Below are 122,562 nucleotides of genomic sequence, written 5' to 3'. Positions count from 1 at the left end.
GTCAATTGACCTCGAGAGTCGACTCTGACCTAATCACAAATAAAATCGGAGAAAAGAAAATTTCGGAATCGAGAATTAAATTAAAGAACTAATAGAAAAAATAAATAGAAAAAAAAAAAAAAAGAAGTTAGAAAAGTCAAAGTTGATGACATCATGAATGATGTCATAAAAGAATTAATTAAATATTTATTAAATTTGATTTTATAGTCTTCCAAAGCAAAATAAATAAAAGGAAACAAAAGAAAAAAAAAAATAGAAAAGTCTCATTTTCTTCTTCCTTGTGCCGCCCTATCCTCTCTCATTTTCCTCCATGAAAAGCCACCATTAAATCTTGCATACAAGCTTTAAATTTTCCACTCAATTCTCATAACTCCCCTAAATATTCCACTAAAGCTTGTTATTACTACTTAAGAAGGAGATTACAAGAAGAAAGAATAGCAAAAGTTAGGGTTTTGAAGATTTAAGAAAGGTTAGTGTGTTAACTTGTTATTTTACTTCTTTAAATGCATATGCAAATGTTGACATGAGCTTAGAATTTATGAAATGAAATAAAAATATGGGGAAGAACAAACTGAATTTTTGGGCAGCTTGAGAGGAGTATGGTTTGCATGAATATGATGCAATTGAATGAGTTTAGAAACCTTACTTAGTTAAATGACTAACATTAAAATCATTAGAAGTAGTTAAATGCATGAAAGTGATGAGTTAGGGTTTGAATGCTAGGGTTTGTGAACCAAATTTTGGAAAAATGTTTAAATGATGATTTTGGTCTATTGTGAGATGAAAAATGGTCATTAATGACCAAAAGAGATGTGTGGAAATTGTGAAAATGAAAACCAAATTTGTAGGTCCAATGGTCATGCTGCTGGCAGCATGACCAAACCCACTTTGAAGGACCAAAACTCAAATTTTACAAGCCCAATTGATATCCCACCAATTGGAGATAAAAATAGACATAAAATAGCACAATTTTCATTAAGGAACCATGGCCAAAAAATGACCAAAACTTGGTGAAACAATTGACCAAAGTGAAATGAGAGCAGGCTGCCACTGCACCAAACTGACCAAATGAATAGTAACTGTTCATTTGGTCATAACTCGAGTTAGACAGGTCAAATTGACCTGAAATTTGGCCAGGGGTTAGAGGAGATATAGATCTAAAACTTTCATGAAGAACATCACCCCAAATTATGCCATTAACCCATTCAAATTATTGAGCAAAGTTGAGTTATCAAACCTGCAACTCTGCAGATTTTCATTTGAGCAGTAATATTTGGATGGCTATAACTCTCTCTAGAAAACTCGGATTTAGGTGATTCTTGAATCGATGGAAACCTAAGGCATAGTAGAACATTTCATATGAAGAAAGTTAGACCAAATTATGAACTTAACTTGATCAAATTACTGACCAAAGTTGGATCAAAATCGCGTAACCCAAGATACCAAGTATGAGCGATTGCGTGAGCGAAGAAACTTATTTTGGCCATAATTTGAGCTACAAAACTCCGATTGAGGTAATCCAAAAATGAGAATATACTTAAGACAATAAGGAACATTTTCTATGAAGGAAGTTTTGTCAAATTCCAACAGTAGATCCACCAATGGAACAGTGCAACTTCGGAGCACCAAAACCGAAAATTGGCAATTTTGCCAAATTGACCTAAGCTTTGAGAAAATGACCAAAACCAACAAGTTTAATGACCAAAATGTGGTATGTGGGTGAAGTTGGAGTTCCCATACCTATTAATCCTTAAAAAGTCAACAATTTGACTTGAATAGTGTAGTGAATAGTAACCTGAAACACAAAAACTTCGAGAACGTCGAATTTAACGCAATAGAGCTAGTTAAAGTGAAGTTAAATTTATTTTTGGACTTATGTTAAGTTATGCTACTGAAACACTATGAAATTGTGTGTTTCAGCTGAAAAAGACTTAGAAACTCGGAGAGACTGAGTCAAGGCCTAGAGGCGACTCCAGTCAGGTTTGTGCACAATAAATTTATATAATTGTTTTCCAATTAAAAATTTGAATTGCTATACTTTATGAAGTCGCTGTGTTATTTATGAATTGTGTTGCCACTTTGTGACTACAAAAATGACTTTGAAAATTGTTTGGGATCTCTCATAAATTATTGAAAATAATTGTTTTAAATTGATTTTGGATTCACACTTAGCATGACAGTATCACATTTCCTCCTCCATTTATGGGGTTGAGATCGTTTATTTTCCTCCCTCTCTGGCTTGCCAGTTGAGGTTGTAGATCGGATGAGTACTCATTAGCTAGCTAGCCACCTCCCTCATTGATTTCGATTAATGGGGTTGTAGATTGCTTTGTCGTGGTGTACAACGCGGCATTGATCGGAAATTTTGTATCATGACTTAAGTTGTGTATGATTTTGGCAACACTGTGTTTATGAAATTGTTTGACTAAACTGTGTTTAATATATTATTTGACAAAATGAATTGTTATGAGCTTTGATATTTGTGAAATGTGATTGTGAAGTATTCAAATTATGTTTCATCAATAAATGATTGATGTATCGCAATTTAAATTTTTATTGTGCACCACTGAGTATGTTTATACTCAGCGATAGTTTAATTTACTGTCGCAGATAAGAGCAAGGAGAAAGCAGCAGAGTGAGCTGCGGGATTGACAATAACTTCTTGATCCCTTTTGTACGGGTATTGTTTTATACCCTTGTGGTCATTTTGATGTAAATACTGTAATGTCATAAGTATCAATGTAGATTGAGCAGTTGTAAATAAATTGTAATAATATTATTTTGGGTTTGTTTCTGTAAATTTAATATTTGTAAATATGAATTTTCTGCTTTATGCCTTGTTAATGAAGTATTAAAAATTTTGTGATGACCAAATTTGATTAAATTGTGGAAGTTGCTTTGAAGTGATTTGAATTGGGTTGATTTGAGTTTTATTGGAGATTGGGAGTTGTGGAAAATTTTTGGAAGTGCTTTTTACAGGTATTTGAAGAACTAGTTTCTCAAAATACATAGGGAACTCTGTCAAAATTTTTATAAAATTTGCGGCAAATTTTAAATGGACAAAAATTTTTACTAGTCCTTAAGCTTTGAATACATGGTTTTTAATTCACTAAAATGCTCACCACTTCCAAAATGTAAGAAAATTGTTTTAAAATCCCTTGTAGGGTACTTAATGAGTTATCGGTAGGTGAAGTTCGGTAGTTCATTAAGTATTTTACGGGATCATGTTATGCCTTACGGAGGGGTAAGGTGTGACATGTTTTAGTGGTATCAGAGCATGGTTTTGCAATAAATTTTGACTATGTATGTGAATATTTCTTTGATAAGTACAACTGCTCAAGTGTCTTTAATTGATACATATGACATATTTACATCATGAATATGCACTAATGGAGGTCAACCTCCTTGTGTTTGGTCTCAGGAAGTAGAAAATTGTGAAAAACGGAATGGAAGGAGGAGATCATTCCGAAGAACAATCTGTTGAGGCTGAGGTTCAAGGGGAAGCCCCAAAGACTCCATGTGAGTGGGTCACCACTCCAGCTCTGCCCAAAGACCGCAGTTTCCTGCTCAATTTATGCAGCAGATGGCTGCCTTCTTTCAGTAAATGGCAGTTAATGTGCCACCCCAAGCTCAGATGCCAATACCTGTAGCCCAACCACAGCCCTCAGCTAGGCAGTATGAAAAATTGATGAAATTTGGGGCCACTGAGTTTAAAGGCACTGTGGATCCACTGGAGGCAGAATAGTGGTTGGAAAGAATGGAACGAGTTTTCAGGAAGCTACAGTGTACAGAAGAATTGAAGTTTGAGTATTCTGTTTCATTGTTGCAAGGGGATGCGTTTGAATGGTGGAAGACCATCCCCCACAGCCTGGTTGAGCCACCTGTGCTGACATGGATAGACTTTTTGAGGGAGTTCCGACAGAAATGGGTTCCCGATGCATATGTGGATATGAAGTTGCAAGAATTTTTGAGTTTGAAACAAGGGAACCGAACCATAGCAGAGTATGAGAGAGACTTCTCAAGGCTAAACCACTATGCTGGAAGCTTAGTCTCCACCCCCAGAGACAGATGCAAGAGGTTTGAGTCCGGGCTAAGGCAGAGTCTGAGAATGCAAGTTGTGGGTTTCAGACATCAGAATTTTGCTAAATTGATCTCACAAGCCTTGGAATTAGAAAGGATAGAATCCGAAGGGGCAGTGAAGAAGGGTTTACAAGAGAAAGAGAAAACTCAAAAGACTACTGAACAAGCATCTGGAAGTGGTTCTGGGAAGAGGAAACAGTTTGGGGGATCTAGCTCCCGTAGAGGCAGAGGCAGATTTTCTGGCCAAAGACCACCCCGGTCTGGTAAGCAGACCCAGCAGGCACCCTGAGGAGCTCTATCGATCCGACAGTGTGAAACGTTTGGTAGAACTCATGGTGGGGTTTGTTTCAAGGCTACTGGTGCATGCTTTAATTGTGGAGGAAGCGAACATTTCGCTAAGGATTGCACTAGTCCGCGCCGGTCTGGATCTTTTGCCACATCTGAAGGATCAACCCAAGTCTCTGCACCCAGACGGTCACACACCGCTAGAGGCGCAGGCAGGTAGGGGTCCCGTAACACCTCGAAGTCGAGCATCATTAACCAGCCCATTACCTAGTGGCGCACTGTCGAGTGTATACCATGCGTCAGAGGGAAGAGGCTGAAACATCAGATGTTGTAGCTGGTATTTTCTCCATCCTTGACCAAGATGTGTATGTGTTATTTGATCCTGGCTCCACACATTCGTATGTTAGTGCTAGTGTGATGTGTTCTACTGCTATTCAGTGTGTACCAATGGACTATGATGTGTTAGTAACTAGTCCATTAGGCCAGGAAGTCAGGGTAAATAGGCTATATAGAGATTGTCCTTTGGTGATCCAAGGACACACTTTTCTGTCTGATTTAATTGAAATGCCCTTCAGAGATTATGACATTATCTTGGGCATGGATTGGTTAGCCAGGCATCACGCCATGATTGACTGTAGACTGAAGACAGTCACTTTTGGTCTCCCTCAGTATGGTGATGTAGTAATACATGGGGAGAGACAGTTATTGCCTTCAAACATCATTTCAGCTGCATTGGCCAGGAAAATGATTAGAAAAGGGTGCGAGGCGTACTTGGCACATGTGATAGACACCCAAGTGGGGAGTCCAACATTGGAGGACATTCCTACTGTATGTGACTTTCCGGATGTATTTCCTGAAGAATTGCCAGGATTACCTCCAGAAAGAGAAGTGCAGTTTGAAATTGATGTTATGCCTGGTGTGGACCCAATCTCCATAACACCATACAGAATGGCACCTGCAGAATTGAAAGAGTTGAAAGTGCAGTTGCAAGAACTGCTTGACAAGGGCTTTATCCTCCCTAGTGTGTCACCTTGGGGAGCGCCAGTGTTGTTTGTAAAGAAGAAAGATGGCACTCTCCGTTTGTGTATTGATTATCGGCAGTTGAATAAGGTGACAATAAAGAATAGATATCCATTGCCCCACATTGATGACTTATTTGATCAGTTGAGGGGTGCAGCTGTGTTCTCCAAAATTAACCTGAGATTAGGTTATTATCAGCTGAAAGTACAAGAGCAGAGTATTTCTAAAACTGCCTTCAGAACCCGCTATGGCCATTATGAGTTTTTGGTTATGCCATTCGGGTTAACTATGAGTTTATGGATCTGATGAACACTATCTTCAGACCATACCTCGACCAGTTTGTTGTGGTATTCATAGATGATATATTGGTCTATTCGAGGAATGCAGAAGATCATGATAGACATCTGCGGATTGTACTGCAGACTTTGAGGGAGAAACAGTTATATGCCAAATTGTCGAAGTGTGAATTTTGGCTGAAGGAAATATCTTTCTTGGGGCATGTAGTATCAGAAGAGGGCATCAAGGTAGATCCAAGTAAGATTGAAGCTGTCCTTAATTAGAGGCCACCCAGAAATGTCACAGAGATTCGTAGTTTTCTGGGTTTAGCTGGATACTACCGTAGATTTGTGAAGGGATTCTCCATTTTGGCATCTCCATTGACCAAGCTGCTTAGAAAAGATGTAAAATTTCAGTGGACGGATAAATGCCAGCAGAGTTTTGATGAATTGAAGAGATGTTTGACTGAGGCTCCAGTCCTGACTTTACCTACACCGGGTAAAGAATATACAGTTTACAGTGATGCTTCTCACAATGGGTTAGGTTGTGTGTTGATGCAAGATCGAAATGTCATTGCCTATGCATCACGCCAACTAAAACCGCATGAGAGGAACTATCCAACACATGATTTGGAGCTTGCAGCTATTGTGTTCGCTCTTAAGATCTGGAGGCATTATTTGTATGGGGAGAAGTGCTACATCTATACAGATCATAAGAGTTTGAAGTATTTGGGCATCCAGAAAGAGCTGAATTTGAGACAGAGAAGATGGTTAGAGTTGATAAAAGACTATGATTGTCTGATAGACTATCAGCCAGGGAAAGCTAATGTTGTGGCTGACGCCCTAAGTCGCAAGACTATGGCAAGTCTACGGGTTACTCCTTTGTCTTTGGTACATGAGTTGAGGTTATTACATGCCAGTTTAGAGATTAATGATGATGGGCAGGCAGCAGTTGCATGGCATGTACAATGTTGATTGATCGATCGATCGAATGGTCGCCGTAATGATGAAAGCTATCGGTCGTTGGAAGCAATCGGCAGGCAAGAAACCGAGTTCTCAATCGAGATGATGGTTTCTTTGCTACACCAGGCGTAATGTGTGTTCCTAATGATGTTGATTTGAGGCAGATCATTTTGAAGGAAGCACATGAGTCTCCTTTTGCCATGCACCCTGGTGGTACAAAAATGTATAGAGGGCTAGAGGAGCATTACTGATGGATGGGTATGAAGAGAGATGTGGCAGAGTTTGTGTCCAAATGCCTAACTTGTCAGCAAGTAAAGGCAGAGCATCAAGTACCCACTGGGTTGTTACATCCACTACCAAAGGTCTTAGGAATGGAAATGGGAAAGAATAACAATGGATTTTGTAATAGGACTTCCGCGGACACGTAAGAGTCATGATGCAAGATGGGTCATTGTCGACAGCCGACTAAATCGCTCATTTTCTCGCCGATCCGGATGGACTACGATTTGGACAGATTGGCGGGTTGTACATTGATGAAATTGTGAGACCGCATGGAGTGCCGATCCATTGTGTCGACAGAGATCCTAGGTTCACTTTTAGATTCTGGGTAGTCTTGAGAGAGCCCTAGGAACTAGATTGAACTTCGATCGCATTCCACCCACGCACGGATGGCGATCGAAAGGGTAATTCGGATCTTGGAGGACATGCTACGGGCTTGTGTGATTGAGTTTGAGGGTAGTTGGGATACACACTTGCCTTTGATTGAGTTTGCTTACAACAACTACCAATCAAGCATTGGGATGCCTCCATATGAAGCTTTGTATGGCAGAAATGTAGAACCCGTTGTGTTGGGATGACGTGGGTGAAAGAAAAATGATTGGACCCAAATTGTTCAACAGATCAAGAGAAAATCAAGGTGATCGAGTCGACCTAAAGCGCATCGCACCGTCAAAAAGTCCTATGTTGATTTGAAAAGAAGAGATATTGAGTATGCAATGGGTGAGAAAGTTTTCCTCAAGGTTTCTCCTTGGAAGAGGATTATGAGATTCTACAGAAGGGGAAACTAAGTCCTCGTTTTATCGGGCCATATGAGGTTCTGGAAAGAGTGGGTCCTTTGGCATATCGGTTGGCACTACCTCTAGAGTTGGAGAAGATACATAATGTCTTCCATGTGTCTATGTTGAGGAGGTACCGATCAGACCCATCTCATGTACTACCGAGAAGAAATAGAAGTGAATCCAGACCTCACATATGAAGAAGAACCCATAAAGATTCCGCTTATGAGGTGAAGCGACTACGGAATAAGCAGATACCGTTGGTAAAAGTCTTTGTGGAACCATCATTCGCCAAGAAGCTACTTGGGAAGCAGAGGAGGACATGAGGAGACAACACCCACAATGCTCGTAGATTGATACTGTAAAAATTTCGAGACGAAATTTATTTAAGGGGGGGAGAATTGTAACACCCCCGTTGCATAGCCTGGTATATTTCACTGTTCCGGTGACCGGTGTCGGTACGGACAATTATTGGGATTAGGGCCACACTTAAGACAACTTGAGAAGCCATAAACACAAATAATTAGTAATGTTTAATTAGTTAACTATAAATAAGAAAAACAGAACATAAGAGGTTAAACGAGCCGAGAGTCACAGCGATGAGTGACCTCCTCGGGAACGACTGCGAAGTCGTTTTAAACTCAAATTTCGAACCGTAAAAAGTGACGCTGCGGTCCTTAGGACCTTTATGAACACAGTGGAAAAGAGAAAATCACGAAAAAGAATCATAACTCAAATAATTAGGTCGTGGAGCCTAAGAAATATTGGATTATTTGCAAACCGGGATGAACCGGCGAGGGGCGATTTGGTCAATTGACCCCGAGAGCTGACTCCTGACCTAACTGTCAAATAAAATCGGAGAAAAGAAAATTTCGGAATCGAGAATTAAATTAAAGAACTAATAGAAAAAAATAAATAGAAAAAAAAAAGAAAGAAGTTAGAAAAGTCAAAGTTGATGACATCATGAATGATGTCATAAAAGAATTAATTAAATATTTATTAAATTTGATTTTATGGTCTTCCAAAGCAAAATAAATAAAAGGAAACAAAAGAAAAAAAAAATTAGAAAAGTCTCATTTTCTTCTTCCTTGTGCCGCCCCATCCTCTCTCATTTTCCTCCATGAAAAGCCACCATTAAATCTTGCATACAAGCTTTAAATTTTCCACTCAATTCTCATAACTCCCCTAAATATTCCACTAAAGCTTGTTATTACTACTTAAGAAGGAGATTACAAGAAGAAAGAAGAGCAAAAGTTAGGGTTTTGAAGATTTAAGAAAGGTTAGTGTGTTAACTTGTTATTTTACTTCTTTAAATGCATATGCAAATGTTGACATGAGCTTAGAATTTATGAAATGAAATAAAAATATGGGGAAGAACAAACTGAATTTTTGGGCAGCTTGAGAGGAGTATAGTTTGCATGAATATGATGCAATTGAATGAGTTTAGAAACCTTACTTAGTTAAATGACTAACATTAAAATCATTAGAAGTAGTTAAATGCATGAAAGTGATGAGTTAGGGTTTGAATGCTAGGGTTTGTGAACCAAATTTTGGAAAAATGTTTAAATGATGATTTTGGTCTATTGTGAGATGAAAAATGGTCATTAATGACCAAAAGAGATGTGTGGAAATTGTGAAAATGAAAACCAAATTCGTAGGTCCAATGGTCATGCTGCTGGCAGCATGACCAAACCCACTTTGAAGGACCAAAACTCAAATTTTACAAGCCCAATTGATATGCCACCAATTGGAGATGAAAATAGACATAAAATAGCACAATTTTCATTAAGGAACCATGGCCAAAAACTGACCAAAACTTGGTGAAACAATTGACCAAAGTGAAATGAGAGCAGTCGCCATCAAGCAGACCAAATGAACAGTAACTGTTCATTTGGTCATAACTCGAGTTAGACAGGTCAAATTGACCTGAAATTTGGCCAGGGGTTAGAGGAGATATAGATCTAAAACTTTCATGAAGAACATCACCCCAAATTATGCCATTAACCCATTCAAATTATTGAGCAAAGTTGAGTTATCAAACCTGTAACTCTACAGATTTTCATTTGAGCAGTAATATTTGGATGGCTATAACTCTCTCTAGAAAACTCGGATTTAGGTGATTCTTGAACCGATGGAAACCTAAGGCATAGTAGAACATTTCATATGAACAAAGTTAGACCAAATTATGAACTTAACTTGATCAAATTACTGACCAAAGTTGGATCAAAATCTGCCAGAACCCAAGATACCAAGATGAGCGATTGCACGTGAACAAGAAACTTATTTTGGCCATAACTTGAGCTACAAAACTCCGATTGAGGTGATCCAAAAATGAGAATACACTTAAGACAATAAGGAACATTTTCTATGAAGGAAGTTTTGTCAAATTCCAACAGTAGATCGACCAATGGAACAGTGCAACTTCGGAGCACCAAAACCGAAAATTGGCAATTTTGCCAAATTGACCTAAGCTTTGAGAAAATGACCAAAACCAACAAGTTTAATGACCAAAATGTGGTATGTGGGTGAAGTTGGAGTTCCCATACCTATTAATCCTTAAAAAGTCAACAATTTGACTTGAATAGTGTAGTGAATAGTAACCCGAAACACAAAAACTTCGAGAACGTCGAATTTAACGCAATAGAGCTAGTTAAAGTGAAGTTAAATTTATTTTTGGACTTATGTTAAGTTATGCTACTGAAACACTATGAAATTGTGTGTTTCAGCTGAAAAAGACTTGGAAACTCGGAGAGACTGAGTCAAGGCCTAGAGGCGACTCCAGTCAGGTTTGTGCACAATAAATTTATATAATTGTTTTCCAATTGAAAATTTGAATTGCTATACTTTATGAAGTCGCTGTGTTATTTATGAATTGTGTTGCCACTTTGTGACTACAAAAATGACTTTGAAAATTGTTTGGGATCTCTCATAAATTATTGAAAATAATTGTTTTAAATTGATTTTGGATTCACACTTAGCATGACAGTATCACATTTCCTCCTCAATTTATGGGGTTGAGATCATTTATTTTCCTCCCTCTCTGGCTTGCCAGTTGAGGTTGTAGATCGGATGAGTACTCATTAGCTAGCTAGCCGCCTCCCTCATTGATTTCGATTAATGGGGTTGTAGATTGCTTTGTCGTGGTGTACAACGCAGCATTGATCGGAAATTTTGTGTCATAGCTTAAGTTGTGTATGATTTTGGCAATACTGTGTTTATGAAATTGTTTGACTAAACTGTGTTTAATATATTATTTGACAAAATGAGTTGTTATGAGCTTTGATATTTGTGAAATGTAATTGTGAAGTATTCAAATTATGTTTCATCAATAAATGATTGATGTATCGCAATTTAAATTTTTATTGTGCACCACTGAGTATGTTTATACTCAGCGATAGTTTAATTTACTGTCGCAGATAAGAGCAAGGAGAAAGCAGCAGAGTGAGCTGCGGGATTGACAATAACTTCTTGATCCCTTTTGTACGGGTATTGTTTTATACCCTTGTGGTCATTTTGATGTAAATACTGTAATGTCATAAATATCAATGTAAATTGAGCAGTTGTAAATAAATTGTAATAATATTATTTTGGGTTTGTTTCTGTAAATTTAATATTTGTAAATATGAATTTCTGCTTTATGCCTTGTTAATAAAGTATTAAAAATTTTGTGATGACCAAATTTGATTAAATTGTGGAAATTGCTTTGAAGTGATTTGAATTGGGTTGATTTGAGTTTTATTGGAGATTGGGAGTTGTGGAAAATTTTTGGAAGTGCTTTTTACAGTTATTTGAAGAACTGGTTTCTCAAAATACAGAGGGAACTCTGTCAAAATTTTTATAAAATTTGCGGCAAATTTTAAATGGACAAAAATTTTTACTAGTCCTTAAGCTTTGAATACATGGTTTTTAATTCACTAAAATGCTCACCACTTCCAAAATGTAAGAAAATTGTTTTAAAATCCCTTGTAGGGTACTTAATGAGTTATCGGTAGGTGAAGTTCGGTAGTTCATTAAGTATTCTACGGGATCATGTTATGCCTTACGGAGGGGTAAGGTGTGACATACAGGATCATATATTGTAATTAAACACAAAGTTTCTAATTAATTTTTGAGATGTATGATAAATATACACATTTTGTAAATGAACGTAAAGAAGGAAATTTATGGATAGAAATGGATGTGAATAGATCAGGAATTATGAGTTGTGATTTTGAAATTCTTATAGATTTGAATATTTCTAATGTGGATAATTTTAACAGGTCAATTTTCTAACAGGCAAAATGTTAACAATACGAGGAAACTCTTACATTTTTCATTTAAAATTTCCTTAATTTAAATTATGATGAAATTAAATTGATATTCAATTGAATAAGACAAGATTTGGTGCTTTGGCACGGGATGTGGCATTTCTTTGCTCGGCTACACTATAGATTGGGTAAGGGGGCGTTACAATTTGCGTGCTTGTTTGACCATATTATTGGGGAAAAATTAACATGTGACTATTTTGGAGTGAAAGAATTACTTATACGCTTTCAATTGGTGAATGTTTCCAGAGGCCCCATAGTCACCTTTTAAAAGTGATATCTATTTGTCGAATTTTTGACTATTTCGACCATTGTGTGCCTGTTTAATCATATTATTGATGAAAAATTAGCGAGTAACTATTCGAAGGTGCAAGATTTACTTCTACGCTTTCAATTGGTGAACGTTTCCCGAGGCTCTGGAGTTGCCTTTTAGAAGTGGTGCCCCAGCAGCAGTGAACATGGCCAATGGTAAAAGCCAAAATAAATAGAAAGAAAGGAGAGAGAACCAAAGTTTCAAAGCTATTTTTTGGTCATTCCAGCCATCCTTCGATCAATGCCCCTTGGCCCAAGGAAGTGTTTCTGACTAGTCACAGCTACTATGGTCACTGAATCCATGCAAAATGAGGAAGAGAAGAAAATGGGTATTTTTGTACCTTTCAGGTGAGATTCAGGATGATCTGACTATCAGATTAGAGATCTAAGACCACCGTTGATCTCAAAGTGATGAAACCTTCGAGATGAGATCCCCCACTCCTATTAGACACCATTTAAAAAAAAAACGATCATCGAATAGTCCAGATAGCCTGGTGAGATTTTTGAATTTTTTCAATGCATATAAATTAAATATAATCATATGATAATTATTAACAATTTATGGGCTTCTTTTAGGTACGATCAGATTGGCAATAACTCACCGACACTTGAGACTGAGTTTTTGGCATGGTTTGAATACTCGGCAGACTATCCCAAAAGGTGGTCATGTTTACAGTCATTTTTCAATATTTTCAGACGTTCTGAATGCATTTCAAGAAGTAGAGTTTACAAATGTAGTTTCAAACTCAAGTTGTGTAGTTTTTGCTTAGCTTAAGTGTGATTGATTAATTCATAAAATATTCTTGACCTAGTAAGATTAAGTAAAATGAGTTTAATTAATATAAGGATGATGAAAAGGATCTCTAAGAATATTTTCATAATTTTTAAAGTGTTAAAAATAATTATTTCGGACTGTAGAGGAGTTAGGGACTTAAGTTGGAGTTTGAATAATTGGACTTAGATTAGGTTTCTTATGGGCCTCAGATGGGTATTATAATTGTTTTTGTAGGCCTGAGGCCCTGTGTATTGCTGTTATTGTATTTTTTCACAGGGGGTTAGGTCTAGATACAAATAAGACTCTACCAAAATTTCAATAAGACCTTAGAAGTTATTCTTACTTCTAAGTTTAAATTAATTAGTTAATTTTGTCAGTTAATTGATAGAGGTGATTATTCTTGTAATTTTAATATTATTTATATTTTTTACATGCTCATGCATTTTATAAATATAGTTATATATTTAGTTAAACAAATTAGGAGCATTCTTATTATGCATATTTATTTGTTGATAATTACTTATGCTTATTGCTGTGACGATAATTTAGAGCTGTGTGTATTATATATGGCATATGATGGATATAGATTAGACAGATAGTTACGAATTAAAATAATCTCGTTGGAATCCGGTCCTTACGGATATGGAAAGTCAGGGTGAGGCACGACTTTGAGTTAATCTTGCTGGCCTCTGCACTTAGATTTAAGCAAAAGTCGGCTTGAGTTGAGCTCACTGGTGGGATTTGGATTAAGAGTGTAACACCCTCACTGTAGCCATTTCGTACATTCTACTGTTTTGGTGACCGGTGTCAGTCTGGACAGTTAGAACGTCTGGAAAAATATTTAGACTTGAGTGAGGAGTTATAAATAACTCAAATAATAGTAAGAAAATTTAGGAAAAATTTTACAAATAAAATACAACCAAGTTAAATGAGTCGGTGCCCTAGCGATGAGTGACCCAGTGGGAAGTTGCTGTTTTCATAGCTAGGAGCCCTAAACTCAAGAGAAAATTCATGAAATAATTTTTGAGACTCCAAAGAAGAGTCATTGAGGTTTCAATGGCATTAGAATGCCAAGAAAATGTTTAGAAAAATTTTTAGATCGGTACAGACGATTTTGGCTTAATAAGCAAAACGGATGGCATTTTGGTTATTTCGTCTTCATAGATAATTTTTGGCCAACTTGTCCAGTTAAATAAATAATTTATATGACATAAAATGTGAATAAATATTGCTAAAAATTGAATTGAAATTAAGTAGAAAAGAAAAGAAAGGAAAAATGAAGAAAAATGGGACTTTTGACATCATATGATGTCAATTAAAATCCCTCCACCAATCACACTTCAACAAACATACTTGAACCTAATTAAAAGAGAGGAAAATGAGGAAAAAAATAAAAGAACCATCTGCTCACCTTCTTCCTCATTCCAGCCGCACCACTCTCTCTCCCTTTCTTCCACCATTAAAGCTTCACCAAGCTTTCAAACCTCTACCAAACCACCTCAAAACCCTAATTTCCCTTCATGAAAATTTGTCCTCACCACTAAAGCAAGACTTGGGCAGCAATTGGAAGAGGAAAAAGTGAAGTTTTGAAGTCCTGGAAAGTGACTAAGTCAAGGTTAGTGCCATCTCTCTCTCTCTCTCTTCTTGTTTTCATGTTAGGATACAAAAATCAACTAGAAATTGTGGAAAAAGAAGAAAAATATGCATGATAGGACCACTTCAAATTTCGACAGCCAAGAGAGGGTGAGGGTTTTGATGATTTACTTACAATTGAACTTGTGTATTGATATCAATTGATGTGTATATATGGATTGGAGTTGGAGATTTTAGGAGTTACATGAGATTGAGACTTTGATTAATTAGGGTTTGTGATGAATTGAGGGTTATTGTATTGTAATGTTAAGTGGAGTTCTAATGGTCAATTAGTGACCATTTGACTGAGTATAATGAGGAATTGAAGTGAATTGTAGCTTTGGATTTGAGGTTGGGTGTGCTGCCTTGAGTGCCTTGCAGGTCTGGATGTGAGTCCAGCATGTTTGGGCAGCTATAACTTGAGTTGTGCAGGTTCAATTGGTGCAAGACCAATTGGACATGAAATTAGACACATAATGACAGAACTTTGATGAAGGAAACCTGTTCAGAAAACAAATTTAGGATGTCCTAAAAATTGACTAAATCCAGATAGCACCAATTCTGTCTGTGCAAAATGACCAAATGAACAGTGTTCATTCATTTGGTCATAACTCAGTGTAGAAAGGTCCAATTGATCTGAAATTTATATCAATGAAAAGTTTAGACAATTTAGAATAACTTTTATGTAGAACACAAACTCCAATTATGGACTTAACTAAATGAAATTGCTAGCCAACATTGAACTATCAAATCTAGCAGAATCAAAATTGCCCAGAAATTCTGGGTAAAGGCAATACTACCAGTTATGGTGAAATAGCCATAACTTGAACTAAAAATCTCCAAATGGGGTGATTCAAAAAGTGAAATGTAACTAGACACAATAAGGAACAACTTTGATTAAGAACATTTGGCCAAATTCTCACTGTAGAATGGCCTAATGGAACAGTGAACTCTAGCACTCAAAACTGAAATTTTTGATTTATTCTCCATTGGTTAGAAGCAATGATTGGCAACTAATACCAGCACTTTTGTGAACCAAAATGTGGTAAATCTATGTCATTAAAACTCATGTAACTATTATATATGAGAAAGTCAATATTTTGACTTAAATGGCCAAATGAATAGTACCTCGACTCGTCACACTATCGGTCACATATGTATCTCCCGATGTGCAACAGAACAGCTAATAAGCTGTAATAACATTAGGCACAAGGCCAAGTATCAACACAATGTCAAAATGGCTAAAAGCCATAAAATCATAGAATAACATAATGCCATATGCAGTACTGCTAACTGAACCCTATTAGCATGCCAACCTATCCAAACCAATCTTACTAGGTGTACTAGGGCATGTTACACTTTTAAATTGTACAATTCTTGAAATTTAAGTTTAGGTGTTACTATTCATTTCATTAGTCAACTAAAATGTTGACTTTTGCATAGACAATAGGTACATTGGTTCTAATACTCCCAACATACCACATTTTACATTCTAAAATTGTTGGTATTGGTTGCCAATACCATTTCTAAGCTTAGTGTTAGTTATTAAAAATTTTCAGATTTCAAGCCTCATATTTACTATTCCATTGGTCATTTGTACAGTAGGGATTTGGCAAAATTGTCTTCATGAAAGTTGTTCCTTATTTTGTTTAGTTACATTTCCTTTTTTGAATCACTCTATTTGGAGTTTTGTAGCTCAAGTTATGGCCTAAACACCATAACTGGCCGGATTGGACAGAATCCAAAATTCTGGGCAAAACTGGTTCTACTAGATTTGGTAACCTAAGTTTGGTTAGCAATTTGACTAGGATATGATCAAAATTTGGATTTATGTTCTTCATGAAAGTTGTAGGTCTATGTCTCAGCTTTCTGCTGGTAAAATTTGAGGTCAATTGGACCTTTCTACACTGAGTTATGACCAAATGAATAGATACTGTTCATTTGGTCATTTTGCCCAGGTAGAATGCAAGTCATCCTGATTAGGGCAATTTTTAGGTCAACTTGGTTTGGTTTTCTGGGCAGGGTTTCTATACAAAAGTTGTGCCATTATGTGTCTAGTTTCATGTCCAATTAGCCTTGCACTAATTAAACCTCTACAACTCCATTTATAACTGCCCAAACCTGCTGGACTCATGCTTAGTCCTGCAGGTCAGCCAAGGCAGCTCACCCATACACAAATGCCAAGCCTCAACTCACTTCATTTCCTCATCATACACATTCAAATGGTCACTAATTGACCATTATAAGGTTAATGAACCATCACATGAGCAAACCCTAATGTTGTTAAGTGTCCATATTTTTTCATATTCATACATGCCTAATCTTTGCATTTCACCCACACAACTAAGTTCAATCATTCATTTATCACTAAGGGCTGCTCATCAACACTTTACTATCAAGCAAAATCATCAACCCTAACTAACCCTAGCTGCCTAAACTTGTAGGGTGCATACACACACTTGTTTGTTTCATTTTCTTACATTTTCTACACATATCATGCCATTAAACATGAATTAAACTAAAAATAGCAAGAGTATGGTCACTTACAACTTGGAGCAGAATTTTCTCCCTTCACAAACTTCAGTTTCTTGGCTTTTCTTGGCAGCCAATCACCTTGCCAAGTTGTATAGACAAATTTTGTTGAAGTGGACTTAGGGTTTCAAGTGAGATTTGGTGAGTTAGAAAGCTTATATAAGCTTTAATGGTGGTTTTGGGCTAGGAGAGGAAACGGCTGGAAATGGGGAAGGAGAAGAACTGATTTTTTTTCTTTCTTTTTTTCTGCCCATTTAGTCATTTTAAATAAGTTAATGCTATGTGTCAAAGTTTGATTGGGCAGGAGGATGTTTAATGACATCATAATGATGTCATAATTTCAATTTCTTTCATTTTCTTGTCTACTTAATTTAAATTTAATTTTTAGTAATATTTATTCATATTTTGTGTCATGATAATTATTTACTTAACTGGACAAGTAAGCCAAAAATCACCTCTGAAGGCGAAATGACCAAAATGCCCTCTGTTTGGCTTAACAAACTAAAATAGTCTATACCGATTGAAAATTTTTTTTAAGCATTTTCTTAGCATTCTAATGCCATAAAAACCTCAATGACCCTTCTCTGCAGTCCCAAAAATTATTTTATGAATTTTCCCTCGGGTCTAGGGCTCCTAGTTACGAGGACCGCAACTTCCCACTGAGTTACTCATTGCTAGGGCACCGGTTCATTTAACTTGGTTGTATTTAATTTCTAAAATTTTTCCTAAATTTTTTTTGTTAATATTTGAGTTAATTATAGTTCCTCACTTTAGTTTAAATATTTTTTCCGGACGTTCTAGCTGTCCAGACCGACACTGGTCACCGAAACAGTAGAATGTACGGAGTTGCTACAGGGAGGGTGTTACAAATAGGGTTCAGTTAGCAATACTGCACATGGCATCATGCCATTCTGTGATTTTATGGCTTTTAGCCATTCTGATATTATAATGATACTTGGCCTTGTGCCTAATGTTTATTACAGCTTATCAGCTATTCTGTTGCACACCGGGAGACACATTGTGACCAATGGTGTGACGGTCTGAGATACTTGATACCCAGTGCTAGTTCACTCGTTTATCCAGTCCAGTCATCCAGTATAGGTTACTTAGGCAACCAAAAATACAAGTTAATAAATTTAATGAAATAATGGATATAACAAGTACCAAATAAATAATACTACGAATAATTACCAATAATTTGTCTGTATGAGAAATCAACATATACACTGCATAATTATTTCTTTTTATTTTATTATTAGCACCACTAAGCATTATTGCTTAGTGCGTTACTTTTTGTCACGCGTAGGTTCTGGAAAGACTGACAGAGAGCCCAGTAGACCGCAGACTGGGTGAGGCCGTTCACAGTTCTGCATAGTGTCTGTGTCACCTCACAGACTTCAGTACATTGGTAGGACACTAGGTCCTATTTTGGCATTTTGTACTGTTTGTATTTTATAATTAAACTTTTATTTTCTCATGTATAGTTGAAACTCATGTAAGATATTTTGGTATTAAGTCAGGTAAATTTCGAGGATGAAATTTAAATTAGAGGGGAAGAGTTGTATACCCTCACTGTAGCCATTCCATACATTCTACTGTTCTGGTGACCGGTGTAAGTCCGGACAGTTAAAACGTCTGAAAAAATATTTAGACTAGAGTAAGGAGTCATAAATAGCTCAAATAATGGTAAGAAAAATTTAAGAAAAATTTTAGAAATAAAATACAATCAAGTTAAATGAGCCGGTGCCCTAGCAATGGGTGACCCAGTGGAAAGTTGCTATTTTCACAGCTAGGAGCCCTAAACCTGGGAGAAAATTCATGAAATAATTTTTGGGACTCCAGAGAAGAGTCATTGAGGTTTCAATGACATTAAAATGCCAAGAAAATATTTAGGAAAATTTTTAGATCGGTACAGACGATTTTAGCTTAATAAGCAAAACGGAGGGCATTTTGGTCATTTTGTCTTCAGAGATAATTTTTGGCCAACTTGTCCAGTTAAATAAATAATTTATATGACATAAAATATGAATAAATATTGCTAAAAATTGAATTGAAATTAAGTAGAAAAGAAAAGAAAGGAAAAATGAAGAAAAATGGGACTTTTGACATCATATGATGTCAATTAAAATCCCTCCACCAATCACACTTCAACAAACATACTTGAACCTAATTAAAAGAGAGGAAAATGAGGAAAAAAAATTAAAAGAACCATCTACTCACCTTCTTCCTCATGACAGCCGCACCACTCTCTTTCCCTTTCTTCCACCATTAAAGCTTCACCAAGCTTCCAAACCTCTACCAAACCACCTCAAAACCCTAACTTCCCTTCATGAAAATTTGTCCCTACCACTAAAGCAAGACTTGGGCAGCAATTTGAAGAGGAAAAAGTGAAGTTTTGAAGTCCTGGAAAGTGACTAAGTCAAGGTAGGGGAGAGCAGTTTTCGGTTTAAACCGAAAAACCGAACCGAATCGATTAATTCGGTTCAATCGGTTCGGTTTTAAAATTTAAACGGTTCGGTTCGGTTTATAATTTTGATAATTTCGGTTAATCGGTTCGGTTCGGTTATTTTCATAAAAAATCAAAAAAATTGAACCGAACCAAACCTCTAGATTTTTGAGTGTTGATTTCTAATTTTTTTTTGTTTTTATGTTTTTATTATTTAGATTTAATGTTAAAAATACGAAATTTTATAAATTTCGGTTTGATCGGTTTAAAATCGAACCGAACCGAACCGAAATTCATCGATTCGATTCGGTTCGGTTTTCTCTTCTCAATCGGTTCGGTTTTTAAAATTTTTGATTTTCGATTTTCGGTTTTGTAGGTTCGGTTCGGTTCGGAACCGAACCGACCGTTTGCACACCCCTAAGTCAAGGTTAGTGCCATCTCTCTCTCTCTCTCTCTCTTCTTGTTTTCATGTTAGGATACAAAATTCAACTAGAAATTGTGGAAAAAGAAGAAAAATATGCATGATAGGACCACTTCAAATTTCGACAGCTAAGAGAGGGTAAGGGTTTTGATGATTTACTTACAATTGAACTTGTGTATTGATATCAATTGATGTGTATATATGGATTGGAGTTGGGGATTTTAGGAGTTACATGAGATTGAGACTTTGATTAATTAGGGTTTGTGATGAATTGAGGGTTATTGTATTGTAATGTTAAGTGGAGTTCTAATGGTCAATTAGTGACCATTTGACTGAGTATAATGAGGAATTGAAGTGAATTGTAGCTTTGGATTTGAGGTTGGGTGTGCTGCCTTGAGTGCATTGCAGGTCTGGATGTGAGTCCAGCATGTTTGGGCAGCTATAACTTGAGTTGTGTAAGTTCAATTGGTGCAAGACCAATTGGACATGAAATTAGACACATAATGACATAACTTTGATGAAGGAAACCTGTTCAGAAAACAAACTTAGGATGCCCTAAAAATTGACCAAATCCGGATAGCACCAATTCTGCCTATGCAAAATGACCAAATGAACAGTGTTCATTCATTTGATCATAACTCAGTATAGAAAGGTCCAATTAACCTGAAATTTATATCAATGAAAAGCTTAGACAATTTAGAACAACTTTTATGTAGAACACAAACTCCAATTCTGGACTTAACTAAATGAAATTGCTAGCTAAAGTTGAACTACCAAATCTTTCAGAATCAAAATTGCTCAGAAATTCTAGGTATAGGCAATCCGACCAGTTATGGTGAAATACCCATAACTAAAATTAGAAAACTCCAAATGGGGTGATTCAAAAAGGGAAATGTAACTAAACACAATAAGGAACAACTTTGATTGAGAACATTTGGCCAAATTCTCACTGTAGAATGGCCTAATAGAACAGTGAACTCTAGCACTCAAAACTGAAATTTCTGATTTATTCTCCATTGGTTAGAAGCAATGATTGGCAACTAATGCCAACACTTTTGGGAACTAAAATGTGGTAAATCTATGTCATTAAAACTCATATAACTATTATATATGAGAAAAGTCAATATTTTGACTTAAATGGCCAAATGAATAGTAACCTTATATGTTAAGTACAAATATTCAAGAAATAACTTTGTAATGTGCCCTAGTACACCTAGTAAGATTGGTTTGGATAGATTGGCATGTCAATAGAGTTCAGTTAGCAGTACTGCACATAGCATCATGCCATTCTGTGATTTTATGGCTTTTAGCCATTCTGATATTATGATGATACTTGGCCTTGTGCCTAATGTTTATTACAGCTTATCAGCTGTTCTGTTGCACACCGGGAGATACATTGTGACCGATGGTGTGACGACTTGAGGTACTTGATACCTAGTGTCAGTTCACCTGTTTATCCAGTCCAGTCATCCAGTATAAGTTACTTGGGCAACCAAAAATGCAAGTTGATAAATTTAATGAAATAATGGATTTAACAAGTACCAAATAAATAATACTATGAATAATTACCAATAATTTGTCTGTATGAGAAATCAACATATACACTGCATAATTATTTCTTTTTAGTTCTTTTTATTTTATTATTGGCACCACTAAGCATTATTGCTTAGCGCGTTGCTTTTTGCCACGCGTAGGTTCTGGAGAGACTGACAGAGAGCCCAGTAGACCACAGACTGGGTGAGGCCGTTCACAGTTCTGCATAATATCCGTGTCACCTCACAGACTTCAGTGCATTGGTAGGACACTAGGTCCCATTTTGGGATTTTGTACTGTTTGTATTTTGTAATTAAACTTTTATTTTCTCATGTATAGTTGAAACTCATGTAAGATATTTTAGTATTAATGCAAAAATTTGTAATGTGTGTTTATAAATGAAAATTGAGTATTTATTTATGATTTGTACATGATTATCATGTGAAATGAATGAATGATAAATAGAAGAATTTTTGAGAAATGGTTGAGGAATATTGAGATTATGTTGATATAATGGAGTTTGAGAATGATTGAAAATGTATTAGAAGTGTTTTTCACAAGTTCCGAAGAACTGTTTTATCCATTTTTAGCCGGTACTCTATCGGATTTTCTATAAAATTTTCGGAACCTCAAATGAATTTATAATTTCAATAAATAACTTAAATGAGTTAAATTTCACAAATTACACTTCATAACCATGAAGAAATAAATTAAGGAAGGATAAAAATAATTAAGATAAAATATGATATTCTGATACACTGTTTGGCATATCTTGCTAGACTACACTGTTGACGGGTAAGGGGTGTCACAAAGAGAGTTGTATATGACATCAACTTTCATATTTATGCTTTAATGTGACACACCGGGCGCATGAGTAGCTCCAAATTATTTTCTCAGATGAATATTGGGTGAATTATTTATTATATGTGTTGGATGTATATTTCATGGTAGAATTGCATTGATTTTAGGTAGTTATAGAAATTGTATTTGTATTCAACATCAAAACCCTCTGAGTCGAACACTCATTCCTATTCAAATATTTTTCTATGTTGCCAGAGGAGCAAATTTATTTGGAGTCTGGTCTACATTTTTCTCTGTAGGTTATGGTACTTCTTAGTTAGTAGTTTTTATTGTATTTTTTTTAAATCTATTTGTTTAATTTTTAGAATTCCACTATGACACCAGTGTATATGTATCATATCAATTAAATAAAATTGAATGGTTTATGCATGCTGAGTATCAAGGTTGAGCTGGACTCTCCTAATTTTGGATTTCTAATAGTTATCGAGTTAAGCAGGCCCAAATAAATTTATAATATTTTATTTTATTTTGCATGTTGGGCCTTGATTTTTGTGTCATCATGGGTTTGGGAGCAATAAGGGTTACTATGGGTTTCGAGGGCTTTATGCTGACTTAAGTTCTAACATTGGTCTAGCCTATAGAGTTGGGTCATGATAAAATTGGTATTAAAATTTAGGCTCTAGATTCATAAGAAAGTATGCACCTAAAGTCGTCGCATACAGAGTATAAGATCCTGTTTCATTTTATTATGTAATTCCTTTTATAAATTATGCGTTATTCCTTAAGTAGTGTAAGAGTACTTTAGTTTAGTGTCTCAGTTTATTAGATTACATGGTGATGTGAATTTGAGTTAGCAAATGCTTTGAGGTTTACCTCGGTAATATGTGCTCTAAGGAATTGATGTGATTAGTCAAAATGGAGTAATATGTACTGTTTCATCTTATAATTATTTTGATTATAAAATATCTTGTATAATGCATTCTTTTTGAGAAATTTAACACATTCATGGTTTCTTTTTTACCAAGACTTGTTTGATTTATATAGAAAATTGACAAAGAAAAAATGTAATTTATATTTTAATTTTTGTAATATAATAAAATATACTATAATTTTTAATGAAAATATTTTTTGGTAAATACAAATATATTTTAAGAATTAAGTTATTTTTATTTATGTCAATTATTAATTTTAACAATTTTTTTTTAATTTTCTCAATTTAGTCCCAAATCTTTACATTAATTTTAATTTTAGCAAATAGGTTAATAAGACAATCAATATTAGTCCACCATTTTAATTTTTTATCATTTTATCAACTATTTTCAAATAAATCAAATAAAAATATTATTTTATTTAGAAGTTATAATTAAATTTTATTTTGGTTATATCATTTATTAATATTTTATGCTTAAACATTGGTTTTAAATTTGAGATAAAATAATAGAAAAATATGAATTAAAAACATAATAGAGAAAAAAATATAAAAGTTTGGATTTTTTTTAATTATTTGGAAAAAGATGTATTAAAATGCCACTTGGAAAAATGGGAAAAATGAGAAACAAAATCAAAATTAGGAGGCCGCGTAGCCTACTTTCCCATGTGAAAGCTTTGCTCTTCCCCATCGCATCCCACAGTCTCTCGCGGACAGCACGCACTATAGACCATCTATTTCTACATTATAAGGTGAAGTTTTCTGAGTCTTAAATCGATCGAATTGGATTTTATTATCATCGATTATTGTTTCTTGGTTTGTTTTATTTTTTTCTTGGTTATCTTTTTGGTTTGGCTGTATTTCCTCGCTCACTAGTCCACCACGCCGCTGCTTTTCTCCTCTTAGTTCTCCACTTCTCTTTCTTCTTTTATCTTCTCCTTCTCTCCTTCTCTTTAATACTCTTTAATCATTTGTTCGCCCCTGCTTCTATTGGTGTGAAAAATTGAAAGTAATCAGTATAACCTTTATTGATTTTTCATTTCTTTTTCATCTTTCTTTCTGAGGTAACCTGTTTTGATTATTTGTTGCTTTACTGAGTTTAAGCACCTAGTGTTTTGTCTTTGCTGCAGTGATTGAATGTTATAATTAATGCTCCATAAAAAGGCGGTGAAAAAGATAAAAAGGAGAAGGAGAATAAAATGTTTGAAGGACTCGTTCATCGGGTGCTGGTGGGTTATCTCGGTAGTTATGTGAAAAATATACAAAAGGACCACCTCAAGCTCAGTCTTTGGAATGGTAATGTGTTTTTCTTCCTCCCCTCTATTGTAAAGATAGTACAAACTGACATCCTTGCTTGGTAATCTACCTGTGGTTATATGTTATGTGTAAATTTAGGTGTTTTTATCTTTTAGATTGTTTCTGTTGTTGATAACTAATGCTCACTTGAACCTGTTGTTGATTTCAAAATTTTGGTTTTTGTAGAAGAAGTATTTTTGGAGAATGTAGAACTAATTCCTGAAGCCTTTGATTATCTTCAATTGCCATTTGCTTTAAAGCAAGGTACATATATACACATGCATATGAGTTTGATTTATTCAATCTCATGGAAATCCTTATTTCCCCTACTTCCTAGAAACCCCTGAATTTGTTTTTCTTTTAATAGGTAGGATTGGGAAGCTAAGCATCAAAATTTCATGGAAAAAGCTCGGTTGGGATCAGCCCATTATTATTGCTTTAGAAGACGTGTTCATTTGTGCTTCCCAGCGGGATGACCATGAGGTACATACAAAATTCAGATAAATTTTTGATGTGAATTACAGAAAAAAAAAACTCTATTTTATATTAGAAGCCTCATTTCTGAAGGAAGAGTAAAAAGAAGAAAAATTACAATGGTCTCTTTTGTAACTATGTGCATTTTCACATTAATTGCTTCATGTGTCTTATGTGGTAGTGGAGTGTGGAGGCAGCTGAAAGAAGAGAATTTGCTGGCAAAAAGGCTAAGCTTGCTGCAGCAGAGCTTGCAAAACTGTCAAGACGAGTTTGCGGTATGCTGGTTGATTTCCACTTTCAAGTGCCAGTAATCTTAATCTGTCAAGTTTTATCAAATTCAGTGATAGTAATGATCTCTAGTTTTGAAATATAGATGCTTTTGATTTCAATAAATCATGTAGTTGTCACTCGTGTGAACGGAAAATGTCACCATTGTACATATTTTCCTGTGACCGGTGAATGATCTAAACCATTTGAAAGCTGAGAGAAAGAGGTGAAATGTCATTGATCTAGCTCCATAACATCTCATTCTCTTTGCAATTTTTACCAACTCTTTTTCGAATTCATTAAATATTAGATTGTTATATATTTTTCTGGAGTTTTATACTTAATGGTATAATTAATTTGGTTGAGGTGGTCTTTTATTTTTGATTTGAGAAGCAGTTGCCCATGCCAATACTTTTTATGTTTTCTATACCTTGCAGATAATCAAGCTGGGAAGTCATTTATTTCATATATTACTGCAAAGGTGATATTGCATTGTTGTTGTCACTTTATGATTTTTTTCTTATGTTACTTTTTATGTTTCCAGAAATAGTAATGGATTTGTTTGAAATATTTCTCCAAAATTTATATCCATTTCTTTCAAGATGCACTTGTAATTATATTTGTTCTTATTGTCAACAAGCTCCGTGTTTTACTTCCAGGTTCTTGACAGTATACAACTGTCAATTAGAAATTTCCACATCCAATACAATGAAATTCAGCTGGACTCGGTATGCTTACCGCCATACTACAAATATTGTTTCTCCCCTGCAGCTTGTGGTGATGTGAATTTGTAGCCATTTTGTACATTGTTTATATCTTAAATTTGCTACTTTTGCAACCATGGTTAACGGCCGTAATGTAACGGCAACGGCCTATTGCTATGCAAATTTTTTTGAAAAATGTGCAAAGTTTATAAAATGACTAGATATTGGTAAATACAAGTAAAACTAAGATACTTAATTATATAATAAGTACAAATACATCAAATAAAGACATTAAATCTATCATTTTTAGATATCAACGAAAATAAAAGTAAAAAAAATGCTGTTTGCATGTGATTTGTGGTGGATGCATAATTGAAGTAATGGGCATTATCGTTACTTAACGATAATGGCCGTTATCGCTATGTAATGGTGGTAACGGCCATTACACATACAACTCAGTACCCGCGTATAAATAACGGGGTAATGCATAGCAGAGCCTTCAAAAACCTGTAAATAACGGCCGTGACATTAATGGCCATTATTTGAAACCATGTCTCTAACAGTCCAACTGCTTCTATATGCTTTGTAAACAGTTATTTATAATGTATTTGTTCTATTCATTTGCTATTTTAATTAATTTGTATTCATGGTTTAAACATGAGGTAATCATATCTTCTCATAAGCGTTAAGCAAAGCCAGATTGGATGCTGTAATGCTACCTAGCATTTCTCACTTTATTATCTTTTTTTTCATCACTTTATAGTCTTTTCCAAATTTTTTGTTACAGATACTGACAAGGACTTTCAAAAGACTAGGGGCTTTTTATTGCAAATCCTTTAACATTCCCCAACACCATCCCATGCCTCCTAGAAAAAGGGGTGAAAGGAGTAATTAGAAAAATATTTTAGCTTCATCCTATAATTCCTTGGCATTAGACCCTATGAAACTAGTGCGTGTAGATGCAACAGATGTCTTGAAATTGGGAACTTGGTACTTAAATTTTCAAAATAAGCAGAATTGTGGAACAAATGGTTATAGAAAGAGCCGAGGTGCATGGCGGATAAGGTAAACACAATAGTCACGAACTTATAGGTAGAATTTGGTAATGTTAAGGTTACAAGCACAGTATGGACAATCCACTATATAGAACAGCTGAATAACCACCCTGGTAGGCCACTCCAAGGATACAGCTACTCTCACAAATTCCTAGGAATCCACCAAAATAGAGAGAGAACAAGATATAAAGAAAAATCTCAATTGAGAACTAAATTACATGATTGAGAACTAAATTACATGGGGCTCTTTGTAGCCCTATTTATGGGCTCAAACTTGAAACTAAGAAGACTGGATTCCTACTAAATAAGTAAACTTCCTAAAATAATAAAATAATGAAACTAACTAAATAAAAATAAACTTCCTGAAGAATAAAGATACTACATTGATTTTTTACGCATCATTCTTAAGGAATATGTGCCAAATTCTTTCGTAAATAAATTTCTTTCTTGAAAACAAAGAGAAAGCACAAACAAGGAAATTATTGGTGAAGCAATAATCAAAAAAATATATTGTAATTAATGAAATCTCTACTCTTTGCAAACTCTCCTACATCATTCAAGGTCTTTTCAACATCACACCTTGGATTAAAATTGCATTAACATGACTAGCAAAGCACAATTGACTGCAAACATTAACAATAAACTTATATTGGTAGACCCAAGGTAAGTAAAACAATGGCTTAAAATTATAGAAAGTTGATTATGCAATATACAAATACTTGAGGAAGTAAAATAGTGGAATCATTCAATTTTATTGTAATCATGTTGATTTTATTATTTGAAAAACTCAATAGGAGAAGAGTGACTAAGAAATGGATTTTACTTTATGTTATCAAAGTTGATGACAAAATCCAAATAAGCTAAGATGGAGACATGTGTGTCTTCACTGTGTCTTGTATGCTCAAAATTAACCCAAATTACATGTGTATCATGGCACCTCGTGGATAATATCTAAGGTATGCTCAAGTAGAATGCATGTCAGACGGATTTCCAACATATACAATGTTGCAAAATAATGCGCTTATACTTCCTTGTGCTAGACCTATAAATGCTTGAATTGGGAGCCCTTATGGGTCTTGGACTCCTAAATGATAGAATTTTGAATAATACTAGTAACATCTTAAATAATGCGAAATCCAAATGAACAACAATGACAAATTCTTAATCCCAAAATAGTTAAGGTTTGCTGTACAACAATAATAATTAAACCTTAATCCCAAATTAGTTGGGTTTGGCTATATAATTCCTTTTTCATATTTCAACTTTGTTAGACAATAAGTCCATATCAATATCCAGAACTTATAAATCTTTTGATGCTACATCTCTCCACGTTATCTTGGGTCTCCCCTTTCCCCTTCTCCTTCTCACTCATTCCTTTACTAACTTATCACACTTCCATACTGGGGCTTTTAATTCTCTATGTTGGATATGACTAAACTATCTTAATTGACTATCACTTGTTTTATCTCCAATATGTGTTACATACATTCTTTGATGGATGTGTTTATTCCTAACCTTATCCATGATTGTGTTGATATAATCCATCTTAATATCCGTGTTTCTACCTGATAGAAATATGGGAAAAGGGGATGTAGGCCTAGGTCCAAGAACATTTAACATTTATTCTAAGAAAGAAGGAGGGGGATGTGGCTGTTGGAGCTAGCAAAGGAGAGAGGACATGTGGACAAAATTTGTTACAGAGAAATAGGCACCATCTTGTATATATTCAGAGTAGCAGAATAGTGAAGGGTGTGTTTTGAGTATACAAATGGCTCCTCCTAGCCCAGTAGAATTGCCAAATGCAATAATTACTTTCCAAATTACAATAACAGAAAATACCATAAATCCAAAGAGCTAACAGAGGAAGCTCTTGGCACAGTTATTAAAGGTTCCAGGCACACCAAGGCGCAAGGCGCGTGCTTGAGCAAGGTAAGGCACAAAAAAAAAAAAAAAGTCAAAGTTATATAAACACAATTAATTTAATTAATATAATATTAATTACATATAAAAATATATGTACTATACTATTTATTTCATTACTTATTTTGATTTTATTGCAAATCATCATAGTCAATTAAATTACATATATGAGTGAAATTATATAGTCATTTAAAATGCATTATATAATTTTACTTTGAATCAAATGTAATATTGAAATGATAATTTTAATATTTTATTGCATTATAGTTTTAATTTTTTACTTTATATTTAATTTAATTATACTTTACTAAACATAACTTAAAATTATTTAAATTTAATTCTATAAACTTATTATGGATAATTATATATTCAATAAAAAAATTACATTTTAATTTATGAAAAATAGAATTAGAAATACATGCAAACAAAACTAATAACCTCCAGCTCATTAAACCATCAGCCCAATAAGAAGTACCAATCCATTTAAAGTTTTAAACCATCACTCCATTACTTTAACTTAGTACATAGTCTAACTGTCAAATGCCTATTGCCAACCAACCAATATAAGGCATCCACAACACTCCAACCAATATAAGGCATCAGATCATCTTATATGACTGGTTAGCTTATCCATAATTAAGGTCAACAGGTACGGACTTAATGTTGATCCCTTATGTAAACCCATTGTTATGAGAACCTTGTCCGTGTTCCTTTCTACTATCCTTACACTTGACCGCTCCCTCTTACATGTCCTTAATAACATTTATAAACTTAAGATTGACTCATTTTTTTTAGCTATATTTGAAACTAAATCTACGTCAATATCAAAAAATTATAAATCTTTTGGTGCTAATTTCTTCCATGTCATTTTAGGTTTCCCCCTTTTCCTTCTTACTCATTCCACCATTAACTTGCCAACACTTCCATACTGGGACATTTGATACTCTATTGGACATGACCAAATCACCCTAATTGACCCTCTCTCATTTATCTTCAATGTGTGCTACATGCATTCTCTGACGAATATTATTCTTAATCTTATCCATTGTCGTGTTACCGGTTAGTTTATGTTAATACCTCGAACATTCTACCTGTGGCATCAAATGATAGCTGGCTAAACTTTCCTCCATTGTTGGAGAAATTCACCCTCAAGTTTTGAAATGATTTGGTGTAAAAACTTTTGATGCCTTGTGCTGCATCTTTGGAATTGGTCTTATCGCCTCCATTGCAGGTAGCTATGGAAAAACTTGAAACTCCTTTCAAGCTATCTCTATTTTATTAGGGATAACAAAGTGACAATGCCAATCATTTTTATCTTTTAAATTTTTTGTCTAGTTGTTGATATATTATGGATACACAGGCTGGATTAGATTTGAATAGGCCTTTTATCTTCTTTCATTGTATTACTTTTGAGTCAAACCTGTCTTTATTCATTTACTTGCAACAAGTCACAACATTAATGATTGATGTCATTAATTTCTTAAGCTTGGTGTCAGAGTGGTTCTGTTATACATGTTGTAAGATTCTGTATTTTGAGTGTAATTGTAATCTTCTTGGACTGCAAGATGTAACTGCTAATTTACCTTCGTATTTTTCCAGTCGCAGGTTCTGTTTGGTTTGAAGTTTTCCAGCTTGACAATAAAGCAAAATTTGGTTGGGTAATTTTTTTATGTTACTGCTTAATGCATATGTATTTCATGATTTTTTTTGTCAATTTTATATTTCGTTGTTTTCAATAACTACTAGTTTAGAAATGAGGCCCTCTTTGACACAGCAGGTAATCAAATTTAAAGGTTTTGCACTCAACTAAGCCTTGAAAAAAAAAAAAAAATAAAATAACACAGCAATTTTCTTTAGTAAAATTGAATTTAGATTTTGGGAGAGAACATTATTTTTTAGCTGATATGGAAGTGTTTAGGGATGTTGAAATGAGAGAAAACACTCGTTGGTTAGGAAGATAAAGAGATTTTGGTAGGGCACTTGTTGATAATGTAAAGAGGTTGGAAATCTAGGATCTTTATTTCTTTTGAGGATGTGTTGAACTAATTTAGGTTTGTTTGTTTAGTGTTCTTCTATTCTATTTATTCATGTTTAAAATCCAGTGCTAATCGAGACAAAAACTGATGAGTTGATAACAGATTTCCCTTGGATTTGAGTAGGGGGCAATAAGTAGGATCATATGTTCGTTTGGTAGCAAATGTGTAAGCCTAAATCTCAAAGGGAGTTAGTCCTTGGAAATTTGGTGCAAGAATATTCTCCTAATAAGTAGTGCTTCCATTAGAGGTTGATTTCCTATGGTATAAGGTTATTAAAATTAAGCATGCTTACACTAGAATGGATGGTTCGCTATGCAATATTAACCGTAAAGATTTCCTTAGGTTCTTTTTTTGCTAGTTGATGTTCACTTCTTTCTAGTTTTCTCCCATTCATCCTAATTGTAGATTGCAACTACTTCTGACATTTAGTAAGTGCATTATGGTATATATTTACATTTTTCTTTATTACTTCACTGCTGCAATGTCCATTACTTGTTCCACAAGGCTAAGAGTGTCAAATTGGACTCAAGTTATTGTGCTGTTACAGGGAGCAAGTGTTTGCATTTTTGGGTTTATAGCTTTAATTAGGGATCAGATGGTTGTAATCCTCCTTTTTTTTTTTTTTTTTTTTTTTGTGGGGTTGTTTGGGGGGGGTGGGTGGTGAAGTGCTGGCATTCATGTTTTAAGGGTTTTGGGGTCTTCTTCTTTTGATGGAGTGGGATATAATTGAGAACTTGCATCTGGCTTAAAGGCATGCTTGCCTAAAGTTTTGACTTTTGTCTTGATCTGTGCATCTTTACTCTTTCTCCCCTCCTTCTTTCTAATGACATTTTTCACTGTTTTTGAGTGTTATGCTTTTCTGTCATGGCAGATCATTAGGTGGGAAGGTGGTAAGGGGCCAAGTAAACAAAACAGTCGATGTTGAAGCTTTGGAAATTTATTGTACCACATCCAAAGGAGCTGTTGACTCAACAAGTTTGGATAACACTGCAAATTTCGGATATGAAAGATCTGATGGCAATACGGTTGACCACTTATTGCAGCCATTTGATGTAACAGTGTCACTTGTGGTATGAAAAGTTTATTTCAAGTGATAAATTTGTTTTATATCTCATCATCCATGTCACAATTATTAAAGGGTGCACTTGAGATGCAAGGTGCAAAAGGAGTAGCCCCTAGTTCCTCAATCATTGAAAGGCAGGTGACCTTGATAAGGTTCACTCCTACGCAGTCTTCTGCAGAATTATGAAGAGAAATCACTTTTTTCTCTTTATGTTATTTCTTAGAGAATCAAACTGCTTTGGATTTGGAATGGGAATGGTTGATTAATCCCTAACATTTGGTCATCTTGAGCTGACTTTCCTATTTGTATATTGGATAAATTACAATTTAGTCCTTGTAGTTTAGTCATTAGTAAAACCTGCAACTTAGTCCCTGTATTTTAAAAACCTACTTATTTAGTCCTTCACATTCTTAAAAACCAACACATTAGTCCTTGCTGTTAAAATTTTGGTTAAATCATCGTCAATGAATGAGAAAAGACCAAAATGCCCCAAAAGGAAGCCAAGCCTCTCCCACAACACACACATCCTTCCTCGCCATTGTTGCTTTCTCAACAAACAGATCTAGAAAACCAATGGTAAATCTCAACAAACAAATTTGGAAATCAACATTAGATCTCAACAAATAAATCTAGAAAATCAACAATAATTAAAAAATCAAAGTCTAGTTAATACAAGTATACAACCCAATAAACAACAATAATTGACATTTGAACCGGAGAGATGGAGAAGGCAGAGCATCGAAGAAGAAGAAGAGTGACTTGTGATCTGGGTAGAGGTGTGATTGTGAGTTCATAAACATGGGTAATCTGTAGGGAGAATGGTTTGAGAAAAAGGAGAGGTATTTGAAGGGTGGGTGATATGAACCTGCCTAGCTCTACCTCAAAAGCTAGCTCACAAGGGGAGGTTTACAAACTTATATATATAACACCCAAGACCTTCTGCAGAACTGATGTGGGACGCATTGTTCCCGACCCTTTTTGACTGAACGTTCCCGTGAATTAATCGGGGTCATGATTTGCTCACCCCGACCTCTCCCGAAGAACATCAAGGAACTTTTGTACATGGCCCATCGACCCGTGCAGAGTGAGGCTCTGATACTAAATGATATGAACCTGCCTAACTTCACCTCAAAAGCTAGCTCACAAGGGGAGGTTTGCAAACCTATATATATAACACTCAAGACCTCCTTGCAGAACTGATGTGGGACGCATCATTCCCGATCCCTTTATACTAAACGTTCTCGTGCAGCAACCGGGGTCATGACTCGTTCACCTCGACCTCTCCACAGAACGTTAGGGAACCTTTGTACATGGCCCTGGTCCATTGACCCGTACAGAGTGAGGCTCTGATACCAAATGATATGAACCTGCCTAGCTCCACCTCAAAAGCTAGCTTACAAGGGGAGGTTTGCAAACTCATTTATATAACATCTAAGACCTCCCTGTAGAACCGATGTTATTTGATCATTGGTGGTGCCGTGGTGGAGTAGAACCGACATAATCACCTTTCCACTACAAGGTAGGCAGAGTAGAAACCGACATCAAATTGACCATTCATGCATGCTCACACCCACACCAGTCTTTCCTTCATAAGGAGTGGGGGAGGGCCATAGGCGGAGGGATGGTGGTAATTTGTGGGATTGTGTGTAGTTGAAGAAGCCAAAGGTTGTCACATCATTGGTGGTGGTGGTGGTGGTGGACCGCTAAGTAATTCCTTGCCTGGTTGTTGCTGCTGTTGTTATGGGAGATTGAAGTAGAGAGGGACTAGTGGCAATGTTGTTAAAGGTGGAGAAAGACATTGGGCGAGGTGAGCCCCTTGCGCCTTGCCTGGCTAAGGCAAGGCAAGTGATAACAGGTGAGCGCCCGAGACCATGGAGGCGAGAGGCAATTGGGGCGGTGAGGCGATGCCTCTTCAAAGTAACAGACACTTTCTCCTCCTTTTTTTGTTTTGTTAATAGTCTGAAACAAAAGAAAACCCTAAAAATAGCTCTACTTCACGCCACCTACAAAGCAGAACACAAATAGAACACAAAGCAGACAAAAAACAAAGCAACCGGGTGTTTTCTTCCTTCCTTTCTCTCTCTCATCTTCACATTCTTTTCTCTCTCTCCTCTACTCTTTTTCTATTTTCTTCTCCTCACTCTCTCAATTGCGCAACCTATCAGCAAGTCTAGCACCTGTGATCCATGGTCTTTTTTTCTGTTTAATTTTTTTTTCTTCTTTTTTCTACTCCTTCCCTTCTTCTTTACAATAGATCTAGCACCTGTTATTTTCTTCTCCTCTCAGTCACTCATATGTGATCCAACAATTCCTTTTTTTTTTTGTTTCTTTTTAATTTTTTTTGTTAAATTTGTTAAATATACTTTTTATTAAATGGTTATTGTGAATTGTGAAATTTTTTTATTAGATGGGTATTGATACTCTTGCTATGATATGTAATTGTGCAAATTATTTAAAAAATAAATTGTTTTATACTTTAATTTCTCATTTGATTGAATTGGGACAACATTGATAGTTATTTCTATGATGTGTAATTATGCAAATTATTGAAAAAAAATCAATTATTTAATGCTTTAATTTAAAAAGGCCCTCACTTTACTTATCACCTCTCGCCCAAGGCCATAGTGCACCTTGTCGCCTTAGTGTTGCCTTTCGCCTTGATAACACTGACTAGCGGGCAATTTGGATCAATGATGAAGTGTTGCGGCGAGGTGGGTCTACAATGAAATGCTAAATTGATGTGGGTTTGGCTGAAAGGGAGACGTTTGTAATGATCAGCGACGGCGAATATAGTAAGGAAGGGAGAGCAAGGCTAGGAGAGGAGCTTGGTGGGAGTGACCGAAGAGGCCAACCTGTCTGCAATGAGGCGGGTTTGATTAAAGGGGCATTTTGGTATTAAAAGTTAGTTATTATGTTGACTAACTTGAAACTAATTTGACTAACAGTGATTTAACTAAAATTTTAACGGCAAGGACTACTTAGTTGGTTTTTAAAATGTGAAGTACTAAATAGGTGAGTTTTAAAAATATAGGGGCTAAGTTGTAGGTTTCACTAAACTTTAAGGGCTAACTTATAATTTACCCTTGTATATTTCCTATGACATGGTTGTCAGGAGCCGACTTTCCTATTTGTAGATTTCCTATGATATGGTTGCCATGAGTCGACTTTCTATTTCATATATTTAATTAAACCTAGTTACCATGGGAAACATATCGTAAATATTAATGAATAATTTTATGTTTTTTTTTTCACTTGTTTAAAGACATGTTAGGAATATAGAAAAATATTCTTTTATAGTGAAAGTAGTTAGAAAGAGGTTGTTAATGGTAGATTATCCTCTGAAATATATATATATATATATTTTTTAATCTGAAGGAAAAAGAAATATAACAAAAAATGGCAAAAGGGGAGATAACTATAAGAACTTAATTTCAAAACAAAAGAAGGGGGGATATGGCAAAATTGGTAGACGCTACGAACTTAATTGGATTGAGCCTTTTTACTTTTTCCTCCTGTTTGTCAACTTTTTTGCAAATGATACAAAGAAAGATATCTCTATTTACAACAGAAAAACTCTTCTTTGATAAATTGTTGTTGAAATTATAAGAATAAATAGAAAAAAGAAAACCCTAAATTATCAACCCCCCACCCTCGTTTTCTTTCTGCCCTCACCTTTTTTTTCTCTCGTTTGATTTTGGCGTGAGATTCAATAATTCTTAAGATTTGGTTGCAATGAGCTTATTTTCCTTTTTCAATCTTTTATTTTCCTTCTTTATGCCCCTAAGATCCATATGTCAATAATCTAATTTACATGAATTGGTTTTAAATTGTTACTTGACTATAATCTACAATTAGGTTGGAAAGAAAATTTTAATCCAGAAGGTATGTCAAAATTAACACATATGTCTTTGTGTTTTTAAAAGTCAATGGTTTCATCCTTGGGTTTTGAATTTGTATAATTCAAAGGTCCTTCCATCCCAAGGGAGAAAGGCAAGGAATTGAAGATACCTTACTCGATCTAGCTACTCTCGATGTTCAACCAGCTAGAACCCACCACTAGATAAACACCCAACCTTAGATGATTCCATTGCCAGCAAACAATTGTCGAAAGACGGAGAATTGTGACGCTAACTCGACCCGATCATATCTCACCTTTTTTGGCACCACTCGGGCCCATCGACACTGTGAATTGCCTCGCCAACACCATTTCCCTATTCATAGAGGCAACGGAGTGGGTTTTTGTGGAAAGAGAGGGAGGAAGAATGGTGGTTGAGGTGCTGTGTGGGTTTGTAGGTATGTGGGTTTATGTGGGTGAGGAGGGATAAATGTATTAATTTAACACAATTCATGGATGAAAAATTAAACTTATTCTTAAGGGTATTTTAGTCATTTTGCAAACAATTAACGGTAAATTGATGGAAATATGGACGGAGGTACTTTGAATTGGATGGATTCAAAACCCAAGGATGAAACTGTTGACTTTTAAAAACCGAGGGATGTGTTAATTTTGACATACCTTAGAGACTAAAATGTAATTTACCCTATTTAATTTCTTTTACACCTTACCTCCCTCAGGTGCATGCTTGCATCTTGCGCCTAGGCTTTGGGACCTCTTTGCGCTGCCTTGAATAATTGTGGTAGTTGTGGAGTGTTATTATCTAACCCTTTTGTATATTGTTTCATATGCCTGTTTATGTCAATTGTTTGTGTATGTTGATGTCTTTGCTTATTGTAGCTAACCCAAACTAGTTTGAGATTAAGGCTTTGTTTAATTGAGTTGGGTATGCCGCATTTAACTTCTTTGTGCAATAGCTATGCACAAGGCTCCAACGGTCAAACCTATAATTTTAGCTTAATTGAATTCATTTTGGAAACATAATTGGTCAAGAAAGGAAACCAGAACAAAAGAAAAGGAGTAAGGGAGGCCGTAAAATTATTATTGTGTTTTGGTAGTGAAATTACTTATATGACTTGGCAAGCCATTCAGTTATTTTGCATATGTTACAGACTTACTCTTTTATATTTTATATTGGAACAAAATCTATAATCCTTGCCTTTCTAAATGATATTTCCTTCTTTATTTATATCTGAAGTGATTTTTCTTTATTTTTTGAGAGTTTGATTGTTCACTTCAAAATTGTCGCATGTTAGTTAGCAAAAAATAATGAGTTCTAGGATGCATATTTTTGTTTTTCATGTAGGTTAACAGAGCAGGAAGGATTGACAGTGATTTGGCACAATATTCAATCAAAGCAGAGATAACTGGCCTGGTTGGTTCAATCATTTGAAGATATAGCTCATTTATTTCACTTTTTTTATTGGCTCATTCTTATTTTATTTTATTATATTTTTTAGGCCATTTCATTAAATGAGGTTCAGTTGCAACAAATACTGATTCTATCTGATTACATAACCATTAGCCGTTTAAGGGAAAAGTAAGTTTGGTATTTCCTTAAAAGTTTTTATTTTGTGTGGTTTAGTCTATAGATAAATATTTACTGTTGTCTTTTTTTTTTTTTTTTTTTTTTTAGTTCTTTTCTATTGTTTACCTTGGTAATTGGTATCATGTAGATCTAATACTCTACTGTGTTCACTACTTCACTTGTTTTGAAATGTTTTATTTTTATTTTGGTTTGATATGAGTATCATTGTCATTTGAGAGATGTATGTAATATATATTTTTTTAATGTTTTTAACTAGCTTTAACTGACTGTAGCTATTTCACCTCAGCTCAACTCACCTCAGCTCAACTCAATTAAGCTTTTATCTCAAAAATTTGGGGTCGGCTTTATGCATTCTTTTTCTCCACTCTAAACGATTTTGAGTTAAATCCTTGGAAATGTGTAATACTTCTAGGTCATGTTGTACTACTCTCCTCCAAGTCAGTTTAGGTCTACCCCTTCTTTTCTTTCTATCCTCTACCCTAATATGCTCTACTTGTCTAACTGGAGCCTCCGTATGTCTACGCTTCACATGACCAAACCACCTCAATCTCCCTTCTCTCAACTTATCCTCAATTGGTACCACTCCTAACTGTTCTCTAATACTCTCATTACGGACTTTATCCAGTCTAGTATGGCCACTCATCTACCTTAACATTTTCATCTCCGCAACTCTTATCTTAGACATATATGACTCCTTCAGTCCGTAGTAGGTGACACTTTAACCTTCTTACAAATGTACTCAATGTTTATACATGCCTTTTTTATATTCCTGCAAATCATTCTCATCATTCTGCCATACTTTCTTCACATTCCAACACTGATCGGTATAGACCATAGCATATCAAATTCCTTTAGCAGGGTTTTATCATTTTCATGCGTTTTAATCATCTTCCTCAATCCTGTGAATGACGTCTTTCTTACTCTCCATACTTTTCCTATGATTGGACTACATACCAGCAATGATTGCTTTGGAGCTCCTCTACTTACTGTGAAAACCATGGCTCTAGGTAATCCCAATTCAAGAACCAAGAAGACACTCAGAGGGAATGAGAAATAATTCTCAAATTTCTATTAATTCTCAAAATCAATTGTCAATACAAATAATAATAGGCTCTACTAAAATAACTAGATGACATAGGTATTTATAGTATAATAAATAGTCCTACAAGTACTAAGATTAGGAATCCCAAAATGAGAAAATACTAAATCAACACTAATTAGGAATATAAAAACAACACTAACTAGGAAATTCTAGACAATAGAATTCCTAAAATGCTAACTAATTAAATTTCCAAAATAATAGAAACCTAAACTTATTATTAATAAGAAAAATTAAATCAAAATAATTCCTAATTTCATCATCCTAGATTGCATCAATAAGACATTAAAGCTGACCCTTGATGTGAGCAACTATGTAGAAGTTCCTTTGTAACCCACAATAGAACATCTTTCAGAACTTTTCCATAATCATTTTTTAGATCAATAAAACATCATGCGAGGAACTTCTCTTTTGCCTCGATGCTTTGTTCATTAATCCACTTATGAGAAAGATGGCCTTTGTTTTCTTTTTTCTTCAGATTAATACAGAATTGCTATCTTACACACAAACTTGGTTCCATGATTTTTATACCACTATAATTCTTATAACTTCAGATTTCTTCCTTGTTCCTAAAGACATAAGCAACAGTGCTCATTCAATTCTTCATCATCTTCTTTTTTTATCAGTGTCTTATTGAACTGTCTAGTCAAACAGGTTATGATGGTCTGTAGATTCTTTACTTGTAATTTAGTTTAACTGAAATTGTATTGTCTACATTTGTGATATCTAAAGCTCAAAAGGATTCTGAATTTGATCTGTCAGTGCATGATGTAGGTATGGACGTTACCGTCCATGGGGCCATTCCTTAGCAAGAAAGCACAGTGGTTGGCAAGTATTATGGTGGCACTATGCACAAGAATCTATCCTGTCAGATGTCCGCAGGAAGTTGAAGAAAACCTCATGGAGATACTTAGGACAGCGACTGTAAGTTTATTTACCATTTCCATGTAGCTTGCAGTCTTTGTTACATGACCCCATTTTGGGGTTTGAGCTCTCACACACTTGCGTGCCTCCGTATAATAAACCTTGCTATTTGACTTCATATTGATCTTATCTTGGTCACAACTGTATGAAAGGGGTTTTCCTTTTTTCTTATACATCCTGCGGAAATTTTATGGTAGTGAAAACTCTGTGGAAAGTGCTGTTAATGGATGGCTTCTTGTCACAACTCTGTAGGGGCTGTGTTTGTCTGTTGCCTTGGTGTGCTCAATCTTCGTTTAGATGGTACCATATTAAATGTTTTTGACAGATTCTCTCTGAACAAAAACAAAAACCGGTAGTTCCTTCTGTGATGAATCTGATGGTATAACTATCTTTTTTGATGACTCCTAATAGCAGGAACCTACATTGTTACTTTGAGTTGCCACATATCCAAATTCTATGAAGGGACGTTTTACTTCCGAACTCACATCAATCAACAAGTTAGTTGGATTCTGTAATGAAGGTTATTTCTTAATGATAACCCTGCTAAGCACTGTATCTTGTGTTGTGTCAATATTTAGAAAAGTGGCAAACAGATGTGTCTTGGTCAGATGGCAAACGATCTAAGCAGTTTTAGCCAATTGTCATAATGTAGGAAACCTTTCAGATTAGACTGTTTATCAGTGGTGGCTAGAACTAGCAGGAAGTCACATGAACAACTAGGTTTTGTAAGTGACTATTATTAGAAAGCAAAATAATGTAAGAAAGTACAGATGTTGGGGGCTGTATCCATGACAGGTTTGGCACTGTGAGCTGTACCCATGAACAATATTTTTGGGGTATTCTTAAGGAATTAATATTGTTTTATTAGGGTTTAATGGAAGAAATTTGAATATCAATTATTTCATAACAATAAATGCTTCCTGTTAGAAGAGCGTAACTGGGTGAAGAAGATGGCTCAATACTTTGGGAGCAGTAGCGGATGCCTGGATGGTTTTTAGCATGCCCTCCTGGTCATTCTGCCAATCAAGCAATTTGATAAGAAAAACACACATGGAATGCTTTAAATATCTCAAGTCTTTGGACTTGCTTCGGCTGGAGCTTCTTGTTGGTCCTAATCCTGTTTTCCCTTTTAATAATTTCTAAATTTTAAATACTGAAAAGGTTACAAATATGTATACGCATGCATGCTCATGTTGTTTTATTATTTGTTCACTCATCCAGTTTATTGTGGTTGTTTACCTTTTGACCCAGTAAAGCAAATGCTATAACTAGTCATTTTTTCATTGCCTACTAAACCCCAATCACAGGAATTCTCGTCGAAAGTATGTCAATTTGTACAAGATTAAACTAGATTTTCTTCAAAGAGAACAGGTTACTTCTTTCTTTCCTTTTCATAAAAGCAAATTTAGTCTTATTTCTGCTCTTATCTTTCAGTGTGAAATCTCCTCAAAAACAAGGAGTTATTGAAGCGTAGTTAACTTTACAAATTTGAAAGTGGAAACATGTCATGTTTACCACATCTTTTTTTTCCTCTCTCCCTCTATCTCCTATCATCACCTAATCATCTTACCTCATTGTATAATTGAGTTTCTTTCCATGTCCTGTGTCTGTTGTTGAAGTGGATGGTCATGTTGCCATTTGTGGAAATAATGGACTATTTGCTGACCTGTTTTTGCTTTGTTTTTCTTCTTCTTCTTCTTTTTTTTTTTTTTGGGCAAATTGTGATTATCAGTCAATTGATGAATATATTCTTGGGGAATTGGAGCTTATGGAGAAAGAATCGGATATAGATGATATCTTAAGTTATAGAGCTGCTGCAGAACATGAGCTGCAGGTATATATTTGCTTAAATATACTGCAGAATTTACTTTGGTATGTCGTTATGATTAAATTTAAACTTGTTTGATTGAGTTTTTCATGCGTAAGCATTTTGGATGTTTTTGGTTTTGGTTCTTAATTCTTTATGACTGTCTTCTTACAATTTGCAACTTCATACATGTTTCACTAGTAACATTCTGGTGACTTGGTTTTGGATATTTGGTCTGGTGTCAGGAAGTTATGTCAAGCTCTTCATCTTCAAATATGGGAGTGAATGGTGCCAATATTTCTGTTGAGAAGTCACGAAATGATGAACAGATGTCAGGCAGGTCCAGAGGATGGTTGAATTGGCTGTCCCGAGGAATGCTTGGTGCTGGTGGAACAGATGATTCTAGTCAGTTCTCTGGTGTTGTCTCTGATGAAGTCGTAAAGGTAGCTATCCATGGTTGTTCATCATTGAAATAGTCATTCCATGAGTGATTTCATTTTAGTCTAAAATAATCTAACTGGTCATATTTTCTGCAGGATATTTATGAAGCTACAGAGTTCCATCCATCTGTATTATCCGGTGGTGATGTCAATGCAAGTGGTAAGATGTTTACGTGTGCAATGAAGTTAAGCGTGGGTCAAATTGCTGCAACTCTGCATAGCAAGTATGATTGCTGATCCTTTGTATCTTTCTAGTCAAAATTAATTGCTCTTCATGATCACAAATTAAAAAAATTATTCAGTTTCCTTTTACTATTTCCATTTGTAAATTGCTTGTTCTGAATTGACACAAATTCCTTGGAATTCTTGGAATGTAGTAATATTGTCATGTTATAATATGCATAATATTATTTAATATTGTTTATTATATGTGTGTATGTGTACATAGAAGATACTTTTTAAATTTTATAATTTATACTTAAAATGTAATTTAAAATTTCACAGTGTATCATACAACTCAACTCAACTCAACTCAACTAAGCCTTTATCCAAAAAATTTGGGGTCGGTTATATGGATTCTCTTTCTCCACTCTAATCGATTTTAGGTTAAATCCTCGAAAATGTATAATGCTTCTAGATCATGTTATACTACTCTCCTCCAAGTCAATTTAGGCCTACCCCTTCTTTTCTTTTCATCCTCTAACCTAATGTGTTCTACTTGTCTAACTGGAGCTTCCGTATGTCTACGTTTCACATGACTAAACCACCTCAATCTCCCTTCTCTCAACTTATCCTCAATTGGCACCACTCTTATCTTTTTTCTAATATTCTCATTACGGACTTTATCTAGTCTAGTATGGCCACTCATCCGCCTTAACATTCTCATTTCCGTAACTCTTAGCTTAGATACATACGACTCCTTCAGTACCCAACACTCATTACCATATAACATGGCCGGTCGTATAGCTGTACGGTAAAAATTTTCCTTTTGTAGAAAGAGATAATTCTCATTGATTTCAATTAATCTGTACATGGGTATATATATTCAATTGATTCCTATAATTGTGTTCTACTAATTAGGAAGAAATTCTAAATAAGAAATCCTAAATAGGAATACAGAATACAGAATATACAGAGAAATAATATAGTGATTGACTTTCCATAACATAGTGATTGACTTTCCATAACACTCCCCCTCAAGTGGAGCATAGATGTTAATCATGCCCAACTTGTTACAAATGTAGTCAATCCTAGCTCTATTCAGAGCTTTTGTGAAAATATCTCCTAACTGCTCTCCAGTTTTGATGTGTCCTGTTGAGATGATCTGTTGTTGAATCTTTTCACGAATAAAGTGACAATCAATCTCAATATGTTTGGTCCGCTCATGAAACACCGGATTAGAAGCAATATGAAGAGCAGCTTGATTATCACACCACAATTTTGCAGGCGGGGAGGTCTTAAAACCTGTCTCATCTAGTAATTGAAGTATCCACATTACCTCACATACTGATTGTGTCATGGCTCTGTATTCGGATTCAGCACGAGATCGAGAAACTACACTCGCTTCTTGCTTCTTCAAGACACCAAATTTCCTCCAATAAAACGCATATCCGATGGTTGACCTCCTGTCAACCTTAGATCCAGCCAGTCGGCATCGAAAAACATTCAACATTCAAATGCCCATGATTACCATATAGCAAACCTCTTCTGGGCGCCCTTCGGATAACACAAGATTTGTTCCAAGGCTTCCCAATGAGCAACGGTTGGGGAAGACATAAACCGACTTACCACACTAACGGCATAAGCAATGTCGGGACGAGTGGTAGTAAGGTAGTTCAATTTTCCTACCAATCTCCTGTATCTCTCTGGATCTTCAAACAACTCACTATCCCACAACTATGATTTGTAAAGTTAGAGTCATTGGTGCACTACAAGGCTTAGCACCTAATTTTCCTGTCTCTGTTAATAGATCGAGGACATATTTTCTTTGAGACAAGAAAATACCCTTCTTACTTCTTATAACTTCGATACCCAAGAAATACTTTAACAATCCCAAGTCTTTGGTCCTAGGCGAGTTTGGAGGAAGGTTTTAAGAGATGAAATACCTGCAGAGTCACTCCCAGTGATGACAATGTCATCCACATAGACTACCAAGAGAATTAGACCAGCCTCAGATTGCCTATAAAATACTGAGTGATCACACTTACTCTTTTGCATACCAAATTCCTGTACTGCTTCACTGAATCTCCCAAACCATGCCCTAGGACTTTGTTTCAAGCCATAAAGAGACTTCCGAAGCCTACAAACTTTACCTAACTTCCCCTGAGCAACAAACCCAGGTGGTTGCTCCATATACACCTCCTCCTGAAGATCACCATGAAGGAAAGCATTCTTGATATCCAATTGATGCAGGGGCCAATCATATGTAGCTACTAAAGAGATAAACAAGCGAATAGAAGTAAGTTTAGCTATAGGAGAAAAAGTATCAGAGTAATCAACCCCATATGTCTGAGCATATCCTTTTGCTACGAGGCGTGCTTTTAACTTAGCCACAAAACCATCAGGATTTACCTTTACTGTAAATACCAATTTGCAACCAATAGCTTTCTTACCAGTGGGCAAAGGCAATAGTTCCCATGTACCATTAGCATCTAAAGCCTCAATTTCCTCTTTCATAGCATCACACCAGCCAGGATGAGACAGTGCCTCATCAACAGTATTAGGGATAGGAACAGAGTCTAAAGAAGTAACAAAACACCGAGAACAAGAAGACAATTGATTATAAGAAACAAAAGAAGAGATAGGGTAAGTACATGAACGTTTACCTTTACGAAGAGCAATGGGTAAATCTAGATCAGAATCATGATCAGTATGAGGTACAGGATCTCCCAACGAAGTAGCTGGTGGAGGATCTGAGTCAGGAATCTCCAATCTCTTGGAATAAACATGAGCAACGGGAGGTCGAGTAGGTCTAGAGACAGAAGGAACAGGCTGTGGGAGAGGACTAGACATTGGTTGGACAGTATATATTAAGAGATCATCCTCCTCCCCCTGGCTCTCATACACAGATGATGGAGGAAAAAATGGAGTGGACTCAAAAAATGTGACATCTGCAGAAACAACATAATGATTAAGAGTAGGAGAGAAACAACGGTATCCTTTTTGGAGCCGGGAGTACCCAAGGAAGACACATTTGAGAGATTTTGGTTCCAATTTAGTAACCTGTGGACGAACATCACGCACAAAATAGGTACAACAAAAAATACGGGGTTCAATAGGGAACAAAGATTTTGTAGGAAACAAAGTAGTATAAGGAATATCCCCATTAAGGACAGAAGACGGCATAAGATTGATAAAAAAACATGCTGTAGAAACTGCATCCGCCCAAAAGTGTTTAGGTACTTTCATCTGAAAAAGAAGAGCACGAGTTACCTCAAGAAGATGACGATTTTTTCTTTCGGCCACGCCATTTTGGGATGGGGTATCCACACAGGAAGACTGATGAAGAATGCCATTTTGTGTCATATAAGGTTGAAATTGTGCTGAAAAGTATTCTTTGGCATTGTCACTTCTTAATATGCGCACAAAAATATTAAATTGAGTTTTGATTTCATTACAAAAGGCACAAAAGATAGAAAACAAACAGAACAATTTAAGGTACGAGTAAGTTTACTAACAGAAAGTAGATTAAAAGAGAATTTTGGTAGACTCAAAACAGAAGACAAAGAAATTGACGAAGTCGGGTTCGCAGTTCCAGAACCCATGACACAAGAAGTAGAACCATCAGCTAAAGTAACAGTAGAGGAAGTAAGATTAGACTGAAAAGCAGATAGAAGACTAGAATTACCTGTCATGTGATCTGTCGCACCAGAATCAATAACCCATTTGGATGAAGAAGACACAAGGCATGTAGTGGATTTACCTGACTCGTGATCGCGATGTGAGGAACCGTAGGCTTTAGAGATGCCTGATACTGGGAAAATTGTGCAAAATCCTTTGCAGATACCAAAATAGTTTTCTCAGAGGAAGATACTGTAGAATTCTCTGCCGCCATATTTGCCATCTGTGATCGCTGATTTTTCCTCTGAAGTTGCGGACAATTATTTTTTGTATGGCCAGGCTCATGGCAATAATAACAAATGACTCCTCTTGAGTCCTGATTAGAACTAGCCTCTCCATTACGCTGATTACTTCTGTTGCCTGTAATTCCTCCTCTACTTCCTCTTCTATTACCCTGTTGTCCATTTGGATTTCGGCTAATAAGAGCACTACTGGCAGGCTGTGAAGATTGAGTACTCTCTGTACGAAGGACCCGTGTGAACGTTTCATGCAAAGAGGAAATTTCAGAACTGGAGAGAATCTGAGATTTAGCAATCTCATACTCTGAAGGAAGGCCTGCAAGAAAACTCATAACAGCCAGTTGCTCCCGTTGGGCCTGCTGAACTTTCACATCAGGGCTAAAAGGCAACAATACATTAAGTTCCTCATATACCCGTTTAAAATCCATAAAATAAGCCGTAAGAGACTTATCCTCTTTCTCAGCACGGTAGAATGCCTTACAAACATCATAAATACGAGAGATATTCCTTTACCAGAATACAGAAAATCTAAGTAATCCATCAATTCCTTAACAAATTCACAGTGATTAATTAAACTAATTACCTCACTATGAATCGAGTTCCGAAGTTGCAAAAACAACCGAGCATCCTCCCTTAGCCAAGTTTGTCGTGTATCATCAGTGGGTGGATCTTTAGTAAGGTGATCATCCTTATCAATGCTACGCAAATAGACCCTAACAGTCTTACTCCACTCCAGGTAATTCGAACCATTAAGTTTGTGTTCTGTGATCTTAGTCATCACCGGAATCACATCCGAAATAACATTCTTATTGTCTGCCATTTGTTGAGACAAAGAAAACTAACTGAAACGCTAATCCAAAGTGCTTATAGCAGCAAAATAACCCAAAATCACAAATCAAGCAAATACCGAAATAGGATCTGAGAGCCAAACCTCAGAAGTCCTTTAATGGTATACTGGATCAAGCAACAGCACACAGTGGTGGAATGAGGGGGTTGAGGCGACGCCGGCGATGTTGATCGGGGTTGAAACGGCCCTGAGCTGGGTAGTGAGAACAAATAGTCACCCTAGATTGATGACCTGCTCTGATACCATGTAGAAAGAGATAATTCTCATTGATTTCAATTAATCTGTACATGGGTATGTATATACAATTGATTCCTATGATTGTGTTCTACTAATTAGGAAGAAATTCTAAATAAGAAATCCTGAATAGGAATACAGAATACAGAATATACAGAGAAATAATATAGTGATTGACTTTCCATAACATAGTGATTGACTTTCCATAACACCTTTCAACTTATTGGGAATCTTGCGATCACATAAAACTCCCGTGACACGTCTCCACTTCAATCATCCGGCTTTAATTCTATGACTAATATCCTCCTGACATCCCCCATCTACTTGAAAAACTGAGCCAAGATATTTAAAGTGATTACTTTGGGACAGTACCACTCCATCCAAACTAACTCCTTCTCTATCTTCAGTTTGGCCTTCACTGAACTTGCAATGCATGTATTCTGTCTTTGTTCTACTTAACTTAAATCCCTTTGACTCTAGAGTACTTCTCCAAAGCTCTAATTTTCTATTTACTCATTCTCGCGTCTCATCTATCAGAACTATATCATTCGCAAACATCATGCACCAAGGGATACTCTCTTGTATATGTTTCGTCAATTCATCTAAAACTAATGTAAAAAGGTAAGGGCTTACAGTTAAAACTTGGTGTAATCCAACTGAGATAGGAAAATCTCTTGTGTTACCTCCCACTGTGCGCACAATAAAGTGTATCATACAATATCTTTAAAAAATATTGCTAAGTATATTAAGGCATTTAAAATAAATATTCAATTCTTTAATCAAATTTATGAATGATTTAATATATATATATATGATTTAAGCACCCAGGCGAGGCGGCTTCAACTAGGTGCTGCCTAGGTGCCCAGACAAGTCATTACCTCTCACCAGACACCTCAAGGCGAGAAATTAAAAAAAAAAAAAAAAAGTAGTGAATGAGAAAAGCTGGCCTGATTTATTATCACCTTTTGGCATCCACACAATGACTAGAGAATTAGAATTTTGAGTTTGCTTGACAGAATAAATGACATTGAACAATGCATCTAGAATTTTAAATTATATGATGTGCTTTTATGGTTTTTGTTTCAACATTTTGTGTTATTAGAGGAATGCTTTTGATCTTAAAGTTTAAAACATATAATATATTATAAAATATGAATATGAAATTTGGCAATTTATTGATTGTGTAATATATTAGACATTTTTACATTGTATATTTAATTATTTATTATTTTAGAATAAATTGCGCCTTACTTTGCTCAGGCGAACGCCTAGGACCTTGAGCAATGGAGGACCTTCTCTCCTTAAGGGCGGCTTGTGCTTTTGACAACACTATCTTTTGGTCATTTAGGCTCATTCGATTACATGAACAAGGTGACCTGGCTCATCTCATTTAATAAATGAGCCAAAATGAAGCTTAAGTTTGAAGCTTGTTTAATAAATAAACCAAGCCTAAGCTAGATAAAGCTTGGCTTGGCTTAGCTCATTTGCAGCCGTAATCGAGGATCAACTAATTAGTGTCCCCCAAATGTGTGGTATATGCGTTTGTCACTACAAAGAGATGCAATCACAAGTGCATGCTTGATGTTCGGTTATTCCATTTACAATGGGATTTTGTTATTAATACTCCATTTTAAGGTGCCTACAGAATTCCTGATTTTTAAGATTTTGAATAAAAATGTATTCTACAGGATAAGGAATTGTGAGATTTGACTGATCTTATCTCTATTCTGATGTCAATATTTGTAGTTGCTTTTGCCATTATATTATTGACAGTTGTTTACTGAACAACTTTGTGATTTTGTTGCTTATTTGTCGGTATTGTTTCATTAATAGTCAATAACCACTTTTACAGGTATTCCAGTGAAAGAATTGCTGACTTCTTTTTTAGAGATGCAGTTATAGAGTGCAAACTTTGGGAAGAGTTAGCGGCAGTAATTTGCTTCATTAAGTCAGGAAAAATGGTTTATCCATTTAATGAGATGGTCATCCTACAAATAGGAAGGGTTTGTATTCTTATACGTCAGCTATATATGTTCCAAGTGTATGAATATTTGTCGTTTTTTCTTCTGAAGTTTGAGGGAAAGAAATGGTCTTAGGAGTTAGGATGCAGTATATTGCATCCCTGATGATCTGATATAATAGTACTTTTATTACTTGGTTGTTTAGGAAATTAACCATCATCGTAGAGTATGTGATGTCCAAAACTATGAAACAAGTAATATATTTCCTTATATATACTGGGGAAACTCTTCATTCCTGTGTATAATTTTGTTTCTAAGGTAAGATGCACTGAAGCTATTCTTTGACTAGTTCTTGAGTTGGCTGATGAACAGCATCTCCTGTAATTTTTCTCAATATTTACTTATGTTCCAATCAATATAGAAGATATCATTTTAATCTTGTTTATCTGCAGTCTCTTACAGAACAGGAAGATAGGCCAACTTCTTGTACAGTCCAAGTGGATGTGTTACCAAAACAAGAGGTTGAATTATCAGTGAAGGTATTATCATATTCCGGGTCCTATTTTTTAGTAGGTCTGCTTTGCAACTTTTAGTCCATATCATCTGCATGCAGGTCATGCTCCAACCACTTGAAGTTAATTGTGATGTGGAATTTTGTCTAAAATTGCTGGAGTTTTTCACTGCACTACAATGCTTTGAATTTCAGAGCAAAAGGGTGAGTTTTATGTCTATTTGATCATGGTTTGTACTGTTGTGTTTGCTATTTTCTGCCGCTTCAGCATTAGTTGCTATGCATGACATACCTGGGGTAGAGCAGATGTCATTTCAGTGCATTTGGTTGAGAATTTCACATGATGACAAAAAATTGAAAACTTTATGTGCTTTGTTAAATTGTAGCCATTTCTTTTAAACTTATCAACAGGCGTCTGTCAATTTTACAACATGTAGCAATTGTAGCCATTTCTCTCATTAAGGCATGTGAAATTGGGTATGGGCCACAGTTGTTACAAATTATAAAGTTCAAGGACCCTATTTGACAATCTTAAAAGTAGCTTCAATTGAGAAGGTATGTGCATTTTGTGATATTTTGGTTACTTGCCTGATAATCAAATGTCTACATAGTTAAAACATATTAAGCATTTAATTTGAGGAGAAAGAAAGTCAGATGTCTGATATCACTGGTATGCTGTCTTGTTTATTCATCATATTGTGATGTTCAATCATGTGACACCATCTAATAATTGAATGATGGTGCTTTCCATTTTTCTTCTAATGATGTGGCATGGGATTAGACTATTCTAGTTGATAATTTCAATATTGATTCCACTACAGGTCCTTTGGTCATTAAATGGGTTTAAAGATGCCAAGACTCGTTTATTATCAAAAGCTGAGTGAGTTTTGGCCAATTTAACTCTCTGTTGCCCTTGATAAATAAGAACTTTTGTACAATAATGATGTTATATCCCCTTTTAAATGTTGTACGTCATCCATGCATATAGCTTTATATTTATGTTTTTATTTACTTTTTGCAGGTATGCACTATCAAGTCATAAAAAACTAAGTTGGGAAATTAGCATCTTGAATATAATTATTAATGTTCCTGGGAGAACTGCCATTTCAGAACAATGTAACTTGGTAATAATTTCTTGAATGTTTAATGGTACATCATGTTGAATTAAATTCATTATTGTGTTGTTTTCTTCTTCTTGATCTAGGCAGTTGTTCCCTCTAGTAAAGTAAATCCCACTTTGTGGTTAGGCTTAAGCTCTAAGCATGAGTGTTTTAGAGCATTAGAGTGTTTGAGAAGCAACTTGCGTTGCTAGGAGTAATGGATCCTATGTTGATCGTAGTAGATATCCAAAAGAGTGGATTGACAATTTATATTGCATAAAATTAGTGTGGCAAAGATGAGAACTTTAAGATGGATGTGTGGAAATATAAGGAAGGTAAGATCGATACAGTTTAGGAGTATCTATTGAATTTTAGAAAGATAGGAAAAATATGAGAAAATTAGCAAGAGGAGGATTTACGTGGTTCATCTACCGAGAGCCTTCATCCTTGGACACAAAACCTCAAAGGAGCTACATTTTATTCATTTGTGTGTTTTACATAATACATGCTATTCCATATTTAAAATGGAACATCTATAATATATATGGAATGCTATCAATAAATCATAAGTCACTTCTAAGATTTTGGTAATCAATCTCATGAGTTTCTCATGATCATGGGATTCTTCAATGAGACATATCCTACGTATTAAGGAAAATATCATAATTGCCAACAGTATCCATTATGGAATATCGAATGTGTTAATTGAAAAGTTAAACCTATCAAAGTCATCGGAGTGGAAGAAAAAAATTGAAAGTTAGGCCTAGGATCACTTAGGTGCAATGAAGAATTTTGGCTGTGCTAGAACTGTCATAGTCATAGATCCCCAACTAGTTTGGGTTTAAAGCTTAGTTGATGTTGTCGTAGTTGTTGCTAGAACCCTTAGATATTGCATGCACTAAGTAAAATGGTTCACACAGCTAACTTAACCAGATTGAATTAAGGTTGAATCAAGTTAGTTGAACCAAGTTTGTGTTTGTCTTCAATGCTTATACCAAAGCCTAAACAATAATCTTAGACCTAATATTGGACCTAGCTTGGATAGGTCTCATCAGGTTGTGGCGTTTTTGGAACCCAATTCTTTTTAACTGTTCCAAAATGATCCAATTGATTACATTGAGCCATTCCATTTTCACCTATACTTGTCTTACCCTCCATGATTGTTCAAGGAGCACCTTTTCTCTTCCTACTTCCTTACTACAACAAGTACTCACCCTCTTCTTCTGTACTTTACTCCACCCATTTGTTCACCAGATGGCTTTGACCATGAAAATTATTTAATTATCTATTTGTATAATGGCACCACCCAAGCCAGAGCACCCTACGCTTCAAATGCAAGAACATATTTAGTAGGGAGAGTAAGGTAATGCATGAATTTTTTTTTTTTGGGTTTTTGTCACTTAAAAATGAGGCCCACTGACCAGGGAGACCCATATATATGTAACTTCAGGTCAATTGGATATTGATAAGCATTCCTTCTATATAGTGTGAATTTTATACTGATTACATTAACTCAACTCAACTCAGCCTTTATCCCAAAAATTTGGGGTCGGCTATATGGATTCTCTTTCTCTACTCTAAACGATTTTGGGTTAAATTCTCGGAAATGTGTAATGCTTCTAGGTCATGTTGTACTTAATACCGATTACATTATGTAGATGAAATCTCGACACATTTCTTTAAAGTGTGATTGAACATTTTTTAATTTTCTTATTTATTTGAGATTTTCTGTTCAATAGTTCAGCATTATTTAATAAATTTATTGGCATGAAAATCATGAAGTTGCTTTTCTCTGTCTACTTATGTCTATTCTGTATGATCTGCTGTATTGGGCAGGTTTTGGAGATGGGATCTCTTCTTTATGCATCCAAATATGATGTGGGGTCTGTTACTTCCACTACTCAGGAACAATCTAATATCCTGAAGCAGTTCTCAAGCTCAACATTCACCATTAATTTTTTGAGAGACTTCCTAGTTCAAGATCTTTATAATTACTTTGCTGTTGAACTTGAAAATTTTGAGGTTTGTTCCAATTTCCATTGGATATTATGTGGTTTGTTTTGTTATTGGGCTGCTAAATGAAAACTTGTATATGCTGCAGCTAAAGTTAGTGATGCCTCAACATGCTCAAACAGTCACTATCTTGGAGCAATTTTGTGCTGTGATCACCTTTGCATCATGCATCATTTCTGATGAATCAATATTGAAAAAGTTGGAGGTAACAAGAACTATTCTAACCCATAATTATGGGAATCCTTAATTTTAGGGATTAATTTTGTACAGTTACCTTGTTGTATTTTAGTTTCCTATTGTATCTAGTTTCCTTATTGTATTTTAGTTTCCTATGTAAGATGAATGTCTAGTAACACAATAATGGATAATATTAGAAATTATCATGTCCACCAAAGAATGCTTGTAGCACATATTGGAGGTAAAATGAGAGAGGGTTGTTTTAGATGGTTTGGTTATGTACAACGTAGAGAATCAAATGCCCTAGTATGGAACTGTGATAGCTTAGTAGGGGAAGGAGGGAGAAGGGGAAAGTCTAAGATGACGTGGATGGACGTAATATTAAAGGATCTACACATTTTAGATATTGATGCGAACCTTGTTCTAATAGAATTAAATGGCGAAAAAGGATCAATATAGTTGACTCCAATTAGTTTGCGATTGTTGTTATTATTTTTGTTGTTGTTGTTTTATTGTATCTAGTTTCGTATTCTAGTATTAACTTTTGTAGACAAATAGGAGCTATGTAAAGAGTTTATATTCAATCAAATACACGGGAAACTCTCCAAAATTCATTTCTACATGGTATCAAAGCTTTACCAAAATTTCTTGGCATAGTTCTATAGGACCAACCTGGGGTTTTATGGGTCAAGCTTCTAAGTGACATTTCCCAGTGGGTGATGGCTGACACCACCCACCTCAGAAGGAAGCTCAGGCATTGATCAGTTTGTCCCTGAAGTTTTGTCGTCATTTGGTGAAGTGTATGGTCCCATGTGTCACCACACGTCTTGGGTTTTTTCCACTCGTTGATACGTGTCTATTTCCAATGACCTTTCCCGCCATTCTCTTCTCCGGTGATCTTCCTTGCGTGTCGCGCCTCTTCCCATCCATTGGTTCCAACTTGGTATGCACTTTTTAATTCGATTGCCCATTTTTTGAATTCTAGTCAATGTTTCTTTTGTTTGTTCAAATATGGCTGGCAAAAAGAAGATTGTAATTGACACTAAAATGGGTTATATTAGTGATGACCCATCTTTGCAAATAATTTGCGCAAAATTTGATGGAACTAATTATCTTGCCTCGTCAAGATCCTCTCTTTTGTTTATTCAAGCTTGAGGATTGCAGGGCCATATTATTGGAGATAAACTAAGCCCAGAAATCACCATTTCCACCAATAATTAGCGGGAATCAGAGAATCCGCTTGTGATTTCTTGGCTCATCTGCAACCTCAGAATACTCGAGGGTATTTATTGTTGAACAGTGCAGCCACAATTTGGAATGTTGATGCTCAGATTTATGAGCTTCTTAATGAGGTTTATGGAACAAAGCAAGGTGAGATGACTATTACACAATACTTTGTTGAATGTAGTGGTTTATGGTAGGAACTTGATTACTCTCAAGGCTTTCAAGCCACTTGCTACTAATGTTGTTAAATTTTAGAAATTGGTTGAAAAAGAACACATATATAATTTTCTTGTTGGCTTGAATATAGAATATGATAAAAAATGGTTGAGGTATTTGGTAAGGACCCCATGCGTTAATTAAGGCCAACATATTCATATGTGCATCAAGAGGAGAGTCAAAGGAGTGTTGTGGTTCATTCATCCTTTGTTGACAAAGCAGGACAACAGTTACATGTTTCCAACCGTGGTCCATCAAACAAAGATCACTTACACTGTGATTATTACGGCAAGTTCTAACCTAGTAAAGAGCAATGTTGGAAATTGCATGGAGGCAAACGGATGGGGTCATTAAGGCCACAAGCAAATGTGTCTGAAACAGTGGATTTCTTTGAAGAAACAAGCAACACTATAATCCTTTCTAATGAAAAAGTTCAAACCCTAAGGCATTTGTTATCTTAACTTGATTCTCAACCTATCACAGTTGCTTCTTTTAATTTTGTTAAAACAGGTAATGCTAAGATAACAAACCCTAAGGCGTTTGTTATCTTAGCTTAATTCTCAACTTACCACAATTTCTTCTTCTAATTTTGTTAAAACAGGAAATGCTTTTCTTGTCAATCTTGAAAAATCTTTTCATGCTCTTTAATAAAATTTTAAACCTATTCTCCTTGTTCAGGAAAAGAAAAAGTTTGTATGCTAGATGGTTCTTTGGCCTCTATTTCTGGAATAAGTTATGTTGAATGTACTCCGAATATAAATATATCCTCAATTCTTCATGTTCCTAGCTTTCTTATTAATATTTTGTTTGTTAGCTTTATTATTAAAGCCCTTGATTGCAAAATTGAATTATTTCTTAGTCATTGCTTATTCCATGAGTTGAAAATGGGGAAAATGATTAGCATGGTAAATTGCGAAATGGCTTATATCTTTAGGATGACAATTGTGGTTCCTTAGACCAAAGCTTTGTTAAGACAATCCATGAGTGCTAATCAAGAAATCATGGAATGACATAGACGATTAGGACATCCTTCCTTTTTTGCTTTAGAAAGTTGATATCCTACTTTGTTTAGACAATGCAAATTGGATTTGTTAGTTTGTGATGCTTGTGAACTTACTAAACACACATGACATTCTTATCCTTAAATAAAAAAAATAGGAGTTCGATTTTTTTTATAACTATTCATTCTAATGTATAAGGGTCTATCCAAACAGTTTCTCTTCTCGCTTGTTATAGATGGTTTGTTACCTTTGTTGATTGTTGCATTATACTAACTTGGCTTTATTTGATGAAAGCAAAAATGAAGTTTTTTGTTGCTTCCAACAATTTCGCAAAATTATTTGTACATAGTTTGATGCTTAGGTAAGAATTCTAATAACTGATAATAGTGCAAAATACATGAATGTGAGTTTTTCGTGCCTATTTAGATTCAAATTGCATATTGCAGCAAGCTAATTGTGTCAACACTAGTGAAGAAAATGTGGTTTTTGAAAGAAAGAATAAACATTTACTTGAAGTGGCTCAATCTATTATGTTTTGTGTTGTTCAAATTTAGAAGAATAGAAAAGATAGGAGAAAAGTAGCAAGTGAAAGATTGAAACTATCAAATGAATATGCTTGCCATGTAAAGAATGTAGATAGAAAACTGAATGGTTTACTTCATTTCGATGCATCCCAAATTGTTGAGCAACAACATGAAACCGACCAAACCGTGCTTTTGGGGATTGTTTCAAACTAACATAATCTATTAAATAACTAAATGGCTTGGTGGTTGTTCCATATATACTTTTTCAGCAAGTTCGCCAAGTAAAAAGGCATTTTTAATTTCCAACTGATGAAGAGGTCAATGAAACATGGTTGTTATAGGGATAAGAAGGCGAACAGAAGCAATCTTTGCAACAAGAAAAAAAGTATCACCATAATCAAGGCAAAATATCTAAGTATAGCATTTGGCAACCAATCGAGCTTTGAAACAATCAATTTTCCCATATGGCCCTACCTTAACTGTAAACACCCAACGAAATCCAACTGTAATTTTACGATTTGATAGGGAACTATCTCTCTAGTACCATTATCATGAGGAGCCATCATTTCCTCAATTAGTGTATCGCCAACCAAGATGAGACATTGCTTTTGCCACAATCTTAGGTATTGAGACAATGGATTAATTTGTAACAAAGGCATGATATGATGGTGGTAAACAATTGATGAAAGAAACTGATATTTGAGGGAATTTTTTGTGTATTTTGTAATTGTAAAAAAAAGATAGACAAGGCTCCTATTTATATACAAAGAATCAAACCTAAATAGGAAACTAAAAAATAGGAAGCTAATTGCAATAGGAAAATACAATTAATGTCTAATAATCTGTATTCCTAAAATCAAGGGATTTTAGCATTCCCCCTCAAGTTGGTTCATGGATATTATGCATGTCCAACTTGCAAACTAAAGTGTGAAATACTTTGATACTTAGACCTTTTGTAAATATATTAGCCAATTGCTCCTTTGAAGTCACATAAGTCATAGTCAATGAACAATTTATAATCTTCTCCTTTATGAAGTGTCGATGAATCTCTATGTGCTTAGTCCTATCATGTATTGGATTGTGGACAATATTAATAACAGTTTTGTTGTCACAAAGTAAAGATAAATTATTGGTCTCTAGGAACTTCAATTCTTCCATCAATTTTCGTAACCATAACAGCTCATAGATATTTTTTTCTATAGCCCTAAATTCTGCTTCTGCACTTGATCTAATTGTCATATTTTGTTTCTTGCTTCTCAAAGTAACTAGGTTACCACCAACAAAGGTGCAATAACCTAATGTAAACCTCTTATCATCAAGAGATTTAGCCTCAGCATTTGTAAAAGCTTTTATCTTGAGATGACCATGCTTCGAAAAAAGAAGTCCTTTTCCAGGTGTAGTTTTTAGATACCTAAAAATGCGGAAAATAGCTTCTAAGTGAGGTGCTCAAGGATCATGTATATATGACTCAGTAAACTTACTGCATATGCTATGTATGGTCTAGTGTGTGAGAGATAAATTAATCTCCCAATCAACCTTTGATATCTGCCTAAGTCAACTGATTGTTTAACTCCTGCTTGGAGGTTATGATTAGTTTCAATAGGAGATTTTGCAGATTTATAGCTCAACATGTCTATTTCTTGTATGAGGTCTAAAATATATTTTCTTTGAGAAAAGATTCCTTTGTATGATCTAGCAACCTCTATTCCAAGGAAGTACCTTAATCTACTCAAGTCTTTAATCTTAAACTTTTGGGCCAAGAGTTCTTTCAGATGAGCAATCTTCTCCTTATCATCTCCTGTCATAACTATGTTATCAACATAAACAATAAGTAACATTATCTTACCTCTATAGTATGATACGCATTGCTTTGATAGTATCCAAAGGAGATCATGGCGTTACTAAATTTGTCAAACCATGTTTTGGGTGACTGCTTTAGATAATACAAAGTTTTTTTCAGCCTGCAAACTTTTCTTTTGTTCTACATCATCAAACCCTGGGGGAATTTACATCTACACCTCCTCCTTTAAGTCTCCATGCAGGAAAGCATTCTTTACATCAAATTGCTATAAGTCTCATTCAATATTTGTTGCGCATGACAATAAGATTCTGATGGTATTCATCTTTGCAATAGGGGCAAAATTGTCATGATAATTCTCCCCATATGTTTAAGTGAAACCTTTAGCCATTAAGATGACTTTGTACATTTCCATGGAAGCATCATATTTTACTTTGAATACTCACGTGCATCCCACTAGTCTCTTTCCCAATGGAAGAGAAACAAGGTCCTATGTCTCTTTTTTTAACAAAGCTCTCATCTTCTCTACCATAACTACCTTCCATTTTAGATGAAGACATGCTTCCTTCTAACCCTGTGGGATAGAAATAGAAGAAACAGATAGGACAAAAGCTGTATAGGAAGGAGACAAAGAGTCATAGGAAATAAAATTAGAAATGGAATGCTTAGTACAAGGCTACAAGCCCTAACTCCCTTTCTGAGAGCAATTGGAACATTGAGATCATCAATAATAGAATTAGAATTAAACTCAGAAACGGAATTAGGATCATCTAGAATTAAAGAAGACAAGTCACATTCTTTGAGAACTGATTTCAGCGATGCTGGTTTGTAGAAAGAGATGATTCTCATTCATTTCAATTAATCTGTACATGGGTATATATATACAATTGATTCCTATAATTGTGTTCTACTAATTAGGAAGAAGTCCTAAATAAGAAATCCTAAATAGGAATACAGAATACAAAATATACAGAGAAATAATATAGTGATTGACTTTCCATAACATAGTGATTGACTTTCCATAACACTCCCCCTCAAGTTGGAGCATAGATGTTAATCATGCCCAACTTGTTACAAATGTAGTCAATCCTAGCTCCATTCAGAGCTTTTGTGAAAATATCTCCTAACTGCTCTCCAGTTTTGATGTGTCCTGTTGAGATTATCTGTTGTTGAATCTTTTCACGAATAAAGTGACAATCAATCTCAATATGTTTGGTCCGCTCATGAAACACTGGATTAGAAGCAATATAGCAATATGAAGAGCAGTTTGATTATCACACCACAATTTTACAGGCAGGGTGGTCTTAAAACCTGTCTCATCTAGTAATTGAAGTATCCACATTACATCACATACTGATTGTGCCATGGCTCTGTATTCGGATTCAGCACTAGAACGAGAAACTACACTCTGCTTCTTGCTTCTCCAAGACACCAAATTTCCTCCAATAAAAACGCAATATCCAGTAGTTGACCTCCTGTCAACCTTAGATCCAGCCCAATTGGCATCTGAAAAACATTTAACATTCAAATGCCCATGATTACCATATAGCAAACCTTTTCCTGGAGCGCCCTTCAGATAACACAAGACTTGTTCCAAGGCTTCCCAATGAGCAACAGTTGGGGAAGACATAAACTGACTTACCACACTAACGGCATAAGCAATGTCAGGACGAGTGACTGTAAGGTAGTTCAATTTTTCTACCAATCTCCTGTATCTCTCTGGATCTTCAAACAACTCACTATCCCCTGCTAATAATTGTAAAGTTGGAGTCATTGGTGCGCTACAAGGCTTGGCACCTAATTTTCCTGTCTCTGTCAATAGATCGAGGACATATTTTCTTTGAGACAAGAAAATACCCTTCTTACTTCTCATAACTTCGATACCCAAGAAATACTTTAACAATCCCAAGTCTTTGGTCCAAACCGAGTTTGGAGGAAGGTTTTAAGAGATGAAATACCTGCAGAGTCACTCCCAGTGATGACAATGTCATCCACATAGACTACCAAGAGAATTAGACCAGCCTCAGATTGCCTATAAAATACTGAGTGATCACACTTACTCTTTTGCATACCAAATTCTGTCTCGCTTCTTTGAATCTCCCAAACCATGCCCTAGGACTTTGTTTCAAGCCATAAAGAGACTTCCGAAGCCTACAAACTTTACCCAACTCCCCCTAAGCAACAAACTCAGGTGGTTGCTCCATATACACCTCCTCCTGAAGATCACCATGAAGGAAAGCATTCTTGATATCCAATTGATGCAGGGGCCAATCATTTGTAGCTGCTAAAGAGATAAACAAGCGAATAGAAGTAAGTTTAGCTACAGGAGAAAAAGTATCAGAGTAATTAACCCCATATGTCTGAGCATATCCTTTTGCTACAAGGCGTGCTTTTAACCTAGCCACAGAATCATCAGGATTTACCTTTACTGTATATACCCATTTGCAACCAATAGCTTTCTTACCAGTGGGCAAAGGCAATAGTTCCCATGTACCATTAGCATCTAAAGCCTCCATTTCCTCTTTCATAGCATCACACCGGCGGGATGAGACAAAGGCCTCATCAACAGTATTAGGGATAGGAACAGAGTCTAAAGAAGTAACAAAACACCGAGAACAAGAAGACAATTGATTATAAGAAACAAAAGAAGAGATAGGGTAAGTACATGAACGTTTACCTTTACGAAGAGCAATGGGTAAGTCTAGATCAGAATCATGGTTAGTATGAGGTATAGGATCTCCCAACGAAGTACTTGGTGGAGGATCTGAGTCAGGAATCTCCAATCTCCTGGAATAAACATGAACAACGGGAGGTCGAGTAGGTCTAGAGACAGAAGGAACAGGCTGTGGGAGAGGACTAGACATTGGTTGGACAGTGTATATTAAGAGATCATCCTCCTCCCCCTGATTCTCATACACAGATAATTGAGGAAAAAATGGAGTGGACTCAAAAAATGTGACATCTGCAGAAATAAGATAACGATTAAGAGTAGGAGAGAAACAACGGTACCCTTTTTGAAGCCGGGAGTACCCAAGGAAGACACATTTGAGAGATTTTGGATCCAATTTAATAACCTGTGGACGAACATCACGCACAAAACAGGTACAACCAAAAATACGGGGTTCAATAGGGAACAAAGATTTTGTAGGAAATAAAGTAGTATAAGGAATATCCCCATTAAGGACAGAAGACGGCATACGATTGATCAAAAAACATGCCGTAGAAACTGCATCCGTCCAAAAATGTTTAGGTACTTTCATCTGAAAAAGAAGAGCACGAGTTACCTTAAGAAGATGACGATTTTTTCTTTCGGCCACACCATTTTGGGATGGGGTATCCACACAGGAAGACTGATGAAGAATGCCATTTTGTGTCATGTAAGGCTGAAATTGTGCTGAAAAGTATTCATTGGCATTGTCACTTCTTAATATGCGCACAGAAATATTAAATTGAGTTTTGATTTCATTACAAAATGCACAAAATATAGAAAATAACTCAGAACGATTCTTCATTAAATATAACCAGGTAACACGAGAGTAATCATCAACAAAAGTAACAAAATAACGAAATCCAGTTTTAGATGTAACAGAACAAGGACCCCAAATATCAGAATGAACTAACTCAAAAGGAGATGAAGCCCGTTTATTGACTCTAGACACAGAAGGCAAACGATGATGTTTTGCAAACTGACACGACTCACATTCTAGTACTGATAAAGACTGAAATTGAGGACACAGCTTCTTCATGGTAGACAAAGAAGGATGACCCAATCTACAATGAGCTTCAAGAGGTGTTAAAGTACTGGAGCAAACAAGCGATCGCGGTACATGATTTTCCAGAATGTAGAGACCACCTGACTCGCGTCCTCTACCAATAATCTGCTTCCTCGTAAGATCCTGAAACAAACACTGGTCAGGAAAAAAGGAAACAGAACAATTTAAGGTACGAGTAAGTTTACTAACAGAAAGTAGATTAAAAGAGAATTTTGATAGACACAAAACAGAAGACAAAGAAATCGACGAAGTCGGGTTCGCAGTTCCAGAACCCATGACACAAGAAGTAGAACCATCAGCTAAAGTAACAGTAGAGGAAGTGAGATTAGACTGAAAAGCAGATAGAAGACTAGAATTACCTGTCATGTGATCGCACTGTAATCAATAACTCATTTGGATGAAGAAGACACAAGGCATGTAGTGGATTTACGACTCGTGATCGCGATGTGAGGAACCGTAGGCTTTAGAGATGCCTGATACTGGGAAAATTGTGCAAAATCTCTGCAGATACCAAAATAGTTTTCTCAGAGGAAGATACTGTAGAATTCTCTGCTGCCATATTTGTCATCTGTGATCGCTGATTTTTTTTCTGAAGTTGCGGACAATTATATTTTGTATGGCCAGGCTCATGGCAATAATAACAAATGATTCCTTTTGAGTCCTGATTAGAACTAGCCTCTCCATTACGCTGATTACTTCTGTTGCCTGTAATTCCTCCTCTACTTCCTCTTCTATTACCCTGTTGTCCATTTGGATTACGACTAATAAGAGCACTACTGGCAGGCTGTGAAGATTGAGTACTCTCTGTACGAAGGACCCGTGTGAACGTTTCATGCAAAGAGGAAATCTCAGAACTAGAGAGAATCTGAGATTTAGCAGTCTCATACTCTGAAGGAAGGCCTGCAAGAAAACTCATAACAGCCAGTTGCTCCCGTTGGGCTTGCTGAATTTTCACATCAGGACTAAAAGGCAACAATACATTAAGTTCCTCAGCACGGTAGAATGCCTTACAAACATCACAAATACGGGAGATATTCCCTTTACCAGAATACAGAAAATCTAAGTAATCCATCAATTCCTTAACAAATTCACAGTGATTAATTAAATTAATTACCTCACTATGAATCGAGTTCCGAAGCTGCAAAAACAACCGAGCATCCTCCCTTAGCCAAGTTTGTCGTGTATCATCAGTGGGTGGATCTTTAGTAAGGTAATCATCCTTATCAATGCTACGCAAATAGACCCTAACAGTTTTACTCCACTCTAGGTAATTCGAACCATTAAGTTTGTGTTCCGTGATCTTAGTCATCACCAGAATCACATCAGAAATAACATTCTTATTGTCTGCCATTTGTTGAGACAAAGAAAACTAACCGAAACGCTAATCCAAAGTGCTTATAGCAGCAAAATAACCCAAAATCACAAATCAAGCAAATACCGAAATAGGATCTGAGAGCCAAACCTCAAAAGTCCTTTAATGGTTATACTGGATCAGGCAACAGCACACAGTGGTGGAATGAGGGGGTTGAGATGAAGCCGGCGATGTTGATCGGGGTTGAAACGGCCGGTCGGCGGCCAAGGTCTCTCCTGAGCTGGGTAGTGAGAACAAATAGTCACCCTAGATTGATGACCTGCTCTGATACCATGTAGAAAGAGATGATTCTCATTCATTTCAATTAATCTGTACATGGGTATATATATACAATTGATTCCTATAATTGTGTTCTACTAATTAGGAAGAAATCCTAAATAAGAAATCTTAAATAGGAATACAGAATACAAAATATACAGAGAAATAATATAGTGATTGACTTTCCATAACATAGTGATTGACTTTCCATAACATGGTTGATTAGGTGTATCAAGCTCAATGGTTGTATCTATCTTATTCTGACGCATGTAGGTTCTCAAATCTGATCTATTCAATTTCCGTGGGTTTGAGGAGGTGGTTGGTCTTGGATAGGTGGCTCATTACTAAATTGTGACCCAAGCCTAATAGTCTCCCCTTGAAGCCTAATAGCCTAGTTATGAAAAATGATATCTTCCGCTTTCGCCTTATGCTTCTCCTTAAGAGGTGACTTGATAGGGAAATAAGACTCAGATTCTTTAAAGGTAACATTCATACTGACAAAATATTTCCTGGTAGGAGGATGATAACACTTATAGCCCTTTTAAGTCCTAGAGTATTCTATAAACACACATTTAAGATCTCTAAGTTCTAACTTCCATTTATTTTGTGGACAGGACAGACACTTTTAAAGATCTTTGGAGGAACAATGTGAGAATTGTGATATTGTAAAACCTCTAAAAGGCTCTTAAAGTTTAGTATTCTCAGAGGCATTCTATTAATAAGATATGCTATAGCAAGAACTGCATCTCCCCAATAAGGTATAGGAAGATTCCTAGTAAAAATAAGAGATCAAGTCACCTTTTTTCTTTTAGATACTTTATTTTGTTCACTTATATTGACACAATTAGTTTGATTTACTATACCATTTGAATCCAAATAAACACGAAAAACATCATTAATATATTATGTGCCATTATTAGTTCTTAAAATTTTAACATTAGCATCAAACCGTGCGCAAATCATTTTGTGAAACTGCTAAGAAAACACTTCAGTTTTTTGCTTTCATCAAATAGACCCATGTCAACTTAGTGCAATATTTAACAAAAGTGACAAGCCATCTATAACCAAACATAAACTGTTTGAGAAGGTTTTCACACATCAGAATGAATAGTCATAAATGAGACCAGACTTTTATTATTTATGGAAGGATAAAACTATCTTGTGTGTTTAGCAAATTCACAAGAATCACAAACTAGTAAATCTGAGTTGTAATTATTAAATAAATTAGCATATAACCTTTCTAGAGCAGAAAAGGGTGGATGTCCTAATCTCATATGCCATTGAATAATTTCTTCATTAACACTCATAGACTTTCCTAACAAAGCTTGGTTTGCTTTAGGATTTGAGAGTCCACATCTGTCATCTAATAAATACAAACCATTTCGCAATCTACAACTATCAATTGTTTTCCTTGTTCTCAAATCCTGAAATATGCAATGAGTAGGAAAAGATTCAATTTTACAATTAAGAGCTTGGGTTATCGAACTGGTAGATAAAAGATTAGTAGGAAAGCTAGGAATATGAAAAACTGAATTGAGATTTATCTTGGGAGTGCATGTAATAGAACTTGTACCAAAAATTGTGGTTAAGGAAATGTTTGCTATATAGGCCTTTTCTTTTCCTGAGCATAGGGAATTGCTAGAAAATTTATTTGAAGATTCTGTCATATGTTTATTTGCTTCAGAATCTATAACCCAATAAGATTTATCAAGATTGACAAGAAAAACATTACCTAATTTGACAAAATTGAAAGAGAGAATTGTGGAAGATTAAGATTCAAGTCGAAACAGCAAACTTCTTAAGGATTGAACTTCTTCATTGGAAAAAAAATCTTAACATCTTCTGTTCCTTTAGAGTAATCCATTGTTTTAAATATATTCTCTTGTGGTCAGGTTAAAAACAAGGGCTGGATGGAGGTGCGACACATGAGGAATAGTTGAAAAAAAAAGCTGGAAAAAAATCCATGTATCTCAGCACAAAGTTTTTGAAAGATGGAAAACAGTTTAGAACGATTCTTCATTAAGAATAACCAAGTGCAATGAGAATAGTCATCAATAAATATGACAAAATAATGAAAACCTATAGTAGATTTAACATCACATTGGCCCCAAATATCTGAATGAAGAATTTTAAAAATAGACGTTGCCGTCTTATTCATTCTTTTAGGAAATGAAGTACGAGTGTTTTTGTCAAGATGACATGACGCACATTCTAAGGAAGATAGAGTAGAAAGGTTGGGAACCATTTTCTAAAATTTGGTGAAACTTAGATGACCGAGACAGTTATGAAGGAGGTCGGCAGAAAAGTAACATGACAATTTAGTTGTTTGGTTAGTTTACTAATGAAAATTAAATTATATGGACATTCAGGAGCAAACAAGATTGAGGTTAAGGGAAGTGGGTGTGCCTTCCTTATTTCAGTAATCATAGTTTTTTATCCATTAATTAAAGTGACAATAGAGATATTGGGAGAAGGGACAAAAGCACCAGCATGAAGATTAAGAAATTGAAGATTGTAAATGAGAGGGAAAGAGATTACCAGATTAGACAGCTGAAATAATAGAGGAGGATGACCATTGTTTTGTGGCATTGTACTACAGAAATTGATCATATTCGACTCTAGTACAAGTAACGGTTTATCAGTCATTTTGTAGACTTAGCAACAACACCAAAAGTGATACCACCGTGTTTACATGAACTTTAAGAGAAGAAGGGTCCTAGGATTTTGCCAAATACTTCAAAGACAGAGTGTCCAAGCTATTGTTTCTCTTTGGACAAAAGGAAGAGAGAAGTTCAAGGTTGTGCTTGTGGCTGAGAAGAATCACCAGCGAGAGACGAGTCTACCAGTGTTTATTTCAGCCAAAGAGGTACCGGAAAAAGAGTCATGCGTTGGCACATGTAACAACGCCGGAAATACTGTGGTGGTGCATAGGAGTTAATGGCGAGGAGTCTGTTGCCGGCCTTCTAGGAACTGAGTTGCCGGCGGCCGGGGAAGCTTTGTGGGCTGATGTTGTAATCCACCTCCTTCTAGAATATGGTCAATTAAGAACAGCAGTGCCTTTTTTTTCTGGGGACAAAAAGAAAAGAATTGATGGAGGAAGGAAAGAAAAAAAAGGTTAGGCCTTTTTAGGCTCTGATGCCATGAAAAAATTAGAAGAGAAAGAAAAGATTTTTTTTGGGGAATTTTTATTGTATATTTTCTCAAGCTATCAACAACATATACATACAATTTCATAACCCTATCTAGGAAAGATATGCATAATCAAGGAATCCCTTGATTATGGGGATCGAGTCAATCCCCTAATTTACAAATACATACAATCCTATTTTAACATTGTCAAACACCCTAGGGTGTGATGCTCTACAACCTCCATTCTTTGCGAGCTGATTCATACACAACCTCAGGCGTGTGTTTTGCTGATTCTAAGGTCACGCCCCGCATCAGTAGAGATGTGAATGTGATTATAAAAGTACGTTACATCTATTTTGATTGTGTATAGAGTATAGTTTTGGTTAGGTTTTCATTATGTGTAGGGTCAATTGCTCATTGTCTAAATAAATGGTTTATCTTTCTGCTTTTTCCTTTTGTTTTGCTTTTCTGGTAATTAGTCAAACAATGTGATCTTGGAATTCTTTACATCTTAGTAATGACTAATGTGTTTTGTCCAAATTATTTTGATGGACTTTATTTTCGGGATTTCAGCTCTGTTTGATCATTTTTTCAATTTCAGGTTTCCATCATTGTACCGTCACTTATTGCTGAATTTTCTCCCCCAATATATGAATCAATAATGGCATTGGTAGTGCATCTACACATGCTGCATTCGACAACTAGATCTTTGATACCCAAAAATCCCTTTGCAGTTAATGCCATGTCAAATCAACCTTGGGCTTCTATTTTTGGTTTCTCTATTAATGCAAAGTTGGAGTCTCTGGGTTTCCGTGTTGACCTTGCAAATGATCGAGAAAGTAGTTCTAAGCTTGTGCTTCTCCTTAAAGAATTAGATATTTGGTATGTTGTACCATGTTTCCTGCATTTGATTCTTATTGCTGAGACTTTCAAACCTCACAACTATGCTTCTATGACTTTTGTGTAAACTGCAGGTACTCTCATACAGAATTTGATGAGTGTTTCATCTGTACCAAAGCATTAAAGGTCACAACTTCCCCATTAAGAAATGAAAATGATGGTTGTACTCTGTTCTCATCTGGCAATCATTTTGCTTCTGGTGCTGCAAAGCATCAAGACTTGCATGTTGGAAATAGCAATCAAGATGGAAATCCTAGTGACGACAATGGACTTATTGAAGCATTCTTTCTTATGCATTATGAGGCTCACAGAAGTGTAGACTTTGTTTCCCACAAGTTTGCAATTGGCTTAAATGATGCTGATCTCCATTGCTATCCCCATATATTTGGCCTCTTAATTGGGTTTTATGAAAGATTATCAACATATGGTGTATCTTATGCATATGAGAAATCCTGTAGCTCTGGGATGGATGGTAAAAATACAAATAAAAGGCCTGATTTTCAGTTTCGAAGGTTTGGTTACTCTAATTTCTCTGAAGGTGGGTCCTCTGACCATGCTAGCATTTCTTTGGACTGCTATCCCTTCATTACAATCTCCAATTCTGGTTCTCTTGGTAGCCTTGAGAGTTCACTTCATCATTCCATTCCTGACTGGAAGAAATATTTTAAGCTAAAAGATAGAAAACTCAGAAGTCCAAAATGCAATATGAAGAAGGAATCTAGAACCTTTCATGCCTCACCAGTGATTCATACATCTGGAATGGATACATTTCCTGCACCAGGAAGTTTATGTGAGACAAATATTTTTAATTTTGATATAAATCTCTGTGGAGTCAGAGTGCATTTCCATGATTCCTCTTGTGTTGTTGGAACTGTTACAATACCAAACTCTAAATCATCACTTCTAATTTATGATAACTACATGGATTTGTTGTGTTCCATAGAGGGATTGATACTCACATCACCGTGGTGGACTAAAAATTTCAAAGATTTTCTTTGGGGCCCCTCATTACCAAATCTTTCTTCTATCTTAAATTTACGTGTGAGAAAAGGACATGCTTTATCAGTGACCTCTCAACTTGAAGTAAGCATTGGTGTTCAGCATGTATGCTGCTTTCTACCACCTGAGTATCTGGCCATCCTAATAGGTTATTTTTTATTATCTGATTGGATTCCAAATTTGAGTGAGCAGCCGGTTGCTGAAAATCGTGATTCTGTTGCAACAGAAAAAGGGAGCCTGGTCGTTTATAAGTTTGAGATTCTGGAGTCCACTTTGATTTTGCCGGTAGAACGAGATGAGCATCAATATCTAAAGATAGAACTTCACCAGCTGTATTGTAGTTTAATCCTTGAATGCTCTACAAATGATGTATTGAAGGATATTCCCCCTGAGTGCAAGGTTCTAGCACATAAAGTTGCCAAAGCAAATCACTGTTTGAACATATTTGGAAGGGATTTAATTCTATCACTCCTGTTGTGTAAGGATGATGAATATGGTTGCTTAATACTCGACGAAGATACAGGATGTGGCAATGTAGTACTAATTGCACCACTTAGTGCTGATGTTTGGGTTAGACTGCCCTGTGAAAGTGAATCCCGCCTTGATAGGTCCTTTGCTTCCACATGTGTCATGTCAAGGATTGCCAACTGTCAACTTATTGCTGATGGTAGGTACTTTTGCCATTCAAAATTCCCATTGAACGATTAGCTTACTGTTCATTTTTGTTTATGTAATTCTGGTCCTTTTTAGCTAATGCCTATGTTTTTCTTTTTTCTTTAATGATAGACTGCTACACTTTGGATGGATTTGAGGCACTAATGGATGTCATAAATCAGTTCTCTTCAATTGACAATGAATCCAAATGTTTCACCTCTGATGTTTTACACTTTTTTCAGTTGAAGAGAAGTCTGAAGGAAAATGGTGCAGTTCCAACTGTTGCCTCAGTCACAGTTTTTACTGAGGCTCGACTCTGTACTGATTCATTGTCGATAAGTTTGTATCAATCAAGAAAGGACTCATTTTTGTCACAACCAATAGCCAAGACTGATATGCGATTTATATGCTCTATATCTTTGATAAATGAGACACCTATAGACTTGGACATGACTTTTTCCTCTTTAGCTCTGTATTCATTGCGTAATTCTGTCATGATGGCACAATGCACTGATACTTGCTCAGCCTCGGCTCTTCAGGTATGTTTCTCGAAGTCAACTAAAGGTGACAATGAGTTTCAGATTTCTCTTCCTTCTCTGGCTATTTGGCTACATGTTTCAGACTGGTCTGCAGTCATTGATCTTTACAATTCCTTTTCTAAAACAATGGCTGAAACTGTAGCAATGGAGGCATCATCAAAAAGTTCTTCTAAAGACATGGCTGATCTCACTGAATATGTGGCACTTACTGCTCCTCATAGTTATCTTTTAAATAAAAGTTCAACTTCTCGTGTGAAGGAGCACATAAAGAGGGATTTGGTTGCCCTTAATGTTAGGTCACAAAGTATTGGCCTTACAATTCATTTTCCTTTCTGGGCCATGGAAGCTGCACATGGGGAATTAGGGACATCTGAAGTCCAAGAGGAGAGGCCTCAAAATGTTTCTTCATCTGTTACTGAAGGGAAAATTTACAAATTCATGATACTTACTACGCATAGTAGTAGTAGTGAACTATCCATGGTAGGTAGAAATGCGAAATTGAAATCTATTTTGGAGACAACAAGTGGCACTGTAGAGATATGCAAGGACAAGGGCATTACGACTTGGCCTTTATTCCAAATATCCCAAATTAGCATTACGACTGATATTTGTCATAATCAGTTGGACCCTGTCAATGTCAAACTTGGGGTTCAAGTTAATCATTTAGATGTGTGGCTTTCCCATCAAGTACTCTGCTTCTGGTATGGTGTACGTTTTGACATTCCTGAAGCTGGAACTTCTCAATATTCATTTGCAAGTATGGATTTCAACATCCAGCTAAGGAAAGTTTCACTTCTGATATCTGATGAAAGGGTATGTCACTCTGAGTAGCTAAGTATAAGATTTTAACTTCCAGTTAAGGGAAGTTTCTGGCAGCATGAATGGTCATCAAATGCATCTTTTGTTGCAGTTCTGCAATGATTTTCGTAATATTTCATTTTTTTAAGTTGCGTAGCACTTTCTCTCCATGTATTTCTAACTTGAATATGATTTTGCTTCATGTAGTTTCCACATCAGATTCACTGTTAAATTGTTTTTCACTTCATTTTTCTGTTGCATATTTACTGCTCAAAAACCTTCTTAGCATATGAAGTTGCATATGCGATTTTCTATGATGTTAGGGTAAGGAGGCACAGGATTATACATTTGCCAAATTGATAAGTAAAAAAGGAGATTATGTGACTTGGTCAAAGAAAGGGGTTCACTTTAGAAATTTTGCATTGTATAGTGCCATTCCAAGAATTCCATTTTTCTACAGATGCTTATATTGCAAAATTTCATTATTATTTGTTCAAGGCTGTATTTGGCATTTCAGTTCCACCTACTTGTTGAAACTGCATTTCATTTTTCTTTAGTTATTTTTTGAAAGCAATATTGAAAATGGACAACTTTTTTCCACCACACTTTTGAAAAATGTGTCAAACTGTGGCTTTTCTGAAATTTGGATAGGGCATATTAAAAGATTTATGACTTGAGGCTTCCTAGCTAGAGAATATAAACATTAATCTGCCAAATCCTATTTCTGAAATTGACAGTTTTCAATGACTCCATTAAATCTTGAGCTGCCTGATTGTTGTTATAACTGGTAAAGTTCATCTTTTGGTTGGTTGCTCTCTTGTGAGTCTCTAAATGTTGTTCATCACTATCAAGTAATTTTGCCATTCTGCAGCTTTGACTCTGAGCTTGTATGAATTGCAATTCTCTTCCACATGATAAAATGTTGAATATACAAAGTTGTCACATTCTTTGCTTTTCTTCTGTTTGAGTACATTTTTGTTTTCTCATCTGATTATGGATGATAACATACACTCTTTATTTGTGCAGATTTTGGTTTCTATTGACGAAAGCTTTTGGATATTTTTTTGTTGCATGATAAAATATTAGATATTATACTATTTTCTTCTTTAAAATTTTTATCTTTATATTGAAATTATTTTGTTTTGTGTTGGGGAGAGGGTGAATGTTACTGGTAATATGATGCTTTTTTATGGCACAGCGATCTTGTGATTGCACCATTGCATGTGTAACATTTTCTATTTGGAGTTGTTCTTGCCCACACGTAGGTGCATACACCCATCCAATAGATAAATGAAACATTGGCTAAAATCATGATGGATCCTATCCAAAATTGTGACAAGTCCTACCTTTTTTTTTTTTTATGTTTTAACCGTGATAAGTCCTACCTAAAATTATGGTATACTATTTTCTTATTGGTTGGGTGTCTAAACCAAGCTATTAACCCGGTTGTATGTAATTCCTTCTGTTTTTTTCACTTTTAACTTTCTTCACTGCTATAATATAGTGGAGCTGTGGTGGACCTCTGTTGGAAATTCTTATGAGGAACATCCTGTTACATGCTATCATGACTGAAAATGATGTGGAAAGCTCAGTGACAAGTGACCTTGAAGTGAACTATAATAATATTCACAAGGTATATTCATTAAAAAAAAAAAAAAGAGAGAGAGAGAGGCTCCATTGCCCTTGTTATTTTCATACGAATGAATTACTATTCTTTTCTTGTAATGGTTGTAGGTACTTTGGGAGCCATTTATTGAGCCTTGGAAGTTTCAGATAAACATGATTAGAAGACACAAGATGAGCACTCTCCTGAACAGTTCTATCATAACAGATATTTATCTCACATCAACAGCGCCACTTAACTTGAACTTAACAGAATCTCTTATTGAGGTATGTATTGATATCATTTTACATGCTTGTTGGGTCATCTTTTGACTTAGTCAAGGATCCTTAGGACACACTTGCCGGTTGAATATATGAATTTCCAGTTTAGTGCTTTCTTAGTGCATCAATTGGAATGAAGTGACCGGAGAACAATATTAGAAAATGGAAGTCTTTTGTAAAAGAAATTTGCATTTTGGGTATGTACCATTGATTATGGTTGCAAGTATTGGTACTTTGATGACCTCATCTTTACCTCCAAATGCTCTCAATGATGCCAAAAGATGTCTAGTGGATTCAAGGAATCACCTCTGTTGCAAAGACAAGAATGGTGTAGTTTAATAAGAACGTTTTCATTCCAGCAAATAAGTTGGAAAACAGGAGGAATTCAGATAAATATTACTGTAATTGGGTCTTGAATGCATTTTAACATCATTGTTTTCCAAGAAACAACATTAATCTTCCCATCTTTTGTTTTTCTCTTGAAGTGTGTTTTCAGGACAGTTGAAATGGTTAAGGATGCTTGGCATCTGATGGAACCGTCTGATCCTTGTGAAATTCAGAGATTCTCAAGTTGTCAGTTTCCAGAAACTTTAACTGGAGGAAAATATGCTCCTTATATACTTCAAAACTTGACTTCTTTGCCTTTAGCATACCATGTTTTTCAAGGACTGGTTAATGTTGAAGAGATTAATTTCTCAGAATTTGGGGATGGAAAGGCTGTGGAACCAGGTGCTTCTGTTCCTATTTATCTCAATGAAAGTCCTGAGGAGCAATTGTTCCGATTCAGGCCTATTAAGTCTTCTGATAGGCTCAGTGAGAAGCAATCAAATGGAGTTGTTCATCATTTTATGAGCATTCAACTCGATGGCATGCATATGCCTTCTGCTCCTATTTCAATGGATCTTGTAGGACTCACTTGTTTTGAGGTTGATTTTTCTAAGGCTTCAAATAAAATTGAAATTGAGAAATTTGGGGATGTTTCAAGATACAATATAAACATCGGGGAGAATGTTAGATCCAGTACCAACAATGGTTTTCATGTTCCTGTTGTGTTTGATGTTTCAGTGCAGCGATACAGCAAGTTAATACGATTGTACTCAACAGTATGTATGGTGTTTTTATGTTTGGTGTTTGTTTGAGCTTTTGATACTTCTTAGTCATTAATCTTCTTTTCATTATGTGTGCCATAATTTTCATGATTTAGGTAATACTTTCAAATGCAACATCAATGACACTAGAGTTAAGGTTTGATATTCCATTTGGACTATCTCCAAAGGTATGAACAAAACAAATTTTGCTTACTAATTGCAACTTTAGATATCTCTTCCTAGTGTTTATTTTTTTTATTTTAGATCCTGGATCCTATATATCCTGGACAAGAGGTTCCACTGCCTTTGCATTTGGCTGAAGCGGGTCGTTTGAGGTGGCGTCCACTTGGAAATTCTTACTTGTGGAGTGAAGTTCATGACCTCTCAAATATTCTTTCTCAGGAAATCAAGATTGGATTTCTTAGATCTTTTGTTTGTTATCCATCTCATCCAAGCAGTGATCCATTCCGGTGTTGCATATCTGTTCAAAATTTTTGCATGCCTTCATCTAGCAAGCCAAAGAAAGGTTCATCTTCCAATGTTAATAACACTACAAATCAATCAGTTCAAAGTTGCACTTATGGTTGGAAGCAGTCAAAGAAACAATGCATTCATCAGATCACCTTAAGTACTCCGTTAATAGTGAACAGCTACCTCCCAGATGCAGTATCACTGACCATTGAGAGTGGTGGGGTTTCTCGTACCGCATTGCTTTCAGAGGTGGGGTTACTCATACTGCATTGAAAAATCATGAAATTTAAATACAATGTCAAATTCAAATACTACATTATTTAAAGCCTGAGATGAATCTGAAGCTGAATATTTGGAATCTATGCCTTCTTCATTATTCATTAAATCCATCAACACCATAACATGTGCTAATCTGATTTTTAGGTAGAAACTTCCTTTCATCATGTTGATCCTTCACATGACCTGAGTCTGGAGTTCTATGTGCAAGGTTACAGACCTTCACCTTTGAAGTTTCCACGGACAGAAACATTCAGTGCGATGGCTAAGTTTAGTGGAACCAAGTTCTCTTTAACAGAGACCATGATCTTCAATCCTGAATTATCTAATGGTAATAAATATTGCACGTTGGGTTTCTTTCAATTAGTTATACTTACATATTTTAACATTGTTTGTAACCGCATCTCATTGTATTGTTCTAGGGCCACTATATATTAATGTGGAATTGATCATGGATGCATTCTCTGGTGCACGAGAGATCTTCATTTTTGCTCCCTTCTTGTTATATAATTGTACTGGTCTTCCATTCCATATCACGGAATCTGCCTCGGAAATGAAAGGAAATTTCTATGCTATCCCATCCAGTTACTTAATTGAACAAGAACTTCTTCAAGAGAAGAAAGATGGTCTTAGCCTTCTATCTTCTGACCAAGATTCATATGCAACAGCTCCACTAATTGATGGCCTAGGAAATTCTTTCATGGAAAATCACTTTATCATGGCTGGGATGAATGCTAATCCACATTTGAGGAAATTTATGTACAAGCCTGCAGTTTTACGTGGTTCCTCATTCTTCAGGCAATCAGACAATCCTGATTTAGTTGGTAAAAAATCTTCCTCTAATATGTGCTCAACTAGTAAACCAACTCCAAAAGATTCTGACCTTGTTGATGCTGAGCGTGGAAAGGTTAAAGCATGCATGTATTCTCCTTGTTTTATTTCTTCTTTGGGTGAAGTTATGGTCAGAATAAGGAGATGCCTTCCTGAACATGTGGAAAAAGAGTCAAATTCTTCATGGTCAGAACCTTTTCTTCTTCTTTCACCTAGCAGATCAAGGACTGTACTTGTTCCTCACTTATCACCAAATGCTGCATTTATCATATCTGTGACCTCAAGTGCTCTTGCTGAGCCATTTACTGGGAGGACACAAGCCATCACTTTCCAGCCCAGGTAACCATCCTTTCCATTATTGCAAGGTTTTGATTTGTATTGTACTTATATCAGGTCATTAATGTCATCAGTATTTTCTTCATTCCACAGATATGTAATTAGTAACGCATGCAGAAGAGATTTGTGTTATAAGCAGAAAGGAACAGACCGTTTTGTTCATTTGGGCATTGGAAAGCATTCTCATCTTCACTGGACAGACACAATGAGGTGCTCTACCTGTTGTAATTACTAAACTGCTGTGTAACTCTGCAATCTTTAATGTGGAAAAGGTTTCGGGCACATTGGTCTAATGACAAAATCTAAACCAAACGTTTATCTGCATTTTAGAGCCAATTAATCAACACCCTGATTACTACCAAACAAGAGGCTAAAGGGGATAGAAACCTTCAGACTGGAGAAAGATGGGATGTCTGACCTAGCTTCCTAACTAGGTCGAGGTGGGCCAAGGCTTAATAAGTGAAACTTCACTGTCTATGTTTTGCTAGGTCTAGGATTAGGGCCTATGGTCCAATATGGATTAAAAAAAAACAAAAATTTTGGTAACCATTTAGCAGCTGTAAATTAAGGAATCAACAGCAGCAGGCTGGTTGCATCACTTTAGTTATTTTTAATATTGGCTGCTCTGACAAAATGCCAGTAACATCTTATGGCCTCAGAGAAGCAAGTTTCTAGAACGGGTGTTCTTGAAATATTCTTGTTTGAACTTTCATATGGTATACATTAACAATTATGATAAAGCAGTTAAATTAACATCTCTATGGCATCCAGCTAACAAGAAAGTTTTATTTAGCATTTTGTTTGAGTTAGTGCTTAATTGTACAACTAATAACATGCATCTTTCTAAGTTGTTTTCCCTAGCTTATTTTTTCTTCTACCTGTTGTAGGGATTTACTGGTATCCATTCGTTTTAATGAACCTGGTTGGCAATGGTCAGGCAGCTTCTTGCCAGATCACCTAGGTGATACACAATTGAAAATGAGGAATTTTATCTCTGGTTCATTAAATATGATAAGGGTGGAGGTACAGAATGCTGATGTTTCCATTAGAGATGAAAAGATTGTTGGAAGCCTCCATGGAAATTCAGGGACGTATTTGATTCTCTTATCAGATGACGACACTGGGTTTATGCCATACAGAATTGATAATTTCACAAAGGAGGTTGGCAGTTTAATCATTTCACTGCATAGCACATTGCAAAATTTTTGGAATGAAATTTATGGTCTTGATTTGAGCCCTTTTCTATAATTGTTGCATTTCACTTTGCTCTGTTCTTGTGATGTTTATCTGTAAAGCCAACTGTGGAGTTGTAAAAAAGTTAATAATAAAAAGGACTGGACAATAAATTCTAAAATTTTGTTCAGATAAAATTTATGGTCGTACAATGAGTTTTTTTTTTTTTTCTTATTCTTGTAATGTTTCATTTTTCTGGTTTCGTGTCCATTGGTGAGCCCACTTTTGGTTTCCAAGTTCTGTTAGGCCTGTTGCATGGGATTAGAGTGGTTAGTCCCAGAAAAGGAAACAAGTTTAGGCCCATATTATTTTCTAATTTCTATTGTTGAAGGGCCTTTCCACCTAATGCCTTAAAACTTTTTTTTTTTTGGAGAAGCTGTTCTAGGCTTTATCTTATCCTATTTTAATTCCTTGAGCGTGTACCTTAGACAAAGATATCAGATTAAGCTTACCAATTCCTAAGAACTGCAAAAAGTCAGTATACTTGCAATGAAAGTTGCATTTTATCTTCATTGTGCGTTAAAATTGTAGTTCCTCATCATGCTTTCACTTCTTTCAGAGATTACGGATTTACCAGCAAAGGTGTGAAACTTTTGATACTATCGTTCACCCGTACACTTCTTGCCCTTATGCATGGGATGAACCCTGTTATCCACATCGTCTGACTGTAGAGGTATGAACGCCTTATCTTGTTTTGAAAAATGATAAATAGTGTTATGTTTTTTTATTTTTTCTTTTTCTAATAAATGCAAAGGTGCCTGGAGAGCGTGCCATTGGGGTGTATGCTCTTGATGAGCTAAGAGAGTATGTACCTGTACACTTGAAACCAACTTCTGAGGTATGTTCTTTTGCTCCTTATTTTGTTGAGGTAGTTGTAGCCAGTAGAAAGAATGGCATGGATTAATGTGATTTGCTTTTAAGAATTTACATTCATCGATTTTGCACATAATTATTCTCATGGAAAGCACCTAGCTCCTCAGACAATCACACTTATAATCACATCAAAGAAAACAAGGATTCAACAATATAAGTGCAAGTCTCTCTCTCTACCTTTTTGTTAAATTTTTTGCCTTTTATTTTTCTGGTGACGGAATGGATGTTAACAATTTTTAGTTTCTGTTTTTTGGATTTAGTGAATTTCCTTCACATCTAGATCATTGTTTTTCTTTTTCTTTTCAAGGTGTTGAGATATTTATAGAGATTATGCAGTGATTATATACTACAATTAGGGCTAGAATTGTGCAGTGATTAATGTATTTCCGCACGAAGCTTGAGGGAATAATCAAGCTTCTCAATTCATTTTCTCTCTTCTTCTATGTTTTCCCTCTTCTTTCTTCTTCTTTTACAAAGGTGCCAGCAATCCTAAGGTGAAGGATTATGGAACAAAAAAAGTAAAAGCCAAATATTCTTTTTTTCCCAACTATTCTATCCTAATCTAGTTGGAGTACACTGAAAGATCTATCCTATCCCAATCTGACGCTACTAAATCATTTTTTATCTACTTACAAAATTATCTGGGGGCATGCTAAATTTCCCCTCCAATGCATTTGCTGGTTTAAACGAGACAGCCAAATCAAATGATCTTCTCTTAACTTCAGCATGTGGCACTTTCACCTTCCTACAGACAATGTGTAACTAGTCCTATCTCATTTTTTACACATCCCTATTAGCATCCTCATTTCTTCCATGTTAATTTTATAGACAGGTTTCTTTACCACTTACCACAACAATTTACTCTGTTCAAGATCTATGCAAGTTTGCATTGGAAATTGCATGCTTCTTGTTGTAAGGAAAAAGCTAGTAATACAAGGCAGGATATGTTTTATTTCCTTATTTTAAATTATTATTTTTGAAATTTAGAATTGTTGAGAATTATGGACCCAAGAGTGTGAATATCAAACTGGCAGGCTACAAGTTGAATTGGAATCAAGACTAGGCTCCCCATCACCAAAATGACCTAAACCATGAGCTGTGTCTTGCTCCTTGTAGTTAATATCCTAATAACTTCATCATGATTAATATCAGCTTCAGATTTGGCCAGTCTTGTATCTATTTCAGCAACTTCATACCTAAAAGCTGTCACCAACCTTACTAAGAGCTTCTTGATATCACCGGTGGTATGAACTGGGTACCATTAGATTTAGAATCTGATAAGCATAGTTGTTAAAGGCTCAAGGCGCACCGAGGCACCAAGGGTCTTGGAGCCTAGGCGCAAGGTGCGCGCCTGAGTGAGGTGAGGCGCAAAAATTTTAAAAAAATTATAAAAATAAATTATATAAGCACTTCAGGTTTAATTAATGTAATATTAATTACATATGATAATATATGTAATTTATTATTTATTTTATTACTTATTGCACCACCATCATCAATTAAATTATATATATGAGTAAAAACTATTATTAAAATACATTATATTAATTTTATTTTTAATCAAATATAATGTTAAAATGATAATTTTAATTTTCTATTCTAATAAAATTTTTAATTTTTAGTATTTTTACTACATATTTAATTTAATCATATGTTACTAAATATAACTTAAAATTATTTGAAATGAATTATATAAACTTATTATGAATAATTATGTATTTAATATAAAAGTAATTCATTTAGTATTTAATTTATGAAAAATAGAATTAAATACATAAAAAATTAATAACTATCTATCAGCCCATTAGCTTCTTCAAATCCGGTCACTTTTGCATATCACCACCTGGATTGCAGAAAAAAAAAAGGGAAAAATGATGGCTACTTAACAGATAAAAAAAGAAGAAAAATAAGCAAATTGTGATAGAGGAAGATGGCGTCTTCAAGAAGCAGAAATGAACCCAGCCAGCTCATGTCTTCAAGAAGCAGCAGAAAATCAAGAAGAAGAATGAAAGAAAGAAAGAAGAAGATCAGCCAGCTCATGTCCTCAGGAAGCAGCAAAAAAGCAAGAAGAAAGAGAGAAGAAGAAGAAGAAGCAAGAAAGGAAGAAAGAAATAAGAAGAAAAAGACCGGCCAGCTCATGTCTTCAAGAAGCAATAGAGAAGCAAGAAGAAAGAGAGAAGAAGAAGGAGAAGAAAGAAAGAAAGAAAGAAAGAAATAAAGAAAGAAAGAAGAAGTAATAACCTGGAGATTGTTTTGCCGAGTTGGAGCTGGAGCCTAAAGTTGTAGAGAAGCCTTCATCTCCTCCTCCTCCTCCTCCTCCTCCTCCTCCTCCTTTTATTTTTTTGCCCGATGATCTAAAGAAAATGAAAATTCTAGGCCTGGTCTTCTTCTTCTTCTTCTTTTATTTTTTTGCCTAATGGTCTAAAGAAAATGAAATTTTTGGGCCCAGTGTGGTTGAGGCGTGCCCTTGCGCCTTGGTGCGCCTCGGCTTCCTGGGCTCGCCTTAGGAAGATTGCCCGCGTGGAGAGCTTCAAGGCATTGAGCCAGGAGCCTGGGTCACCTTGCGCCTCAGGCACGCCTAGGGCGCGCCCTTAACAACTGTGCTGATTAGGTACACAAGGTAATGAGCAAGATGGACATTTTATGGGATCAGATATTATTCATGGCTGTTGGTTGATCTTGTAATTGTGATATTTTGCTACCATTGAATATGTTGATTAATGAGAGTTACTTTTCATCAGAACCTGATGAACTAAATTGGTGTTTTTTTTTTTTTTTTTCCTCCTCTTTCAGAAACCTGAAAGAACATTGCTTTTATCTATCCATGCCGAGGGAGCAATTAAGGTTTGTTGCTGATACTTCCCCACATGCAATATTTTCATATATACAGAGCTCAATAATGTCTTCTTCTTCTCAGGTGTTCAGCATTGTTGATTCAGGTTACCATGTTTTGAAAGACCCATCTCCCTCTTCATTTCAAGTAACAAGTAAATATAAGCAACAAGAGCAAAACTTCGGTGATTATCAGGAGAAATTTTCTCTAGCTCTTTCATGCATTGGTATCTCCTTGGTTAATGGTCATCCACAGGTAAATGGATAATAATATATGGGGGTAATGTCTTAAAAAATCCAAACCTGTTGCGTGAATGGTAATTTTAGCCCCATCTATTAGTGGTATCAGTTACATCCTCAACTTTAGAGTACTAGTGTCAAATGTAATCCATTCCTTGTTTAACTTCATTTGAGCAACTATCTGTCCTGTGTGGATGTAATGCAGCATAACAAAATGTCCAACTGACTGCCAAAGTACACATCACGCTAGCAATTATTACAAAATTAGAAAAAAATAAAACGAAATACAAGAAATTCTAACAATTAAGTGAATATATGACATGGCATCTCCAATATTTTCACAGATGTTAATGCAGCACATCTGTCTTAGAGTGTAGAATATGTCAATGTGACACATGTCCATGTTAAACTAGCAAATGTCCAAATAAAGCTCAATGCAACGGATGACTCTAATTGACACATAAACCTCAAAGTTGATATTATATAATTGCCAAAATTGAAAGATGGGACCAAAATTGACGCCCACTAAAATTTTGGAAATTTTTTAGGTTATTTGGCTTATTTTTCTTATACATGTGTTAGAGGTTTCTCATTCAAGTCATTTTTACTTTTTTTTTTCTTTATCTGTTAGGAATTGCTTTTTGCATGTGCAAAGGATATCACTCTTAATCTGATTCAGAGTGTGGACCAACAAAGGCTTTCCTTTCAAATCTCTACACTACAAATTGATAACCAGTTGCGCACAACACCATACCCTGTTATCCTGTCCTTTAATCAAGAATATAGAAGCAATGCAGCCAGCCAGAGAGCCAAGGATGACGTTGCAAAATTAAAAAGCGAAAGAGTGTGGCAAATTTCTACTGAAAGTTATTGTGAACCTGTGGTCTACCTAGCCATAGCAACATGGAGAAAGAAAGACATATCATTGGTTTCATTTGAGTATATCAGCTTAAGGTGTCCATCAATTTACTTAATTATTTTTTTTTTAAAAAAAATCTCGTTCTTATTATAATCTGTGGATGTTTGCAGAGTGGCAGATTTTCGCCTTGAGCTTGACCAGGAACTCATATTAAACTTGCTAGCCTTCTTTAAATCTCTCTCTTCAAGATTCCTAGGCAAAGCATTGCCAATTTCAGATGATGTGTGCTATTCTCCTATGTATGATGTGGGTTTTGCACATACCCAGACTTGCGAATATGTCAAAACAAGAGAAGAGCAACTGCATGGATTCAGTTTTCCTGAATTCAGTAAGAGTATAATGAGCAGTTCATCTCTACCTTCAATGGTCCCAATTGGAGCCCCTTGGCAACAAATTTATCTTTTGGCTAGAAGACAGAAAAAGATCTATGTAGAATTGTTTGATTTGGCACCCATCAAATTCACTTTGAGGTAAGTTAGTGGCTGTATTTATATTTAGCTTTACCTCTTAATCAATTGTTTATTGATCGATAAATGTGATATTTTTCATTTTGCAGCTTTTCTAGTGCTCCATGGATACTTAGAAATGGTGTTCTTACATCGGGAGAATCAATTATCCATGTATGTTACATTTTCCTTCTCCATTGCAAGAGCTATTGCAAAAATACTAATAATTGTTTGTATGGCGATGAAGTCATTTTTAAATATTAGATAAGTTGCTTTTGAACTTTCTGCTAATTGCTCCAATTTTTTGTTATGGATTTAAGAGAACCACAACCCAACAACTAGCTATTGAGGTGGGAGAGCCCAAGTCCATTTAACTCCCACATTTAAATCTCATACCTTCAATGTGAGATTCTGAGTCTCATACCTTGCCCAACTGGGATCATAACTTTCCCCCACTGTTGCACACCTGAAGTCCTAAATGGCTTTTATTCCTACTGTTATTGGCTCGACTCAAGTTATTTTTTTCTACAAGGCTATTAGTAATTTTGATCTGGCTTGAAGGGTATTGTTAGCCCTGAACACCTTCGAAACTCAAGATAACCAAAGAAGAAACAGATTAAATGAGAAAAGAAATAGAAGTAGATGAGAAAAGAGAAGAGAGAGAGAGTAGATAAGAGAAATAGATTGGATGAGATGATAAAGAGAATATTAGAGAGAGTACTTTTTTATTATTGATTTTTGGAAATAGAATGAATGAATACAGATAAGGATTCTCCTTTATACATGAATAGTGCAACTGCTACTAACCAATTCTATTATTCTAAACTACTTCCTTCCAAACTAACAACATTTCCCTTCAAAACACATCCTACCCAACTCTTCTATTACTTATTACTTTTTCTCTTCTTTCTCCTATAGTGTGTAACAATACTCCCTCCTTGAGAACCTTCTTGTCCCCAAAAAGGTTGAAAATCTAAAAAGATGAACTGAAAGTTGTAGGTATTTTCTCATTTGCAGCTGAAAATATGAACTGAAATGGCCCTAAAAAAAATTTGGCTGGAAGTTTGAGGTGGGTCCTTCTCATTAGCTGAAAGTATGAACTCTTTAGTGAAAAAGAATTAATTTTCTTCTTTTTTTCTTCTTCCAATTTCCCATGTTTGTTCCTTCAAGATCACAATACCATTTGGTGGTTTAATTTTCTTCTGTTCCTTTCTTGATATTTCTCATTAATCTTCCATGAGACCAATAGGAGTAAAATAGTTGTAATCACCATCTTAGTTTCCAAATATTGCCATTTGCTTCCAACATCCACATTTTTTGTTATGTTTCTTGTTTTCACAAACATCCCAAAGAAGTTCTGCAGCAAAAAGTTCAATTTTGTGAATGAATTGTGCAATTACTTCATATTCAGCTCTTATTTTCCCCATTGCAAACTCTAGTTGCCCCACATCACTATCCTCATATGTCTCTCCTATACTAGATATATCAACAATAAACTCTTGCTCCATCTCAGTGTCCTTGTCATTCTTATTGGAGACTGCACTTGAGCCACTTTGTTCTTCACTTGGTTTTCCCCATTTCTGATCGTCTTTTCCCAACAACTCCTCATTTTTTAATGCATTCATCATGCACTTTACTGGGGCTTCCACAATGTTATCATTCTCAAAACCCTGAGTATTCTCATCATTTGCACCATTAACATCATTCTCAAAACTCTATTGAATGGAATCCCCGAGAATTTGAAATTTTTGCTGCTTCTTTTGAATCAACTTCCTCACATCTCCATCCCCATGAATCTGGTCAGCAAGGGGGACAGTCTCCTCCTCAGCCACATTCTCCTTGGTCTTTTCCAATTCCCTGTCATCACCCGAATAAACTTCAATTATATGGTTGTTGTCTTCTACATCTTCATCATTCTTCTCCTCAGTAACCTCACTTATAATAGACATATGAGGAAGAAAATCCTGCTCTAGATCTTGTAGTGTTTTCCCTCTTTGCGCAAGACACAATTCCAATGCATCTTCAGTAGTAAAGGCTACAACATTTTCTGTTTTCTTTTCATTTTCTATAAAACCCTCTAGAATTTTGGATCTCAGCTCCAAATCTTGAAATTGACTTTTGAGTTGTGCCTCTTGAAACAATTTCTTCCACCTTTCTATTTACATTTCAAACTACTTATCCAATTTTTTCCATCTTTGATACAACTCCTCTAAGCATTCTGTTACTCTTCTTTCAAAAATTTTTAGCATTCCCTTAAGATCCTTTTGTTCCAGATTGTACTTCCATAGTTTGATACTCTGATTATATTGTACTTCCAAGAAAATTTGAGGAAATAGTAAAGGAAAATCAACTGATAAAAGATTCTAGGTTTTTTTTTTTTTAATCTGGAAGTTCAGGAAGCTTAAGAATAGGGTTTTTACAATCCGAAATTTCAAGAATTTCAAGAAACAGGGACTAAAACCTGAAACAGAGAAATGGAACCCTTAGAATGAACTGAGAATGAAATTAATTGAGAAAAGAGATGGAGAGAAAAGAATCAAAGAATAAAAGAGAAAAGAGATACTTTTGTTACTGATGCTGGAATTGGAAGAAAATTACAGAGAAAGGAAGAAGAGTAATTGAAAAAGAAGAATAGATAAGAAATTATAGAAATAGAAAGAAAATATTTTGCAAAGGAGGAAGAAAGATAGAGAGTTTTTTTTTTTAATTTCAAAAGTTTTTGGAATTTTGGCAATGGAATCCTAAAAATAGGGTTTCTTGGAAAGGAGAGAAATAAGAATCCTAAAAGCAAGGTTTCTTTAAAAAAAAAAAAAAAGGAGGAAGAAGAAAAAGAAGGGAAAGAAGGAAAGAAATTTCAGGAGAAGAAGGAAGAAGAAATGGAGAAAGGAAGAAAATAGAACGGAAGAAGATCAGGGAAGGGAAGTGGAAAAGAGTGAAAGAGATAAAGAATAAGAGAGAAGTAAAATCTAGCCTAATTTCATTTTATTTCTTTGCCGCTTCTCAGACTCATCCTCATCCTCTTTGAAAAGTAAAATATCAGAGGAACCTAACTCCAAATCATAACCATGAAATCGAAAAGCAACCTCTTCAGCAACCTCAATTACCTTTTGAGTCATCTAGCTTATGCCATGTGGCTGGAAAGGCCCACATGTAGCAAAAATAACGCCCAGACAGACATGTAGCAAAGGTAATGCCCACAAGGTAAAAATCCATTATGTACCATAGTTGCGTATAGATGATACTTCAAATGTGTCTGACTGTTATTACTCCACTGACTGCCACTGGTGTAGGGTTTCAAGTCCAATTCTAATTCAAACTCTATGCACTTGCCAATCTTCTCAATAAATGATGATTCCCTTGCCTTGAATCTCTTCAAATTGCTGCTCCTTAGACACTTCCTCCTTACAATTGTTACCTCCAAACTTTGTACCAAAATCTGCAATTTGACCCACCTTGGTGAGAGATTCCAGAGCATCTTGAAAAGCTACCACATCCTCAATTTCCACACTCGAGTCAATCAGAAATTCATGTTTATTAGTATAGTGACCACAGTTGCAATATAGCAGCAATCCATCAATACATGCTTTGTCCAATACTCTGCAGAAATCTGTTTTTGATTGCCAGAGATCTGTTTTTCCAGCTTGGCCTATAACTGTCTTTCCTCGAATTCGCAACACCTCCATTGTTCCCATTGTCAAACCTGGATTATTCTCACCATTTGCACTATTAATATCATCTTCAAAACTTGGCTGGATTGAATCTTTAGGTCGAAATTCCTAAACGATCTCCTCTCCATCATTAACAATATCAATTTATTTAACATCAAAATCTCGTCTCTCTATTTTGAACTAGCAATCCCATTTCACTGCCATTATTCCAAGAATTTTCAACTACATGGTTGCTGGTTTCTACATCTTGAATTGGCTTATGAAACATTTCCCATCTCCAATCTCATTTTTCTAGAAACCCATTTTGTCTGTTTAATCAGACTTAGAAGATTCTATTTTCACGGCCTGATAGTAAAAAGGCTTGGTGTGGGTTATGGCAGAAACAGAAGGGGAATAATTATTTCTAAGAAAATTGGGTAAAAGAGTTGAAAAATGAAAGGATATGAAACAGACCTAAAATAAAGAAGATATTCAAGAAAGAAACCCTAATTTCAGGGTTCTTGGGGAAAGAGAGAAATTAAGGAAAAGAGAAAGAAAATATTGCAGAGAATTAGAGAAGGAAGAAAGAAATAGAAATAGAAAGAAATCTGGATTTCAAGAAAGAAAGGAGGAAAAAGAAGAAGAGAATATCAAGGAAGGAGGAAAAGGAGAAAGAAGAAAGGAAGAAGGAAACATAAGAAGAAGAAGAAGAAGAAGAAGAAGAACTGAAGAAGAAAGAAACCAAGAATTTGGGAAGGTAGCCCTTGATCTGGACTTGTTTGCAACTCCAACAATTCATTTGGAAGCAAACCCCATCCTCAAATAGAGCTCTGATACCAATTTGTTATATAACAACCCTGAAAACTTTCGAAACTCAAGATAACCAGAGAAGAAACAGATTGGATGAGAAAAGAAATAGAAGTAGATGAGAAAAGAGAAGAGAGAGAGTAGGTGAGAATAAAAAAGGAATATTAGAGGAGAGAATATTTTTCTGTTTTTGATTCTTGGAAATAGAATGAATGAATACAGATAAGGATTCTCCTTTTATGCATGAATAGTGCAACTGCTTCTAACCAATTCTGTTATTCTGAACTGCTTCCTTCCAAACTAACAACATTTCCCTCCAAAACACTTCCGGCCCAACTCTTCTATTACTTATTACCATTTCTCTTCTTTCTCCTATAATATGTAACACATATCCCTCTTCAAGTTCCATAAGGCTACTAGTACTTTTAATGTGGTCTATAGGGTACTCCTTTCTGAGTCTCAAGTTGTGTGCACACATGGTTCAGCTTTGATTCTAATTGTTATTGACTCAGGAGAATCACACCCAAAAGCTAACTAATGAGGCAGGAGAACTCATATCTATTACAACAAAAACCAAGATAGTGAAACCAATTGAACCCATCTAATGCACCAACCGATGAATGTTATCATGTGGGACCCATAAAAAAATTAATATGACCAAATGAATGGAAAAATTAAAAATAATGATCCAAGTTTAATTTGTATAGTAATTGTTGACTCCCATGCCAGTGCCACATCACTGATATCAGGCATAAAAAGAGAAGTCAGATGCCAACTTCAGTAATTCTTTTGGTGACTAAAAGGTGTTAATAGTATAATATTTCATTGTTGAAGTCCTTGATTGCATGAAATTACTTTTTAGGCACGTCATCAGAAAATTATAAAGTTCGGGTGAAAAATTCCAGAATTGTATCCTTTTGTGTACCTGTAGTATCCAGCAACAGAAAAAAAAAAAATTAAAATGTTGGAGATGTGCATGCCTTTGAACTTGATAAGAAGAGAAAATATAAGACACAAAACATATGTTGCCATACTTACAGGGTTGTATATATTATATATCCATGCAAGTGATGATATGTAGGATAATTATTTTTTATATTTAGCTTGTTAAGTGCTTGCAGGCAGTTCTTTCTTTGGCCTACAATTTGTTACTTGCAAGAATAGTTAATTACAATTTGTTAACTTCATTTAACTGCTAATTATGTTATGATCTATGAACAGAGAGGTCTAATGGCTCTTGCTGATGTTGAGGGAGCTCGAATTCATCTCAAACAATTGACAATTGCACATCAGATGACTAGTTGGGAGTCCATGCAGGATATCCTCCTTAGGCATTACACTCGTCAGCTTCTTCATGAGATGTACAAGGTGAACACTGGAAACTTACTTAGCTGGTTCATTTAGTTAGAGTAATTTTGCTTTCCTTGCAAAAAGTTCTGTCTGCTGCACAACACATGATTTCACCTGCGTTAGTTGTATCATGATTTATTCTTTTTCTAATTGCAGTTTTAACTTCTTACTTTCAAATTTAACGGTCATTCCATATTCCTTTATCATTTGGCAACATGCAGGTCTTTGGTTCTGCTGGTGTTATAGGTAATCCTATGGGATTTGCAAGGAGTTTGGGACTTGGCATTAGAGATTTTTTATCTGTTCCTGCCAGAAGCGTTTTACAGGTAAAAGGTTTAATTCATTGAGTGTATCGGCCCCTGTTATCCCAGTGTGGTAATATTGCTATTTCTTCTGTAGAGCCCTACTGGACTTATTACAGGCATGGCACAAGGTACCACTAGTCTTCTGAGTAACACAGTTTATGCTTTAAGTGATGCTGCCACCCAGTTCAGTAAGGCTGCACACAAGGTATTTCCTACATCTAATGATTCTTAAATAATTCAGGGAATCAATTTATGTTTATGTTTATGGTTATGGTTATACATGGTGTCAATTGAGGATAAGTTGAGAGAAGGGAGATTGAGGTGGTTTGGTCTTGTAAAGCGTAGACATACGGAGGCTCTAGTTAGACAAGTAGAGCAAAGTAGGTTAGAGGATAGAAAGAAAAGAAGGGGTAGACCTAAACTGACTTGGAGGAGAGTAGTACAACATGACTTAGAAGCATTATACATTTCGGAGGATTTAACCCAAAAATCGTTTAGAGTGGAGAAAGAAAATCCATATAGCTGACCCCAAATTTTTGGGATAAGGGCTTGGTGGAGTTGAGTTTATGGTTATACATGTTATGAATGTGTTTTCTCTGATATCATTCATGAAAGAATTGATACAATCATATGTACAAGCAGTTCCTAACTAATTAGGAATACAAATCAAATCCCTAAAAATTATGCTATACATAAACTATACAAGGAATACATAATAATTAGGAATATATGGTTGACCTTCCTTAAAAATATGTGTGTGTGTGTGTGTGTGTGTGTGTGTGTGTATTTTGAAGTGGACCAATGTACATTGATTGATGGTGTCCTTGCAGGGTATTGTTGCATTTACATTTGATGACCTGTCTGTTGGAACGATGGAAAAGCAACAAAAAGGTGTAGCTTCACACAGTAAAGGTGTAATAAATGAAGTCTTAGAGGTAAATTAAATAGTTGAATGTAAATTTCTGTTTATACTGGCTTTTTTCAGCATTTATTTTATTTTGACTAACAACTATACCAAATTTTATAACATAAATTACATAGACAACTGAAAATAGAAGTCAATATATATGCACAATGATGGTATACTATTGATTTGAAACATTAGATTGGAGAGAAAAAATTGTATATTCTTATGTATCAATGACTTTGTATATATGCCTATTTATATACAAGATTTCTAACTTTACAATAAAACCTAATTTAATGGAAACTAATATAAATAGAAAACAAGATATACATAAGGAGAAAGAAATAAAAATCCCTTTAATGTAGGGATTGAGATTCTAACACTGCCTCTCAAGTTGGTTCATGTATAAAACACATGCCCAGCTTGCAAATTAGAGGATGAAACATTTTGCTGTTGAGTCCCCTGGTGAACACATCGGCTAACTGATATTTAGAAGTCACATGAGAGACATTAAACGATCCATCTACAATTTTCTCCTTTATGAAGCGTCGGTCAATTTCTATATGTTTGGTTTGATCATGCTGTACTAGATTGTGGACAATATTGATAGTAACTTTGTTATCACAAAACAAGTATAAACTATTTGTTTCTGATAGTTTCAGTTCTTCCATTAACCTTCGTAACCACAACAATTCACAAACACCTTGAGCCATGGCTCTATATTCAGCCTCTGCATTGAATCTAGCAGTCAATCTGCCAACTAATCTGTGATATCTCCCTAAATCCACTGACTCCATAATTCCAGCCTGCAATCTATGATTTGCCTCAATAGGAGATTCTACTGGTTTACAGCCAACATACCTATTTCTTCCAAAAGATCTAATATGTACTTTCTCTAAGAAATAAAGATCTTTTTATCTGATCTGGCAACCTCTATTCCAAGAAAGTACCTCAATTTTTCCAAGTCCTTAATCTCAAACTCCTGTTCTAGACGTTGCTTCAAATTTGCAATTTCTTCCTCATCATTTCCTGTCACTACTATATCATTCACATAAACAATATATGTGATCTTACCTCTGCAATGTTTTATAAATAAAGTGTGACAAGCATTACTCTGACAAAAGCCGAAGGAAATTACTGTTGAATTTGTCAAACCATGCCCTAGGAGACTGCTTTAGGCCATACAAAGCCTTTTTCAATCTGCAAATCTTCCCTTTGGTTTTTTCATCATCGAATCCTAGAGGTATTTTCATATACACTTCTTCCTCTTAAGTCTCCATGTAAAAAAACATTCTTGACATCAAACTGTTGTAAATTCCAATCAAGATTTGTTGCGAGGGACAATAAAATCTTGGTGGTATTCATATTTGCAACAGGGGCAAAAGTATCATGATAATCTACCCCATATGTCTATGTGAATCCCTTTGCTACCAATCTGGCTTTGTATCTCTCAATTGAGCCATCTGCTTTGTGCTTTACAGTGAACACCCACTTGCATAAAACTGTTTTTTTTTTTTTTTTTTTTTTTTTTTCATCAGGGAGAGTAACAGATCTCATGTCCCATTCTTTGCCAAAGCCTTCATCTCCTCAACCATAGCAGTCTTCCATTTTGGATCAAAACATGCTTCTTTCCAACCCTGTGGTATAGAAACAGGAAAAACAGACAAGACAAAAGCTCTATAAGAAGGAGACAAGGAGTCATAGGAAATAAAATTAGAAATAGGATACTTAGTACAAATCCTGACTCCTTTTCTGATAACAATAGGAACACCATGATCATCAATAGTAGAATTCAACTCAGAAATAGAATTAGGATCATCATAAAGTAAAGGAGACTCACCACATTCTTTCGGAATTGATTTTAGGAATGCTGACTAATTAGATGTATCAAGCTCAATGGTTGTATCTGTCTTACTTCGACACATGTAAGTTCTCAAATCCAATCTATTCAATCTTCTTGTGGTTTGAAGAGGTGGCTAGTTCTGATTAGATGGCTCATTACTAGGGGTGACCCAAGCATGATAACTTAGTTAGGGAAAAAAAATACCTCTTCTTTTTCCTCCTTATACTCCTCTTGAAGGGGTGACTTAACAGGAAAATAAGGCTCAGATTCTATAAAGGTAACATACATACTGACAAACTATTTCCTAGTAGGTGGATGATAATATTTATAGCCCTTTTGTGTACTAGAATAACATACAAATATACATGTAAGAGCTATAGGTTCTAACTTTTTAACATTTGTTTTGTGGACAAAACAGACACATTCAAAAATTTTTGGAGGAACAGTATAAGAATTATGGCTTTATAAAACCTTTAAAGGGCTCTTAAAGTTTAATGTTCTTAGAGGCATTCTGTTGATAAGATATGTTGCAATAAGAACTACATCCCACCAACAAGGTGTAGGTAGGGGTGAGCAATCGGTTCAAACCAAACCGAACCGAACCGAACCGAATTAAATTATCAAAACCGAACCGTCAATTTTAGAAACCGAACCGAATCGAAATTAGTGAAAAACCGAATCAAACTGAACCGCTTTAATTCGGTTCGGTTCGGTTTAAACCGATCGGTTTGATTTTTGATTGATTTTTTAATTTAGACTTGATTTTCAAGTTATTTGGTCTAATTTTAACTTTGGTTTGAACCTAATAACCATTAATCAATGAAATTAAATAATTAATATATATAAAATTAAATATAATTCATAAATTTTTCATAAAAATAAATTAATTCAAAAATCGATTCGGTTCGATTTAATTCGATTTGACTATATAAATCACTATTCGGTTCGGTTCGGTTTAACCGATTTTTTTTCTCTTTAAAACCGAACCGAACCGAAATAACCGAAATTTTTATAAATTAAAACCGAACCGAACCGATTAACTTTTAAAATCGAACCGATTGAACCGAATTGAATCGGTTCGGTTCGGTTTTTCGGTTTGAACCGTATTGTGCTCAGCCCTAGGTGTAGGTAGACTCATAGTAAATATAAGAGATCGAGCCACCTTCAATAAATGTCTATTTTTTCTTTCAAACATCCCATTTTGTTCACTACTCTTAACACTACTAGTTTGATGTGCTATACCATTTGAATCTAAATAACCACGAAAAACATCATTAACATATTTTGTGCCACTATCAGTTCTTAAGATTTTAACCTTAACATCAAATTGTGTGCAAATCATTTTGTGAAACTGTTGAAAGCAAGAAAACACTTCACTTTTTTCTCTCATCAAATAAACTCATGTCAGCCTAGTGCAACAATCAATAAAATGAACAAACCATCTATATCCAGACTAAGAAGTAATTTGGATAGGTCTCATACATTAGAATGAATAGTCATAAAATGAACCAAACTTCTATTATCTGTTGAAGGATAAGATTGTCTTGTGTGTTTAGCAAATTTACAAGCATCACAAACTAGTAATTCTAAGTTGTAATTTCTAAACAAATTAGGATATAACCTTTTTAAAGTAGGAAAAGATGGATGTCCTAATCTTCTCTGCACTGGATAATCTTCTCATTAGCACTCATAGTCTGTCCTAACAAAGCCTGGTTTGCTTTGAGATTTGAAGAACTACACCCGTCATATAGAAAATACAGACCATCTCACAATCTATCATTGCTAATCATTTTCCCTGTTTTCAAATCCTAAAATATGTAATGAGCATGAAAAAATTTAATTTTGCAATTAAGAGCTTAAGTAACGGAACTGACTGATAAAGATTAATATGAAAGCTTTATTAAATATAATTATTACAAAGAAAAATTAAAAAAAAAATTAATTTTATTACTTGCAACTTAATAAATCATAGTGTCAACAATTTATTTTATTAATAGGTTAACTTGAATTAGTTTTTTATTTTATTATTTTTTATATATACAATAAATTTTTTTATTATGTTATATAATATTAAAATATTAACATTTATTTTTATATGAATGAATTTATTATTGTCAAAAGTTTTGTTTCAAATATTTATTTTATTATAAATAACTAATATTATTATTTAAAATTTTAATTAACCATTTAATTTAAAAAAAATATTTTTACATGTGAGAATTTAACTAAATTTGTTTTAATGAATATTTGTAAAATTTATAAAATTGTTAATTATAATAAAGTATTATTATTAATTTTATAATATTTATTTAATAATATACCGGTTAATCGACCCCGGTTGAACATTAAACACTTAACTCTCTGCCTTTTACTGTTGAATTACTTGGAAAATATACACAATTACCCTAATCGAGGATTCCATCTTCTAATTTACAGCTATATATACATTCCTTATTCTAACACCTTGAAACGTGGAAGCTCAGTATTGTATTATTGCTTCAGTTTTTGAAGGTTATGTGTGAAACAATCAATCGGAGGGGAAAAAAGTTAATGCGGTATACACTTATGCCATACTTCTTGATTTCAGGGACTCACGGGTCTCCTTCAGTCACCAATTAAAGAAGCTGAGAAACATGGTCTTCCTGGTGTCCTCTCAGGTAATGCGCCACAAAAGTTTAATACGTTTGTTGCAGTATTATTTTCATAACCTTTTTCTGCACCATAGAAATGAGATATGAGCCATGCAATGAAACTGTTCAAATTGATAAAGCAGATGAAATCACCCATTTTGATGTAGAGTGTTCTCTTTCTTTCTTCTTCCTCTTCTTTTTTCTTTCCCCTTATTTGTTCTATTTTGGATTGGTTGTATTTCTTCCTCCTTTTGTCTTTAATCCATGTATATATTTTAGGGCGTATGATCATGATAGGCCAACCAATGTGCTTAAATTTTGAAAGAATATTTTTAGATTTGTTTACTACTTGCTTGCTGGGGCTGAAACCTAAGCCAATCAGAAAAATCACATGCAATTCTCCTTCCCCCTCTCCCCTTTTTCAACTGTTATTTCAATGAAAGGCTTGGTTTCGTTAAGCCCAGATTGTAAAGGGCGGTCCTTTCTTCATTAATAATTCTTGCTGCCCATGTCTTTCGTGCAGGAATAGCTTTAGGAGTTACGGGACTTGTGGCAAGACCAGCAGCTAGTATTCTTGAGGTTACAGGAAAAACTGCACAGAGTATCAGAAGCATAAGTAAACTACACCAAAGTGGATCTCAACGCTATAGAGCCCGGCTTCCAAGGCCTCTAAGTAGAGAACATCCTCTAAGGCCTTACTCCTTGGAAGAGGCTGTCGGAACATCAGTTCTTATGGAGGCTGATGATGGCTTGAAGTTAAAAGATGAAGTATTTGTGATGTGCAAATCACTTAAACAAGCTGGTAAGTTTATTGTGGTCACAGAGAGGCTCATGTTGATAGTATGCTCTCCCAGTTTGGTAGACTTGGAGAAGCCCGAGTTTCGAGGTGTTCCAATTGACCCAGAGTGGTTAGTAGAGTCAGAAATTGGTTTGGACAGTGTAATCCATGCAGATACTGAGGAGGGGGTGGTGCATATTGTTGGAAGCAGTTCAGATGCAAGGCTGAGGCAGAACCAGCACCAGTCCAAAAAAGGTGGTGGAACAAGGACAAAGCACTGGAGTATTCCTTCAACTCGTCTCCCACTGTTCCAGACAAATTTGGAACTGGCATCCAAGAAAGATGCAGAAGAGTTGTTGCTGATGTTGCTGTCTGTAATTGAACAGGGAAGGGTTCGCGGATGGGGCTGTGGACATCTTCTACATAAGAGCAATATCATATGGAAAGAGGAGCATTCTTATGAATTGCTTGGGGGGAATCAACTTTAGACTAGCTTTTAGACTAATTCAAGCTGCCCTCTTTGTTAAAATCCCATCTATTTATCGGCATTCTTTTATCTCCACCATCCTCAAGCTGTCACCCTCCTTTCCCAAGAGAACCAGCAAGAATTGCCCTTTTTGCTTTCTTCTTGTTGTAAATATTCATTTATACTCTACACTGTACTTGCACATTTTGTAAATTGTGTACATTATAATGCAATTGCTTATATTTTTGCTATAATTTGATATTTTTCCATATTTGTTTCAAACCTAGTACTAAGAGTGTATAGTTTTAGTTCCGATTTGGTTCTTTGTAAAAAACCAGAATTATAATCAAATTTGGGTTCTTTATTTTTTGAAACCCAAAAAGGAACCAAATTTTGAATGTAATTTTGGTTAGGTTTTAGTTTTTTTGTTTTGGTTCAGTGCTAGTTTCGTTTTAATTTTAGTTCCAATTCAATTCGGTTCGGTTCTTGGTTCATACACTCAAAATTACAGCATTATTGTATTCTTTTTAAAAGAACAAAATAATTATATATTTTTAACTTCAAAATATTAATAAAAACAATAGTTAGTATTAAAATACCAATATCAAAATAAAATATCAATAAACTAACACAACTATGATGACTTAATAGAAATATTAAAATCAAACTAACAATTTTTGTATAAAAATATAAGATAGCATCAAATATTCATAATAAGTATTATAATATTTTCATCTAAATTATAAAAATAATAATAAATCAATTAGCATAATATAGATTAGAATTATTGTTTTAACTCTATAAAATTAAAATTTTGTTGGATAATATATAATTTTTATTAGTTTTAATTTTGATTCACAATGACAAGTATTAAAAACAAATTTAATTTTAATATAATAGATGTTTATAAAAATTTTGTAGGTTATAATTAAAACTTTTTCAAATTTAGTGAATTCAATTATTAATATTTACTCCTAAATACTATTTTTGGCCTATGCTTTCTACTTTAACTACAAATTTTATAAAATATTTTCTTCCGATTGTATCACTATTATTTTGAGTAAGTCATAATTCAAGCTTATAAAACCATATTGTAACACCCTTAATTTTTAAATTTATTATTTTATGGATAATTATTTATATTTTGTTTTATTTAAATTTTGAAAAATTATTTAAAATTTTTCGGATTTTAAAAATCGGATTTGATTTTTCGAAAACATAAAACTTTGATGATTTTTAAAAATTAATTTAAAGATCACGTGGTAAAACTAAAAATGTATTTGGACTCTACGAATTTTTCTGAGTTTTTTAGAATTTTTTCGAAATTTTTGGGCCTCGTTTTCGATCCCAAGGCAAAGTAAAAATTCAAATTTTTGTATCCTGAATTGGACCGATCGAATCGAACCGAACCGGATTTTCTTCCGCGCGTTCTCGACAGCCCCTCCTTCTCTCCTCATTTTCTCTCTCTTCCCTCCGCCCCTCGCTGACCAGCCGCCACCCAGCCCTCCCCACACTCCAACGCACCTCCCCCGCCCCTCCCTGCCGTCGGCCGACGCTCCAAGCCGCCGGAAAATCACGCGAAACCTCCCATTTGCGCAGCGCGCCATTTCATCTTCCTAGCTAAAATTCGGCCGATCCAGTCACCAATCGAACTGGGTCTTGTGTCAAAACCCATCTACACCTCGAGAGCTTTCCATAGACACCAAGAATACCAAAATCCACCGAGCGGTTTGTCCAATTTTTGTTCGGAAAGTTTTAGTCAATTTCGACTTTTGGGCTAAATTTCTCGCAAACCGTGAACCCCACGAGAAAACCGAGAGTACTGGAGTGCTCCACTCATCGAGAGCTTCGGGGCAATACCAATTTCAAAATTTTTCGATACCGTTTTTCGGTGGGTCTCACGAAACTTCGTAGTGTTTTTTCGAGCACTAAATGAGCTTGGAAATTTTCATAAAAATTTTGTACTAACCCCTGTGTTGTGGGCTTCGTGTAGGTACCTTTAATTAGCAAAAATTCAACGGTTGCCCCAGTCTGTAAATTTCAGGCTGAGCAGACAGGTTACCGAAAAAGTCTCGGAATTGGCTACCCCACCGTTGTCAGACGTCTTGAGCGTGTTCTCGGGGTCGGAATCGGCATAGGTAAACCCGAACCTTACTTTTTTCTTAATTATCTAGTGCTTGAATTCGATTAAAAATCTATAAAATATTCGTGGTAGCTTCGAAAATTATAATTCCTTTTGCATTAGCTTAGTAATATTGCTAAGGATCGCGGGGCAAAGTTTCAAAATTTTTAGAGTTCATTTGGATAGTTTTTGCAAAAATGGTTAATTATAAGGACTAAACTGTAATTTTTCACATTGTGATTGTTGACTGTTTGGATGGGCCTAGGAGGGGCTATGTGATGTGATTGAGTTGTGGATGTGTGATTTGTGGATATAGAAGTGCATTTTGAGCCCTTTTGCAGGTTGGGTAGGTCCTAGGTATAGGGGAGACTCTGCCGGATTTTCGGCACGACTTAAGACATCTTTGGTCTTTTCTTAGTTTGTATTGAGTCAAATGTAATAAATAATTATAATAAAATTGTCAGGCGAGCCGGGACAGCCTTCCTCCTCCACCCAGCCGCCACAGTGACCTCAATTTAAGTATGTGAGTAAAATATTAATTTTAATTATAATTTTGATATTATTATATGTTCAAGGATGCCCATGCATCACTTATAAATATGTATCTATGTAGTTAAATACTACGCACATTTTATATTGCATTCATAATTGTTGAAGTGCCATGGATGTTGTTTGTGGTAATTTGGAGCAGTGTGTGTGCGTGGCGTATGTGTGGTATGGTATTGGATATGGACAGGACGGGTAGACATGGCTTGAGAGACACTCGCTGGGAACTCGCATTTGGTTTATTAAGCAAAAGTCCGGCTTGAGAGACACTCACTGGCAGAGGTTGGATTAAGAGGGCTGTATAGGGGATCAGCTCCCATATATGTATTGCTTGACAGTGTTGGGTGTGTGAGTGCTCCAAATTGCCTTTTTGCTGTTATGATATGAAAATTATGATGATGTTGCATTTCACTCCACATGGTGCATTAGCTTTAGATAGTTATAGAGATTATGATTAAAATTGGTATTTTACTCTCTGAGTTGAACGCTCACTCCTGTTCATCTATTTTTTCCAGGCTACAAGAGGATTACTTGTTGTGACTAACCTGCTCTTCTTCTTCGCAGGTCTATTAATAGTATTTAATGTATTTTATACAATTGAGTTAAATTTTAGACTCCGCATGTGTTAGAAGCACTTATTTTTATTTTGGGCCTGTATTATAAAAGTTATGTTAGACCTGTAAAATTATTAACTATATACATGATGGGATTGAATGAGGGAGTTTGGCTCCCATCTGAGTTATGACATTTTGATTATGTAGAGGGTAAGCTGAGCTCCCCAATTTATTATATATGGTGTTTACAGGTCGGGCGAGTCAAAAACTCCCCGTTGAATGGTCCATTTTATAGCCGGACTCTGTCTGGTTGAATTCTTAAAATTGGGCCCAAATGGGCCTTAGAGTTGGGTTGAGGAATAGTTAGGCTTACTACGGGCCTTGGGGGCTTTAGGCTGGCCCAGGTCCTAGTGCCGGTCCGACCCATAGGTTGGGTCATGACAAATGTGGTATCAGAGCTTAGGCTCCAGATTCATAGGGAATATACGTCTAAAGTTTTGGAAAGAGTCTAATAGAAGTCACATGTGGAGAATAGGGTCCACATTCATCCTTGCATTGTCATCTTTGTTTCTAGTTTCTGCTTTGTATAATTATGTGTAAATATGAGTCCATAGAGCTGTGTAACATGCCATTTTGAATTTTCGTGGGCTAATGCTGTTGAATTTCAAGAAAATGCGTAGAAGCAGAAGAGCTGCCACTATACCAGAACCGGATGTGCCTGACCAGGTGTCGGCACAGGATGAGGCGCCTACCCCGAGGAGACGGGGTAGGAGGTCTAGAGCTGCTCAAGTAGAAGAGCAGCTGCCACCAGTTTAGGAACAATCTTTTATAGCCCAGGGTCCTATGGACCCAAATGGCAGCTACCTTAGCCGGATTGCAGAGAACCATCGATATGATGGCACAATATATGGTCCACCCTCCCCAACAGCAGCAACCCACCGCACCAAGAGGGGAACCTTACAAACAAATAATTAATTTCAAGAAGTTGGTGCCAGGTACTTATGATGTGTCAGATGATGCCTATCAGTTTTTGGATTCCTGCAAACAGGCAGGGATGGAGTTGCAGTTAACTGATAGGAGGCTTATAGAGTGTGTGCAGCATGTCATGGGGCCTATGCCTAGGCAATGGATGAATGACTACATATTACCTCGGATTGAAAGTTTGTCTTGGACTCAGTTTGTGGAACTGTTTATCAATAGGTTTGCGCCAGAAAGCTTCAGAGATCAAAAGCAGTGGGCCTTTGAGGCCTTAAGGTAGAATGGCAGATCTGTAGATGAATATGCTACAGAATTTCTGGAACTGAGCAGGTATGCTCTTACAGCAGTGGCTACAGAAAATATAAAGGTAAAGAGGTTCTTAAAGGGGCTGGATAGGAGGTATGCAAACCTAGCCATGATGTCTGATCAGTCTTTTGATATGGTAGTTGATCGAGCCCGACAGATTGAGATTAGCTATACAGGAGATGACAGTGGAAGAGCAAAGAATAATAAAGCAGAGGATTCTTCAGGTGCTCCCTACACGGGTACCACGGATAGTGGCAGGCAAAGTCATTATAGAGGAAGAGGTAGAAGCAACAAGAAGGGTGGTTTTAAACACAAATCTCGAGGATTCAAATCAGGGTACGAATCCAGCAGTGGTCACAGTTCGGGTTATAGCAGTTCTGGGTCTGGTTCAGGATCCTTCTCGGCACCTTGCACACAGTGTGGAAGAGGACATTCAGGACCTTGTATGATGGGTTCAGGAGTATGTTTCTGGTGTGGCCAGTAGGGTCACTTTGCTAGAGAATGTCCAGTGTTCAGTGAGCCATAGATGGGGTCATAGGGTTCTATTGCAAATGTTCCTCGTCAATTGTATCCTGGTGCTTCAAAGCATGGCAGTGATCGATTCGATGCCAATGTGGCCGAGGACAAGGAGGACTTGGATTTGGAGGCAGTTCAGGAGGTAGAAGTCAATTTCAGGGTTCTGCAATGCAGGGTAGGGGTTCAAGCTTGGGTTTTCACCTTGACCCATCAGGATGCTCAGGCTTCCAATGCAGTTGTGGTAGGTATTCTTCTAGTCTGTTCCTATGAGGCTCGTGTTTTGATAGATTCGGGTACTATGCACTCATTTGTCTCTCCAGTTTTTGCCATGAGATTGGGTAGGAACCCTACAACTTTAGAATGCCCTTTGTCTGTAGCTACCCTGCTTAGTGACAACATAGATATATGGTTTTTTCGGGCAGCCCAGTAGTAGTGGATGGAAGGATCCTCCCAGCAGACTTGGTTCCTCTACCAGTAATGGATTTTGATATAATTTTGGGAATGGATTGGTTGGTAACTCATTATGCCACTTTAGACTGCAGGAACAAAAAGGTGTATTTTCACATACCTGGTGTGGAAGAGTTTAGCTTTGATGGTGACAGGAGCGTGACTCCATATAATTTGGTGTCAGCAATTAGTGCTAGAAAAATGTTGAGGCGTGGATGTCAAGGGTATTTGGCATTGTTGAGAGATACATCTGTAGAAGGTGTTAACATGGAAAATGTTCCTGTTGTCAGAGAATTCATGGATGTCTTCCCTGATGAGCTTCCAGGGTTGCCACCAGAAAGGGAAATAGAGTTCTGCATTGATGTTGTGCCGGGTACAAACCCCCTATCAATGCCACCTTACAGGATGGCACCAGCAAAATTGAAAGAGCTAAAGGAGTAACTACATGAGCTTTTGGACAAGGGTTTCATACATCCGAGCACTTCACCCTGGGGCGCTCCTGTTCTATTTGTGAGAAAGAAAGATGGGTCCTTGAGGTTGTGTATTGATTATAGATAGCTGAACAAGGTGATGTGAAGAATAAGTATCCACTTCCTCGGATCGATGATCTGTTTGATCAGCTCCAAGGGGCTAGATTCTTTTCCAAAATAGACCTATGATCAGGCTACCATCAGTTGAGAATCAAGAATGAGGATGTGTCCAAGACAGCATTCAGGACAAGATATGGTCATTATGAGTTTTTGGTAATGTCTTTTGGACTCACTAATGCACCAGCAACCTTCATGGACTTGATGAACAGGGTGTTCAGGCCATTCCTGGACCGTTTTGTCATCGTATTCATAGATGACATTTTGGTATACTCTCGGACTGAGGAAGAACACATGTGGCATTTGAGGATGGTGTTGCAGACTTTGAGGGAGCACCAGCTATATGCTAAATTTTCAAAATGTGAATTTTGGCTAGAAAGCATCTCATTCTTGGGACACGTGGTTTCTAGTGAAGGCATTCAAGTGGATCCCAAGAAAATTGAGGCTGTAACTGATTGGCTTAGGCCTACAATAGTCACTGAGGTGTTAAGTTTTCTGGATCTAGCTGGCTATTATAGGTGTTTTGTGCAGGATTTTTCCAGGATAGCAGCTCCCCTAACTAAGTTAACTCGGAAGAATGTTCCATTCATTTGGACAGATGATTGTGAGGAGAGCTTTCAGAAGCTTAAAGAGTGTCTAACCACCACCCCTGTGTTGACATTACCGATGAGTGGTGAAGGATGTACCGTGTACTGTGATGCCTCCAGAGTTGGCTTAGGGTGTGTTTTGATGCAGAATGAAAAAGTAGTGGCATATGCTTCAAGGCAGCTAAAGAGGCATGAGCAGAACTACCCCACCCATTATTTGAAAATGGCGATTGTAGTCTTTACACTAAAGATCTGGAGACACTACCTATATGGTGAAGTGTGCGAGATATACACCGACCACAAGAGTTTAAAGTACATCTTTCAATAGAGGGATTTAAATTTGAGATAGAGGAGATGGATGGAGCTTCTGAAGGACTATGATTGTACCATCCAGTACCACCCTGGGAAGGCTAATGTAGTAGTAAATGCTTTGAGTAAAAAATCTTCTGGCAGCTTGGCGCACATATCAGTAGAGAAGAGACCATTGATTCAGGAATTACAAGAGTTTATGGATCAAGGTCTAATCTTAGATCTTTCAGATGAGGGGGTATTATTGGCCCATTTTTTAGTGAGACCAGACTTGCGAGACAGAGTCAGAGTTTCCCAGCACAGAGACCAACAATTGATGAAAATCATAGAAAGAGTACAGCAGGGTGAAGGTGGTGAGTTTGGATTTGCAAATTATAGCGCCCTTATGCAAGGTTCCAGGATATGTGTACCCGACGTGAACAATCTTAGAAAAGAAATCATGCGAGAGGCACACTATACACTGTACAATGTCCACCCAGGCTCCACCAAGATGTACCATGATGTGAAAGATAGCTACTGACGGAATGGCATGAAGAGAGACATAGCAGACTTTGTGTCCAAGTGCTTGACTTGTCAGAAGGTGAAGTTTGAACACCAGAGGCCGTCAGGGAAGCTGCAAGAGCTCTCTATCCCAAAATGGAAGTGGGAAATAATCACTATGGATTTTGTAACTAGGTTGCCTCGTACCACATGGGGATATGATTTGATATGGGTAATTATAGATCGTCTGACCAAATCAGCTCATTTCTTGCCTGTAAAAATCACATATTCTGTTGCACAGTACCTCCGGCTCTATGTTCAAGAAATAGTCAGATTGCATGGAGTTCCTGCTTCCATAATATCTGACAAAGGGCTCCAATTCACTTCTCGATTTTGGAGGAAGTTGTAGGAGGCACTTAGCACATAGTTAAACTTCAGTATTGCCTTCCACCCTCAGACAGACGAGCAGTCCGAAAGGACAATCCAAACACTGAAAGACATGCTTCGCCTGTGTGTTTTAGATTTTGCAGGTCAATAGGATGATCAGCTACCCTTGGTGATTTGCCTACAACAACAGTTATCATTCCAGCATAGGGATGGCACCCTATGAGGCGCTATATGGCAGAAAGTGTAGGTCTCCTCTATGTTGGACAGAAATAGGAGAAGCGAAGGTGCATGATGTAGACCTAGTGCTGTACACTTCAGAGATGGTTCCTTTAATCAGGGAGCGATTGAAAACAGCTTTCAGTAGGCAGAAGAGTTATGCAAATCCCAGACGGAGGGATGTGGAGTTTGCAGTAGGCGATTACGTATTCCTGAAGGTTTCTCCAATGAAGGGAGTCATGAGATTTGGAAAGAAGGGCAAGTTGGTACCTCGATATATTGGACCTTTTGAGGTTACTGATAGAGTTGGAGCAGTTGCCTATCGGTTGGAGTTACCACCCAACCTATCTCATGTTCATCCTGTATTTCACATCTCCATGCTCAGGAAATACATACCTAATCCTTCTCATGTGCTACAGCCAGATATAGTAGAGCTGAAGGAAGACTTGACATTTGAGGAGCAACCTGTAGCCATAGAGGACTACCAAGTGAGGCAGCTAAGATCAAAACAGATCCCTATGGTTAAGGTTTTGTGGAGGAGCCAGTCAGTGGAAGGGTGCACCTGGGAGACAGAGCGGGACATGCGTAGTAAGTACACTTATTTATTTAATGTGTAATTCTGATCTTTATTCTGCCTTGTGTAAAATTCGAGGATGAATTTTCTGTAAGGGGGGAAGAATGTAACACCCCTAATTTTTAAATTTATTATTTTATGGGTAATTATTTATATTTTGTTTTATTTAAATTTTGGGAAATTATTTGAAATTTTTTGGATTTTAGAAATCGGATTCGATTTTTCGAAAATATAAAACTTTGATGATTTTTAAAAATTAATTTAAAGACCACGTGGCAAAACTAAAAATGTATTTGGAATCTACGAATTTTTCTGAGTTTTCTAGAATTTTTTCAAAATTTTTGAGCCTCATTTTCGGTCCCAAGGCAGAGTAAAAATTCAAATTTTTGTATCCTGAATCAGACCGATCAAATCAAACTGGACTGGATCGGACCGATCGAATCAGACTGGCCCACTTCTCTTTTCTTCTTCTCTTTCGCGCGTTCCAGACAGCCCCTCCTTCTCTCCTCGTTTTCTCTCTCTTTCCTCCGCCCCTCGCCGGCCAGCCATCACTTAGCCCTCCCCCACACTCTGGCGCACCTCCCCCGCCCCTCCCCTCCGCCGGCCAATGCTCCAGGCCGCCGGAAAAGTGGCGTGAAACCTCCCCTTCATGCAGCGCGCTGTTTTGTATTTTCGACCAAAATTCGGCCTATCCGACCACCAATCGGACCGGGTCTTGTGTCAAAACCCATCTACATCTCGAGAGCTTTTCATAGACATCAAGAACACCAAAATCCATGAGCAGTTTGCCCAATTTTTGTCCGGGAAGTTTTAGCCCATTTGGATTTTTGGGCTAAATTTCTCGCAAACCGTGAACCCCACGAGAAAACTGAGAGTACCGGAGTGCTCCACTCGTTGAGAGCTTCGCGGCAATACCAATTTCAAAATTTTTCAACACCGTTTTTCGGCGAGTCCCGCGAAACTTCGTAGTGTTTTTTCGAGCACTAAATGAGCTTAGAAAATTTTGTAAAAATTTTATACTAACCCTCATGTTGTGGGCTTCGTGTAGGTACCTTCAATTAGCAGAAATTCAACGGTTGGTTGGGTCTGTAAATTTCGGGCCGAGCAGACAGGCTATCGAAAAAGTCTCAGAATTTGGTCAAGATTTTGGCTACTCCACCGTTATTTGACTTCCCGAGCGCGTTCCTGGGATCGGAATCGGCATAGGTAAACCCGAACCTTATTTTTTTCTTAATTATCTAGTGCTTGAATTCGATTAAAAATCTATAAAATATTCGTGGTAGCTTAGAAAATTATAATTTCTTTTGCATTAGCTTAATAATATTGCTAAGGACCGCAGGGCAAAGTTTTAAAATTTTTAGAGTTCATTTGGGTAGTTTTTGCAAAAGGGGTTAATTATAAGGACTAAACTGTAATTTTTCACATTATGATTGTTGACTATTTGGATGGGCCCGGGAGGGGCTATGTGATGTGATCGAATTGTTGATGTGTGATTTGTGGATATAGAAGTACATTTTAAGCCCTTTTTGCAGGTTGAGTAGGTCCTAGGTATAGGGGAGACTCTGCCAGATTTTCTGCACGACTTAGGACATCTTTGATCTTTTCTTAGTTTATATTGAGTCAAATGTATTAAACAATTGTAATAAAATTCTCAGGTGAGCCGAAACAGCCTTCCTCCTCCGCCCAACCGCTATAGTGACATCAATTTAAGTCTGTGAGTAAAATATTAATTTTAATTATAATTTTGATATTATTATATGTTTAAGCATGTCTATGCATCACTTATAAATATGTATCTATGTAGTTAAATACTAAGCACGTTTTATATTACATTCATAATTGTTGAAGTGTCATGGATGTTATTTGTGATAATTTGGAGCAGTGTGTGTACGTGGCGTGTGTGTAGTATGGTATTGGATATGGACAGGACGGGTTGATACGGCTTGAGAGACACTCGCTAGGACCCAGTCCTTCGGGGTAGACACGGCTTGAGAGACACTCGCTAGGACCCTGCATTTGGTTTATTAAGCGAAAGTCTGGCTTGAGAGACACTCGCTGGCAGAGGTTGGATTAAGAGGGTTGTATAAGGGATCAGCTCCCATATATGTATTGCTTAACAGTGTTGGGTGTGTGAGTGCTCCAAATTACCTTTTTGCTGTTATGATATGAAAATTATGACGATGTTGCATTTCACTCCACAGGGTGCATTAGCTTTAGATAGTTATAGAGATTATGATTAAAATTAGTATTTTACTCTCTGAGTCGAACGCTCACTCCTGTTCATCTATTTTTTCCAGGCTACAGGAGGATTATTTGTTGTGACTAACCTGCTCTTCTTCTTCACAGGTCCATTAATAGTACTTAATGTATTTTGTACAATTGAGTTAAATTTTAGACTCCGCATGTATTAGAAGCACTTATTTTTATTTTGGGCCTATATTATAAAAGTTATGTTGGACCTGTAAAATTATTAACTATATGCATGATGGGATTGAATGAGGGAGCTAAGCTCCCATTTGAGTTATGACATTTTGATTATGTGGAGGGTGAGCTGAGCTCCCCAATTTATTATATATTGCGTTTACAGGTAGGGCGAGTAAAAAAGTCCCCGTTGAATGGTCCATTTTATGGTTGGACTCTGTCCGGTTGAATTCTTGAAATTCGGCCCAAATGGGCCGTAGAGTTGGGTTGAGGAATAGTTAGGCTTACTACGGGCCTCGGGGGCTTTAGGCTGGCCCAGGTCCTAGTGTCGGTCCGGCCCATAGGTTGGGTCGTGACATATATAATATATCTCAAAAATAAAAAATAAAATAGAATAAATTATATGTTCAAAACCAGTTCTTCAGTTCAGTTTCAATTTGGTTTTGGTTCTGATTCAATTTTAATTTGATTCTTGATGAAAAATTAAAATCGAATCAAAATAATAAAATAAATTAGGATCGGTTCAATTTTTTTATTTCGATTCAATTCAATTCAAAATTCCAAGAATCATACGTAACCCTACCTGATACTCGCTTTCGAAGGTCTTAGGAACCAAAATCTCATTCTAATTCAAAATTCTCCAAATTAATTTTAATGATCATTTCGAGTCTCACTATCATTTGTTATAATTTTGTAATGGTTGACAGATAATTTTGTAATTTTTTTTGAACAAATTAATTGATTGATGGTGATAATTTTATAATAGTTAACTAATAAAATCGTTCCATATAACTATAAAAATGAAACATTTAATGAATATAGTGACAAAAATAAATAATTTAATTTTGTAAAAATAAAATTTGCATATTGCTATTAATTAAAATATAAGATTAATATTTATTATGAATTATTGAATTCAAAATATTTTGATTGCCTAAAATAAAAAAGTTTCTCTAATTTATTTCAAATTTAATTTTTTAAAAACAATTATAAAAAGTAAATTTAATTAAAATTATAAATTAAATAAAATAATGACATGGTTTTAACTTCAAATATTGTGAAAGAAAAACTTTTTTCCAACCTGAGTTTAAGAAATTTCAGTAAAGAGAAGATTTTAATAATAGCAATGAGATTATGTGAACAAAACCACTAAAACTTTAAATTGACGAAGAAAAAAGAGATAATTTTGCTAAAAATTTCAAAGAATAGAAGTTGATGGTCATGAATTTATTAGAAGAGAAAAATAATAAAATAAAATTGATGAAAAAGAAGAAGCTACTAAGCTGGTTTGAATTTATTTTTTTTTTTTACAAGGGGATTGTATTTAAGTGTCAATATCATTATTTTAATAGAATAATAAAGAATTTGAGAGGTTTTTTATAAAATTATTAATAGACCTTTAAAACTTTTAAAACACTCGAGGTTCAAATTTATTTTTTTTTTCAAAATTAGCATTATAATCTTAAAAATTTTAAGGGCTCAAAATTCCTTTTGACCCAACATAGATACATCATTGGTTCAATGCCCAACAAAATTTAATAAAAATAGTAAATTTTTATAAAAAAAAAAAAATACCACTACATTCTTAAAAATTTTCAAAATTTTAGGAAGGCCATTGCCTTCGTTACCCCTATGTGCATCCATCCTAATTGCATGTGATCTACATGTTGAAGCTCTTAGCATATTGTTGATTTAAAAAAAAAAAAAAAAAAAAAATTAGTTGGTGACCCGTAATAAGGCGCGGGTACACAGCTTGTCATTTATTAAATTGATTGTGATTCTAATAAAATAATATAGAAATAGATATTTCTTTTCTGAATAGTATACAAATAGAAGTATATTTATTTTTATGAAAATAAAATAACCTTTGAAAATGGACTCTCTTCCCACGATTGTCTTGCATTTTGGACCTAGGTTTTATTTTATCTTTGGGCTACTAGAGAGAGAGAGAGAGAGAGAGAGAGAGAGAGAAGGGTGTTGGAAGTCTCACCATTAGCATTTTTAATTAATTTTTAATTTATTTTGCCATTAATTAAATTTTTTGCTTTCTAATCGAATAAGTATAATTTTTTAAAACTTATTATTATACCTTTTCTTGACTATATTACATTAAGTTTATAATTAAATTAATATTATACATTAATAATATAACACATAATTTTTATAAAAATATGACCTGATAAAAGATTAATTCTTAATTGATAAATATTTATAAATATAATTAATTAAAATAATATTAAAATTAAAATTTTTATTTAAATAATTAAATATAATATTTAAAATACATAGTATTATATTATTCATTAAAAAATTAACAGAAAATTATATATATAAAAAAATAAATTATGAGTCTATGTAATGAGTATAATAACATATAACTTATATTGCAGAAAAAGTCTATATACTTATTAAAAAAAAATTACATTTATCTAATAATCTAATATCTAAAGTGAACGAAAATTTATTCTCATTCAATAATGAAGGCAAATAAATAAATAAAAAATTTAATAATAAATTCAAAATATAAAAATATTTAAAAAATTGTCACAAGTAATAAAAGAATACTGTTTTTACTTACTTTTATCTTTATATATAAAATGATTATGAACATTTTTTTATTATATATATATATATATATATATATATATATATATATATTTCCAGATCTGTCCTGTGTAACAATGTACGTAAGATGTAAATTATAAGAGACCTAGAAATACAGATGGTGGCAAAGTTGCATTATTTTATATATCGGAAAGATCCCTGCTGCTGCCGCGAACCACTGATAATTGTCTAGCTCATGTGCATGAACGAGTGGAGTGGCGAATAGTAAGGTTTATCTGCAATAAATATATGATTACCCATAATCTAATATATTTTTTTTCTTTTGGTAATGAATCTTCCCCATGTTATCTTCCTTGTGTAGCAGAGAATCCTGTGTCCCTCCAAGACAATTCTTGGTTGAAAATATTTCTTTCTTCGTCGCTGTCCTTTTCATGTCTGCATCAAACCGTATTTGGCTACTTACAGTAATCCATCAAATTAGATTTAAAAGTACAAAAAAATCTCATTTTTTATTTCCAAAAGATTAAAATAATATCGAATCTATCGACCAGTTGAACAAATTAACTGCTACCTGCTTCTTCATCTATGCCTCCTTTTCCAGTGGAGATACAAGAAAGCCCCCCCATAATTATCTCCTCTCTCTCTCTCTCTCTCTCTCTCGCCACACACACAATTCTTCTTTTTCTTCTTCTTCGTTAGCCATGATTACAGGTAAGGACATTTACGATGTTCTTGCTGCGATTGTTCCTCTATATGTTGCTATGATACTTGCCTATGGCTCAGTCCGATGGTGGAAAATCTTCACCCCCGATCAATGCTCTGGTATTAACCGTTTTGTGGCAGTCTTTGCGGTTCCTTTACTCTCTTTCCATTTCATCTCTTCTAACGACCCTTACGCCATGAACTATCGCTTCATTGCGGCCGATTCTCTCCAGAAAGTAGTCATTCTTGCGGCTCTGTTTCTTTGGCAAGCTTTCAGCAAACGTGGCAACCTTGAGTGGATGATCACTCTCTTCTCTCTTTCTGCCCTCCCCAACACTTTGGTCATGGGCATCCCTCTTCTGAAAGCCATGTATGGAGATTTCTCGGGGAGTCTAATGGTTCAAATTGTGGTCTTGCAAAGTGTAGTTTGGTATACTCTAATGCTCTTCATGTTCGAATATAGAGGAGCCAAATTACTTATCTCCGATCAATTCCCTGAAACAGCAGGTTCCATTACCTCCTTCAGAGTTGATTCTGACGTCATTTCGCTAAATGGTCGAGAACCATTACAAGCAGATGCTGAGATCGGGGACGATGGTAAGCTCCATGTGGTTGTCAAAAGATCTAGCGCCTCGTCAATGGTGTCTTCCTTTAACAAGTCACACGGACTAAACTCAATAACATCCATGACCCCAAGAGCTTCGAATCTTACAGGTGTAGAGATCTATTCAGTGCAATCTTCTCGAGAGCCAACACCAAGGGCTTCAAGTTTTAACCAGACGGATTTTTATGCCATGTTTGCTAGCAAGGCCGCAAGTCCCAAGCACGGATACACAAATAGTTTTCAGGGAGCTATTGGCGATGTTTACTCTTTGCAATCTTCTAAAGGAGCCACGCCTAGAGCATCAAATTTTGATGAGGACATGTTGAGGATTGGGAAGAAAAGAGGCGGGAGAAGTATGAGTGGTGAGTTGTTTAATGCTTACCCCCCTCCTAATCCCATGTTTTCAGGATCTACTAGTGGAGGTCCTAGAAAAAAGGAAAGTGGTGCGATGCCTAACAAGGAGCTCCACATGTTTGTCTGGAGCTCAAGTGCCTCACCGGTTTCTGAAGGGAATCTGAGACATGCAGTTCATCGAGCTGCCTCCACTGACTTTGGGGGCATAGATTCTTCTAAAGTCGGTCTTCAACATGAAACTAGTGCCGCTTCAAGAGGTTAGCCAAATCCCATCTGCAACCTCATTTCATTTTTGGTTATTTCTAACTAGTTCTGTTATAAATTTGATATCCAGCCATGCACGAATTAATTGAAAATATGAGTCCCGCTGGGAAAATGAATGCAGAAAAGGAGCTCGACATAGAGGATGGGCAAAAGTTTGCAGCAAGTGGTTCCCCCTTCAATTGCCAAAAGAAGATGGATATGGAAGGCGATGGATCAAGAAAGCACCAGATGCCTCCTGCAAGTGTCATGACAAGGCTCATACTAATCATGGTCTGGAGGAAGCTGATAAGAAACCCTAACACATATTCAAGCCTTTTGGGCGTGGTGTGGTCTCTCATATCTTTCAGGTAAACTAATATATGAACCCTAGCTAATATACCTGTGAATCGACTAAATATTCCTTCAAATTAAATTGGATGAAATTTGTTGCCTGCAGATGGAACATCCAAATGCCGTCAATTGTAAGAGGGTCCATATCAATATTATCAGATGCCGGTTTAGGAATGGCCATGTTCAGTCTAGGTTTTTTTTTTCTTTTTTTGGAAGGCTTGTATAATAATTATTTTTTTTTTCTTTTCAATCAATTTTTTTCTACTAATTGATAATATTTCACCTAATTAAACAGGTTTATTCATGGCTTTGCAACCAAAAATTATAGCTTGTGGAAAATCTGTAGCGACTTTTGCCATGGCTGTAAGGTTTCTGACTGGTCCTGCTGTAATAGCTGCAACCTCCATTGCTACTGGTCTTCGTGGTCCTCTTCTACATGTGGCGATTGTTCAGGTTAAAACCCATTAAAAAAAATTACTGTTTTAATTAATTGATCAATGTGATCAAATGAACTCAACTTGCAGGGCTTTTAACTACGATTTTTTTTTTTTTATTACCCAATTCATTCTTTCATCTTCTATCCAAATTGTAATTGATCTTTTAATTACATTTTACTGGCAGGCGGCTCTTCCCCAAGGGATCGTTCCATTTGTATTTGCAAAGGAATACAATGTCCACGCTGACATACTTAGCACTGCGTAAGTTACTCTGTTTACCTTTATGAAATAAACCAAGAAACTAGTTAAAACACGACAATTTTTATTTTAAACTTTTAAATTTAAGGATCAAAAATTGAAAAAAATGTTAATTTAAAATTAAAAAAAATTATAATATATATTAAAGTAAATGTTGATTAATTAACGTTTTTAGCTTATATATTATTCGCTAGCAAGATAAAATTTCTTTTTTCATTTCAATGTGTTTACAGGGTTATCTTCGGAATGTTGATTGCCTTGCCCATTACAATACTCTATTACGTACTTCTCGGCCTTTGACTTCCAAGAAAACAAGGCAATAGGAGAGAATATATTAAAGTACTTAAAAAATTTTGGGCATTGGAATTGGCAATACACAGACATTGCACAATCAGCTGCATGTGACCTCTGCTGTAATCACTTTCTGCAATGCTATTTATTTATTTTTACCAGCTTACATGCATATGGTTAGTTATAGTGGAAAGCAGAATACTCTAACTAGCTAGGCATTTAACAACTTGAATGAACTACTTAGCTTTCACTAAACATTGTTTTATTCTTAAAATTATTTGTGCCATTTCTACTTTCTAGAGTTGCGAAAGGAACGCACAGATGCTTTTCACACACAAACATATATATAACTTGTTTGTTTGGCTTTGGCATTCTTGCATAGGATTCACATCCTGAATTGTCAATAATATGGTGCAGTCGAAGGTCTTTTTTCTTTTTTTTAGAGTCAAAGGTACTCTTAATAATTAATTCAAAAAGGAAATCACCATTGTATATGAATTTGGTGTACAAAATACATAAATAGATTGTAGGATGGGTTGGAATCCGTTATTCTCATTATTTGGAAACTATTATTTTATAAGAATATAATGTAATTGATTTATTTTTTTTTATCAATTTTCATATTTGAGAATCTATTAGCTTCATTTGGAAAAAAAATCATTTGCAAAAAGAAAAAATTTAATTTAATTCTCATACAATCATATTATTTTTAGCATTATGTTTATTTTTTAAATAATTTTTTAAATTTAAAAAAACAAATTCTTTCACCTATTAGGTTAAACATAAGAATTAAAAAAATTAATTAAATTAAAATTCTAATTTTCAAATAAAGAAAATAAGTGAAAGAATTCAATTTTTTAACTAAAATAAAAAAATTTTTAAAAACCATAAAATCATACTAAAAGTAATATGAATTAAATTGAATTCTTTTCTTGCCAAACTAAGCAACTATATATAAAACAATTCACCTAAACAAAACACGGTGTTCATATTAGCTTTATGATACTTTGTTCTATAGATGTAAAGGAACGACGATAAAGGTTATCATTTAGGCTCGAACATGTTTTTAATTAATAAGTGCATTCAATAAACAAGGTATAGGAATAATAAAAATTATTTTATTTGTGTATTCAAGGTAAATTACTGTGTGTTCTTAATGTATGCACTTCAATTTACTCACAAAAGTGTATATTTCATCTTCCTAAAATTTAAATATTAACTGCTTTTTATTTATTTATTTTTTTAAACTAAACATTCATTAAATCATGAAGAAAAATCAACAAACAAAGCATGAGAAATAAACAAAGGGGGGATAGGACCCCATGTCATGGCCCAAAATTTTGTGTCGCAACCGGTGCATAATTTAAGTATTTTTAAATCATACAAACCCTATCAGAGTATCTTGAATAAATATATTGTCACTTACTAACCCTAAAAAAATAGATAAAATCCAAATAAATAAAACAATGAATAAACAATATAAATATCCCATAAGTAAACTACGGAGTCTCTACAGATTTTAAATAAAAAATTAAACTGTTTAATAAACTAAACTAATTATTAGCCTGAGGAAACATGAATTCGGGCATACCATGAGAACAAATCAAAAATTATCTCTCTCCAGAAAATAGACTGAATATTTGGATCAGCTACAGAATTTTACTAATCTGAAATAGATAACAGACAGAGAAAACATGATTTGAGCTAATGCTCAGTGAATGATAATTATAGCACACAACGGAATAGGAACAGACAGACGCTTGATTAATTTGACAATAAATTTTTTATTCAATAAAATCATGCTTATTCTATCAAAATCATTAGTAAAATAATTTCATAAAATATATATATAAAAGAAATTCATTCAATAAAATTTTTATGGTCCAATACATCAGGGTGATGATACCCCACATCACCAAAGGCCAAATGGTAAGCACGCTACCAGATATTAGATACATTTCTCCTCCTTCACAGATATCAATGCATATGATACTAATGCAAACCATAAATTGCAATTATGAATGACTCAATAATGCAACCTAATACCGTGATAGTCCACACGGTGGGGCCAGATAACAGATATAAATACTGAGTACAGGTACCAATTCAAAATAGAAAATCAATTTATACAAATCAATCAAAATCAACAAAAATTTTCAGATAGCAAATAATAACTGATAATACAATTCCAACAGTTTATTTCAATAATTTCAGAGAGTCAATAAGATCAAATCAATCTTAAATCAATTCAATATAACACATCGGTAAATTTTATAGTCAGATATCAATCAATATAAAGATATTAAAGGCCTGTTCCCGGAATCTTAATGGCTCTAATGCAGAGATAATTGACAAAATCAATTATTTAATCAAAATCAGAATAAAATTCAATAATAAAATAAAACTGTAGAAAATAACATGTAAAATAATTATTAAAACATTGATTTAAAATTTCATTTAATAACAAATTTAATGCTAAGAAATTTTAGAAGGGACTAAAACGATAACATGTACTATAACTACCACTCACCTGAAACCTCATAGACAATAGTTATATTCAATGAAAGAGAAACAATTTTATCTGACAGATTAAATAGTTGAATCTCTTATATACCCAGAATATAGCAAAATTTGATCACTAAACTAATATGATAGACCTATTGAATATATATAAAAATTCTATTTGGAAATCAAAGTTGATAATAATAATAATAATATTATTAATGAAATTAATAAAAATAGATTAATTTTAAAAAAATATATAAAAAATAAAAGTAAAAAAATAATATAATAATAACTTTAACAACAATTATATATATATATATATATATATATATATATATATATATAACAATAAATAAAAGATGATGAAAATACATGTTGAGAGTATTTGGTAGAAAAATGAGATGATAAACAGGCTTTAAGAGCAAAGTTTAGCAGAAAGAGATTATTAGGGTATATATATTTTAAGAGTTCTATTAGGTATAGAATAGGATAAAAGTTATTATTGAACTGGGTTGTTCAGATTACAAATATATATTTAATTTCAAAAATAATATATATATATATTATTTTTATCCTCTACAAATTAATAGACTTTATTGGCCGCGGGTAGCAACACCTCTCCCAATAACAGCTCCAGACTTAGGCATAGAAAATAGATCTGAAATCCTGACCCAGTCTAAATTCAATGCCTCTACTGTCTATGAATGGAACATAGATGGTATGTCTGAATACAACATCTTGAATTTGCTCCAAAGAAATGACCATGGCAACAAATGCTTACAAAACCCAAACTGGAACCCAGACAGAGCTATTCTTGAACTCCTCATTGCAGGATTTTCTGGTGAGCTCAAAGGATGGTGGGATTATCATCTCACGAACCTACAAAAATCTGAGATTCTAGAATCCATACAAACTCAAGAAGATGGCGTGCCAATTCTTGATGAGTTAGGCCAACCAATCCCAGATGCAGTAGCCACCTTGATTGTAACAATTTCCTTACATTTCGTAGGTGACCCATCTCATCTTAAGGATAAAAATGCCGAACTCCTTTCAAATCTTAGATGCAAAAAACTGAGTGATTTTCAGTATTACAAAACCACTTTCCTTACTAGGGTAATGCTTAAAGAAGATTCTAGTCAGCCCTTTTGGAAAGAGAAATTCCTTGCTGGACTTCCGATCCTTTTAGGAGAAAAGGTTAGGAATAAAATTAAGGAAGCATTTGGAAATCAAATCCCGTATGATAAACTAACCTATGGTGAACTAGTCAGTCTCACTCAAAAAGAAGGTTTAAAAATCTGTCAGGATTTGAAATTACAAAAACATTTGAAATGGGAAATGAGAAAAACTCGTCAAGAGTTAGGATCTTTCTGCAAACAATTTGAAATAGGAACCAAAAACCCTACCTGCATCGTGGAGGAAGTTGTAGCAGAAAACCTTACAAAAAATCATCCCAAAAATACAAAAACTCTTCAAAACCAGAAAAAGATTCCTATTACAAAAAACCTTCAAAAAAGACTAGCAAACCTAGTCCTCAATCCAAAACAAAGTTCAAAAATTGGACTTGTTACAAATGTGGTAACAAAGGCCACACTGCAAATTTTTGCAAATTAAACAAAAAACTTCATAAGTTGCAATTAGAAGAAGAAGTTATTAATAAGATAACTGCTCTTTTGATTGAAACTGAAGGTGAGTCCAGTAATTTTGAACCCACAGAAGAAGGATTACAAGTTGATGAATTAATCACAAGTTCATCATCCAGTTCAGAAAATGAACTGTTTACAAAACAAAAATTGAAAATCAATGTTCTTTCAAAAGACCAGAAGTTACTCTTAGAAATCCTTACACAGGTTGAAGATTCTCAACTACAACAGGAATTTTTAGGAAAACTTTTAAAAACTTTTGAAGAACAACCAATACAAAAACCCTCTATTCTGCCTTCTATTTCAAAAAACACATATGACCTTACGGCCATATTAGGTAGAAAGAAGACTTCAAAACAACCAACTGTTTCAGTCCAAAGCCTCCAGGAAGAAATAACAGCTGTTAAGATTGAACTTAACAAGCTTAAAGAAAAACAGGCACAGGACTCAGAAACAATTCAAAAATTACTTTCAAAACAAATCAATGAAGAAATCGAAGAAGAAGATGAAGAAAATACTTTAGAAATTCAAAACATTGAAAAACCTACAAAAGAATTTCTCTTCATCCTTAATGAGATTTCTTTCAGAAAATATTTGATTAGAATTTCGATAGTTTTTTCAAAAGATTTCAGGATTGATACAATTGCCTTATTTGATACAGGTGCAGATATAAATTGTATTAGAGAAGGTATTGTTCCAGAAAAATTCCAAGAAAAAACTACTGAAAATCTTTCAGCTGCAAACAATTCCAAAATCAAAATCAAATACAAAACAGAGGCTTCAATAGCTAGTTCAAATCTTCTTCTACAAACTTCATTTGTTTTAATAAAAGATATCAGTCATAGTGTCATTTTAGGGACTCCTTTCATTAATTTCATTACTCCCTACAAAGTCAACTATGATAGCATTTCTTTTAAAACAAAGAATCAAAACCTTGTTTTTCCTTTTGTTGAAAAACCCAAAACAGAGAATTTGAATATCATAAAGGCTTATTCCATTTTTGATAATCAAATAAATGTTTTGGAACAGGAAACAAGACAACATTTACAAAAAACATTCTTTTTAAACAAGCTTGTTTTCAAAAATCAATTTGATTACTGCTTATTACAAACTAACCCTCATGAGTTTTTGCAGATGACAGAATCACCCAACAATGGAGATTTAGTCCATTTTGGACCAATAGTCCTCTCCAAAACTCCTGCTCAGAAATTCAGAATTAATGTAGCCAGAACTGCATATGTTCCCTCAGAGAGGCACCAATGTTTATTAGATAATCTTTGGACTCTAATACAAAACAAACGATTGGGAGTTTCAGCTCTCAATGCACTTTGTATTGAGTTTGAAGAAGCTAATAATTATGTGGCTGACCTCCTTAGCAGAATTAAATATCATGAGGATCATATCATGGTAGCTCAATCATTCATTGAGTTTTTACAAAACCAGATTTTATACAAATCCATTACATCCAGAATTAGTCCATCAGATCCATCCACTTCTAACCAAAATCATCACCTTGAATTACAAAAACAGGAATTTGAAGGCCTAGGATCCCCACTGGATTCTAGTGTAAAAATTCAAAGGCGAAGGACTGAAGGCCTAGGATACCCACGGCTTTCTAGTGTAAAATTACCATTGGCCCCAGCGGTCAATGTGAAAAATTATCACCAGTGAAGTCCTCTTTGCTTCACTTGGTGCCAATAGTCCTTAGCACATTTCCAAACCCGTTGTCTTTCAAGAAATTCGGGCAACAAGTTCTCAACGGTCTTCCTCAAGAGATCATGAGCAAATCCTCCAAAACATCATCCGATCAGAATCAAAGAAACGGTGGATGTTTTCCAAAAAGGTCTCAACTTTACAAAAAGCAATCAGCAAGGTCAAAATGGATGGTCATGGGAATGGGAGTACTACTCAAAACCCCGTTTCCACTGCACTCAGGAACGTCACAACCTGCGACCTCTGTGCTATCCAAATTGTGAACACAGCTTAGATTTCAGCATTCCCCGCTTCAAAACCACTCGGATGTGCGGTGCCGGTATCTAGACGCGAGAACTCTTCAAATGGGGCATGTTAGCTGAGTCAGAGTTACAAAATCGATTGTGAAATGACAAGGTTTTGGGAAATAGAGTCCTTCAAGAAGTCAGAAGACTATTATTACTCCAGAAACCAGTCAACTTACAAATAATTTCAACACCTCCAGAAGTATTAGCAAATGGAGAGCTCCAACAAGCAATCCATTACTTCTACCTGGATACAAAACTTCCTCCTCTCTATCATATTCCAGATTGGCCATGCAATCATGAAGATTATTTCGTCCAACTCAACAAATGGCGAGCAAAGACGATGCGTTGACAATGGCGAAAATATAGATATCGAGTATATACTAGTCCATACAGGTACATATTCTCGGATATTCGTTCATTACGAACATTTGCCGAATCCAAAACCCTTTCACATTGAAACCCAGTATGAAAATTACATGGTCCAATATGAAAGCTACTACGACTTATCTTACGTCTCGTCAGATGTGAAACAAGTGATGATGAGGAAACATGGCACAACCTACAAAATATGTTGGAAGGCTAACACGAGTGGTCCAAGCTCCACTCCGATAAAAAAAAAAAAAAAAAAAAAAAAAAGAAGAATAAAAATAAAAAAAAAGAAAAAGAAAAATAAAAAGAAAAGAAAAAGAAAAAGAAAAAGAAAGAATTTAAGACCGGCAAAAGAAATTTATGGCGGCAAAATTATCTATCTTACTTTTATTCTCTTTTCTACTTTTATTTTTACTCTTTGTAAATTTGAACTTTTACCTTTCTCTTTATTCTCTTTTGTAATCATTTTTACTTTGTTTCCTTTTACTTTATTTCAAAACCAGACAGGACACTGTTCACCTGTCATATCTTGTACTGTTCACTTTTTACTGTTCGCATGTGAAGGAGACAAGAATCACTGTTCACACGTGAAGGCATCAAGTGGCAGACACTGTACAAACTTTTCGAAATTACAAAAATGCCCCTGGACCCTTCTATTTAAGGAGGCATTCATCCAAGGCAAGGAGAGAGCTTTCTTTGGAACTTCAGAGCTTTTACAAAGGAGCCAAAGCTTCTCCAAGCTTCTCCATCCCCAAGCATCTCAAGTCCTAGAGAGTTCTCGCCGAGGTTCAGAAGGAGCAAGAAGGTCGATTCACTTCCCATCTAGCCCTACCTCTACCTCATCTACAAACTTACAAACCCTTGTACTTCCTTGTAGTAGATCTTAGGAAGCTCATGTGTTGAGCAACCTTTGTAAGTTCTACCCGGAATTACATCTCCAAAACCTTTGTACAAATCTTACAAATTTTATAAGATTTTGAAGTAAGTTTTCTTCAATTTCTTTTACAAAATTTCTTTAGCATGCATATGGTCGGTTCAACCGCCTGATCTGCATAAATATACGTATATATATTCATAACGGACTGGCTCTGCCGCCTATTGAATATATACATGTATATTCATATTTAAATTTACAAATTTAATTTTTATCTTTGTTAAGTATATATATTCTTAACGGACTGGCTCTGCCGCCTATAGAATATATATATTTAATCTTTAATTTTCATTTCTGAAGATTTCCTTTCTTTGTGCATTTTGTTTATTTCTTTAGTTATTTATATATTGTTCAAGATCTAGATTATTGCTTCTTCCCTGTTAGCTCATCCCCCTTTCGATTTCTGGGTCTCCTTGGTATCAGAGCCTGGGGGGGAAAAGGTTCTATTTAAGGTTCGGATTCACATTTAAACATTTTGAGAGGTTGGTAAGATGATCTTAAGGTGATAAGACAGCTTCTTTAGAGGTGTAAATAGGCCTGGGTTGTAAGTCCCGTGTTTAGCCGAGAGGCGTTTTAGAGGCGATGATTCTGGTGCGGTTACCTCACTTAACTCAAAAGATCAACTGGTAAAATTCTTTAAGTATGAATCCAATTTTACAGAGATGCTTTCTTCTTCAAACTCTTCTACCTCGTCCTCCGAGTCGAGAAAGATAGTTAATAGTGAAGAAATAGTAATCGAAAATTTTGAAAAATGTATAGATAATTGGGAAATTCCAAAAGTACAAAAGGATCAAATCTATCAGACTACAAAACTCAATTTTTCAAAAGGATTTCAAAATCAAAACTGAAGAAAGAGATCTTCAGATTACAAAACCCTTTGAGACGATTTCTCTTCTGTCTCAAAAATCCTTACAAAAACACCGTGAAAAACAATACAAATACATCCACATAGGTTTAGTCCAAGTTGGAATTAAACCGCTTACAAAAGAAGGGTTGAACACCTCAATCCTAGCAGTTCTTAGAGATACTAGGTTCATAAACTTCCAGGACTCCTTGCTTAGTTCAGTCGAGTCTAGTTTATGCAATGGACCAATATCTTTTGATTGCTATCCAAATTTTCTTGTTTCCTTAAGCAGCGGTAATATTACAAAATCTCTTGTTTTACAAATCAAAACTCACAATTACAAAATGCTTGAAGGATCTATTCCTCTTGCACTGATTTACAAAATTCATTACAAAGCTATGATTTCTGCTTTTGCAACAAAACATAAGTTTCAAAGCAAAAAAGGAGAAACTTTGCTTTACAAGCGATCTTACAAAATCCAATCTTGTAATTCCTAGATCTATCCAATGGAAGGACATAACCCTACGGAAGAATGGATTTTAGAAGGTGCGAGAGAACCAGAATCTTCAAAAATAGTTGAGCCAAGCGTTCAACTTAGGCAAGTAACCCAAGATGACGATGGAAGAGTCAGCCTTAGCTTTAACAGAAGCCTTAGGTTTTCAGATGATTCCTCAACATCCAGTACTGTTGACATAGGAAGAGTGTCTCGTATACCTTCCGTCATTAGTTTGCCTGTTACAAAACCAGTTGAAATACAAAATATACAGCCTAGGTATTCTACCTCAGACTTACCTAGCTCTTCTAGGTTTTCTACTTCAGAAATACCTAGATCCACTTTACAAAACGTAAATTACTCTACAAATGTTCCACATCCAGTTTATACAAATTTACAAAATGAGTGCATTGTGATGAAACCCAAACAGAGTCAGAACCTACTTCTCCTACTTTTTCAGCCATTACAGAAAATGTAAATCATGAACTTAATGTGCTTGAAAAAGAATTTGAAGTAAACAGACAATATTTGCGTGATGATTTTTATTCTCCTAAAAATCATAAAAAGCAAATATGGTTTTTCAAAAATTTTGATAATCAAAGAGAAGAAATTCAAAAGAAATATTATGACTTTGTACACCAACACAGGGTTCATATTCTTTTCTTTGATTGGTTTGAGATGTATGCTAAACAGCATAACATTTCATATCCGTTTTCCAAAACTCCAAAAACTTTCAAAAAACCAGTTCCAGTTTCAAAACCTTCTCAAATTACAAAACCTGCACAACAGGAGCCAGAAGATAATCGATCTGAGTTCATTGCAGCTCTAAAAGATCTTCTAAAGAAAGCAGAAGAAAAAATATCTGCTAAACAAGCAGAGAAAAAACTATCTGTTAATCCTGTTACTGTTAGAAACAAAGTTCGTTTGAATGGGCTGATTTTCCTGGCTTTGGATATCTGAATCTGAACCTTCCTCAATTATATTGACACTCCTTTGGGAAGTTTGAGGTGTTTCAGGTGCTACTGGAGTAGAAGTCGAAGCTTCTAACCTAGTCTTCATGTCTCTCAAAGCTTGGATGAATTCAGAATTGTTGTTGTTTTGTAAATCCTTTTGACTATTTTTTGAAACTTGGAATGGTTTGAAAATTGGGTTTTTCAATTTTGTATCTGGCTTAGTTTCAACTTGGGAAACTGTAGCCTGTTGGTTTTGTTCCATTTTTTGTAATTGCTTACCAATGGTATGCAAATGGGCATTTGTAAAGTTATTCTGTAAAACAATGTTTTTTATGTTTACAGAATCACTTTCATTTGAAATTTTGTAAGGGGCTGCTTCTACTGTTTGTTCCAAGTGGGGAATTTTTACTATCCTAAGGGGAGGATGTTCAGACTGTATTTTTCTACCATCTGAAATTTCCCATTCAGGAACAAACTTTTCAAATCAATTGTTTTTGGCCCAAAGATCACATGAAAAGTTATTCTGTAATTACAAACCTTTGAATAAAGCTTTGAAATGGATCAGATATCCAATTCCAAACAAAAAAGATCTTTTACAAAAACTTCATTCTGCATTTATGTTTTCCAAATTTGATATGAAATCAGGATTTTGGCAAATACAAATTGATCCAAAAGATAGATACAAAACCGCATTCACAGTTCCCTTTGGACAATATGAATGGAAAGTCATGCCTTTTGGCCTGAAAAATGCCCCATCAGAATTCCAGAGAATTATGAATGAAATCTTCAATCCATATTCAAAATTTTGCATAGTCTACATAGATGATGTTCTTGTGTTCTCGGAGTCAATTGAACAACACTTCAAACACTTAAGAACATTCTTCTCTGTTACAAAACGAAATGGCCTTGCCGTTTCAAAATCAAAGATTTCTCTTTTCCAAACCAAAGTTAGGTTTCTAGGTCATTACATATCCCAAGGAACCATTACTCCAATAGAGAGAAGTCTAGAATTTTCAAACAAATTTCCAGACAAAATCTTAGATAAAACCCAGCTGCAAAGATTCTTAGGTAGCTTGAATTATGTCTTAGATTTTTGTCCGAATATTAACCGTCTAGCAAAACCCTTGCATGATAGGTTAAAGAAAAACCCTGTTCTATGGACAGATCATCACACTGAAGTGATCCGTCATATCAAAAAACAGATCCAAACCATTCCTTGTCTGCATTTGGCAGATCCATTAGCCCCTAAGGTCGTCGAGACAGATGCCTCAGAGTTAGGTTATGGTGGAATTTTAAAACAAGTTCAAAACGGAAAAGAAAAAATAGTTCAATTCCATTCTGCACATTGGAATGATTGTCAAAAGAAATACTCTACCATCAAAAAAGAATTGATTTGAAAAGTTTTGAGTACAGGCGGCAGACCCAGTCCGTTAAGAATATATATACTTAACAAAGATAAAAATTAAATTTGTAAATTTAAATATGAATATACATGTATATATTCAATAGGCGGTAGAGCCAGTCCGTTATGAATATATATACGTATATTTATGCAGATCAGGCGGTTGAACCGACCATATGCATGCTAAAGAAATTTTGTAAAAGAAATTGAAGAAAACTTACTTCAAAATCTTATAAAATTTGTAAGATTTGTACAAAGGTTTTGGAGATGTAATTCCGGGTAGAACTTACAAAGGTTGCTCAACACATGAGCTTCCTAAGATCTACTACAAGGAAGTACAGGGTTTGTAGGTTTGTAGGTGAGGTAGAGGTAGGGCTAGATGGGAAGTGAATCGACCTTCTTGCTCCTTCTGAACCTCGGCGAGAAC

General features: G+C 35.4%; 2 protein-coding genes across 10 annotated transcripts; both read left to right on the top strand.

Annotated features, from left to right (window-relative positions):
* Positions 1-23,990: 23,990 nt before the first annotated feature.
* On the top strand, positions 23,991-94,414 carry LOC110642362 (uncharacterized). 8 transcript variants are annotated; one of them, XR_002492430.2, is made up of 48 exons: positions 23,991-24,114; positions 24,493-24,658; positions 24,845-24,922; positions 25,026-25,141; positions 25,314-25,407; positions 25,837-25,880; positions 26,059-26,127; positions 30,678-30,736; positions 31,986-32,184; positions 37,379-37,447; positions 37,533-37,612; positions 39,495-39,644; positions 40,952-41,015; positions 41,377-41,478; positions 41,697-41,894; positions 41,988-42,115; positions 48,904-49,054; positions 49,465-49,551; positions 49,626-49,727; positions 50,345-50,403; positions 50,545-50,647; positions 52,460-52,645; positions 52,725-52,841; positions 66,710-66,990; positions 67,083-68,674; positions 68,794-70,013; positions 71,503-71,631; positions 71,733-71,888; positions 72,368-72,985; positions 73,087-73,158; positions 73,235-73,690; positions 73,865-74,048; positions 74,140-74,887; positions 74,978-75,094; positions 75,772-76,045; positions 76,677-76,790; positions 76,872-76,955; positions 79,784-79,834; positions 79,908-80,078; positions 80,694-81,016; positions 81,092-81,451; positions 81,538-81,601; positions 87,103-87,249; positions 87,453-87,557; positions 87,631-87,741; positions 88,367-88,471; positions 90,309-90,368; positions 92,874-92,933. XR_002492430.2 is itself a non-coding variant. In XM_021794373.2 (48 exons), exons 2-48 carry the CDS (start codon positions 24,562-24,564, stop codon positions 94,180-94,182), a joined length of 10,647 nt encoding a protein of 3,548 aa, XP_021650065.2. In that variant the 5' UTR covers positions 23,991-24,114; positions 24,493-24,561; the 3' UTR covers positions 94,183-94,414. The 8 variants fall into 8 exon arrangements, 7 of the variants coding, with proteins under 7 accessions (XP_021650065.2, XP_057987743.1, XP_057987742.1 ...); XM_021794373.2 differs by lacking the exon at positions 90,309-90,368 and adding an exon at positions 93,440-94,414 and having other exon boundaries at positions 92,874-92,943; XM_058131759.1 differs by lacking the exons at positions 23,991-24,114; positions 90,309-90,368 and adding exons at positions 24,157-24,178; positions 93,440-94,414 and having other exon boundaries at positions 92,874-92,943.
* Positions 94,415-108,360: 13,946 nt separating this feature from the next.
* Positions 108,361-111,250, top strand: LOC110642375 (auxin efflux carrier component 2-like). Of its 2 annotated transcripts, none has more exons than XM_021794400.2 (6): positions 108,361-109,672; positions 109,801-110,026; positions 110,116-110,201; positions 110,305-110,462; positions 110,631-110,707; positions 110,938-111,250. In XM_021794400.2, exons 1-6 carry the CDS (start codon positions 108,457-108,459, stop codon positions 111,002-111,004), a joined length of 1,830 nt encoding a protein of 609 aa, XP_021650092.1. In that variant the 5' UTR covers positions 108,361-108,456; the 3' UTR covers positions 111,005-111,250. The 2 variants fall into 2 exon arrangements, with proteins under 2 accessions (XP_021650092.1, XP_021650089.2); XM_021794397.2 differs by having other exon boundaries at positions 109,750-110,026.
* The last annotated feature ends 11,312 nt before the right edge of the window (positions 111,251-122,562 follow it).

The sequence above is a fragment of the Hevea brasiliensis genome, chromosome 13, assembly GCF_030052815.1.
Source record: "Hevea brasiliensis isolate MT/VB/25A 57/8 chromosome 13, ASM3005281v1, whole genome shotgun sequence".
NCBI classification, from domain to species: Eukaryota; Viridiplantae; Streptophyta; class Magnoliopsida; order Malpighiales; family Euphorbiaceae; genus Hevea; species Hevea brasiliensis.
Note: the sequence above shows the minus strand (reverse complement) of the source record. Positions and strands in the feature narration are given on the sequence as shown.

Excerpts from the sequence above, each read along its gene's own strand:
- LOC110642362 (XM_021794373.2), top strand. The coding sequence starts at position 24,562 with ATGTTTGAAGGACTCGTTCATCGGGTGCTGGTGGGTTATCTCGGTAGT. Across the intron at positions 37,448-37,532 it reads AAGCAGAGATAACTGGCCTG|GCCATTTCATTAAATGAGGT; the intron begins GTTGGTTCAATC and ends TATATTTTTTAG. Across the intron at positions 68,675-68,793 it reads CTGTCAACTTATTGCTGATG|ACTGCTACACTTTGGATGGA; the intron begins GTAGGTACTTTT and ends CTTTAATGATAG.
- LOC110642375 (XM_021794397.2), top strand. The coding sequence starts at position 108,457 with ATGATTACAGGTAAGGACATTTACGATGTTCTTGCTGCGATTGTTCCT. Across the intron at positions 109,673-109,749 it reads AACTAGTGCCGCTTCAAGAG|CCATGCACGAATTAATTGAA; the intron begins GTTAGCCAAATC and ends TTTGATATCCAG. Across the intron at positions 110,027-110,115 it reads TGGTCTCTCATATCTTTCAG|ATGGAACATCCAAATGCCGT; the intron begins GTAAACTAATAT and ends TGTTGCCTGCAG.